Source organism: Nicotiana tomentosiformis, chromosome 8 (genome assembly GCF_000390325.3).
Source record: "Nicotiana tomentosiformis chromosome 8, ASM39032v3, whole genome shotgun sequence".
Lineage (NCBI taxonomy): Eukaryota > Viridiplantae > Streptophyta > Magnoliopsida > Solanales > Solanaceae > Nicotiana > Nicotiana tomentosiformis.
In genome coordinates this window covers 14,031,222-14,154,256 of record NC_090819.1, presented here as the reverse complement: position 1 = coordinate 14,154,256, position 123,035 = coordinate 14,031,222, and the positions used below count along the sequence as shown (strand labels likewise).

The 123,035-nt window shown below is 38.3% G+C and overlaps 7 protein-coding genes and 1 long non-coding RNA gene across 9 annotated transcripts; 7 read left to right on the top strand and 1 right to left on the bottom strand.

Moving 5' to 3' along the window:
* The first annotated feature begins 14,905 nt into the window (after positions 1–14,905).
* On the top strand, positions 14,906–18,007 carry LOC104104105 (cyanidin 3-O-galactoside 2''-O-xylosyltransferase FGGT1-like). The gene is made up of 2 exons (XM_009612107.4): positions 14,906–15,091; positions 16,231–18,007. The coding sequence occupies exon 2, from the start codon at positions 16,248–16,250 to the stop codon at positions 17,631–17,633; it is 1,386 nt and encodes a 461-aa protein (XP_009610402.1). The 5' UTR covers positions 14,906–15,091; positions 16,231–16,247; the 3' UTR covers positions 17,634–18,007.
* Positions 18,008–18,966: 959 nt separating this feature from the next.
* LOC104104102 (uncharacterized) lies at positions 18,967–23,487 on the top strand. Of its 2 annotated transcripts, XR_011410211.1 has the most exons (3): positions 18,967–19,422; positions 22,854–23,097; positions 23,263–23,487. XR_011410211.1 is itself a non-coding variant. In XM_009612105.4 (2 exons), the coding sequence occupies exon 1, from the start codon at positions 19,014–19,016 to the stop codon at positions 19,395–19,397; it is 384 nt and encodes a 127-aa protein (XP_009610400.1). In that variant the 5' UTR covers positions 18,967–19,013; the 3' UTR covers positions 19,398–19,422; positions 22,854–23,487. The 2 variants fall into 2 exon arrangements, 1 of the variants encoding a protein (XP_009610400.1); XM_009612105.4 differs by having other exon boundaries at positions 22,854–23,487.
* On the bottom strand, positions 22,852–25,391 carry LOC104104103 (ras-related protein RABA1f-like). Its single transcript, XM_018773406.3, has 3 exons — positions 25,213–25,391; positions 24,941–25,161; positions 22,852–24,214 (listed from the first exon to the last, which is right to left on the bottom strand). The coding sequence occupies exons 2-3, from the start codon at positions 25,159–25,161 to the stop codon at positions 23,788–23,790; spliced, it is 648 nt and encodes a 215-aa protein (XP_018628922.1). The 5' UTR covers positions 25,213–25,391; the 3' UTR covers positions 22,852–23,787.
* A 6,665-nt stretch (positions 25,392–32,056) lies between these two features.
* On the top strand, positions 32,057–32,931 carry LOC138897091 (uncharacterized). Its single transcript, XM_070183047.1, has 2 exons — positions 32,057–32,395; positions 32,500–32,931. The coding sequence occupies exons 1-2, from the start codon at positions 32,057–32,059 to the stop codon at positions 32,929–32,931; spliced, it is 771 nt and encodes a 256-aa protein (XP_070039148.1).
* Positions 32,932–40,938: 8,007 nt separating this feature from the next.
* Positions 40,939–42,324, top strand: LOC104104107 (uncharacterized). Its single transcript, XM_009612110.2, has one exon. It carries the CDS (start codon positions 40,939–40,941, stop codon positions 42,322–42,324), a length of 1,386 nt encoding a protein of 461 aa, XP_009610405.2.
* Positions 42,325–43,493: 1,169 nt separating this feature from the next.
* On the top strand, positions 43,494–45,769 carry LOC138897090 (uncharacterized). Its single transcript, XM_070183046.1, has 3 exons — positions 43,494–44,131; positions 44,728–45,098; positions 45,186–45,769. The coding sequence occupies exons 1-3, from the start codon at positions 43,494–43,496 to the stop codon at positions 45,767–45,769; spliced, it is 1,593 nt and encodes a 530-aa protein (XP_070039147.1).
* A 32,159-nt stretch (positions 45,770–77,928) lies between these two features.
* LOC138896787 (uncharacterized) lies at positions 77,929–91,075 on the top strand. The gene is made up of 2 exons (XR_011410210.1): positions 77,929–78,532; positions 90,720–91,075. It is a non-coding gene; the product is annotated as an uncharacterized lncRNA (long non-coding RNA).
* Positions 91,076–103,300: 12,225 nt separating this feature from the next.
* On the top strand, positions 103,301–103,807 carry LOC138897089 (uncharacterized). Its single transcript, XM_070183045.1, has one exon. The coding sequence runs from the start codon at positions 103,301–103,303 to the stop codon at positions 103,805–103,807; it is 507 nt and encodes a 168-aa protein (XP_070039146.1).
* Positions 103,808–123,035: the final 19,228 nt, after the last annotated feature.

Genomic DNA, 123,035 nt, shown 5'->3' with positions numbered 1-123,035 from the left:
AATTTTTGAATGATTGTGTAGTTTGTTATATAGAGGATGAAGTATTTGAAAGTGTACCTAATGATGCGATTGTTGATCATTTTTAAAACATGACAAGTCGTCGAGTACAATTGTAATGATAATATTTATATTTATATATTGTCTTTAAGTATTTTGTTATTTTGTAAATATACATTGAATATTGATACTTGTTCCTTAGTTCGACTATTATGATATATTGACTTGAAGTTGTGGTAGGAAACCATACATTTCAATTTCTAGATCTGCCTCTGCATAATGGGGGTGTTCAAAACCGAAAATCGAACCGAAATCGAAGCTTAATGGCTTATTGGTATCAGGTTAACGGTTTAACGGACGGGGAACGAATTGAATTTTTTTTATTAACGGCTTATCGGTTTGGGGGCGGATTATTCAATTTTCTTAACGGACAATCCGTTAACCCGTTAAGAAATATATATATATATATATATATATATATATATATATATATATATAAAATTTATTTTTATCCATATTACTGCTCTGGACAATTGTATGAAGTGCAAAGTAAATTGTACTAATTGCTTAGAAGTATCTAATTGGTCATTGAGTCTTTTCCCCACTAGAGAGTGGATACCAATAATCAGTATTAAACTATTAACATTGACACTTTAGAAACCCTAGCATCTAAACCCAGCAGCCACCAGCCAACGCTCTCGCCTCTCCCTCTCCCACTCGCATCCCCTCTTGGCTCTCGCCGACTCGCCAACCCTCTCCATCTCCCTCTTGCCATTGTGTTTTTATTTTTTAACAGTTTGTCATCTTCTTAAACAGTAAGAAATCTATTCAAATGACACTGTTGATGTATTATGTTGTGCATTTCTCAATCCCTTACCATCCACTTGAATGTAGTTTGAGAATATAAAAGAAGTATCGTCTGTTTATTTTCTAATAAGGTATTTCGCCCAAAGTAATATTTCATCATGGGTACAGTGATAGATCTCTATAGATTACTTCTCTTTTGATATCCAGTATTTGATTCTAGTAATATGGCCTCATGGTATAATTTAGCAGATGCAGAAAGAATGAGTAGAACTAGATACTTTTCTTCTTAACAACATGCTCAACTTGTATGGTCGTCTTGGTCAGTTTTCAAAAATGGAAGAACTCTTAACTTCATCGAAGCTGGACCTTATGTAGCCGATATCAGCATCTACAATATCCTGATTAATGCATATGGACGATCAGGATTTATCGAAAAATGAAAGAGATTTTCCAATCACTTTCTGCTAAGAACTTGAAGCCAGATGTGGTTACTTAGACTTCCAGGCTTGGAGCATACTCTAAAAAGAAACAGTACCAAAGATGCTTAAAAATATTAGAGGAAATGATTGATGAAGGTTGCTATCCAGATGGTAGAACATCAAAAGTGCTCCTTTCATCTTGTTCGGGTGAAGATTAGATTGAACAGAAGATTAAAGATACTTTGTTGGAACGAAAGTGAAATCAACAAGATTTTTGTGAAAAAAATGTACGATTGCTAAGGCCCTATGGTGGGCGCTTAGTTTTATAGGCCAAACCAATTAAATTTTTATTTGTAGGGCATCAACAATCGATTTGATTCATTTTTTTTTTTGGTTTCTCACTCGGTGTCCGGTATCAACATTGGGGCCCGACTAAATCCGGATTCGCGTAGGAAAGTAAAACGCTCTTTAATAAAAGGCGACTTCATACCTAGGGGCTTGAACTCGAGACCTCTGATTAATGATGAAGGAGCGTGAATCTGATTTGATTCACTTACTCAAACGTAAATGACAAAAAAAAAATGACAATATTAAATAAGAAAATCAAATATAAAGCGAAAGAAAAGATAATTCTTATTGTTCAAGATATTTCCTTTTTACTTCTTTGTTGATTCGAGGAAGATACAGAGATATATAGTAAGTTGTAGCATGATTTCTCGGATGGGATATAATATGAGAAATAGGAATTTAAATAGTAAAGCTACCTATGATGTTACCCTCATATCTTGCATGCCCGTTACCCCCCATTAATTACATTTTCTACGCATTACTAACTGCTTGGGGAGTTATACTAAATTCTGCTATATTCGGGATTGACTGATTCTTCTCTTTTCCGTATTCGTAAATCTTCTCGTGAAGCCTTTTGCGCTGACTCATAAATGATCACGGTACGAACGATCTCGGAACTAAGTAACTCTCAAATTAACTGATCTCGGACTTAACTTTTCCGTGATCCTTTAATATTCTTGACACATGTTAAGATTCAATGCATCCACGTGATCTACTTTTCACCAATATAAGATCCATTTAAGAAAGAGAATCAAAGTTTGATGAAACCTTATATATGTTTACCCGAAAAATGATTTAGTTGAATTTATACGCAGTTCCGAAGATATGTGGTACAACTTAATACATAATGCTAGGATAAATAAAAGGATGAACATAGGTTAGAGAAAACGTAATCCAGGCGAATCAATTATGAACAATGAATTTAGGATTTAACAAAATAGAATCAATCTAAGAAACTAGAAAGATCACTCTCTTGCTTATAGAGGAAATAATACAGTTTTTGATAGTCTAAGTCTCCAAAAAAGATGCCCTACAAGAATGATAAACAAGCCCTTTTATATTGAAGGGGTTTGGCTCCAAGTATAATAAAATAAACATTCAGTGGGAGACCCATGATAAATCAGCTTTTTCATAATTTTTGCCAAGATTCCTTCTAGTGGGATTACAACGGTTTTTGTCTGAGAGCTCGATCTTGCTTAGAATCCTCGATTCTGGTTCGAGCTTGATTTTGGCTCGAACTCATGATCTTGGTTCGAGCCCGATCATGTTTCGAGCTCTCGAATGGATTCCAGGTCGATGTAGGTTGGTTTTTGGATTATCAGCACGATAGATCTACCCGCGCCATGGTTCGATTCTTGTTCGAGTTTGATTATGATATCGATCTCAACACGGACCGGCCTCCCCAGGCTCTAGGTTAGTTCGTGCCCCTCTTCGGAATCTTACTTCGATATACCACCCTTCGAATCATACCGGACATGCCAAGGCTGAAATCCATTTCGACCGTATACAGATAGTCCCCTCGTTTCTCAGAAAGAAATATGGCGAGAAGCGATATGATTTTCAACGGCTCGATCAGATTATATCTTGTCGATTCCATCAAGTTCGACCATGACGCACATGATAGCTGTCCTATCGGTTTAGTCTTTCAAGGCATTTAATGCATGTCATGCGGTGGTCGGCCACTGTTGATAACGAACCGCCGTCGCTTTGAACCTATAAATAACTCTCACCTTTATCTTTTACCATTTTTGCATCTTCTATCTTCTAAAATTTCTCAATTTCTTCTTTATACTCTCCAGCCTACCAAAAAAGCTGTGATTTCTTTCCAAAAAGACCCCTCAATTCTACCAAATCTCTATCACTTTCTTCTATTTCTTATTTTTGAATTCAAAAATGGCGAAAATATCGCAAACCGTTCCTCAGAAAGAGAAAGCTTCATCTTCACATTGTGTCGCCGATGAGACACCGGCGGAGCCACGGCTAGAGGAGTGTGTCCCCAAGGCGTGCGTCCGTACTTCAGATTTTAAAGTTGATAAAGGTTTATCGGTCCCTGGCCGATGTGAGCCGGTATCGAGGTACATGTGTTCGATTACTGAGAAGCACCTCGATCTGTTAAAGAAGGACTGCAACTGGGGGAAAAAAGAAGTGATAATACCTACCCCTGATTAAGACATCACTTCTCATGTGAAAGGGTTTTTGAACGTATATACTTACCCTTTCACTTTGGGCCCCCTCGATTCCGTCGTTATCGACTTCTGTCGAGAGTATCAGGTAACCTTAGGCCAGGTCCATCCTTCTTTGTGGCGGATCGTTATTCTGATCCGATATTTCGATAGCAAAATCGAGGGGATGTCGTTCACCCTCGATCATCTTATCCGGCTGTACCGTCCCGACTTTTTCGGGGAGGGTTAATAAAACTCCAGCGTCGGGCTACCAAGGCTTTGTTCTCGAGTATTGACGAGGATAGGGACCGGGGTTGGATGAGCAGGTTCATTCGAGTAAAGACTTCGGACCTGATCCCGACTGAAAAGATGCCCTTTCCCGAGGAGTGGAATTTGAAACGTAAGTGTGATTTTGCTGTTGCTTCTATTTTGTTCTTTCATTTGTTCTCTTATCGATACTCCTCTTTTCGTGATGTAGCGGTTCCCTGGATGCCCGGAGCGGTTCCCGACCTCAAGAATTGGGTACGGGATCTTGTTTCGACTTCCACATACGCCGAACGCTCATGGCGTGATTTGTCTAAGGGTCGGTGGGAGGCCAAAAATCATGATAAGCTCATTTCTTGGACTCTGACGAGGCATTTCTCGATATTTTTTATAAGGTTTCCCATATGCAGGTTTGGGTAAGGACGCGGTCTTGAGACCTCTGTCTAATGAGGAGGATGTCTCGACCTTCGTTCCAAAGCCGGTGAAGGAAAATAAAAGGAAGAGAGCTTCGTTGCCCGAATATCCAAAACCGAAGAAGAGGACGGCTCGTAAGTCGAACAAGAATGTTATTCCTTTGGCCGTAGAATCCGTTTTGCGCCTAAGGGATGAAGAAGAAGAGGAAGAGGATAATGAGTCCACGCTGGCGGTCCGGACGAAGAGAGCCACCGATGCTTCAACGCCGGCTGGATCGATGATGCCCTATGGGGTTCCGTCTCGAACTGAAAATATACCGGAGAGAGGTTCTGGTAGAGTCCCCGAACTATCGGACGTCGAAGACGCCTCTCATCGGAATCAATCGGCAGGGGATACAATCGAAGAGCCCTTCGAACCCCTCCAAGTGGAGGGGAATGCTCCGAGCGAGTCACTTGGGGCAGCAGCAATCGAGGACTCGCCTTCCTTTCCCGCTTTTTTCGCAAGGGTGATTCGGGAAGCTCAAGCTCTGGGGGCCCTCGATCTAGGTAGGCCTCACGATGAAGAGGATTCGTTTCATGACCTGTTTACTGGTATCGAGGATGTTGCCGGTGCCAGTGATAAATCATATCTTTTTCACGGTTTGCGGCAGGCTTTGAACCAGGTGAGTCTTTTAAAAATCTTTTTGTTGGTATTACCTGTATGTTCGTCTTTCGTTAACTTCGCTTCTTGTTTCTTCGTAGGCTGCGGCGGTCCATCGAGAACAATGTTCTCGTTCCCAGAATGAGCTGCATCGATACGCGGCCGACCAGAAACGCGCTACCGATAAGAGGAACTCTCTCAAACTTTCCTTAGGGCAAAAAGAGGAGAAAATAAAAGATCTCCGAGCCGAGCTGGCCAAGGCTTATCGAGACCAGAATGAGTTGTCTGAGCAGGTAATGATGCTTTTGAAAACCTATGGGTTCGATACCAGAACGGTAGCTAATATTTCGGTCTCACAGCTGCAGCAAAAAATCGAGATGATAGGGAAGCTGCGTGAGGAGGTCGATGTGATAAGGATAGAATCCTTGCGATGGAAAGAAGGTATGGACCGCTTTGCTGCAGGAAAAGAGACTGCTCGAGCCCAGTTATCATAGTCTGAAACCCAACTTCAGAAAATGAAGGCAAAAAGTGTGGTTCAAGCAAGAAAAATTGAGGAGATCGAGGCTCAGTTGGCCTCAGTACTCGCCAAGGCCGAATCTGATGCTGAAATGGCAAAGACTTATGCGGATGTGCTCGTGGTCGTCTATCGGGCTGATGCTGAAGCTGCCCAAATTCAGGCAAGAGAGGCAGCCGAATCCGCCAATGGTCGGGCGCATTGGGTCGCCGAACTTGCTAAGTACCGATCCAGGAGAGAAACTCTCGAGGAGATTCATGCTCGCGGCTTCGATCTCACAGAAGAGATAAAAAGGGCAAAAGAACTCGAAGCTGATGCTGAAGCTCTAGTTTTCGATGATGATGACGACGACGATGGGAGCAAAAGTGGATCCGAGAACGGGGGGAACCTGATAAAGAAGAGACCGCTCCCGTTTAAATTTTTTTTTTAGGGCTGTAGCCACCTATGTAGATAAATTTTGTGCATAGGCATATCTCTATGTATTAAACCACTTAATCAAACTTGAACCTCGTGGTCTCTGCAACCGAGCGAGCGTTTATTCAAACTTGGGGCAATGTAGCCCTTTAGACTTAGTAATTGTCAACGATTTGCTTTTGACGGTCGAGCGAGTGTTTGCTTGTGCTCGAATTGACGTAGCCCGTAGGCTGTTTGGTCGAATGAGTGTTTGCTCGAACTCGAAATAAAAAATAAAAAATAGACTGTAGGCTCGATCGAGTGAATGATTCGAACTCGAATTGATGCAGCCCGTAGGCTATTTGGTCGAGTGATTGTTTGCTCGAACTTGAAATGAAAAATAGCCCGTAGGCCTGGTCGAGTGAATGATTCGAACTCGAATTGATGCAGCCCGTAGGCTTTTTGGTCGAGTGAGTGTTTTCTCGAACTCAAAATGAAAAATAGCCCGTAGGCCTGGTCGAGTGAATGATTCAAACTCGAATTGATGCAACTCGTAGGCTATTTGGTCGAGTGATTGTTTCGAACTCGAATTGATGCAGCCCGTAGGCTATTTGGTCGAGTGAGTATTTGCTCGAACTCGAAATGAAAAATAGCTCGTAGGCCTAGTCGAGTGAATGATTCGAACTCGAATTGATGCAGCCCGTAGGCTATTTGGTCGAGTGAGTGTTTGCTCGAACTCGAAATGAAAAATATCCCGTAGGCCTGGTCGAGTGAATGATTCGAACTCGAATTGATGCAGCCCGTAGGCTATTTGGTCGAGTGAGTGTTTGCTCGAACTCGAAATGAAAAATAGCCCGTAGGCCTAGACGAGTGAATGATTCGAACTCGAATTGATGCAGCCCGTAGGCTATTTGGTCGAGTGAGTGTTTGCTCGAACTCGAAATGAAAAATAGCCCGTAGGCCTGGTCGAGTGAATGATTCGAACTCGAAATGAAAAATAGCCCGTAGGCCTAGTCGAGTGAATGATTCGAACTCGAATTGATGCAGCCCGTAGGCTATTTGGTCAAGTGAGTGTTTGCTCGAACTCGAAATGAAAAATAGCCCGTAGGCCTGGTCGAGTGAATGATTCGAACTCGAATTGATGCAGCCCGTAAGCTATTTGGTCGAGTGAGTGTTTGCTCGAACTCGAAATGAAAAAATAGCCCGTAGGCTTAATGGTCACATTATATCTTAATTCTTCGCATGTCATTACACGCCGGGGTTCGGGCCAATTTATACGAGCATGGCTCGCTTCGACCATTTGGCTCTTTACAGTTTTCCTATCGGGACCTTGTTGCTGTGAATTAACTCTCTTACGGGACCTCGGATATCATTATAAATGCTGCGCGACCAGTGGTTGCCTCATTAAAAACCTTGCCGAAAAACCCATTCGGGATAAAACCGATATAAGGAAAAAAGAGTGCAACGCGTGCTTTCTGATGAGAGATCCGTCCCTTGTTCGGACTTCTGCAGGGGTCAGTTTTGAGATATAAATGAATATGGAAAGCTTGTACCTTAACAGTAGTACCGTTTTAGATGTGATACATTCCAGTTGCTTAATAACTGTTTGCCGTTTATAATGCCGATCCTGTACGACCCATTTCCGATGTCCTCGAGTACCTGATATGGTCCTTCCCAATTCGGTCCTAGCTTCCCTTCATTCGGATTTCGGGTATTGATGGTAATTTTTCTCAACATTAAGTCCCCAGGCTTGAAATGGCGGAGCTTGGTTCTTCGATTAAAATACATTTCGATTCGCTGCTTTTGGGCGGCCATTCGGACGAGGGCAGTTTATCGCCTTTCATCTGATAGTTCGAGGCTTGTGTTCATAGCCTCGTTATTTGATTCTTCCGTCGCGAATCAAAATCTGGCACTGGGTTCACCAACTTCGACTGGTATCAATGCTTCAGATCCATATACTAAGGAGAACGGGGTCGCCCCTGTACTGGATTTTGATGTTGTCCGATATGCCCAAAGGACTTCGGGTAGGATTTCTCTCCATCTCCCTTTAGCATCGTTCAATCTCTTCTTTAAGTTTTGAATGACAGTTTTATTCGTTGATTCGGCCTGCCCGTTCCCACTGGGGTGGTACGGCGTTGACAATATCCTTCTTATCTTGTGGTCTTCGAGGAATCCTGTTACTTTGCCGCCAATGAATTGCTTTCCATTGTCACATACTATTTCGGCGGGTATCCCGAACCGACATATGATATGATCCCAAATAAAGTCTATAACTTTTTTCTCTCTTATTTTCTCAAACGCCTGTGCTTCAACCCATTTAGAAAAATAGTCAGTCATAAACAAAATGAATTTGGCTTTACCTGGGGTCGATGGCAGAGGGCCGACGATATCCATTCCCCATTTCATGAAAGGCCACGGGGATAGGACCGAGTGGAGTTGTTCTCCGGGCTGGTGAATCATTGGTGCGAACCTTTGACATTTAGCATATTTACGAACGAATTCCTTCGTATCTTTGCCCATATCGATCCAATAATATCCTGTTCTGATTATTTTTTGGGCTAATGTGTCGGCTCCAGAGTGATTCCCGCAAGTACCCGCATGCACTTCCCGTAGGACATAATCGACATCCCCCGGACCCAAGCATACCGCCAATGGTCCGTCGAACGTTCTTCGGTATAGTGTTCCATCTGAAGCCAGAGTGAATCGAGCAGCCTTGGTCCGTAGGGTTCTGGAATCTTTAGGGTCCAAAGGGAGTTTTCCATCTTTTTAAATATTCGATATACTTGTTTCTCCAATCCCAGGTTAAGCTTGTAGAATTTATTTCAGCGTGTCCTTCTTCGATTACTGACCTCGATAGCTGAACTACATTCCCCGAGCCCGTATCATCTACCTCGACCGATGACCCTAAATTCTCCAGTGTGTCGGCCTCATTATTCTGTTCCCGTGGCACATGTCGTAAAGTCCATTGTTTGAAATGGCGCAAAGTGATAAGCAGTTTATCTAAATACCCCTGCATTCTACCTTCTCGAACTTCGAAAGTTTTGTTTACTTGACTTACCACCAGCAAGGAGTCGCAGTTGGCTTCAATGATTTCTGCTCCCAAATTTCTAGCCAGCTCGAGACCTGCAATCATGGCTTCGTACTCGGCCTCGTTGTTAGTCAACCTGATAGTTTTAATAGATTGTCTAATAATGCCACCCGTAGGTGGTTTTAAAACTATGCCCAGCCCGGACCCCTTTACATTTGAAGCCCCATCCGTAAAAAGGATCCATACCCCCGATGATGTATCTAATTTCAACAGTTCTTTTTCTATTTCGGGTACGAGGGCTGGTGTGAAATCGGCCACGAAGTCTGCTAGGACTTGAGACTTGATGGCCGTGCGGGCTAGATATTCTATATCGTACCCACTGAGTTCGACGGCCCATTTGGCCAGTCGGCCTGATAACTCGGGTTTGTGCAAAATATTACGAAGTGGGTAAGTAGACAATACATATATGAGGTGACATTGGAAGTATGGCCTTAACTTTCTTGAAGCGCTTATCAGTGCAAGCGCCAACCTTTCTAGGAGCGGATATCTAGTTTCTGCCTCTCCTAAGATTCGACTTGTATAATAAACTGGGAATTACGTACCTTGCTCTTCTCGAACTAGGACACCGCTTACGGCGACTTCCGATACTGCCAAGTACAAACAAAGTTTCTCATCGATTTTTGGAGTGTGAAGCAGTGGTGCGCTTGATAGATATCGTTTTAGTCCTTCTAATGCTTGTTGGCACTCTGGGGTCCAAGAAAAATCGTTCTTCTTTTTGAGTAGAGAAAAAAATTTATGGCTTCGATCGGACGATCTCGATATGAATCGGCTTAGGGCGGCGATCCGACCCATTAGTCTTTGCACGGCCTTCACGCTGTCTACGACGGTGATGTCTTCGACGGCCCTGATTTTATCGGGGTTAATCTCTATTCCCCGATGTGATACCATGAAGCCGAGGAACTTGCCCGAACCGACCCTGAAGGCACATTTTTCGGGGTTGAGCTTCATTTTGTATTTCCTCATAATCTCGAACGTTTCCTGCAAATGAATTAAATGGTCCTCTGCGCGTAGGGATTTGAATAACATGTCATCAATATAAACCTCCATTGATTTTCCAATTTGTTCTTCGAACATTTTATTCACTAGGCGTTGGTAAGTGGCCATTGCGTTTTTTAGCCCGAAGGGCATCACATTATAACAATACGTTCCATATTTGGTGACAAATGAGGTTTTTTCCTGGTCCTCCGGGTTCATCTGTATTTGATTATACCCGGAATAGGCATCGAGAAAAGTGAAGATCTCGTGGCCGGCCGTGGCATCGATCATGCGATCGATGTTGGAAAACGGAAAAGAATCTTTGGGGCATGCTTTGTTCAAATCCTTATAGTCCACGCACATTCTAAGTTTGTCCCCTTTTTTAGGGACTACAACTACGTTGGCTAAACATTCGGGATATTTTACCTCCCGAATGGACCCTATTTTGAGAAGTTTGGTTACCTCGTCCTTTATGAATGCGTTCTTTCTATCGGACTGGGGTCTTCTTTTTTGCTTCACCGGTCTGAACCTATGGTCCAAACTTAGCTAATGCGTCGTTATGTCCGGCGGGATCCCTGTTATATCTAAATGGGAGCAGGCGAAACAATCGATGTTATTGATAAGAAATTGAACGAGTTTCTTCCTGAGTTCAGGGCTCAACCCCGTTCCCAAGTATACCTTTTGCTCGGGCCGACGCTCGATTAATATGACTTGCTCTAGCTCCTCGATCGTCGATTTTGTGGCATCGGAGTCATTGGGAATTACGAAAGATCGAGGGACCCTTTGGTCCCCATCCTCTTCAACTTTTTGGTTGTCTGGCTGGGTTGAAGTCGCTGTCTGTGATTGCTATTTGGTGTCCTGTTCTCCTTCCGGGCCCAATCCTTTTATCGGCGAAAGTGAGGACATTGGTTTGGCTTCGTCGACGATGAACATTTCTTTTGCGGCTGGTTGCTCTCCGTATACCGTCTTGACATCTCCCGACGCCAGAAATTTGAGGACCTGGTGTAGGGTCGAAGGCACGGCTCTCATGTTGTGGATCCATGGCCTTTCAAAAAGGGCATTATACCTCATATCGCCTTCGATCACGTAAAACTTTGTTTCCTGGACAGTTCCGGCCATGTTTATTGGTAAGGCTATCTCCCCTTTGGTGGTTTTGCATGCCATATTGAACCCGTTTAGGATCAGAGTTGCAGGTACGATCCGATCTTGCAGGCCGAGCTGCTCTACTACCTTCAATCGGATGATATTGGCCGAGCTACCTGGATTGATCAACACACGCTTAATTTTAGTTTTATTTACGAGTACGGATATTACCAGTGCGTCGTTGTGAGATTGGATGACCCCCTCTGCATCTTCATCACCGAAGGACAAAGTCCCCATGGGTGCGTAATCTTGAGTCCGAGATCGCTTTTCCCTCAGCATCGATGTTTTAGTGCGCTTACGCATCGGTCCCCGGGGGGTATCGGTGCCACCGATGATCATGTGGATAACGTGCTGTGGTTCTTCTTGCTCGTTCTGCTTGCTGAAATCCCTACTTCTAAAATGGCTCTTTGCCCTATCACTCAGAAACTCCCGAAGATGCCCTTTGTTAAATAGGCGAGCTATTTCCTCTCTTAGTTGCTTGTAATCTTCTGTCCTGTGGCCATGGGTACCATGATATTCGCACGTTTGATTGGGATTTTTCTGGGCAGGATTGGTTTGCATTGGTCGAGGCCATTTAGTGTCTTCGATGCGTCCGATGGCCGATACGAGAGCGGATGCGCCAACACTGAAGTTATATTCTGATAATCGAGGTGCTTCTATAGGTTCGGTATATTTGTCGAAGCCGCTCTTACTCATAAGCCCCCGAGAATTTTATCCCCGATCAATTCTTTGACTGTTCCGAACTGCGCTGCGTGCTGAACCATTGTTTACTCAATCGGTGACGTACGGTCGATATCGGTCTCTGTTTGACCTTTGCTCTCTGTCGATCTGCTTTTGATTAATAACTGCCCTGTTCTGATAAATAGGTCCGTACGGGGTCCCCGACTGATCATCCTCGACCCTAATTTTCGATTGATATCGGTTGTGCACATCTGCCCAAGTTACCACCGGATACTCGATCAAATTTTGCTTCAGCCGATGTGATGCTGTCGAACTTAGCTCGTTCAACCCTTGGGTGAAAGCTTGTACGGCCCAGTCGTCGGTGACCGGGGGTAATTCCATGCGTTCCATTTGAAATCGGGATACGAATTCCCTCAGCATCTCTCCCTGCCTTTGCTTTACTTTGAAGAGGTCTAATTTTCTCGTTGCAACCTTTATGGCTCCAGCATGCGCTTTTTATGAACGAATCTGCTAACATGGCAAAAGAATTGATGGAATTTGGTGGTAAATTGTGGTACCAAATCATAGCTCCTTTCGAGAGGGTCTCCCCGAACTTTTTTAATAGTACGGATTCGATCTCATCATCTTCCAAATCGTTGCCTTTTATGACACACGTGTAAGAGGTGACATGTTCGTTAGGATCGGTCGTACCGTTATATTTGGGAATTTCGGGCATACGAAACTTTTTGGGGATTGGCTTCGGTGCCGCACTCGATGGAAAAGGCTTTTGTATGAATTTTTTTGAATCAAGCCCTTTTACCATTGGTGGAGTCCCCGGGATTTGATCGACCCTGGCGTTATACGTTTCCACCCTCTTATCGTTGGCTTCGACTCGTTTTGTGAGTTCCTCGAGCAATTTAGTAATTCCGGAAGTAGTTCCCGATTCCTACTTGTTAGATTCTACTATGGCAGGCTCTGTTCTGGGGGTGACCTCTCGAAGTAACCCCTGCCGGACCTCTCGAAGTGGATTGGAAACCGGCCTGCTTTGTGCTTGAGTTTGGCTCTGTAGCCGAGCTATCGCTAATTGCTGGGCTTGCAACATCTCGAAGATCATGCGTAAGCTGGCCCCGATCTCCTCTGGGTTTTGGGTGTCTTGGACTGCAGATCGAGCACCGCCCTGAATGCTTCTTTCCGGTTCGGAACGCTAGTTTGCTTCCAAAGCAATTTATGAATTGACATCTAGTGGTATTTCGGCTCGAATCTCGGATAGTGCCAAGTTGTTGGTTTCATCTTGAAGGCCAGCTTCGTAATCGGTCGGTGAAGCCATTCGGTCGGTGGCTATTCGTAGCCGAACCTGAATTGAAGGTGTTTTCGAAAATAAGTGACCACTTTTATCCTCGGCCCCACGGTGGGCGCCAAACTGTTTACCCGAAAAATGGTTTAGTTGAATTTATACGCAGTTCCGAAGATATGTGGTACAACTTAATACAGAATGCTAGGATAAATAAAAGGATGAACATAGGTTAGAGAAAACGTAATCCAGGCGAATCAATTATGAACAATGAATTTAGAATTTGACAAAATAGAATCAATCTAAGAAACTAGAAAGATCACTCTCTTGCTTATAGAGGAAATAATACAGTTTTTGATAGTCTAAGTCTCCAAAAAAGATGCCCTGCAAGAATGATAAACAAGCCCTTTTATATTGAAGGGGTTTGGCTCCAAGTATAATAAAATAATTATTCAGTGGGAGACCCATGATAAATCAGCTTTTCCATAATTTCTGCCAAGATTCTCTCTAGTGGGATTACAACGGCTTTTGTCTGAGAGCTCGAACTTGCTTAGAATCCTCGATTCTGGTTCGAGCTTGATTTCGGCTTGAACTCATGATCTTGGTTCGAGCCCGATCCTGGTTCGAGCCCTCGGATAGATTCCAGGTCGATGTAGGTTGGTTTTTGGATTATCAACACGATAGATCTACCTGCGCTATGGTTCAATTCTTGTTCGAGTTTGATTATGATATCGATCTCAACACGGACCAGCCTCCCCGGGCTCTAGGTTAGTTCGTGCCCTTCTCCGGAATCTTACTTCGATACACCACCCTTCGAACCGTACCGGACAACCAAGGCTGAAATCCATTTCGACCGTATACAATATAATAATTAATGACGGCCTAATGTCTAAGTTCGTCTAAGAGCATCCATTTATTCGTTAACTGCCAAAATTAATTCTTTTGTTGTCTGTGATGTTTTATTTTTTTGAAAACTTGATGATATAATTTATAATCACAAATAATTATGATATATTTTTATTATCATAATTATAATTTTGAAAATAAGCTCACACCCACATCCTTCTTTCTGCGTAAATATTTAATAAGGTTAACTTTTATGCACGAAAATTGTGAAAAATATTACACAACCTAATTATTTAAAAGGTAATTATAGATAATTTTATTTTAATTATTAATATAGAATAAATGATAAGTAACCTATAATAAACGATATAAAATATTAATTACACTTTAATTGTATACAATTTGAATCCATTTTTAATCAACTTGAGTTATTTAATTACAACCTCAGAAATATTCTCATAGCTAACCACGTATTTCCTCCTACCTTCTTTCTCTACTTTAATTTGTTGCATGAATCTTTATTTTTGACGTTTTCCTTTCAGGTATTTTTCTCCAATAGATTTTGGGAAACCTTTATAATTGGAAACAATTTTAACTATAATTTTTATATTTCACCATTAATGACATGAATATTATGATCGTAGAAGTGTCATGGTTCTTGGTTGAACTAGCTAATTAGATTGATATTCACCATTTCTAGGATTTGTTTTTAAAATTTTTAGCTTATGTTTCAAATATAGGAGTATTATTTAATAATATTTATATAATTTAGCGGGTACCAAAGACTAGCTTAATTAAAACCTAAGGAATAAGCTCATAATAGCTAGAGCTACGCACTTACTCCTACTTTATTGCCTCTTGAATCACGATCTTTAACTTTTTATTTCATTTTTTTTCCCGATAATTTCTCAGAAACTATAAAATATATTTGGAGGCAGAAAGTTAACACTAACCTTTCTGTGAATAAGAGATTGAGAGTCTTATTTAAAGGATCTTGAAAGAGTCCCTCTTGATTAAATCATGCATCAGAAAACCTTCTTTACAGGAGTTTTTATGCTCAAGCTCATAACGTCTTATTAAAAACGAAGGATTAATACAAACATTTCATCACACCAGTTTGAGGGTAAATTGGTAAGTCCTTAACAGACATAAATATGCATAGATCATACCTTTCATTCCACTTCCAATCCCTATGTTAATAGAAGCGAGACTTATTCTTATTCCAGCAAACAACAAAAAGTTTTCGCTTTCAGAGCGTTTTATTGTTAAGTATAGTTATGATATTTCAATCCACGTACATGTCTATTAAGCAAATAAATAACTGTCTTTTTACCAATATGTATGGTTTTAGATCATCAATAATGATTTTTCTTAAACTTCGGATACTTGATAATCCACTTACTTCAATTATGTCAATATTAATCACTAGTGTTGGAATTATGATTCTTATTTATAGTGAAAATTATATGGCTCATTGATCAAGGCTATTTGAGATTTTTTGCTTATATGAGAGTACTTCCATATTGGGATTAGTTATTAGTTCGAATTTTCTACAAATTTATATTTTTGGGGAATTGGTTGGACTGTGTTACTTGTTAAAATGAGTGATTAATCTCTTTTTGAGTGACTTTATGAGGATATTCTAATTAGAGCATTTGTTCCTACTGAAATTTTTAATGGAATTACTGTGTTACTTTACTTGTTGTTACTGTCATTAATGGTTTACCTCTCAAAAAACCATGTCACTGACAGCTTGTTTGGATGGTTATTATGTATTATTTCATAATGTACCATATCGTATCGTATTGTATTGTACTGTATCATTTTAATGTATTTAATGTTTGGATAGATGATATTGTTTGTCGTCGTTTCATGATGTCATGCACCGACAACATGAATAATAAACTTGCAATATTACAAAAAAAATGTAAGGTATGGGGTAAAATTATTATATCTAAAGGTAAGATAAATGATAAAATATGATTATTTAATAATAAGGAAAGGCAAGATGAGAGGAAAAAATAAGGTAACGACGCGATCACACCAAATCGGTCGTTACATAGAGTGACACTTTTAGTTGTTATGTGATGACGGATTTAACGATACGAGATTTAAAGTAACGAATCAGATATGATACAATAGATAACAATAATCCAAACAAGCTGTGAGTCTACATTTTCGTATAATCACGAGGTTGTTTTTTTTTTCTTTTTTCTTTCTGTTAATGGGAGGGAAGTACTACCTTTTGATACAAATTGTTGATTTTGCAGATCAAAGAAAAATAAATATGGAGGACAAGAAGCTAACTTTTATTATGTATCCATGGTATGCAATGGGACATCTTACATCATTTCTTCATCTCTCCAACAAATTAGCAGACAGAGGCCACACAATTTTCTTTATTCATCCTACCAATACACTTTCTAAATTGGAAAAATTCAATCTTTACCCTCAACTCATAAACTTCATATCAATCAAAGTTCCACATGTTGAAGGTCTCCCACTTGGAGCTGAAACAACTTCAGACATTTCTATTTTCAAGCAAAATCTACTTTGGCAAGCATTGGATCTGACACAACAAAAGATTGAGTCTTTAATTCAAGAACTCAAACCCCATTTCATTCTTTATGATTTTGCATATTGGGTTCCATTAGTTGCTAGAAAATATGGAGTAAAGTCAATACATTACTGTTCTATTACTCCTTCATCTGTTGGTTATCTTATGCGTGGCGAAAAACCAACTCCAGAGGATGAAGTGATGGAACCTCCACTTGGTTTTCCTCCTAATTCATCTATCAAACTTCACAAATATGAAGCTCGTTTAATCGCAGCTCTACATTCGATAGGGAAAGAATCTAGTGGTTCCGGCTCAGGCTCAGGCTCAGTGTCCTTTACGCGACGTTTACTTTTGGCTTTTCAAGATGGGGATATCATTGCATTCAAAACTACTAAGGAAATTGAAGGACCATATTGTGAATTTGTTGAGAATAAGTTCAAGAAACCAGTTGTTTTAGCCGGACCAATATTGCCAGAACCAATAGATACTTCAAATCTAGAGGAAAATTTGTCTAAGTGGCTAGAAAAATTCCAAGAAAAGACAGTGATTTTTTGTGCATTTGGTAGTGAATGCAAGCTCAAGAAAGAACAATTCCAAGAACTTGTTTTAGGTCTAGAACTTACTGGTCTTCCATTTTTTGCTGCCTTAAAACCGCCTTTTGAAGCCGAGACAATTGAAGATGCATTACCAGAACGTTTCAAAGAGAGAATAGAAGGAAAAGGGATTGTTCATTCAGGTTGGGCAGAGCAACAACTGATCTTATCACACCCTTCTGTGGGATGTTTTGTTACTCATTGTGGTGGAAATTCTTTATCTGAGGCTATGATTACTGAGTGTCAATTGGTTTTAGTCCCAAATTTTGGTGATCAATTTATTAACGCACGATTGTTTGGTGGAGATTTGAGAGTTGGAGTTGAAGTTGAGAGAGATGAAGAGAATGGATTGTTTACTAGAGAAGGTGTTTGTAAGGCCATAAAAATGGTAATGAATGGTGATAGTGAAGAGGGAAGGGAGATAAGAGCTAATCGCGCAAAGTGGAGGGAGTTCTTATTAAGCAAAGGGCTTGAGGATTCTTATATTGATGCTTTTGTTCAAAAGCTACAAACTTTACTTTAATTATTGTTTGGAGCATCAATCGACAACACGGTGTATTAAGTTCCCGTTGTTCGCAGAATCTGAAAAAGGGTCGGACCACATTGGATCGTATGTACGCAACCTTATATTGCATTTCTGCAAGAGGTTGTTTCTGTTTGGAATATCAATACGTTAACTAAATAAAAATCCTCATAGGGAAGGATATGATATTTCGTTTTCATTAGTGAGTTAATTAGGTTGTTTGCTTTTGTTACTTTGAGCTTTAGCTGTGTTCATTTGTCTTCTCTTTTACTCTTTTGTTTCTATTTTTAGAAGTTGATTTATTTTTCCTACTACTAGAGACTTCTTAAGTATCATGGAAACACCATTTACTACTAATAAAGCTATTTAATCCAGTTTTCTGGACTCATTTCTTTATAGATGATATATTTTTTTAAAAACAATCCACTATTTGAAGGCGGCTGGGTTATCTCATATTGTCTTTAATATACATCTCTTACTAACCATAGAGTAGGAGTGAGTGTGCATTTGGTTCTGCCTTTTTGGATTAACTCAATTTGTTGTAATAAGTTTTGATCCTTAGAAATGGAAATCAATCTCTTCTATCAACAAGACATGTCAATCTATGGTAAATGTTGATTATTCTATTGAACATAATTGGATCAAATTTATATAACTTAAACGCCATAAGTTTCTAAATCTATTTGAACACTCAAAATTTTTAAGAGCTCGAACTTTGATTTTGAGTGTTTAGAGTTTCGTTTTTTGTATCTTTTCGTTCCACTATCATCAAAGGAAACAAAATAGACTAGCAAAAAATAAAGCTCTCATATAATGAATTTTCGAGGTGAACATAGTTGTTGATCAAGACTTATAATTTAGTGGTATCATGTGAGAACATGTTAAATCTACTTATTAATCAAGATTTGTGTTGAATTTATTTGTCGATCAAGATTCGGAGTCTCTCGTAATAAGTGTTAGTTTAATTCTCATTATCATATGTCCTCTTTTTCTTCCCTATCCTTATTTTCCCCTTTTCCTATCCCCCCAATATAATAATATTTTGATAAAATATAGGAAAAGAAAAAAAAGCAAAAATAAAATTGGTCAATCATCAGAAATTAATTGCATTCGCTAGTAAAAAAAAAAAAAAATATATATATATATATTTAAAAAATATTATTATTTTGACTATTATTTTTAGGAGCGATTAAAAATATATATTTTTACAAATAAAAGAGTTTCTTTGTTACTCAAAAAGAAAATAAAGGAAAAAAACGAAAAAAGAAAAAGTAAGATGATAACGTGGCGAGCGCTGAAGCTTTACTCACAGTCTCTCACAGAAGCAAAAGTAGAACAGCATTTTGCTTTCATCAGTATTGAATTTCTATCTCCATCACTATGACCGACCATCAAAACCCTAAACCCACCGACAACCTCCCTCAACCGCCGTCAAAAAATCCACCTAAAATCTCCGGCGGATCCTCTAACAGCGGATTTTCCGGTGGCCATAACTCCCCAAACCCGCCGGACCGTTCAAATCCGGACCCGGCAACACTGAGAGAGCAATGGAGGTTCGCTATTCGGCAGTACAGCAAATGGTATTCTCACGCTTGGGGTACTGCTATATTAGCTGGGCTATCTTTTTATGCGCTTGGTTGGATTATTAAAGGCTCCAATCCTTTGCCCTCTTTCAAGCGCGAAGACTTGGATACTAAAAATGTTTCTTCATCCGACAATGTTGGCGATGTTGTTGCTGATGTTACGGAGGTTAAGCGAAGTTGATGATGACGATAAAATTTGTTTTTAGGTTAGTCTTAAAAACTTGAATTTCTCGCAGTTTTTGTTCTTATTACCTGTTGTTGTAGGTCAAATTAACCTGATAGTGTAAAAAGTCTGTACACTGTCAGTGCACAGAATTATATTCACTGACAGTGTAAAAATTGTTTACATTCATTAGTGCAATCTAACTAGTTATAACAGGTTATTATTCTACTTCACGCACATAAGACTTGCTATGAAGAGTTACCTATTGTTGTAGGTCAAATTAACCTAATACGGTAAAAAATCTATACATTGTCGAAAACTCTTCTGATAACACCGTGTTACATGTGGAGATTATTGCAATATTATAACTTTGCTTAAGTTCGTATATTGTGCGCATTATATTAAATAACAATAACTGTTTACGAAAACCGAACTGGTTGGGTCGGTTATATAGGTTCGAAGTTCCGGGATAGCGACCTCAAGTGCTAATAGTTGGGTTTGAAATTTAATACTTGTTCATATTTAGTGGATTTCTTAACACATATAGGGTCTAGGCCAAAGCTACTGGGTTCGGCCAATCCCATATCTTACACTATGGATCCGCCCCTGACCTGGCTGCAACCCTCTTACTTTATCGAGAGTTTGGACTTGTAATGCTTTGGCGAACATAAGTGGAGTTGTGCGGTTAATGGTCCTTATTTGGGATAAGGAAGGTGCAGTGCCACTTTTTGTAAGTGCTTAGTTCTTGTGATGAAGGGATATTTGATACTGCTGAAGCTCACTTGTTATAATTTGAGGTTTTGTTGCTTATATGGATCCTAAACATGCTTGTTGATTTTATTGTCTATTCCTCATTTTCCGTTATCAGGCTTGGCGGTCTGTCTCATTTTGATTTGGGGGGGGGGGGGGGGTTCTAGATTATCATTTGGTCCTCGAGGAATAGATAGAAGTTTGTGTGGAAATTCCAAAGGATTGTTTCCACGTTTTCTTATTTGTCTGAAAATATGTTATACATTGTAAATATGGCTTAACAACTTCAACTAGGCGCTTAGAACAAATTTTACCACAAAATAATGTCACCCTTATGCAACTCTCGTCCGAGATACTCGGGGGTCGTTTGGTTACAAAGGGGATAGACAAGGATATCCCATGGGATTAGCGATTCCATCTTATATATGGATAGTTAATCCTACCATTTTGGTATAAAATTTATCCCACCACTATCTAATACCCATAACCAAACATGGGATAAATAGAATCCATATTCTATCGATTCTATTCTCAGTAACCAAACGATCCCCCGGTGAATATCATTGATTCTGTAAGTTTCATTTCCTTTGGTTAAGCTAATATTGGAAATCTATCCATTTGTGATTTTCTTTTCACCTAGCTTAACCTGCTGAGAACAGAACGTAGCCCTCTTTGCTCTTTGTATATGTGAAGGAGCAAATGTAGTGTTCTGGATGCATTGCCTAATGCCTCTTGATTTTTCAGTTGGGCTGCGGCAAGCAACTAATAATGGCAAGAACCAAAAAGCATTTTATATGGAAACTTTTAACAAGATTTGTCTTGGCTCTCTCAGACAGAATTCCATTACAGCCTCTTGTAATGTTGTGTTACTTTAATCACTGTTTTTTGGGGTTGGATCATTTAGATAAGCAGCAGCGCATACTAATTCTACTAATCCCCTAAATGTTGATTTATATCTTGTTTGTGAAATATCCTTCAAAGTGCTAATGGTTTTAGTCCTGTTCTGACAACCTTGCCCTGGGCTACCTTTTTTTTTGGTCCACTACAAATTTCATGCTTTCCCCAAAGAGGTGTGATCTCATTACCACATGAGATAGTTAACATCACCATTTTTTGTCTGCAAATCTCTCCTAGCTACTGTCTCTCTGAATTGCTTTAGTTCTTTCCTCCACAGCTCTCTACTCTGGTTGCTCATATAGGGATGGCAAATGGGGCGGGGCGGGTTTAAAGCTATGCGGGGCAGTGCGGGTTTAAAGCTATGCGGTGCGGGTTGAGATTATTTTTTAAAAGACTGATGCGGTGCGGGGCAGATTGCAGGTTTACGCGGGTTTGCATAAGTTTTCTAGATTTGGCCTATTGTACAAGTTATCCAGTGAGGCAAACCTTAAAGACCAGTCTGTTTAAATATTTGATACTTCACAGAAACAAAAATAATCATATATAATTTTTATTTTCAAATACATATTTTAGTGAAATATTAATTAAGTTTGAAATTTGAAAAAAAGAAAAAGTTAGACATTTAAGGGAATATAAAATGTTGTTCAGACAAATATTTTTATGATTAAATTATTAACGTTTGTCACTCAAAAATCATCTAATGAAGGTTCGTTACACAAAAATCACTATTTTAATTTTTGTCAATTAAAATATCATACAACTAAATCCTGAATTTATATTATATTAAACTAAACTTCATTTTTGTTTCGGAACTAAAAGCATACAACATACTGGCAGCCAACCAGAATTGTAGAAGTTTGAAGCCTATTCCCACATTTGTTTTCAAATTCCAATACCATCGGCAAAGTGGCTCGCTCTTTTTCAATCCTCAATTCTAATTGAACAAATTCTTTTTTAAAAAAAAATAGAACAAATTCGGTACATGAGCAACAAAAGACCTTTTCATTTTTTGGTTGATGAAATTGAAAATCCAGCAAAAAATTAATTAGGAAAAACTAGGAAAATGAAAAAAAAATTAATTATGCGGCGCGGTAACAAGCACAGGAGTTATTTCTTTTCCTTGTCTTTTAAGTTGGGTGTTTAATGTGTTCGACTTGTCAATTTAAAATTAGAGTAGTTCTGATGAAGGGACCGAAAAAGAGTTAGCAAATTAAGAGCTCTCTTGATTCCTGTCTCCCAAAAGGAGTGGACTAGTAAACCCCCCCCTCCCCCAACAAAAAAAAAAAAAAAAGAGAGAGAAGAAAATGGACTATATAGAATGTCTTCAATTGACTAAGCTTGTAAAAGGCAGCCTTCTCTAGCCTACTTTGACCTCTCCTGAATCCTGATATGGCCAAGTTGTTGTTGAGCAGTTTTTGAGGGGTGTTGGTGACAAGCTGAAGCTGCAGTACTGGTAATAGGTTTTTGAAAGACTTGAACTGTATGCTAGCTTTTACCATGAATGTGTGTCTCAAAGTATGGTTCAAAGTTAATGATGGTTTTTGTTATTAAATCATTGTGATATTTTGTGAACAAGGATAAGCAGAAAAGGATAATGAAGAAAATTCATGAATCGAAGATTTATTTAATAGTGTATTCTGTCGTTACTTTACCATTCTCTTAAAATTTTGAAGGAGAGACAAGAAGATGGTGAATGAGCTTCCGCTGTTGGGCTGATGCAACTCTATTTTTTTTCTTAGTTTTGTTCAGTTATTTATCCCAAGTAGGTTGTTGCACAAAAATTTGCTTATTGTTTCTCTGAGTATTTTGGTCTTTCGAATGGCACAGGTCTGTAGTGTCACTCTCTTTGATCAAATAAGGTACCCATGGACCACTGAAGTCTCTCTCTCCCCTCCTACCCTCCCCTCTGGATTCTTAAACTTCTGTTTCTGCAAGCTCTATGTAGATGGAAGCGCAATCGCCCCCAACTCGTGATTTGTAAATTCACACCACTTCCAGAAAAGAAACAAAACTGTATTAGGATGTGGTATACCAGACCAATATCTGCTGGTCACCTGCTCTGAGAGTCCAGGCAAGTCCCAAGTGTGTTTCTCTTTCAACCTTCGTATCCTGCAAAACGTATTCAACAATGAACCAAGAAAAGCAATAGTATGCTGAGATATTTCCGTTAAAAAGAGTTTTGATGTGTATTTCCTGTACAGTAGACATGCATATCAATAACACTCTTAATTTTTAGGATGTGGTATACCAGACCAATATCTGCTGGTCACCTGCTCTGAGAGTCCAGGCAAGTCCCAAGTGTGTTTCTTTTTCAACCTTTGTATCCTGCAAAATGTGTTAAACAATGAACCAAGAAAAGCAATAGTATGCTGAGATATTTCCGTTAAAAAGAGTTTTGATGCGTATTTCCTGTACAGTAGACATGCATATCAATAACACTCTTAATTTTGAGGAGTTGTCAGTTGACGTTTTGTTGTAGTAATAAAGTTGCCTTTACCATTTTCACAGCTGAAATATCAATAATGCCGATGTACACTTATGAAAAGACAAAACAAAGTTCTTAAGCAAAATTTACTTGCATCCCCTATTTCCCCACACTAAGGTTCTGGAATTCTTCTTTTGGGTAATATACAGTCGTAGACTGGGCATTGCTATACAATTTTTGTACAGGAAGCGGAAATTCTCAGCAGTCCTGCATATTCTGCAGTTCAAAATTATAGCTGCATTCTGAGAAATGTAGTAGTGAGTGGTTGATCCTTGCTCAACCTGAACAACATCCGCCCTTCTTAACAGCAGATACATCGTTCCCGATATTGATTGTTTGTCCTGCAGGCAGAGACGCTGGGTCGTCTCCTGCATCAAGAACCTTCTTGCTGACCACCCGGTAAATCTGAGTCAGCACTTCTGTGAAGGCGTTTTCAACGTTCAGTGCCTCAAGAGCAGATGTTTCCATGAAGAAGGTACGTTCCCTCTCGGCAAAACCCTTTGAGTCCTCAGTGGGAACAGCACGCAGGTGGCGTAGATCCGTCTTGTTCCCGACTAGCATGACGACGATGTTCTGGTCTGTATGATCTCTGAGCTCCTTGAGCCATCTTGCTACGTTCTCAAATGTTACATTGCGAGTAATATCATAAACAAGTAAAGCACCAACTGCTCCTCTATAATAAGCACTTGTGATGGCTCGGTACCTAGATTGATTGCCAAAGGGTGTTTAGAAACAATCTTCAGGCATTAATAGGTGATAAAAAAGGTAGCACATTCAAATATAGAATAAATCAAACGAAAGTGGACAAACGATTGATACTTTTGTGTTGGATCTTTCATCTTCTTTTCATTTCCTGGCCATTTCTGTTGGTGGGGAGTGATGTAAAATTGTTGGGAGTGTAACCCATACAATAAATTATATTTTTTAACATTTATGAAATGACCGCAAAATCATAATTTAAGGTATAGATTCAACATCAGATATTGCTTTCAGAATATTCTGACATTTTTCTATATCAAATATCCTAATGTTAATTCTAGAAACCATTATATTTTCTCAAACATATCTTTCTCTGGAATGCATCAATGTGTCTTTCAGAACAACTACCTTCCTTCCTTGTCACTCCCATCCTTAATAGTTGAGGTTTCTACTATTGATGAATATGAAAAAAGAGTTGATAGGAAAATCTGGGAAATGGATTGAACCCTTGGTTTGGAAATATAAATAAGAAAATTAGTGCATGCAATAGTAGGAAATAGAGACTAGAGAAGAGATGGTGTTAAGTGTTCCATATTGGTTGATGAATATGTGGTCTCCAAATATGGTCTTCGTAACTCTTAAATTAGCTTTTGAGATTGAGTCAGGCTTAAAGTCCATTCTATTAACAAACTAACAGGGTGTGGTGAAAGGGATGAAAAAGCATAGGTACCTTTCTTGGCCGGCGGTATCCCAAATCTGTGCTTTGATAATCTTGTCATCGACATGAATGGTTCGGGTGGCAAACTCGACACCAATGGTGGACTTAGATTGTTGGCTGAATTCGTTCTTAGTAAAGCGAGAAAGCAAGTTGGATTTGCCAACACCAGAATCCCCTATGAGTACCACTTTGAACAGGTAATCGTAATCCTCCTCTGATCTGTATGTTCCCATTTCCTTTTTTCTTGTACCTACGTACTGCTCTGTAACATAAGATCAGTTGCCGTTTGTCTATCTTCCAATGGCGTTGGCTTTCTTCTTTTGGACTAGGGATGAGAGAGAGAGAGGGAAGAAGATGAGCATTATTCATTGATTAATTTTACCTTCTAATGAAGAAACCTCTTTACCTGCGTTTATTTCGGTAGGTTGGTGTGGGAATGAGAAGCTGAGAAACAAAGGGTAGACAGGACAGTTTTTGAGTTGGGACATCATATTTTTTAAGTTGGGACATCATATTTTCTTCTTTATAATAAAAAGAAAACTTGAATTAAGAGAAATCACAATGCAATGTCCTCTCGGAAGCATCTATAAAAAATTGCATGTTGAACTTTTGGTATTGTATCATCTATATATCTCTTAGGTGTAGAGTATAAATATATCATTAAGGGTTTATTTGGTAGGATGTATTAGGAAAAATAATATATGTATTAGATTTAATATTATTAATTCCTTAGTTGGTAGTGTTTTTCAATTGATGTATAACTAATACTTGTGTTTGTTATACACCCAATTCAGTACTATTTTTAGACATAGCAAATCATGGCATGATCAATACTATGATTTTTAATACATGGATAAGCATGTATAAAGATAGAACTGCCATTTCAAAATCTTTTCAAATCCCCTTCAACGTTTTTGGAGGGTATTTTGTATACAAATAATTCGAATTTTTTTTTTATGCAATGCATATTATTTTTAATTCACCACACCAAACAGTCAATAAGAAATAATTTTAGAATTAATTTTAGCATTACTAATACATATTATTCAATACTATTCTTACGCACATTTCCAAACAACATTGTCGTTTGGTTCATAATTTGGTATCTTAGGATTATAATAGTATCACCTTCTATATGCGATAGATAATATTAAAATTTTGATATAAAACAGCTAATATCAATAACCTGATGGATAAAATGAAATTTCAAATTTAATATTGAAATTAGTCCTAAATTCCTAATCCTAGTAACCAGCGACCCCTGTCCCCATGCATGCGTCCCCAGGCGGCTCAAAACGAAAGTTTGTAGTAGGTTTTATGTCATTGACACAAAAAAAAAAGAGTTAAAATTATAAAATAATTTGTATATAAATATGCGTACATATAATATATTCACACGCACATGTACTCTGGTTTTACTTCCATATATCCTACTCATAACTTTTCCCTTATAAAAGAATTAAGTGGGATGGTTATTTTGTAGACATTACACGAAACAATTTACATTGTTTAAACTTCAATATTAATTTATGATTGCATTTTTCAGAAAATAAAAGGATTTTCTAAAAATATTATGATATAAAAGATTAAAATAATAATGAAAAGCTTGATACAATTTACGAAGCGATGTCTGCAAGAAAAGAAGACTTTAAACTTGTATTAAAGTCATAGAAGTTTATGTACTTATAAATCATTTCATTAAAAACAAAATAGAACGTTAAAAGTAAATTGTTTTAAACGAGGAAATATGACAGTTTTTAAGCCAAAAAAAAAAAGAAGAAGAAAAAACGCAGTGGGAGCCGGTTCTAACAAAGGTTATAAAGGTCATTCTGCCTAGTTTGAAACTGTTGTGTTTGACCAGCTGCATTTCATTTTCTTTTCTAATAAACGAAGAAAAAGTAAAGAAGTAATTTTTTTTTTTTAAGTAGTACTCCATCCATTTCAATTTAAATGATATATTTTCTTTATCGAGAGTTAAAATGTGTAAGAAAAACTACAGTTTATAGTATTTTTCGTATAATTTTTGAATATCTAAATTTTAATTTAAAATATTGAGATGAACTACTCTAGTTTAGTTTTAAAGTTTGGTCAAACTAATTTGGACAAGGATCCAATTTCTGCTTGGTTTAGGAATAGCGCTAAGGAAATCTTTTTTTTGCCACTATTTTTGGTCACAATGACCCAAATGGGGTTATTAATGTAAAATCACATCCAAATTAGGGTTTCTGCGTTAATTTTATACCAAAAATGCCCTTCCCGTTAGGTTTTGAATTTCTCTACTTGATTCTCTCTCATCCATTGAATGCTTATCTTCCCCATATATGGAAAATATCAAGCATGCAAACCCTCTTTCCCATAAACGTATGTTTTCATCTTTATTTTTTTTTTAGTATACGCGTATACGTTTCGAATTTATTCATTAATATACATATACTTGATTATGTATTTCGTATATCTTTCGTATAATAAGGTCTTCAAAGTCCTAATATTTAATCAACCCTAGATGACCGAAAACAAAACCCTAAGGTATATTTTATCCCTCTTCAAAGCCCTAATAGTTAAACAAACCTAATACTTGATTGTTCTTTCATCTCTTACTCACCTATGTTCTTCTAAGTGTGAGTGGATAGGTATTTCTACCACACTAATTTTTATACATAAATTTATAGTCTGACTCGAAGTTATAGATTCAACTGAACCTGTCATTAGAATACTACATTTATCCCTGTGCGTATCGTTTCGTGTTTGACCGAACACAAGATATTCATTTATAGGGGTACTTATTTAGAACCGAAGAAAATATTTCGATAAAGATATTATTGTATAAGTTTTCTAATTAGTGGAGTAAATCTGAAAAAATCATAATATGAGTCTTTTGACATATTTGAGTTTGTATATTTCCATATGGTATATATGACATTGTCATTATGATCACAAAGTGGCTAAGTGCGCGAACTCACACAAGTAGGATCAATGTCATATTTTTTTGTAAAAAAAATATGTTCTTCCAGTATTTGAAAAAAAGATTCTTAATTAGCCTAATAATTTAACCACTGAAATTACTTACATTCTAGTTAGCCTAAATAATCCTACATTTTAGTTAGCCTAAAGAATTCTGTCAGTGAACGAACAACCTATTACTGGTGCGACTATCTGGTTTGGTTTGAATAGAGTTGTTGTCGAAACTAATGGTGTTAGTTGAATTGTGTTAACTATTTCGGTTACCAAAATTGTATTGATAACTACAATTTTTAAATCCCCATGTAGATATTGAATCCTATTTACTAACAAAACTATTCACATGCCAACCATTTAACTTCTCAATGAAGCATTTACCCATCTTATTTACTCTTTCTAACTCTTTCGAATTCAAGATTGTTTTAGTCTTTTGAAATGATATAAAAAATGAAAAAAAAGATACAATTATAACAAAAAACACACGAGAGCTGGATGAAGATAGAAATTTGATATCATTCATAGTTCAATAGAAAATAAAAGTCAATATGGTAGCCCTGTTCCATATAGTAATAATATATATAAAGCCAATATGGCCTGCTGCGACGCACAACTCGATCCCATAAATATTCTCACAATGGATGAACATGACTGAGTGTGAAATGTACATTTTTAAAATAATTAATTCAACAACAACACGACCCCATGGGTCCTAAAATATCGGCACGTAGCCTAAACATGATCTTTAATAAGAGGCTCAGCTCAATTTCTCTAACACGTGGAAAATGTTCAGATAATAACATGATTATTTAATTTTACAACTTCACAAGATTTATTCAAGTCACAATTTCTACGGTGCACGTCCACACGCTCATCAGCTATTGTGTGCGTCACATCCGAACAATTTATATAGCACCAAATTCGGGGATTCATACCATCAGAACCAAGTTAGAAATGTTACTTATCTCAAACCGTATAATTTCTTACGCCGTTATGCCTTTACCTCGCGAATCGGCCTCCAAACGCCTCGAATCTGGTCATAAATAATTCGATTCAGTCAATACAAATTATAGGAATTAATTTCATAAGAAAATACAAATTTTCCATCAAAAATCTGAAATTTCACTAAAACATCGCATGTGGGGCCCATATCTCGGAACCCCACAAAAGTTACAAAATATGAACGCCCATTCAACCACGAGTCCAATCATACAAATTTTACTCAAATCCGACATCAACTCGACCCTCAAATCTTCAAATTTAACCAGGAGGGTTTCCAAAATTTTTCAACTTAATTCATCAATTAAATGTTAAAAACTACCACAGATTCGGGTACTTTAACCAAAATTGAGTTAAGAACACTTACCCCGTTATTTTCCTTGAAAATCTCACAAACATCGCCTCTTTCCGAGCTCAAATCTGTCAAAAATGGAAAATGGGTCAGAACTTAAACATTCTGTCCAGCGATTCCTTCTTCGCGAACGCGACCACTGCCTCGCGTTCGCGAAGCACAATTTTGTGCTGCCCACAGTTTCTTCTTCGCGAACATGAAGGTCTTCTCGCGAATGCGATGACAAAAATCCTAGCCTTCGCGAACGCGGAACCTCCTTCGCGAATGCGTAGGCCAACTCCCTCTTTTTCTTCGCGAACGCGACCGTCCTCACGCGTTCGCGATGCACAATCTGCCCAGCTCTTCGTGAACGCAGCTTCCCCTTCGCGAATGCGAAGAGAAAATATTGCCTGCCTCCATTCCCCCTTCGCGAACGCGAGACCCATTTCGCGAACTCGAAGAAGGATACCAGACAGTGCATCAAAAAAATTTCAGCAGTTGTTTAAGTCCCAATTTCGATCCGTCAACCATCCGAAACTCACCTGAGGCCCTCGAGACCTCAACCAAATATACCAACAAGTCCTAAAATATCATACGAACTTAGTCGAACCTCAAATCACATCAAACAACGCTAAAATCATAAATCACACCCCAATTCAAGCTTAACGAAAACTAACGAATTCCAACTTCTACATTCGACGCCGAAACCTATCAATTCAATTCCGATTGACCTCAAATTTTGCACACAAATCATAAATGACATAACGGAGCTATAAAAATTTTCAAAAATGGATTCCGACTCCGATATCAAAAAGTCAACTCCCTGGTCAAACTTCCAAACTTAAATTTCTATTTTAGCCATTTCAAGCCTGATTTAGCTACGAGCTTCCAAAAAAATTTTCGGATACGCTCCTAAGTCTGAAATCACCATACGGAGCTATTGGAATCATCAAAACTTTATTCTGAGGTCGTTTACACATAAGTCGACATCCGGTCACTATTTTAACTTAAGCTTTAAACCTTGGAACTAAGTGTTCCAATTCATTCCAAAACCTCACCGGACCCGAACCAATCACCCGGCAAGTCACATAACAACTGTAAAGCATACATTGAGCAGTAAATGGGGGGAACGAGATTGTGATACTCAAAACGATCGGGCGGGTCGTTACATAATTTTATTGATCGTTTATGTAATAGCCAATATATAATTTCATTCATTAAAGTAATACATATCGGCCATAAGTTATTCATAGCAACAATATAAGTCCATTGACTAAGGTTGTAGTCATATACTACGCTAATGTTAATTACATCATTGCGATTCATAGTTATATTGATCGTTTATGTAATAGCCAATATATAATTTCATTCATTAAGGTCATACGTATCAGCCACTAGTTTTTCATAGTCCCTGTGTAATGTTCATTTTGACATCAATTGTTAAATTATTTAATTCAAACCATAATAATAAGTAGATATTAATAGTAACCATATAAATCCATTGACTAAGGTTGTAGTCATATAACATATGTTAATTACATCATTGCGATTCATAGTTATATTGATCGTTTATGTAATAGCCAATATATAATTTCATTCATTAAGGTCATACGTATCGGCCACTAGTTATTCATAATAATAATTTAAGTCCATTGACTAAGGTTGTAGTCATATACTACTCTAATGTTAATTACATCGTTGTGATTCATAGTTATATTGATATTCGCTGTTGAAGTGCTAGGAACATCTAATGCTTAGCTTTTTCGATTTTTTCATTAAGGTCATCTAGTGACTGTGTTCTACCCTTGTCATTAAAATGTTTATGGATTAATATGATTTTCTTATAATATTGTCTGTTATTTTCCCTTGTATTATTGTTATACAGTACTTATTTTTCCTTGAGAGGAGTATCTAGCAGTGCTCACATAACTTGTTTTATGGAGAGGATCCCCACTTGATGATTTAGTTGGATTAAGAAGGAATGAATAGTTATTAGAAGGGGTCATGTCATGTTTTAGCAATCCTCTCCTTTTGCTGGTAGTTCTATAGAATGTTATCATGGAAATCTGCACAATATTACTAGAGCAAATTAAAGTAGAAAACTTTTACACAAAATAATTGATGCTCCATTAAACCTAAAAATCAAAGATATTCGAGCAAAGCAATTTCGACATGCTTTAGATTTTCACCTACAGTGAATTAGCCTCTCACAAGAGGTTTCACAATGCTATTGAGTACGTCAAAGCTCGAGACCGAAAAGATGATTAAAGCAAAACAAACAATTTAAGGAGCCTTGGCGTAACTCGTAAAATTGCTGTCATATGACCATGAAGTCACGGATTCGAGCCGTGAAAACAGCCTCTTGCAGAAATACATGGTAAGGCTGCGTACAATAGACCCTTTTTGTCCGGCCCTTCCCGAGACCCCGCGCACAACGGGAGTTTAGTACACCGGACTGCCCTTTAAACTAGAATCCACTAGGAATTTTCCACAATCAAATAATATTCCATGGCTGTATTGTGGTCTGTGGAAGTTGCTTCACTGAATCCCATTAATTTCATCTTCACACACGTTTGTAGCTACACTTTACACTACAATTTTTCTTTTCTTTTTTAAAAAAAAAGGATGCAATGCTTGTTAAAATTCGGAGTTGGGAAGATTTTCTCATGCTCTCAGCGCACGCTAGCTAACGTACGCTGACGCGGCTGCCATGGGAAGAGGGCAAGGTCGTGGACGAGGAAGGCCCAAAAAACCACCCATAATCGCGTTCGGAAGCTCAGTTAGTACTAGAACATGCATCCAAATTGAGTCAACCACATGAACAAGATCTGTCAACGCCGGAAATGCAAAAGACGACGTTGAAACCAAGGGAAAGCGAATCAACATCGAAAACTACTGGGGTAAGTAAGCAATTGAATCTATGTGCTCCTCTGTCAATTACTCAAAAGGAACAGTCAAACAAGGCAAAATCCCCTGGAAAAACCAATGGAACAGTAACAACATCTAACCCTAATTTGGAGATTGGGACTAGAGATAACAAAAACAAAGAAAAAATGCATGAGCAAGAAGAGATAAGTGCAATTGAACCAATTGCATCTATCATAGAGGTGATTGAGAGTGAAAAACCCCAGGAGACTATCACTGAAGTAGACAAAGCCACAACCAGAGGGCCCAACCCTTGGGCAAGTCTGTTCCAACAAAACAGAACAACAACACATGGATGACACTCAGCTATATTCCACCGGCAATAGTGGATGGGAAAATAGTAGTACAACTGGATTTACAGGATGTAGCAGAAGAGGAAGAGAAATGGCGATGTGCTATGATTGCATACATAATAGGAGAAAATCTTGGATACAATGCAATGAGAAGATATATAGCTCAACATTGGCTGGACATTGCAGAACTAGATTTATTCCTACACGAGGAGGGATACTATGTTGTTAAATTTCAGTCGATGGACGATTTGCATAAAATTCTATATGTTGGGCCCTATACACTCAGCAACAGACCGATCATCCTGAAACCTTGGACACATGACTCTGATTTGAGTAAAGAATTTCTCACAGAAATCCCATTGTGGGTGATCTTACCTAAGCTTCCAATGAATTGTTGGGGGAGTGCATCTTTAAGTAAGATTGCAGTGCAATTGGGAAACCATTATTTGCTGACGAGTGTGCCACCAAGTAAACAAGGATCTCATACGCGAGGATGCTGATTGAAACTAATATAACCAAAGCCTTGCCAACAAAAGTCACTGTGATGGATCCTAGAGGAAAGCAATTCCAACAGAAATTAGTGTATGAGTGGTGTGAACATGTAATTTTTACCCTACTAAAATATTCCTACAAAATTAATAAATAAATTATTCATATTTACTTTTTCTTAGGATTTTTGTTAATTATTCGCAATTATTTGCATTTAGTTGCATTTCTCACGCATTTATTTTAGCATTTTTGAAATCATAGAGAACAACAAAATGTTTAAATCCTCATCATATATCATTATTAGGTTTTTATTAAATTTAGCACTTAATTACATGATTTGATCATATTATTAGAAGAAAATCACAAAAATGGTTTATTTTTGACAATTTTAGTTTTAGCGTTAAAATTAGTGATTTTTCCTTGAATAATTGAATATTAACTAATTATGCAAATAACACAAATAGATAGTTGATTTAATTTAACAAATTAAGGTAATTTAACACTTAATTTAGAATTTGTTTAAATTAAATATACTTAAAGTTAATTAAACAAAATAGGTAAGCCTAAATTCGGACTGGGCCATTGTAAAACCAGCCCAATCCCCAAAATTAACCCAAAAGCGCCCAAGCCCAATACCCCCAAACCGGTACGCCCAATTACTAAACCGAACGATGTCGTTTAGATGTTAATTAATCCAGCCGTTGATCTCCACAAGATCCAACGGCTCGGAACTGCCTCACCTATTTAGTATATAAATGTCCAAACGCCTTCACCCCCTCATTTCTCCCTCCCCCCCCCACGTCACTCTTTCTCTAGCCCTAGAGACGCCCCGTCTCTCACCTCTCTCTAAATCAAACCCTAGCCGCCCCAAATCCCTAGCCGCCATCATCTTCCTCCACCTTAAACCACCACCAAACCCTAGCCGCCCTAAAATCCTTCCCCCCACGCCACCGCCGGAAATCGTCCTACGGCGGTGGTGGAACTCCAAATCCACTCAAACTTACACCGCACACTCCCCACACCCTCTTAAACCTTATCCTACCAATAGATTTTCCAAAAAACCCACCAAATTTGGTAAATCTTAGATCTAAATTCTCAGAAACCCTACCTAGTCCGTCTAAAAATCCTCAGGCTAAGAACTCCTTTCACGGGTCTCAGATCCCAGATAGGGGTCTTGGCATGAGGGTTTTTTCTCTGACTAGATCTTTTTTTAAAAAACCCTAAAATCCACCTAGCCGCCAAAATATCCTCCTGCCAAGATCTCCCATCAAGGATCTCAGATCCCAGACGAGAGTCTTGGCATGAGGGTTTTTTCACGTTTAGATCTACTTTTTTTTTTTTACAAGTTTTGGCTATTTTCTGTCATTTTTCTACTTTTGTTAATTATTTTTATTGTTATATTCTGTTCTGCTTTTATTTTTTATTAATTATTATTGTCAGCTATGTTCCGTTAAGTTTAACTAATTAAACCGGACTTAATTAAAAAATATACAAAATCAAGGTTTAAATATATTCTGTTAATTTTTACATCATTTGTTATTTAATTTGCATTAATTAATTAAAACAGATTAATCAGTGTTAAGATTATTTTTTTATTATTATGTTTTTGCTTACTGCTGCGTTTTATTTTCTGTTATTTATTTTTAAATTAATTGGGCCTGGCTATATAGACAAGCCCATAGCTTTATTATTTTATTATTATTGGGCCTGACTAAATAGACAGGTCCATAGCTTTGTTAAAAGTTTAAGAGCCCAAGCTTTTCAGGACAAGAGTCACCCGACTCAGGCTCAGAACCAATCTGGTTTTGAGGTAATTTCAAGACCCTTAAGGGTCGATTTTGAAAACCTAATTCTAAAATTAATTCAGAAAGTACTAGACCTTTCTGGAATAGGAAAAACTGCCCCCATTCTGAGTAGGAAAATAGGGATAAGATCCAAAAATATCCAGAATCTGGACACTTGTCCATTTTCTGAGATAAGGAAGGCACTAGAAATTAGACAGCTGTCCATTTTTGATAAGAAGATGCCATTTTCCCTAATTTATAGGGAATTCTGACAGATTCTTTGTAACTTAATTCTTATCCCTTTTTACCTCCCCACTCTATAAATACATTCTTCCCTTTTCATTAAAAAGAAGAGATTTTGAGTGACATTATATACACAAAAATCTCTGCACTGCCTGAAAGAAATTTTCCTTCATTCCTTAAGAGAAAAACCTTCTTTTCTTTTCTGAGAATCAGTCTTGATATTTCAGAATCAAAAAATATCTTCCTATTTTTGAAATCTGGTTTCATTGGTGCTGCTTTGCTTCAAAGTTTATTCAGAGACTTATTTTCTTACTATTTTCATTTCTCTTGCTGCTGTCAAGGTACCTCCTTAACAATGTAAATTTTCATTCTTTTTGCTATGAAGTTTCATTTACTGTTTATAAAGTGTGTGGTTGGTTTGAATGTGACTGAATGTTTTAAGCTAAGTTATCACCTAAATGATGCTGGTAGAGTGATATATCATGTGTAAATTCATGAAGGATTAATTATCTAGGCAATTTAGGTGGTACTGTTAAAATGTCAGCAAATTATGAAATAAGTTTACAGCTTTGTGTTCATGAGATCTGTATGCCTTACTGAGAATAACGAAAAAACAGTCCAAAAAATTTGTTTAAGTAATAACAAGCAGATTTTTATCACTGTTCAGTTAGTCAAAACAAGAAATGTAACAATTTCGTTTTTTACATCTTCTTATGCTATAGATCCGCTTAATATTTTAGCCATTTACTACTCTATTTTTTTTAATGATTAAATATAATAACTCAAATTTGTATGAAACTGGGCCGTTCACAAGATAATTAATGTAGCATGCTTTGATACAGTTTCAGGCCCAAACCAATTGGATCCCTGAAACTGTATTTTAGATTTTAGTCTTTAAATTAAACAAACACTTTGATTAAAGATAACCACTTTAAGATTTTCAAATATAAATGAGTTTTAAACTTAGCATTTTAAATGAAAAACTTAGGCAAATCAGTAGGAAATTTAGCCAAGTTTAACTAGATTTCGATTTGTTTTATTCAAAGATCCTTTTACTTCTGCTTTAAAGTATATATAAACAAAATATAGGTAAATTTTACATATGTCATTACCAATGTTAAATTCAAACTCATTCAAATAAATATGCATTGGGCCAGAGTCATTCAGACTTATTACTAGGCCCAAACCTCTGAATCAAATGTGTTTAACTAATTAGATGCTTAATTGGGTCAGAGTTCAATTGGACTCAAACATGCCCAAATTCTTTTCCAATTAATTTAGTAGTATAGTCCAAACAATGGATAATATACTCATGGGCCAGAGTCTATTTGGACTCAGTCCTTATCAGGCCTCAAACTTTTAAAAAATCTTGGCCTTGATAGGCAGTTTGTAGATAAGCTGCCCTATTAGATACAAACAAATATGTAACATTAGTGTTGAAACTTTATACCTAGATATACGACATAGTATTAGAAACATAGGCATGACTTTAGGTACTCATAAGTAAATTAATTATTACAATTATGTACACGCATGCGTGACATCGTTGTGATACCAAAATAAACCAAGGTACATGTTCGCGTGACCATGGTCAAACACTCTTAGTAAATAAAAATGCCTTAATCAAATACTCGTAGAAATGCTTTTAGGCGCGGATTTTAAACTACTATCGTGGTTGCGTACATGTTCGCGTGACGTGATCTCGATTTTCAAATAAATCCAAGGTACGCGTTCGCGCGACTTTGACGATTTTTCTTAAATAAACTAAATATTGTGAGTTTTGTATACATACGCGTGACATAATTTTTGACACAGCAAACTAAACGGTTATACGTACGCGTAACTTGCATTAAGGTAATCCTTTAGATAAATCAAGTAATTAAAAGCGGTAAAGGATAAATATGCATAGGTCCTAAAATGAGTAATTAGATCAAATAATCCAAGTATGAATCATTAAGCGACCGTGCTAGAACTACGAAATTCGGGAGTGCCTAACACCTTCTCCCGGGTTAACAAAATTTCTTACCCGGTCTTCTGGTTCGCAGACTTTTAATGGAGTCAAATTTCCTCGATTTGGGATTTTAAAAATAAATGGTGACTCGGAACACCGTAAATAAATAATTTCGAGTGGTGACTATGATATTAATTAAATAATCTCAATTCAAATAATTTCACTTAAATTTAAAAAACTCCCTTATACCCTTCTCGGGAAAAAAGAGGTGTGCCAGCTCTAGCGACTCTGCTGGGGATCAGAGAACCCAGAATCTTTGGTTCTAGGTTCAGAATTCGAGCTTGTTAATGTGATCTATACTTGGCTTTATTGATTGTTGATATTACTGTATTTTATGGGCCTAATGTGCTAATTGCCGTTCATTTACCGCTTTAATATTATTTGAACTATATTAAACTGTCTTCTTACGCCTCCCTTCTGAGTCTTCTAATAATATGGTGCACACGTACGCGTGACCCACTTTTCTGTTAGAGGTCATACCAAATAGAACGAGGATGGATCAACCACTAGACCGGGTAGACTATCGTGCTCCCGGTACGTCGCTCCCACCTCGGCTCAAGCTGTTTGCTTGGGTAAGCCATGTCTAGAACACACCTCCAGGTTTAAACCTAGAATAACATAGCCTCATGCCGGATCCCTAGTAGGTACGTTTGTTTGCATCACGTGCATTTGACTTAGGGGACTCAACACAGGGGTTGGGTCCGTCTAGGACAGTGTACCCAAAATAAAAGACCATTCTGATGCGTCTTACCTGCTATGTGTGCATTTATTTATTTCGATTTTTTTGTTGACCGGCTAAGGAAAGAAAATCAATAGAAAAACCAAGAGTAAGGTAGGATAGAAAATTTACCCGGTTCTGAAAACCCCAGTATTTGAAAATGCCTCGAAACTCTGCCAAAAGTTTTGAAAAAAATGATGAGAAAAAGAAAATGCATTTCAAAAATGAAAGTAAGTAAATATCATGCTTTTCCAATGATGTCAAAACTGACTGAACTACGCGGGTCTGATTCTCACTGGATGTGAGATACGTAGGCAAACCTCATCGGTGCCGACCCTAATTTTTCGAATCAAATAAATAAAGTATGTCCATTGATCAAGAAACTGATCCAGCTTCGGTTAAGTCCGACGTTGTTTTTGTCGAAATAGCCTTAGAATACTTTTAAATTGTCAAAGGGCTATTTTCGCTAAGAACGAACATGTCTGTCAATAAATCATCACTTTTCCCAGAAAAGTACCTTACCTTGGCCTCAAAACTTTATTCAAAAGTAAGAAGGGGCCACCATTGCAAAATGACCGTTTTGGTCGATGTTGTACAAATAGCCACCTTTACTTCTATTGGTCTTGTCTTTCAAAATTAGAGTCAACCTTAACCTTGCCCGCTCACAGGTACAAAATGAATACCATCCAGAATCCCCCATTAAATGACGTAGAGCAAGATCTGCTACAGCTCCAAATGTAGTGGTATGATTTAGACAAAGAGGGTCAAGAATTGGTAGTCGAACATCTGGGTGCTCTCACCGATATCATGAAAGTTAAGCCACGAAATGATCTAATCAAGGCTTTAGTGACCTTTTGGGATCCTGTCCGTAATGTCTTCCGCTTCTCAGACTTCGAGCTCACTCCCACCTTGGAGGAAATAGTGGGGTATACAGGTTTTGGTCGGGGTTTGAGAAATCAACAACTCATATTCCCGAGGCCCATGTCAATGCGCCGTTTCTTTGAGATCATGAACATCAGTAAGAAAATAAAAAAGAACCGTGTAAACGAGGGCTGCTGCTCATTCTACTTCCTATACACCTGATATGGGCATCCAGAGGGATTTCAAACACATGAAAAATGTTTGAACAACAAACAAAGCAAAGATACTTGGAAAGTTCACCGTCGTTTTACCTTCATAGTGGCATTTCTGGGTGTCATGGTCTTCTTAAATGAAAAGAGGACAATTGATATTCGTATGGCTATAATTGCACAAGTCTTAACTAACAAGGAAGATCACACACTTGCTCCACTAATATTGATGGATATCTATCGAGCACTGACTCAGTGTAAGGCGGTGGCAACATTCTTCGAAGGTTGCAACATTCATTTACAAATATGGTTAATTGAACATCTTCGCCATCATCCGAAATTTATGAGCTACGGACTAAGCAAGAGCAACTTCATTGAAAGCTATGAAGAAAGAGTGAAAGATTACAATTCCCCGAAAGGGGTTGAAGCTTGGATTGCCCACTTGAGAGTTTTAAAGTCAAATCAGATTGAGTGGACTTTAGGATGGGTCCCGGTGAGGGAAGTTATATATATGTCAGCCACAAAGAATTATTTACTATTGATGGGCTTGAGAAGTGTCCAACCATATGCACCCTAAAGGGTTCTGAGGCAATTGGGAAGACATCAAGTAGTACGTGAGGATGAAGACTTGAGTGTCCAAGTTATTGAGCTACATCCCGAAGCCCCACTTCCCGAAGCTTTAATTCAACAAATCTGGAATGGGTGCCGATACTTGAAAGAGGATACTCAAGTACCCGATCTTGCCAAAGGCGAAGTAGATCTGGGCTATGCCGCATGGTTCGAGAAAAGGAATTGCATTAATGAGCAACCAGAGCCCGAGCGAGAAAGGCCCGCCAAAAGGCCTCATGTTCAAGATTTTGATGACAAGATCCAAGAACGTTTAGCCTGGGGAGAAAAAGAGAAGAAATATCAAGCCACTGTCCATGCCTTGGAGGAAAAATTGAGAAACCTCACATTTGACAATGATTTCCAGGCACAGGTAGCTGAAAGTGAAAAGAGAAAGTTAACCCGAGAGAACGAGGCGCTCCGAGCCCAACTCCGGAATATGAGGATAGCCTCTGAAACGCCTTCAAGAAGCGAGAGAGATGAAAAGATCATCAACAACTTAAGAATGAAGGTCCATGACTATGCAACTGACTTGATAAAAACTGAGAAGGATTTGCTAGATGCTCAAACAAAACTAGCTAAGGGAGCAAAAGAACATGCCCACCATTTGAGACAGAAATATGGCAAAGAAATAACAATTCTAAAGGAAAAGCTGTTTGCCCTTGGTAATGAGATGGTCCAGCGAACCAAAGATTTCAAAACAGAAAAAGAGCATTGTTATGCACTAATCTGCCAACTAGAAGAAAGCGTGCAACAACTACAGGACCAAAACAACACAAGTGCATAAGTGTTGGAATCCCGGGCACAACAGATTGGGCGTCTGCTTCAAGAGAAAGGAGTCATCAGAACTAGGATCAAGGAAATAACTTACTATGTCGTGATGAAATGTCACGAGTGTGAAGACATGACTAGGTCCATGTTTTTCGCTTCTTTGATGACGTTCGTCCACCAAGTAATGGATGACTTGGACTGTCTTCAAGAAGATACTGCGCGAAGGCCCGTGCAAAGACTAGCTAATGCCCCACAGGCTCCAAGAAGACCAGTAGAAGCACTCATGTACTTTTCATTAACCAGTTTTCGAGTCTGTACTTTACTGCTTTCTAGAGTTTTAAATTGTTTTGTCGCTTGTTTTGAGTCTGTATTGTTGTCATTACTTTAATTCCCTATAATGAAAAACCCAAAAGAAAGAGATATCCTTTATTAATGAAATGAAAAATTGCACTTTGTTACTTTGTATCTATCCCCTGGACTACGTAATGATCTGATTCATGCAGCGCCATGATACGTAGGCAATCCACGTAGGATTCGATCATAACCCTAAAAGAAAATTATCAAGAAAGAAAAAGAGAGAGAGACAATAAAGCTGGGATGAAACACACTGCCGTTGCAAAACATCTTAGCAAAACGTTTAACTATTTAGGTGCATTGCATCCCCAATATGCAATTCCCTATATGTTAAATGTCTCAAACTAACCGGTTTGTTGCGTGTGCTTTAAAAGAACAAGTTCTATTTTTAGGTGGTTGGTTTTTGTGGTGGTAATCTGGCTTCACACCCTTATTTCACGAGATCTAAAGGAAGTATCGCCATGGCCTCAGAGAGTCACCTACCTATTGTTGAGCCCAAAGAGAGCCTTGCATCAGTTATCCCACAGCTTGAGTCAGCAACTGCTGAGGAGAATAGGCGGTTAAGATGCCGCATGTTAGAAATGTGGGTTGCATTGTCCAATGGCAGGGAGCCACCCAGTACTATCCCTCGTTTCCCCGAGTTAATCCCAAGGACAGGAGGAACTACCAATGTCCCTATCTCAGTAGCCAACCCATTCATGCCATTTGGGTTCCCCACCATGTCAACAAACTTCACTGGAATGCCTTTTGAGGTTCGTCCCCAAGCACCATCTTCAGGAATACCATCTACCATGTTCACAGCACCACCAGCTTCTAGTATGGCACAACCAATGCTACCTCGACAAACCTTCGAACCATCAACTTTTACTTTCCAAGCTACCCAATTCCAATTGGACACCGCTCGGGTTACCCCAAATTCCTATCCTCAGCACCCACAATTTGAATCTCCCGTAGAACAGGAGAGAGTCTTGAGGAATCCTGAACAAGAGGAGATAGTACAAAAAATGAAAAGCATTGAGCAAAACCTCAAGAATATACAAGGCCTGAGTGGTCAAAAGAGAATGTCATATGCTGATCTGTGCATGTTCCCTCACGTGCATTTACCTGTGGGATTTAAGACGCCAAAGTTTGAAAGATATGACGGGCATGGAGACTCGATTGCTCACTTAAAGCAATACTGTAACCAGCTGAGGGGCGCTGGTGGAAAAGAGGAGCTGTTAATGGCCTACTTCGGAGAGAACCTCACCGGAATCGCTTCTGAATGGTATATAGACCAAGATATCTCCCATTGGATCATAGGGGATGACCTGGCCCGAGATTTTGTGAGGCAATTCCAATACAACGTGGACATAGGTCCGGACAGAAATTCTTTATCCAACCTAAAAAAGAAAGCCTCGGAAAGCTTCCGAGAATATGCTATCAAATGGCGTGAACAAGTGGCCAGGGTAAAACTCCCGATGGATGAAACCGAGATGGTCAGTGTCTTCTTACAGGCCCAAGAGGCCGATTATTTCCAAAACATGTTGTCTGCCATGGGCAAACCATTCGCGGAGGCCATTAAAATTGGAGAAATAGTAGAAAACGGCTTAAAAGCAGGCCGTATCTTAAGTCAATCAGCTCTAAGAGCCACTTCCCAAGCCATTCAGAGCGGCTCGGGAAGTTTAGCAAGCAGGAAGAAAAAGGAAGAGGGAGCCATGATGGCTTCGAGCTTAAGAAACTCTCGGAGACCCCGGGATTATTCTGGTCCACCTTCCAGGGCACCGCAACATTATTACCCCCACCAGGATGCAGCCTATGCTATGGCCCCTCATCTTTATGCAGTAATGAATGCTCAACCGCACACCTGACCACAACAACATTACAATCAGAATAGAGCTCCACCTCCAAGAAACAACCCTCCTCACCAAGCTCCGTATAATCCCCGTCCACCACAGAATAATTACCAATATAACACCCATCCCCGTGAACCACCCAGAAAAGCTGACTTCACACCCATTGGCGAGTCGTACTACAGCCTCTTCCCGAAATTAGTCCAAATGGGCCTGTTGCAACCTGTACCGCCGAACAGACAGAACCCAGAATCTCCATCCTACAAGCTGGGTACCAAGTGCGCTTATCACTCCGGGGTAGAAGGGCATGACACTGAAGATTGTTGGACCCTTAAGAGAGCAGTCGAGAACCTGATCGAATAGAAGAGGGTAGTGTTAAGGGATGAGGAAGTCCCCAATGTAACCAACAACCTATTACCAGGTCACAACAACGGGCCGGTTATCGGGATGATCTATGAAGATAAAGAATTTGACCCGACATTAAAAGCTATAATTGCCATCGCTGACTCCGAAAAGAAACCTAAAGCAGTGACAAAACAAGTCAGGGATGAGAAAAAGATGAATTCCACTCCCCAAAATGAAGAAAAGGATGGGGAAGCAAAGACAGGGGCAACACCTACCAAAGAGGCCATTCTCTACGTCCCAAGAGCCCCTAGAAAGGGACAGCCCATGTTAAGCCCTCCCAAAGAGATTGGAGCAGAGGAAAACCACGCCAAATCTGCCAAATATGTATGTACCAAAAGGGCCTTACGTGGCACGGGGGCCATCATTCCACCTAGGGTCGAAGAGCCTTTGATCATTAGCCGCATACTATAAAATCCCATAAAAGACACTACTGCCGTCCCTTGGAACTACAATCAGACAATTGTCACATACAAAGGGAAGGAAGTTAAGGGGGAAGTGAATGAAACAAACCAATCTGGGAAGTGTCATAACCCAGAAGAATTGAACAAAACCAAGCAGAAGAGTTTCCCCCTCAAGAAGCCTGTAACGGCTGAAGAAGCGGAGGAATTCTTCCGAAAGATGAAAACCTCGGAGTATGTTGTAATTGATGAATTGAGAAAAGCCCCTTCCCAGGTTTCACTCTTGTCTTTACTGATGAGCTCAAACGAACACCAAAAGTGCTTCCAAAGACGCTGAATGAGGCGTATGTTCCAATTGAGACCACGGTTGAACAGTTAGAAAGAATGGCAGAGCGATTTTTTGAGGACAACCGAATCTCCTTCAGTCGAAACGACTTGCCTCCCGAAGGAGACGCCCACAACAAGGCCCTTCACTTGACTGTCAAGTGTGAGGGATACTATGTGAAAAGAATCATGTTAGACGGTGGGTCCGGAGTCGATATTTGCCCTCTATCAACATTGAAGATGATGGAAATTGGGATTGAAAGGATTAAACCAAACAATGTTTGCGTGCGTGCTTTCGATGGTGTCAAGAGGGACACAATAAGGGATATTAGCTTAATCTTAACCATTGGCCCCGTAGATTTTGAAGTAACATTTCAAGTTCTGGACATGGACACTCCCTATAACTTTCTGTTAGGAAGACCATGGATCCATGCAGCAGGAGCCGTGCCCTCTACTCTCCATCAAATGGTCAAGTTTGAACATGAGAACCAAGAAATAGTGGTCCATGGAGAAGATGAACAGTCAATCTACAAGGACCCGTCAGTCCCATACCTCGAGGCAAGAGACGGAAGCAAGCACATCATCTATCAAGCCTTCGAAATTGTGCTCGCCGACCAGTGCAAGGAAGGAACCCCATGCCCTCAACCTTGTTTATCAAGCGCATCAATCATGGTCACCAGCAAAATGATCAAGCATGGGTACAAACCTGGAAAAGGGCTCGGGGTATCCTTACAAGGCATCACAAACCCGTCACCTTGGCTGCCAACAAGAAATTCTTTGGTATAGGTTTCCAAGCCACTGATACCGACGAAAAATGGGCCGATAAACGTAAGAAAGATGGGTGGGTTTTGCCTCAGCCAATCCCGCACCTCGCCAAATTGTTTTTTAAGCCAAGATATATAGAAAAAGAAGAAAAGGCTTTCACGACCGATGAAGTTGAGGATATTTGTGAAGCAATGAGGCAAATGCTCTATGAAGTCCACATGGTCCAACCAGGCGAAGGCTCGAGCACTGATGAGGTACAATATGTGGGGCCCAATGCTAAATTGCAAAACTGGCAGGCTACTTCCTAGTCAGGCGGGAATCCAGGTAGTTCAGTCTTGCCATCTTTTCTGCATTCCGAGTTATTTCAGGGTGTAACTCGAATGTTTTTAGTTTTATCATCTTTTTAAATTCCAATGTAAACCCTCATATCTTCAAAATTCAATGAAATGAAATCAATATTTCATCGTCTATGAATCTTTTCCTATTATTCTTTCTGATTTTGCTGTTTTTCTTATCTTTCTATTTTCAGTTCTAATAATGCGGATTTAAATAATATGACATGCTTGCGGACTTCATGCCTAGATCCTAAAACGCTGTCTAACCCCAAAAAAATAAATCAAGAACTAGAATATGATGAAGACGAGGCTTTTAGGGAAATAAATCAAGAATTTAAACAATTTGAGAATAAGTCTAAGCCAAACCTAAATGAAACAAAGCCAGTTAATTTGGCCAGTTCAGAAGAGATCAAAGAGACCATAATAAGCATTCACGTCGAGGAAAAAACTAGAGATGCACTGATCTGGCTCTTGTTTGAATTTAAAGACATGTTTGCCTGGTCTTACGATGATATGCCAGGACTAAGTGTCGATCTAGTGGTACACAAGTTGCCAACTTATCCCGGTTGTCCACCTATCCAACAAAAGTAAAGAAAATTCAAAACAGACATCAGCGATAAGATTAAAGAAGAGGTTGCCAAATAATTAACAGCTGGTGTAATCAGAGTAGTCCGATACAGCACATGGTTGGCCAATATAGTCCCAGTGCCAAAGAAGGACGGAAAAATCCGAGTATGTGTGGACTATAGAGATTTGAACAAAGCAAGCCCTAAGGACAACTTCCCATTACCCAACATCCACATTCTTATCGACAGTTGTGCCAAACATGAGATACAGTGTTTTGTGGATTGTTATGCTCGGTATCACCAAGTCCTGATGGATGAAGAAGATGCAGAAAAGACAGCTTTCACCACACCATGGTGCAGTTACTGCTACAGGGTCATGCCATTCAGTTTGAAAGACGCCGGGGCAACTTATATGAGGGCTATGACTGCTATTTTCCACGACATGATGCACCAGGAAATTGAGGTGTATGTGGATGATGCGATTATTAAGTCCAGAATGCAGGAAGACCATATGAAGGATTTGAGAAAGTTCTTTGAGCGCCTGCGCAAGTATGATTTGAAATTGAATCCAGCTAAATGTGCATTCAGGGTTCCATCTGGGAAACTTTTGGGGTTTATAGTCAGTCGGAGGGGTATTGAGTTGGATCCAACAAAGATAAAATCTATCTGAGATCTACTACCTCCAAAAACCAAGAAAGAGGTCATGAGTTTGCTGGGAAGGTTAAATTACATCAGTAGGTTCATCGCCCAGCTTACTACCACTTATGAGCCCATATTTAAGCTACTAAAGAAAGACGCGGCGATTAAATGGACGGTTGAGTTTCAAGAAGCTTTGGACAAAATCAAAGAATATCTGTCAAATCTGCCGGTGTTGGTCCCGCCTGAGCTCGGAAGACCTTTGTTCTTATACTTAACGGTTCTGGATAATTCTTTTGGCTGTGTCCTCGGACAACATGATGCAACCGGGAAGAAAGAGCAAGCCATATACTATTTGAGCAAGAAATTTACCGGTTATGAAGCCAAGTACACTTTGCTGGAAAGAACTTTTTGTGCCTTGACTTGGGTCGCTCAAAAGCTTAGAGATTATTTGTTGGACAATACCACATACCTCATAACCAGAATGGACCCTCTAAAGTTCATATTCCAAAAACCGATGCCAATGGGAAGGCTAGCCAAATGGCAAATCCTGCTCACTGAGTTTGGCATTGTCTATGTCACCCGCACGGCCATGAAAGCCCAAGCCTTCACCGATCATTTAGCTGAGAACCTAGTTGATGATGAATACCAACCCCTAAGCACATATTTCCCAGACGAGGAAGTAAATTCAGCTGAAGTAATTCCAGAAGACACTAAGACTTGGAAAATGTTCTTTGATGGAGCTGTAAATGCAAAAGGTGTCGGAATTGGGGTAATTGTAATTTCGCCCACTGGTCAGCACTATTCGGCTACAGCCCGACTTCGTTTCTTCTGTATGAATAACACCGCTGAATATGAAGCTTGCATCATGGGCATGAACATGGCAATTGATACGGACGTAGAAGAACTATTAATCATGGGAGATTCTGATTTGATCATTCGGCAAGCACAAGGTGAATGGGAAGCTCGAGATATCAAGTTTATCCCATATAGACAACATGTGAAAGATCTTAGCAAACGGTTCAAATCCGTTGAATTCAGGTATATTCCTCGATTCCACAATGAGTTAGCTGATATACTAGCTACCTTAGCTGCAATGGTGCCATATCCAGGCAACGTCCATATTGACCCGTTGGAGATTCAAATCCGGGAAATACATGGTTATTGCAACACGGTTGAAGTAGAACCAGATGTCCAACTATGGTATCATGATATTAAAAGGTTCTTGAAAATAAAGGAATACCCTGAGCAGGCCAATGGAGACCAAAAGAGAACCCTTAGAAGGCTTGCCGACAGTTTCTTCTTAAGCGGAGAAGTGCTGTATAAGAAAACTCCAAATTTGATTCTTTTAAGGTGTGTGGATGCCAAAGAAGCTGAAAAGGTTATGAACAAAGTGCATTCAGGAGTATGCGGGCCCCATATAAATGGATATGCCCTTGCAAAGAAAGTCTTGCGGGCAGGTTATTACTGGATGGCCATGGATAAGGATTGCTTCAGTTTTGTTCGGAAGTGCCATCAATGTCAGATACACGGTGACCTGATTCATGCACCGCCTTCAGAGTTGCATCCTATGTCAGCACCTTGGCCGTTTGTTGCTTGGGGTATGGATGTCATTGGGCCGATCGAGCTGAAAGCCTCAAATAGGCACAGATTAATCTTGGTTGCCATTGATTACTTCACAAAATGGGCCGAAGTAGTCACTTTTAAAGCCCTCACCAAGAAAGCAGTGGTGGACTTCGCACATTCCAACATTATCTGTCGTTTTGGTATTCTAAAGACTACCATTACCGATAATGCCGCAAATTTGAACAGTCATCTGATGAGGGAGGTATGCGAACATTTTAAAATTATGCATCGTAATTCTACCCCTTACCGACCCAACGCCAATGGCACCGTTGAAGCGGCAAACAAAAACATCAAGAAGATCCTCAGGAAAATGATCCAAAGTTCTAGGCAATGGCATGAGAAGCTGCCCTTCGCATTATTGGGATATCGCACAACCGTGAGCACATCAGTCGGGGCTACACCTTACTTACGAAATCCTTAGTTCGCCCACTACCACACGGGCCGGTGTACTCTTATCGCTAACCCCGAGAGAGGCTATACTCTAACAGCCAACCGACTCATTATCCCTTGCCGCAAGGATTAAGAAATAGCAATGTATCAGGGGCTGAGCGTACCTTCCGCTCAGGAACAAGAAATGGAGCTATTAAGTTAAGGTTAGTGAAATCCCCTATTTCATATATCGGAAAAAGGAATGATCCGTCGGGGTCAGGATTGCTCTCTGATAATGGATCAGATTGTACCAATATTAACCCCTTTTCTTCCATTTATTCCTATTCCAAGGCAAAAATTCAACAATCTCTTAACCAACCTCAAGGAACTATTCATACGTTGTTAAATAGAAATAAGGAATGTCAGTCGTTGATAATTTTGTCAGCAGCCAATTGTTCTCGAATGGGGCCATTCAAGGATGTAAAATATCACAGTGTGATAAAAGAATCAATTAAAAAAGATCCCCTAATTCCAATTAGGAATTCATTCAGCTGCCCTCAACCGCATGGCTCGCTTGTTAGGCTTTATGTATTTTCTTTTCTATGACCCACATAGGTACGGTGACCCTACCCTATAAAGTGAAACAACAGAAAAGCAGTAATTAGACTCAAAATGAAGGTTGCATTAATGATAAAGATCTCTGGGGAAACCGCTAAAAAAAGATTGAACATGTGTGCAGGATCCGAACGAATTCTGGGAGCTGCTATCGGTATTGGAAACGTCCTTAGTTCCTCGATTCATTCCGTGGCGCGAAATCCATCATTGGCAAAACAATTATTTGGTTATGCCATTTTGGGCTTTGCTCTAACCGAAGCTATTGCATCGTTTGCCCCAATGATGGCCTTTTTGATCTCATTCGTATTCCAAGTCCGTTAGTAATCGTTTACGGTGGGTGGGTAAGCAGGAGGGGATCCCTGTGGTTAGACTAACTGGCCGAGAAGGTTAGCGAGGTTCCTGCTATGGTGAAGTGAAAGATCTTTCACTATAGTGGGAAGAAGACATGTGGGAGCGAGCGGAGCGAGAGCAAAGCAAGCTCTAGTGGTGGGTTGTCTTCGCGGTCCCATTTCATCGACATAGTCAGAAGCAATGGATGTTGTAAACGCACAAGTGAAACATGAATGAGTATAGGTTTTGGGGGATGTAATTTCGATCTAAACCCGATAGAACAAGAAAATGATTATTGCTCCTTTCTTTTCAAAACCTCCTATAAACGGCCGTTCCGCTCTTCGGGACTTTCTTTATTCTTCTTTTCGTTATGGTAATGCAATGCAAGAGGTCGGAAATCAGGTTGTTTCTGATGATGAAAAGAGCTTTTATCTTATGTGAAATTTATGAAAACCCGAAATGCTTTTTCTTTTTTTATTTTATGATCGAGGAAATGGTTTATGGCACTGAAGCTGTAATACCTGCGGAAGTCGAAATTCCCTCTCTTTGAATAATTGTTGAAGCAGAGATCGAGGATGATGAATGGGTCAAAACTCACCTGGAACAGTTAACTATGATTGATGAAAAATGGATGGCCGCAGTTTGTCACCAGCAGTTGTACCAACAAAGAATGGCTCGCGCTTACAACAAGAAAGTGCGGCCTAGAAACTTCAAAGTGGGGCAATTCGTTCTAAGACGTATTCTGCCGCATTATAAGAAAACTACTGCCAAAAGGGGCATTGTACTTAGGAGATATTGAAGGAAATAACCCCGAAATGGCTGTCAATGCAGATGCAGTCAAAAGATATTATGTTTAACCCCTTTCGCGGTCTTAATACTCTCCGATTAAGATGACGAAGGCTTTCATTCTCGCTACCCAAATACTATCAACTTTTTGTAAACCTTTTGAGCCGGTTACTCTTCTTTGATCACCTTCTTTGGAACCTGAAAGTTCAATTATCAAAAAAATAAATAAAATTAAATCGATCAATCAAAACAAAAATGAAACAAAAACAAAATGTTTCCTTGAACTTCGTTCGACTTAATTCCGAAAGGATACGTAGGCAGCCTCTCTCTGGGGTTCAGGCACACCAAAATAAAATCCAAATTCCCCCGAAGATGAAACTGGGTAGAATTTATAATGGTTTGGCGATGCTTTCGTTTGAAAGGTTTCAAGGTTATAATTAAATTCAAATTCTTTATATCCAAATCCTGTTCAAAGTCCTTCCGACCAATCGGTAAAGATTTCCAAAATGGAAGAATACAGTGACTTAGATTTGATACAACCAAATGAGTGAGATAAAATGAGAGAGTCTCATCGGTGAAAACCCTCACACCGTAAGGCGATGGTAAACAGAGAAATTGAAATGAGAGAGTCTTGTTAGTGAAAACTTGCAAAGAGCACTACAGGGCGATAATGAGAAGAGAAATGAGAGATGCCAGATGGCGAAAACCCGCAAAGGGCGCCACTGATCGAAAAAAGGATCCTCATAGCCGTCTGCATCGACACAGTCCGGAGCAAGGTTTCTCGGTTTCGAGGCAAAAGTTGTGATGAATTTCTAAGAGTCAGACAGTTTACACGGATCAGGCATCTAGTCCAAAAGGCATGTCATGTTCATTGAAGTCCGCATGTACTCCAGATAAGTCCTTATTTCTTTCCCCCGAAAGGGATACCCCTCGTCTAAGTTCATTTGTCCATTTTATTATTTTTTTTCTTTGAATCTCTTTCGGTCTATTTCTATTCTAAAGTAAGACAAAGAAAGGATGGCAAGACCGATCTATAAGGTTCTCATTTGATACAAGCTAGTATGCAAAAAGCGCCCAGCCTCGGCAGGTACATCGAGCCAGCCTCGACCGGCCATGATGGTTGATGCTTCGAAATAAAGAATTCCCGAAAAGAAAGGGACCAAAGTTAAAATGCTACAAAGGCACAGTAAAGTTAAAGAAGGCTAAGTCCCACGTAATTAACTGTCCTGGTAAGATTTTGGAAAAGCCAAGATCTCCAGAGTTAGAAATGAATCCAATCCCCAGCGAGCCAACAAGCAGTTGAGATTTTCGTCAAAAGATGGGCCGAGATCAAGTGACCAAAATAATGAAGGCCACGAAAGCAACCACCATTTCAAACTGACAAATTATTCTTTGTTTGAAGGAAATAGAAAAACAGGTGTAACCCGAAAGCAACCTTACAAGAAGCAGGGACAATCAAAAAAAGTTGCGCAAAAACTAGAAACAACTTTGCAAAAACAACTCCAAAAGGTAAGTCTCCTCCAAATTCTTTTCCGCGTTCACTTATCCTCTCAAAATAAAGGAAGAAAAGAAGAAATAATGTTAAAAAAAAAAAACTTAAGACAACATAGGGTCCCACTCCCTAGTTGATGCTAATATAACCTGATGACTTTTCCGACATAGGGTCCTACTCCCTAGTTGATGCCACCATAACCTGATGACTTTCCAACATAGGGTCCCACTCCCTAGTTGATGCCAGCATAACCTGATGACTTTCCAACATAGGGTCCCACTCCTAGTTGATGCCAGCATAACCTGATGAGTTTCCAGCATAGGGTCCCACTCCCTAGTTGATGCCAGCATAACCTCACGACTTTCCAACATAGGGTCCCACTCCCTAGTTGATACCAACATAACCTAGTGATTTCTCCCAACGTAGGGTCTTCAATCCCTAGTTGATTTTACTTTTAGATATAGGGTCTCCACTCTCTAGTCTACATTTACTCCGGGTACACCATTCCCGTCTTTTATCGCTTTCGATAATGAAGTAGTATAGAATTTTGTTACAATAACTCACGAAAGTTTCCTAGTGAAAACTGGGGCAAAAATTTCGTTCGTTTGTTTTGACTCCTGAGCAGGTTATACCTTAAAGTACTGGGTTCGAAATGACCAAAAGAAGATGTCTCAATCTAGAATAAAGAAAAGAAGAAAAAGAAAAACCCAAAGTACAGAAGCGGAGAAGATATGGGCTGCTCGAGACGAGATTGAAGTCTCAAGTTTTTCATGTCCCATCTTGATCCGAAAAGATGAAGAAGATTGAACTAGCACCTGCGGCTAACAAGCATCGAGATCCAAATCAGAGTCTGCATCAAGACCAAGCTTCGAAAATTTACAGCTAGGAATCTTGTAACTCGTAGCTGATAGGCTTGGTTAGTTTCTTCATTTCTTACTTTGTTGTAATGAAGAGCTCAACAACAGTAACAACAACAATAGCAGTGAAATCACAGTTTTCCGGTAGTCCCAGCTACCAAAAACTTTCAGAACTACACTGACCTGATTCCTTTGTAGCCACGGATATGTAGGCAATCTTTAAAGCAATGTTCGGTCAAACATTTTCAAAATGCTTCCCACGGAGTATCAAAACGGGTAAAATTGGTCCCTCACTGCTCACTTTGTCTTTGCCCGAAAACTCTTCGTGTTTCCGAGCAAAGAGGGGCAGCTGTGAGCATGTAATTTTTAACCTACCAAAACATTCCTACAAAATTAATAAATAAATTATTCATATTTATTTTTTCTTAGAATTTTTGTTAATTATTCGCTATTATTTTCATTTAGTTGCATTTCTCACGCATTTGTTTTAGCATTTTTGAAATCATAGAAAACAACAAAATATTTAAATCCTCGTCATATATCATTATTAGGTTTTTATTGAATTTAGCACTTAATTACATGATTTGATCATATTATTAGAAGAAAATCACAAAAAATGGTTTATTTTTGACATTTTTAGTTTTAGCGTTAAAATTAGTGATTTTTCCTTTAATAATTGAAGATTAACTAATTATGCAAATAACACAAATAGATAGTTGGTTTAATTTTACAAATTAAGGTAATTTAGCACTTAATTTAGGATTTGTTTAAATTAAATAGACTTAATATTAATTAAACAAAATAGGTTAGCCTAAATTCGGACTGGGCTAGTATAAAACCAGCCCAATCCCCAAAATTAACCTAAAAGCGCCCAAGCCTAATACCCCCAAACCGGTCTGCCCCATCACTAAACCAAACGACGTCGTTTAGATGTCAATTAATCCCAGCCGTTGATCTCTACAAGATCCAACGGCTCGGAACTCCCTCACCCATTTAGTATATAATTGTCCAAACGCCTTCACCCCCCTCATTCCCCCCCCCCCCCCACGTCTCTCTTTCTCTAGCCCTATAGACGCCCCGTCTCTCACCTCTCTCTAAACCAAACCCTGGCCGCCCTAAAATCTTTCCCCCATGCCACTGCCGGAAATCGCCCTACGGTGGCGGTGGAACTCCAAACACACTCAAACTTATACCACACACTCCCCACACCCTCTTAAACCTTATCCTACCAATAGATTTCCCAAAAAACCCATCAAATTTGATAAATATTAGATTTAAATTTCCAGAAACCCTACCTAGTCCGTCTAAAAATCCTCAGGCCAAGAACTCCTTTCACGGGTCTCAGATCCTAGATAAGGGTCTTGGCATGAGGGTTTTTTCTCCGACTAGATCTTTTTTTTAAAAATCCTAAAATCTACCTAGCCGCCAAAAAATCCTCCTGCCAAGATCTCCCATCAAGGATCTCAGATCCCAGACGAGAGTCTTGGCATGCGGGTTTTTTCACGGTTAGATCTACTTTTATTTTTACAAGTTTTGGCTATTTTCTATCATTTTTCTGGTTTTGTTAATTATTTTTATTGTTATATTCCGTTCTGCTTTTATTTTTTATTAATTATTATTGTTAGCTATGTTCCGTTAAGTTTAACTAATTAAACTGGACTTAATTAAAAAATATACAAAATCAAGGTTTAAATATATTCTGTTAATTTTTACATCATCTGTTATTTTATTTGCATTAATTAATTAAAACATATTAATCAGTGTTAAGTTTATTTTTTTTTATTTTTTTTGCTTACTGTTGCGTTTTATTTCCTGTTATTTATTTTTAAATTAACTGGGCCTGGCTATATAAACATGCCCATAGCTTCTTTAAAAGTTTAAGAGCCCAAGTTCTTCAGGCCAAGAGTCACCCGACTCAGGCACAAAACCAATCTGGTTTTGAGGTAATTCCAAGACCCTTAAGGGTCGATTTTGGAAACCTAATTCTAAAATTAATTCAGAAAGTACTAGACCTTTCTGGAATAGGGACAACTGTCCCCATGCTGAGTAGAAAAATAGGGATAAGATCCAAAAATATCCAGAATCTGGATACTTGTCCATTTTTTGAGATAAGGAAGGTACTAAAAATTGGACAGCTGCCCATTTCTGTTAAGAAGATGCCATTTTCCCTAATTTATAGAGAATTCTGACAGATTTTTTGTACCTTAATTCTTATCCCTTTTCACCTCCCCACTCTATAAATACATTCGTCCCTTTTCATTAAAAAGAAGAGGTTTTGAGTGACATTATACACACAGAAATCTCTGCACTACCTGAAAGAAATTTTCCTTTCATCCTTAAGAGAAAAACCTTCTTTTCTTTTCTAAGAATCAGTCTTGATCTTTTAAGAATCAAAAAATATCTTCCTATTTTTGAAATCTGGTTTCATTGGTGCTGCTTTGCTTCAAAGTTTATTCAGAGACTTATTTTTTTACTATTTTTATTTTTCTTGCTGCTATCAAGGTACCTCCTTAACAATTTAAATTTTCATTCTTTTTGCTATGAAGTTTCATTTACTGTTTATAAAGTGTGTGGTTGGTTCTAATGTGACTGGATGTTTTAAGCTAAGTTATCACCTAAATGATGCTGGTAGAGTAATATATCATGTGTAAATTCATGAAGGATTAATTATCTAGGCAATTTAGGTGGTACTATTAAAATGTCAGCAAATTATGAAATAAGTTTAAAGCTTTGTGTTCATGAGATCTGTATGCCTTAGTGAGAATAAGGGAAAAACAGTCCAGAAAATTTGTGTAAGTAATAACAAGCAGATTTTTATCACTGTTTAGTTAGTCAAAGCAAGAAATGTAACAATTTTGTTTTTTACATCTTCTTATGCTATAGATCCGCATAATATTTTAACCATTTACTACTCTATTTTTTTAGTGATTAAATATAATAACTCAAATTTGTATGAAACTGGGCTGTTCACAAGATAATTAATGTAGCAGGATTTGATACAGTTTTAGGCCCAAACCAATTGGATCCCTGAAACTGTAACAAACACTTTGATTAAAGATAATCACTTTAAGATTTTCAAATATAAATGAGTTTTAAACTTAGCATTTTAAATGAAAAACTTAGGCAAATCAGTAGGAAATTGAGCCAACTTTAACTAGATTTCGATTTGTTTTATTCAAAGATCCTTTTACTTCTACTTTAAAATATAAACAAAATATAGGTAAATTTTACATATGTCATTACCAATGTTAGATTCAAACTCATTCAAATAAATATGCATTGGGCCAGAGTCATTCAGACTTATTACTAGGCCCAAACCTCTAAATCAAATGTGTTTAACTGATTAGATGCTTAATTGGGTCAGAGTCCAATTGGACTCAAACAGGCCCAAATTCTTTTCCAATTAATTTAGAAGTATGGTCCAAACAATGGACAATATACTCATGGGCCAAAGTCTATTTGGACTCAGTCCTTATCAGGCCTCAAACTTCTAAAAAATCTGGGCCTGATAGGCAGTTTGTAGATAAGCTGCCCTATTAGATACAAACAAATATGTAATATTAGTGTTGAACCTTTACACCTAGATATACGACATAGTATTAGAAACGTAGGCATGACTTTAGGTACTCATAATTAAATTAATTATTGTAATTATGTAAATGCATGCGTGACATCGTTGTGATACCAAAATAAACTAAGGCACATGTTCGCGTGACCATGGTCAAACACTCTTAGTAAATAAAATGCCTTAATCAAATACTCGTAGAAATGATTTTAGGCACGGATTTTAAACTACTATCGTGGTTGCGTACATGTTAGCATGACGTGATCTCGATTTTCAAATAAATCCAAGGTACGCGTTCGCGCGACTTTGACTCTTTTTCTTAAATAAACCAAATATCGTGAGTTGTATACACATACGCGTGACATGATTTTTGACACACCAAACTAAACGGGTATACGTACGTGTAATTCGAATTAAGGTAATCCTTTAGATAAATCAAGTAATTAAAAGCGCTAAAGGATAAATACTCATAAGTCCTAAAATGAGTAATTAGATCAAATAAGCCAAGTATGAATCATTAAGAGACCGTGCTAGAATCACGGAATTCGGAAGTGCCTAACACCTTCTCCCGGATTAACAGAATTCCTTACTCGGTCTTCTGGTTCGCATACTTTTAACGGAGTCAAATTTCCTCGATTTGGGATTTTAAAAATAAATGGTGACTCGGAACACCGTAAATAAATAATTCCGAGTGGCGACTCTGATATTAATTAAATAATCTCAATTCGAATAATGTCACTTAAATTGGAAAAACTCCCTTATACCCTTCTCAGAAAAAAAGAGGTGTGACAGCTCTGACGACTCTGTTGGAGATCAGAGAACCTAGAATCTTTGGTCCAGGGTTCAGAATTCGAGCTTGTTAATGCGATCTATACTTGGCTTTATTGATTATTGATATTACTGTATTTTGTGGGCCTAATGTGCTAATTACCGCTCGTTTACCGCTTTTATATTATTTGAACTATATTAAACTGTCTTCTTACGCCTCCCTTATGAGTCTTCTAAAAATATGATGCACACGTACGCGTGGCGCACTTTTCTGTTAGAGGTCATATCAAATAGAACGAGGATGGATCAGCCACTAGACCGGGTAGACTTTCGTGCTCTCGGTACGTCGCTCCCACCTCGACTCAAGCTGTCTGCTTGGGTAAGCCATGTCTAGAACACACCCCCAGGTTTAAACCTAGAATAACATAGCCTCACGCCGAATCCCTAGTAGGTACGTTTGCTTGCATCATGTGCATTGGACTTAGGGGACTCAGCATAGGGGTTGAGCCCGTCTAGGACAGGTGTACCCAAAATAAAAGACCATCCTGATGCATCTTACCTGCTATGTGTGCATTTATTTATTTCGGTTTGTTTGTTGACCGACTAAAGAAAGAAAATCAATAGAAAACCAAGAGTGAGGTAGGATAGAAAATTCACCCGGTTCTGAAAACCCCGATATTTGTAAATGCCTCGAAACTCTGCCAAAAGTTTTGAAAAAAATGATGAGAAAAAGAAAATGCATTTCAAAAATGAAAGTAAGTCAATATCATGCTTTTCCAATGATGTCAAAACTGACTGAACTACGCGGGTCTGATTCTCACCGGATGTGAAATACGTAGGCAAACCTCATCGGTGCCAACCCCAATTTTTCAATCAAATAAATAAAGTATGTCCATTGATCAAGAAACCGATCCAGCTTCGGTTAAGTCCGGCGCCGTTTTTCCCAGAAAAGTGCCTTACTTCGGCCTCAAAACTTTATTCAAAAGCAAGAAGGGGCCACCATTGCAAAATGACCGTTTTGGTCGATGTTGTACAAATAGCCACCTTTACTTATGCTGGTCTTGTCTTTCAAAATTAGAGTCAACCTTAACCTTGCCCGCTCACAGGTACATAATGAATACCGTCCAGAATCCACCATTAAATGTCGTAGAGCAAGCTCCGCTACAACTCCAAATGTGGTAGTATGATTTAGACAAAGAGGGTCAAGACTGGGTAGTCGAACATCTGGGTGCTCTCACCGATATCATGAAAGTTAAGCCACGAAATGATCTAATCAAGGCTTTAGTGACCTTTTGGGATCCTGTCCATAATGTCTTCCGCTTCTCAGACTTCGAGCTCACTCCCACCTTGGAGGAAATAGCGGGGTATATAGGTTTTGGTCGGGGTTTGAGAAATCAACAACTCATATTCCCGAGGCCCATGTCAATGCGCCGTTTCTTTGAAATCATGAACATCAGTAAGCAAATAAGAAAGAACCGTGTGAACGAGGGCTGCTGCTCATTCTACTTCCTATACTCCCGATAAGGGCATCCAGAGGGATTTGAAACACATGAAAAAGGTTTGAACAACAAACAAAGCAAAGATACTTGGAAAGTTCACCGTCGTTTTACCTTTATAGTGGCATTTCTGGGTGTCATGGTCTTCTTAAATGAAAAGGGGACAATTGATATTCATGTGGCTGGAATTGCACAAGTCTTAACTGACAAGGAAGATCACACGCTCGCTCCACTAATATTGGCGAATATCTATCGAGCACTGACTCAGTGTAAGGCGGGGGCAACATTCTTTGAAGGTTGCAACATTCTTTTACAAATGTGGTTAATTGAATATATTCGCCATCATTCGAAATTTATGAGCTACGGTCCAAGCAAGAGCAACTTCATTGAAAGCTATGAAGAAGGCGTGAATGATTACAACTCCCCGGAAGGGGTTGAAGCTTGGATCGCCCACTTGAGAGTTTTAAAGGCAAATCAGATTGAGTGGACTTTAGGATGGGTCCCGGTGAGGGAAGTTATATATATGTCAACCACAAAGAATTATTTACTATTGATGGGCTTGAGAGGTGTCCAACCATATGCACCCTAAAGGGTTCTAAGGCAATTGGGAAGACATCAAGTAGTACCTGAGGATGAAGACTTGAGTGTCCAAGTTATTGAGCTACATCCTGAAGCCCCACTTCCCGAAGCTTTAATTCAACAAATCTGGAATGGGTGTCGATACTTGAAAAAGGATACTCAAGTACCCGATATTGCCAAAGGCAAAGTAAATCCGAGCTATGCCGCATGGTTCAAGAAAAGGAATTGCATTGATGAGCAACCAGAGCGCGAGCCAGAAAGTCCCGCCAAAAGGCCTCATGTTCAAGCTTTTGATGACAAGATCCAAGAACGTTTAGCCTGGGGAGAAAAAGAGAAGAAATATCAAGCCACTGTCCATGCCTTAGAGGAAAAATTGAGAAACCTCACATTTGACAATGATTTGCAGGCACAGGTAGCTGAAGGTGAAAAGAGAAAGTTAATCCGAGAGAACGAGGCACTTCGAGCCCAACTCCGAAATATGAGGATAGCCGCCGAAACGCCTGTAAGAAGCGAGAGAGATGAAAAGATCATCAACAACTTAAGAATGAAGGTCCATGACTGTGCAACTGACTTGATAAAAACCGAGAAGGATTTGCTAGATGCTCAAACAAAACTAGCTAAGGGAGCAGAAGAACAGGCCCACCATTTGAGACAGAAATATTGCAAAGAAATAACAATTCTAAAGGAAAAGCTGTTTGCCGTTGGTAATGAGATGGTCCAGCGAACCAAAGATTTCAAAACAGAAAAAGAGCATTGTTACGCACTAATCTGCCAACTAGAAGAAAGCGTGCAACAACTACATGACCAAAACAACACAAGTGCACAAGTGTTGGAAGCCCGGGCATAGCAGATTGGGCGTCTGCTTCAAGAGAAAGGAGTCATCAGAACTAGGATCAAGGAAATAGCTGACTATGTTGTGATGAAATGTCACGAGTGTGAAGACATGACTAGGTCCATGTTTTTTGCTTTTATGATGACCTTCGTCCACCATGTAATGGATGACTTGGACTGTCTTCAAGAAGATATTGCATGAAGGCCCGTGCAAAGACCAGCTAGTGCCCCGCATGCTCCAAGAAGACCAGTAGAAGCACTCATGTACTTTTGATTAACCAGTTTTCGAGTCTGTACTTTACTGCTTTCTAGCATTTTAAATTATTTTGTCGCTTGTTTTGAGTCTGTATTTTGTTAGTACTTTAATTCTCTGTAATGAAAAACCTAAAAGAAAGAGATATCCTTTATTAATGAAATAAAAAATTGCACTTTGTTACTTTGTATCTATCCCCTAAACTACGTAATGATATGATTCATGCGGCACCATAATACGTAGGCAATCCACGTAGGATTCGATCATAACCCTAAAAGAAAATTATCAAGAAAGAAAAAGAGAGAGAGAGAGACAATAAAGCTGGGATGAAACACACAGCCGTTGAAAAACATCTTAGCAAAACGTTTAACTATTTAGGTGCATTGCATCCCCAATATGCGATTCCCTATATGTTAAATGTCTCAAACTAACTGGTTTGTTGCATGTGCTTTAAAAGAACAAGTTCTATTTTTAGGTGGTTGGTTTTGTAGTGGTAATCTGGCTTCACACCCTTATTTCACGAGATCTAAAGGAAGTATCGCCATGGCCTCAGAGAGTCACCTACCTATCGTTGAGCCTAAAGAGAGCCTTGCATCAGTTATCCCACAACTTGAGTCAGCAACTGCTGAGGAGAATATGCGATTAAGATGCCGCATGTTAGAAATGTGGGATGCATGGTCCAATGGCAGGGAGCCACCCAGTACTATCCCTGGTTTACCCGAGTTAATCCCAAGGACGGGAGGAACTACCAATGTCCCTATCTCAGTAGCCAACCCATTCATGCCATCTGGGTTCCCCACCATGTCAACAAACTTCACTGGAATGCCTTATGAGGTTCGCCCCCAGGCACCATCTTCAGTAATACCATCTACCGTGTTCACAGCACCACCAGCTTCTAGTATGTCACAACCAACGCTGCCTCGACAAACCTTCGAACCATCAACTTTTACTTTCCAAGCTACCTAATTCCAATTGGACACCGCTCGGGTTACCCCAAATTTCTATCCTCATCACCCACAATTTGAATCTCTCGTAGAACAGGAGAGAGTCTTGAGGAATCCTGAACAAGAGGAGATAGTACGAAAAATCAAAAGCATTGAGCAAAGCCTCAAAAATATACAAGGCCTGAGTGATCAAAAGAGCATGTCATATGCTGATCTGTGCATGTTCCCTCACGTGCATTTACCTGTGGGCTTTAAGATGCCAAAGTTTGAAAGATATGACGGGCATGGAGACCCGATTGCTTACTTAAAACAATACTGTAACCAACTGAGGGGCGCTGGTGGAAAAGCGGAGTTGTTAATGGCCTACTTCGGAGAAAGCCTCATCAAAATCGCTTCTGAATGGTATATAGACCAAGATATCTCCCATTGGCACATATGGGATGACCTGGCCCGGGATTTTATGAGGCAATTCCAATACAACGTGGACATAGCTCCGAACATAAATTCTTTATCCAACCTCAAAAAGAAAGCCTCGGAAAGCTTCCGAGAATACGCTATCAAATGGCGTGAACAAGCGGCCAGGATAAAACCCCCGATGGATGAAACCGAGATGGTCAGTGTCTTCTTACAGGCCCAAGAGGCCGATTATTTCCAAAACATGATGTCTGCCATGGGCAAACCATTCGCGGAGGCCATTAAAATTGGACAAATAGTAGAAAATGGCTTAAAAATTGGCCGTATCTTAAGTCAATCAGCTCTAAGAGCCACTTCCCAAGCCATTCAGAGCGGCTCGGGAAGTTTAGCAAGTCGGAAGAAAAAAAAAGAGGGAGCCATGATGGCTTCGAGCTTAAGAAACTCTCGGAGACCCCGAGATTATTCTGGTCCACCTTCCAGGGCCCCGGAACATTATTACCCCCACCAGGATGCAGCCTATGCTATGGCCCCTCATCCTTATGCAGTAATGAACGCTCAACCGTACACCCGACCACAACAACATTACAATCAGAACAGAGCTCTACCTCCAAGAAACAACCCTCCTCACCAAGCTCCGTATAATCCCCGTCCACCATAGAATAATTACCAATATAACACCCGTCCCCGTGAACCACCCAGAAAAGCTGACTTCACACCCATTGGTGAGTCGTACTCCAGCCTCTTCCCGAAATTAGTCCAAATGGGCCTGTTGCAACCTGTACCGCCGAACAGACAGAACCCAGAATCTCCATCCTACAGGCCAGATACCATGTGCTCTTATCACTCCAGGGTAGAAGGGCATGACACTGAAGATTGTTGGAACCTTAAGAGAGCAGTCGAGAACCTGATCGAACAGAAGAGGGTAGTGTTAAGGGATAAGGAAGTCCCCAATGTAACCAACAATCCGTTACCAGCTCACAACAATGGGCCGATTATCGGGATGATCTATGAAGACAAAGAATTTGTCCCGGCATTAAAAGCAATAATTGCCATCGCTGACTCTGAAAAGAAACCTAAAGCAGTGACAAAACAGGTCAGGGATGAGAAAAAGATGAATTTCACTCCCCAAAATGAAGGAAAGGACGGGGAATCAAAGACAAGGGGCAACACCTTCCAAAGAGGCCATTCTCTAAGTCCCAAGAGCCCTCAGAAAGGGACAACCCATGTTAAGCCCTCCCAAGAGATTGGAGTAGAGGAAAACCATGCCAAATCTGCCAAAAATGTATGTACCAAAAGGGCCTTACGTGGCACGGGGCCCATCATTCCACCTAGGCTCGATGAGCCTTTGATCATTAGCTGCATACCACAAAATCCCATAAAAGACACTACTGCCGTCCCTTGGAACTACAATCACACAATTGTCACATATAAAGGGATGGAAGTTAAGGGGGAAGTGAATGAAACAAACCAATCTGGGAAATATCATAACCCAGAAGAATTGAACAAAACCAAGCAGAAGCGTTTCCCCCTCAAGAAGCCTGTAACTGCTGAAGAAGCTGAGGAATTCTTCCGAAAGATGAAAACCTTGGAGTTTGCTGTAATTGATGAACTGAGAAAAGCCCCTTCCCAGGTTTCACTCTTGTCTTTACTGATGAGCTCAAATGAACACCAAAAGTGCTTCTAAAGATGCTGAATGAGGTGTATGTTCCAATTGAGACCACGGTTGAACAGTTAGAAAGAATGGCAGAACGATTTTTTGAGGTCAATCGAATCTCCTTCAGCCTAAACGGCTTGCCTCCCGAAGGAGCCGCCCACAACAAGGCCCTTCACTTGACTGTCAAGTGTGAGGGATACTATGTGAAAAGAATCATGTTGGACGGCGGGTTCGGAGTCGATATTTGCCCTCTATCAACATTGCTGAGGATGGAAATTGGGACTGAAAGGATCAAACCAAACACTGTTTGTGTGCGTGATTTTGATGGTGTCAAGAGGGACACAATAGGGGAGATTAACTTAATCTTAACCATTGGCCCCGTAGATTTTGAAGTAACATTCCAAGTTCTGGACATGGCCACTTCCTATAACTTTCTGTTAGGAAGACCATGGATCTATGCAGCAGGAGCCGTGCCCTCTACTCTCCATCAAATGGTCAAGTTCGAGCATGAGAACCAAGAAATAATGGTCCATGGAGAAGATAAACAGTCAATCTACAAGGATCCGTCAGTCCCATACCTCGAGGCAAGAGACGGAAGCGAGCATATAATCTACCAAGCCTTCGAAATTGTGCTCGCCGACCAGTGAAAGGAAGGAACCCAATGCCCTCAACCTTGTTTATCAAGCGCATCAATCATGGTCGCAAGCAAAATGATCAAGCATGGGTACAAACCTAGAAAAGGGCTCGGGGTATCCTTACAGGGTATCACAAAACCCGTCACCTTGGCTGCCAATAGGAAATTCTTTGGCATAGGTTTCCAAGCCACTGATACCGATAAAAAATGGGTCGATAAACGTAAGAAAGATGAGTAGGTTTTGCCTCAGTCAATCCCGCACCTCGCCAAATCGTTTGTTAAGCCAAGATATATAGAAAAAGAAGAAGAGGCTTTCACGGCCGATGAAGTTGAGGATATTTGTGAAGCAATGAGGCAAATGCTCTATGACGTCCACATGGTCCAACCAGGCGAAGGCTCGAGCACTGCTGAGGTGCAATATGTGGGGCCCAATGCTAAATTGCAAAACTGGCAGGCTACTCCATTCCGAGTCAGGCGGGAATCCCGGTAGTTCAGTCTTGCCATTTTTCTACATTCCGAGTTATTTCAGGGTGTAACTTGAATGTTTTTAGTTTTATCATCTTTTTAAATTCCAATGTAAACCCTCATATCTTCAAAATTCAATGAAATGAAATCAATATTTCATCGTCTATGAATCTTTTCCTGTTAATTTGGGCAGTTCAGAAGAGATCAAAGAGACCATAATAAACATTCACGCCGAGGAAAAAACTAGAGATGCACTCATCCGACTCTTGTTTGAATTTAAAGAAGTGTTTGCCTGGTCTTACTATGATATGCCAGGACTAAGTGTCGATATAGTGGTACAGAAGTTGCCAACTTATCCCGGTTGTCCACCTATCCAACAAAAGTAAAGAAAATTCAAAACAGACATCAGCGATAAGATTAAAGAAGAGGTTGCCAAACAATTAAAAGCTGGTGTAATCCGAGTAGTCCGATACAGCACATGGTTGGCCAATGTAGTCCCAGTGCCAAAGAAGGACGGGAAAATCCGAGTATGTGTGGACTATAGAGATTTGAACAAAGCAAGCCCTAAGGACAACTTCCCATTACCCAACATCCACATCCTTATCGACAATTGTGACAAACATGAGATACAGTCTTTTGTGGATTGTTATGCTGGGTATCACCAAGTCCTGATGGATGAAGAAGATGCAGAAAAGACAGCTTTCACCACATCATGGGGCACTTACTGCTACAGGGTCATGCCATTCAGTTTGAAAAACAACGGGGCAACTTATATGAGGGCTATGACTGCTATTTTCCACGACATGATGCACCAGAAAATTGAGGTGCATGTGGATGATGCGATCATTAAGTCCAGAACGCAGGAAGACCATATGAAGTATTTGAGAAAGTTCTTTGAGCGCCTGCGCAAGTATGATTTGAAATTGGATCCAGCTAAATGTGCATTCAGGGTTCCATCTGGGAAACTTTTGGGGTTTATAGTCAGTCGGAGGGGTATTGAGTTGGATCCAACAAAGATAAAATCTATCCGAGATCTACCACCTTCGAAAACCAAGAAAGAGGTCATGAGTTTGCTGGGAAGGTTGAATTACATCAGTTAGTTCATCGCCCAACTTACTACCACTTGTGAGCCCATATTTAAGCTACTAAAGAAAGATGCGGCGATTAAATGGACGGTTGAGTTTCAAGAAGCTTTGGACAAAATCAAAGAATATCTTTCAAATCCGCCGGTGTTGGTCCCGCCTGAGCTTGAAAGACCTTTGTTCTTATACTTAACGGTTCTGGAGAATTCTTTTGGCTGTGTCCTCGGACAACATGATGCAATCGGGAAGAAAGAGCAAGCCATATACTATTTGAGCAAGAAATTTACCAGTTATGAAGCCAAGTACACTTTGCTGGAAAGAACTTGTTGTGCCTTGACTTGGGTGCTCAAAAGCTTAGACATTATTTGTTAGACTATACCACATACCTCATAACCAGAATGGATCTTGTAAAGTACATATTCCAAAAATCGATGCCAATGGGAAGGCTAGCCAAATGGCAAATCCTGCTCACTGAGTTTGACATTGTCTATGTCACCCGCACGGCCATGAAAGCCCAAGCCTTCGCTGATCATTTAGCTGAGAACCCAGTTGATGATGAATACCAACCCCTAAGCACTTATTTCCCAGACAAGGAAGTAAATTCAGCTGAAGTAATTCTAGAAGATACTAAGACTTGGAAAATGTTCTTTGATGGATCTGTAAATGCAAAAGGTGTCGAAATTAGGGCAATTGTGATTTTGCCCACTGGTCAGCACTATCCGGCTACAGCCCGACTTCATTTCTTCTGTACGAGTAACACCGCTGAATATAAAGCTTGCATCATGGGCATGAACATGGCAATTGATATGGATGTAGAAGAATTATTAATCATGGGAGATTCTGATTTGATCATTCGGCAAGCACAAGGTGAATGGGAAACTCGAGATATCAAGCTTATCCTATATAGACAACATGTGGAAGAGCTTAGCAAATGGTTTAAATCCGTTGAATTCAGGTATATTCCTCGATTCCACAATGAGTTAGCCGATGCACTAGCTACCTTAGCTACAATGCTGCCGTATCCAGGCAACGTCCATATTGACCCGTTGGAGATTCAAATCCGTGAAAGACATGGTTATTTCAACACGGTTGAAGTAGAACCAGATGTCCAACCATGGTATCATGATATTAAAAGGTTCTTGAAAACAAAGGAATACTCTGAGCAGGCCAATCGAGACCAAAAGAGAACCCTTAGAAGGCTTGCCGGCAGTTTCTTCTTAAGCGGAGAAGTGCTGTATAAGAAAACTTCAGATCTAAATCTTTTAAGGTGTGTGGATGCCAAAGAAGCTGAAAAGGTCATGAACGAAGTGCATTCAGGAGTATGTGGGCCCCATATAAATGGATATGTCCTTGCAAAGAAAGTCCTGCAGGCATGTTATTACTGGATGACCATGGAAAATGATTGCTTCAGTTTTGTCCGGAAGTGCCATCAATGTCAGATGCACGGTGACCTGATTCATGCACCGCCTTCAGAGTTGCGTCCTATGTCAGCACCTTGGCTGTTTGTTGCTTGGGGTATGGATGTCATTGGGCCGATCGAGCCGAAAGCCTCAAATAGGCACAGATTAATCTTGGTTTCCATTGATTACTTCACAAAATGGGCCGAAGCAGTCACTTTTAAAGCCGTCACCAAGAAAACAGTGGTGGACTTTGCACATTCCAACATTATTTGTCATTTTGGTATTCTAAAAACTATCATTACTGACAATGCCGCAAATCTGAACAGTCATCTTATGAGGGAGGTATGCGAACAGTTTAAAATTACGCATCGTAATTCTACCCCTTATCGACCCAAAGTCAATTGCGCCGTTGAAGCGGCAAACAAAAACATCAAGAAGATCCTTAGGAAAATGATCCAAAGTTCTAGGCAATGGCATGAGAAGCTGCCTTTCGCATTATTGGGATATCGCACAACCGTGTGCACATCAGTCGGGGCTACGCTTTACTTATTAGTTTATGGTACTGAAGCCGTAATACCTGCGGAAGTCAAAATTCTCTCTCTTCAAATCATTGTTGAAGTAGAGATCGAGGATGATGAATGAGTCAAAACTCGGTTGGAACAGTTAACTATGATTGATGAAAAACGGATGGCCGCAGTTTATCATGGGCAGTTGTACCAACAAAGAATGGCTGGCGCTTATAACAAGAAAGTGCGGTCTAGAAACTTCGAAGTGGGGCAACTCGTTCTAAGACGTATTCTCCCGCATCATGAAGAAGCAAAAGGAAAGTTTGCTCCAAATTGGAAAGGTCCGTACATTATAAGAAAACTGCTGCCAAAAGGGGCATTGTACTTAGGAGATATTGAAGGAAATGACCCCAAAACAGCTAACAATGCAGATGCAGTCAAAAAATATTATGTTTAACTCCTTTCGCGGTCTTAAAACTCTTTGATTAGGATGAAGAAAGCTTTCATTCTCGCTACCCAAATACTATCAACTTTTTGTGAACCCTTTGAGTCGGTTACTCTTCTTTGATCACCTTCCTTGGAACCTGAAAGTTCAATTATCAAAAAAAAAAAATCAAATCGATCAATCAAAACAAAAACGAAACAAAAACAAAATGTTTCCTTGAACTTCGTTCGACTTGATTCCGAAAGGATACGTAGGCAGCCTCTCTCTGGGGTTCAGGCACACCAAAATAAAACCCAAATTCCCCAGAAGATGAAACTGGGGCAGAATTTATAATGGTTTGGCGATGCTTTCGTTTGAAAGGTTTCAAGGTTGTAATTTAATTCAAATTCTTTCTACCCAAATCCTATTCAAAGTCCTTCCGACCAATCGGTAAAGATGTCCAAAATGGAAGAATACAGTGACTTAGATTTGATGCAACCAAATGAGAGAGATAAAATAAGAGAGCCTCATCGGTGAAAACCCTCACACCATAAGGCGATGGTAAGCAGAGAAATTGAAATGAGAGAGTCTTGTTAGTGAAAACACGCAAAGAGTACTACATGGCGATGGTGAGAAGAGAAATGAGAGAGGTCAGATGGCGAAAACCTGCAAAGGGCGCCACTCATCAAAAAAAGGATCCTCATAGCCATCTGCATCGACACAGTCCGTAGCAAGGTTTCTCGGTTTCAAGGCAAAGGTTGTGATGAATTTTTGAGAGTCAGAGGGTTTACACGGATCAGGAATCTAGTCCAAAAGGCATGTCATGTTTATTGAAGTCCGCATGTACTCCAGATAAGTCCTTCTTTCTTTCCCCCGAAAGGGATACCTCTCGTCTAAGTTCATTTGTCCATTTTATTATTTGTTTTTCTTTGAATCTATTTCGGTCTAATTCTATTCTAAAGTAAGACAAAGAAAGGATGGCAAGACTGATCTATAAGGTTCTTATTTGATACAAGCTAGTATGCAAAAAGTGCCCAGCCTCAGCAGGTACATCGAGTCGGCCTCGACCGGCCATGATGGTTGATGCTTTGAAATCAAGAATTCTTGGAAAGAAAGGGACCAAAGTTAAAATGTTACAAAGGCAAAGTAAAGTTAAAGAAGGCTAAGTCCCATGTAATTAACCGTCCTGGTAAGATTTTGGAAAAGCCAAGATCTCCAGGGTTAGAAATGAAACCAATCCCCAGTGAGCCAACAAGCAGTTGAGATTTTCGTCAAAAGACGGGCCGAGATCAAGTGACCGAAATAATGAAGGCCACGAAACCAACCACCGTTTCAAACTGACAAAATTATTCTTTGTTTGAAGGAAATAGAAAAACAGGTGTAACCCGAAAGCAACCTTGCAAGAAGCAGGGGCAATCAAAAGAAGTTGCGCAAAAACTAGAAACAGCTTTGCAAAATCAACTCCAAAAGGGAAGTCTCCTCCAAATTCTTTCCCGCATTCACTTATCCTCGCAAAATAAAGGAAGAAAAGAAGAAATGATGTTGAAAAAAAAAATATTAAGACAACATAGGGTCCCACTCCCTAGTTGATGCCAGCATAACCTGATGACTTTTCCAACATAGGGTCCCACTCCCTAGTTGATGCCAGCATAACCTGTCGACTTTTTCAACATATGGTCCCACTCCCTAGTTGATGCCAGCATAACCTGATGACGTTTCCAACATAGGGTCCCACTCCCCAGTTGATGCCAGCATAACCTGATGACTTTCCAACATAGGGTCCCACTCCCTAGTTGATGCCATCATTACTTGATGACTTTCCAACATAGGTTCTCACTCCCTAGTTGATGCCACCATAACTTAATGACTTTCCAACATAAGGTCCAACTCCTAGTTGATGCCAGCATAACCTGATGACTTTCCAGCATAGGGTCTCACTCCCTAGTTGATGCCAGCATAACCTGACGACTTTCTAACATAGAGTCCTACTCCCTAGTTGATGCCAGCATAACGTGACGACTTTCCAACATAGGGTCCCACTCCCTAGTTGATACAAACATAACCTGGTGATTTCTCCCAATTTAGGGTCTCCAATCCCTAGTTGATTTTACTTTTAGACATAGGATCTCCACTCCCTAGTCTACATTTACTCCGGGTACACCATTCCCGTCTTTTATCACTTTCGATAATGAAGTAGTATAGAATTTTGTTACAATAACTCACGAAAGTTTCCTAGTGAAAACTGGGGAAGAAATGTCGTTCGTTTGTTTTGACTCCTGAGCAGGTTATATCTTAAAGTACTGGGTTCGAGACGACCAAAAGAAGATGTCTCAATCCAGAATAAAGAAAAGAAGAAAAAGAAAAACCCAAAGTACAGAAGCGGAGAAGATATGGGCTGCTCGAGATGAGATTGAAGTCCCAAGTTTTGCATGTCCCATCATGATCCGAAAAGATGAAGAAAATTGAACCAGCACCTGCGGCTAATAAGCATCGAGATCCAAATCAGAGTCTGCATCAAGACCAAGCTTCGGAAATTTACAGCTAGGAATCTTGTAACTCGTAGCTGATAGGTTTGGTTAGTTTCTTCATTTCTTACTTTGTTGTAATGAAGAGCTTAGCAGCAGTAACAACAACAATAGCAGTGAAATCACAGTTTTCCGGTAGTCCCAGCTACCAAAAACCTCCAGAACTATACTGACCTGATTCCTTTGTAGCCAGGGATATGTAGGCAACCTTTAAAGCAAGATTCGGTCAAACAATTTCAAAACGCTTTCCACGGAGTATCAAAACGGGTAAAATTGGTCCCTGACTGCTCACTTTGTCTTTGCCAGAAAACTTTTCGTGTTTTCAAGCAAAGAGGGGCAGTCGTGAGCATGTAATTTTTACCCTACCAAAATATTCCTACAAAATTAATAAATAAATTATTCATATTTATTTTTCTTAGGATTTTTGTTAATTATTCGCAATTATTTGCATTTAGTTGCATTTCTCACGCATTATTTTAGCATTTTTGAAATCATAGAAAACAACAAAATATTTAAATCCTCATCATATATCATTATTAAGTTCTTATTGAATTTAGCACTTAATTACATGATTTGATCATATTATTAGAAGAAAATCACAAAAATGGTTTATTTTTGACATTTTTAGTTTTAGTGTTAAAATTAGTGATTCTTCCTTTAATAATTGAAGATTAACTAATTATGCAAATAACATAAATAGATAGTTGGTTTAATTTTATAAATTATGGCAATTTAGCACTTAATTTAGGATTTATTTAAATTAAATAGACTTAATGTTAATTAAACAAAATAGGTTAGCCTAAATTCGGACTGGGCTAGTGTAAAACCAGCCCAATCCCCAAAATTAACCCAAAAGCGCCCAAGCCCAATACCCCCAAACCGGTCCGCCCCATCACTAAACCGAACGTCGTCGTTTAGATGTCAATTAATCCCAGCCGTTGATCTCCACAAGATCCAACGGCTCAGAACTCCCTCACCCATTTAGTATATAAATGTCCAAACGCCTTCACCCCCCCTCATTTCGTTCCTCCCCACTCTCACATCTCTCACGTCTCTCTTTCTCTAGCCCTAGAGACGCCCCGTCTCTCACCTCTCTCTAAACCAAACCCTAGCCGCCCTAAAATCCTTCCCCCACGCCACCGCCGGAAATCGCCCTACGGCGGTGGTGGAACTCCAAACCTACTCAAACTTACACCACACACTCCCCACACCCTCTTAAACCTTATCCTACCAATAGATTTCCCAAAAAACCCACCAAATTTAGTAAATCTTAGATCTAAATTCCCAGAAACCCTACCTAGTCCGTCTAAAAATCCTCAGGCCAAGAACTCCTTTCACAGGTCTCAGATCTCAGATAGGGGTCTTGGCATGAGGGTTTTTTTTCCGACTAGATCTTTTTTTTAAAAACCCTAAAGTCCACCTAGCAGCCAAAAAATCCTTCTGCCAAGATCTCCCATCAAGGATCTCAGATCCCAAACGAGAGTTTTGGCATGTGAGTTTTTTCACGGTTAGATCTACTTTTATTTTTACAAGTTTTGGCTATTTTCTGTCATTTTTCTGCTTTTGTTAATTATTTTTTCTGTTATATTCTGTTTTGCATTTATTTTTTATTAATTATTATTGTCAGCTATGTTCCGTTAAGTTTAACTAATTAAACCGGACTTAATTAAAAAATATACAAAATCAAGGTTTAAATATATTCTATTAATTTTTACATCATCTTTTATTTCATTTGCATTAATTAATTAAAACAGATTAATCAGTGTTAAGTTTATTTTTTTTATTTTTTTTGCTTAATGTTGCGTTTTATTTCCTGTTATTTATTTTTAAATTAATTGGGCCTGGCTATATAGACATGCCCATAACTTTATTATTTTATTATTATTGTGCCTGACTAAATAGACAGGCCCATAGCTTTGTTAAAAGTTTAAGAGCCCAAGCTCTTCAGGCCAAGATTCACCCGACTCAGGCACAGAACCAATCTGGTTTCGAGGTAATTCCAAGACCCTTAAGGGTCGATTTTGAAAACCTAATTCTAAAATTAATTCAGAAAGTATTAGACCTTTCTGGAATAGGGAAAACTGTCCCCATGCTGAGTAGGAAAATAGGGATAAGATCCAAAAATATCCAGAATCTGAACACTTGTCCATTTTCTGAGATAAGGAAAGTACTAAAAATTGGACAGCTGTCCATATTTGTTAAAAAGATGCCATTTTCCCTAATTTATAGGGAATTCTGACAGATTCTTTGTACCTTAATTCTTATCCCTTTTCAGCTCCCCACTTTATAAATACATTCTTCCTTTTTCATTAAAAAGAAGAGATTTTGAGTTACATTATACACACATAAATCTCTGTACTGCCTGAAAGAAATTTTCCTTTCATCCTTAAGAAAAAAACCTTCTTTTTTTTTTCTTCTGAGAATCAGTCTTGATCGTTCAGAATAAAAAATATCTTCCTATTTTTGAAATCTGGTTTCATTGCTGCTGCTTTGCTTCAAAGTTTATTCAGAGACTTGTTTTCTTACTATTTTCATTTCTCTTGCTGTTGTCAAGGTGCCTCCTTAACAATGTAAATTTCCATTCTTTTTGCTATGAAGTTTTATTTACTGTTTATAAAGTGTGTGGTTGGTTTGAATATGACTGGATGTTTTAAGCTAAGTTATTACCTAAATGATGCTGGTAGAGTGATATATCATGTGTAAATTCATGAAGGATTAATTATCTAGGTCAGCAAATTATGAAATAAGTTTACAGCTTTGTGTTCATGAGATCTGTATGCCTTAGTGAGAATAACGAAAAAACAGTCCAAAAAATTTGTTTAAGAAATAACAAGCAGATTTTTATCACTGTTCAGTTAGTCAAAACAAGAAATGTAACAATTTCATTTTTTTACATCTTCTTATGCTATAGATCCGCTTAATATTTTAGCCATTTACTACTCTGTTTTTTAATAATTAAATATAATAACTCAAATTTGTATGAAACTGGGCCGTTCACAAGATAATTAATGCAGCAAGCTTTGATACAATTTCAGGCCCAAACCAATTGGATCCCTGAAACTGTAACAAACACTTTGATTAAATATAATCACTTTAAGATTTTCAAATATAAATGAGTTTTAAACTTAGCATTTTAAATGAAAAACTTAGGCAAATCAATAGGAAATTTAGCCAAGTTTAACTAGATTTCGATTTGTTTTATTCAAAGATCCTTTTACTTCTGCTTTAAAGTATAAACAAAATATAGGTAAATTTTACATATGTCATTACCAGTGTTAGATTCAAACTCATTCAAATAAATATGCATTGGGCAAGAGTCATTCAGACTTATTACTAGGCCCAAACCTCTGAATCAAATGTGTTTAACTGATTAGATGCTTAATTGGGTCAGAGTCCAATTGGACTCAAACATGCCCAAATTCTTTTCCAATTAATTCAGTAGTATGGTCCAAACAATAGAAAATATACTCATGGGCCAGAGTCTATATGGACTTAGTCCTTATCAGTCCTCAAACTTCTAAAAATTCTGGGTCTGATAGGCAGTTTGTAGATAAGCTGCCCTATTAGATACAAACAAATATGTAACATTAGTGTTGAACCTTTACACCTAGATATACGACATAGTATTAGAAACGTAGGCATGACTTTAGGTACTCATAATTAAATTAATTATTACAATTATCTACACGCATGCGTGACATCGTTGTGATACCAAAATAAACCAAGGTACATGTTCGCGTGACCATGGTCAAACACTCTTAGTAAATAAAACGCCTTAATCAAATACTCATAGAAATGATTTTAGGCGCGGATTTTAAACTACTATCATGGTTGCATACATGTTCGCGTGACGTGATCTAGATTTTCAAATAAATTCAAGGTACGCGTTCGCGTGACTTTTACTATTTTTCTTAAATAAACCAAATGTCGAGTGTTGTATACACATACGCGTGACATGATTTTTGACACACCAAACTAAACGGGTATACGTACGTGTAACTCGCATTAAGGTAATCCTTTAGATAAATCAAGTAATTAAAAGAGGCAAAGGATAAATACTCATAGGTCCTAAAATGAGTAATTAGATCAAATAAGCCAAGTATGAATTATTAAGAGACCGTGCTAGAACCACGGAATTCGGGAGTACCTAACACCTTCTCCCGGGTTAATAGAATTTCTTACCCGGTCTTTTGGTTCGCAGACTTTTAACGGAGTCAAATTTCCTCGATTTGAGATTTTAAAAATAAATGGTGACTCGGAACACCGTAAATAAATAATTTCGAGTGGCGACTCTGAAATTAATTAAATAATTCAAATTCAAATAATGTCACTTAAATTGGAAAAACTCCCTTATACCCTTCTCGGGAAAAAGGAGGTATGACAAGTGGAAGCTAATGTATTGTGAGAAATGTCAAACTATTGGGAATAAATGTGCCAATCAACAAGGACCTAGAATACAGCAAAAGGAGCAACCTAGAAGAAGAAGATAAACAAAAAATATTACTTATGAATGAAGAACTAAAGGAAATGTGGCAATAACAACAGAACACGTGGCAATAGCAACAGAACTTCCAGGAGATCAAAGTGGGACTTCCACAGTAGCTCATCAAAGTCAGAGTATCCCTCAAGTTGAGACCCCAAAGATCTCCCACCTAAAAGAAGCTAGAGTATCAGAGAAACCTGAAATGCAGAAAGATAAAGATAAGGAGGTGAGTAGTCCAACTTTGAACTTGATTAACTTTCCAAGACTATCACCCTCCACAAGCAAGACTGACATGGTGGATTCAAGAAGGGGTCGTGGTGTAAGCCAGTCCTTGCCTCATGACAGAGGAGGGGACAAATATCATACACAATGACTTGGTTATTCTGGAATGTCAGGGGTATGAATAAGAGATATAAGCAGAAGGAACTGAGGAACTATTTGAAAGCCAATAATACGATCTCCTCCTCTCCTCTCACCAACTTTATAAAAAAATTAGAAACTTTTCCAGATTCATCTTCAGAATCACACTTGCATGAAGTTGTTTTACCTTGAAGCTAAAACTTCATGCTAATGTAGCATGAAGTTGTTTCATGTTGAAGCTAAAACTTCACGCTAATATAGCATAAAGTTATTTCACATTGAAGCTAATGCATGCTAAAATTATTTATCCTGCAGTCTACAGTTTTATCATGAATTTTATCTGAAACTTCAGTCTAAACAAACTGAAGTTATTTAGTTCATTTGCTAAAACTTCAGATTAAACATGCTTAAGTTATTTAGTTCCTTTGCTAAAATTTCAGACTAAACATGCTTAAGTTTTTGTCTTGTAGTATGTAATTTTCTAATGAGTTTTTGCTAATGCATGCTGAAATTATTTAGTTCATTTGCTAAAACTTCAGACAAAACATGCTGAAGTTATTTAGTTCGTTTGCTAAAACTTCAGACTAAACAAGCTGAAGTTTTTTAGTTCATTTGCTAAAACTTTAGACTAAACATGCTTAAGTTTTTGTCTTGCAGTATGTAATTTTCTAAAGAGTTTTTACTAATGCATGCTGAAGTTATTTAGTTTATTTGCTAAAACTTTATACCAAAACATGTTGAAGTTGTAACGCAGTCTACAGTTTTGTCCTGAGTTTTATCCAAAATTTCAGTCTAAACAAGCTGAAGTTTTTTAGTTTATTTGCTAAAACTTCAGCCTAAACATACTTAAGTTTTTATCCTGCAGTTTGTCAATAGTCTTTTATTAAAAAAGGGCAAAATCATCTTTTTAAAACGCTTTTAACAAAAAAAAATAGGTACGGATACAAACGAAAAAATAAAACGGATATAAGTTAAAAAGAGGAGACCAAATAGGGGGGCCCATGCAATTTTTACTATTTTGCATAAGGAAACCTTATTTGGGATGGGCCATTATCAAGTGTTTTGGGCTGCTGGAAGTCCAAGCTAACTTGGCCCTCTCCAGATTAAGAGACACTCCCTTCTTCATAATATTTCATTGTGCTTCCTTTATATAATAATAATAATATATATCATAGACATATAGACTAAAAATAATAATAATAATAATAATAATAATAATAATAATAATAATAATAATAATAATAATAATAATAATGAAAGTGATAATAACAATACTAATACTAATAATGACAATACAAATGTTATTACTAATAATAACAATAATTTAATCATAATAATCACGATAATACTGATAATAAAAGATTATAAAATAGCTAATAATATACTATTAGATTATTAATGGCTAGGAAGCACAACGAAATTACTCAGAAGAAAAGTAGGACAAAATTGGGTATCAACATCAGATACTGTAGTGAACTGTGTAAATTTCTGATAGATTGCCTTCAGTGATACTGCATCACCTCTAGCAAAGTGCAATAACTCATCAGCAAAACACAGGTGTGTTATTCCTAATTTAGAGCATCTAGGATGATATTTGAACTCCTTGTTTGTCCTGAGATCTTGTAAACATCTGCTCAGATACTTCATTACCACTGCAAATAGGAAGGGTGACATTGGATCACCCTGTCTAAGTCCCTTGGCAACATTGAAAGGTCTTGATTGTTCACCATTAATTACAATAGAGTAATTCACAGTCTGTATGCATTCCATAACCCAAGAAATGAATAACTGAGGGAATCCCACCTCCTCCATAACTTGCTTTAAATAAGGCCACTTAACAGAGTCATAAGCCTTCTGAAGATCAATCTTAATCATATATCTGGGAGAGGTATGTTTCCTAGAATATGCTTTGACCAATTCATGTGCAAGGATGACATTGTCTGCAATCTTTGTTCCTGGGATAAATACAGCCTGTGATCCACTTATAACAATGAAGATAATAGCCTGGAGTCTTGAAGCTAGAATCTTGGAGATGAGCTTACAGAGGACTGTGCAACATGCAATTGGCCTAAACTCTTTTATTGTCTTAGGCTTGGAGGTCTTCGGCACTAAAGTGATGGTTGTACAGTTGATAGCTTTGTATATGCTCCATGTGGCAAAGAAATCTGTAACAACTTCAGTGACTTCATTCTTGATGATACTCTATGTTTTTTTAAAAATATATGCATTAAATCCATCAACACCAGGGGCTTTGTCATCACCAATAGAGCATAAACCCTGAGAGATTTCTTACTCAGTGACATCCCTACACAATAAGATTCTCTATTGTTGTGATAGAGTGGGACCTTTTTCCATCATCTTCTTTCAATTGTTGGTAGTCTATGAGCAGTTGTTCCCATTAATCCCTTGTAGAAGCTTATAATTTCTTCTTTGATACCTGTAGGATCATTGAGTTTATCTCCTGTCAAAGAAGTCAGTTCAACTATTTGATTTGTATGTTGTCTTTCCTTGATCACTACTATGAAATACTTGGAGTTAGAATCACCTAGTTTGATCCATTTTGCTCTGGCCTTTTGCTTTAAAGCACCTTCCTCCAGTAGATCCTATTTCTCCAAGTTTTGCATAAGGCTCCTCTCATCTATTAGAAGATCATATGTGCATTGTGTACAGATTCTTTCATGTACATTAATAAGGTCTGCTCTGGCTCTTTCAATCTTCTGCTTGATATACTTGAACTCTTGAATATTCAGCTTTCTAAGTAGGGTTCTAAGAGCTTTCAATTTGAGCCAGATGTTGTTCATTTTTGGTAGCTCAATGTTTTCTTCCAGTGTTGTTGCACAATATTCAGGAATTCTTTATGCTCTGCCCACACATTGAAAAACTTAAAAGGTGATTTCCCACTTCTCTGTTGTAGAGCTAGCTTTAAAGTCATGGTAGAGTGATCAGAGATGAAAGGCATACCATAAACAGTATTGATATGCCCCCATGTCATCATCCATTCATAGTTCCCAAACATTCTATCTATTCTACTCCATATCCTATCTGAACCAGGTTGCCTATTAGACCATGTGTAGTATTCACCTTCCCATGTTAACTCAGTTAGCCCAGTATTTGTATACAATTGGCATAATCCCTAATCTCAGCACCGTTAACTGCACATCCATAGAGTCTATCTTGTGTGTGCAATATTTAGTTAAAATCACCATCAATCAACCATGGTTTAGTGATTCCCTGAGCAAACTCTTTCAGGTTAGCCCATAAAAGTTTCCTTTGATCAACAGTATTAAATCCATATACAACTGTCAGATAACACTCAATATTCTGAGTAATTCCTTTAACTAGACAGTGAAGTATTTGTGCTTCTGTCCTTATCAGAGTAACTATATAGCATCTAGAATCCCACAGAATCCATATCCTTCCATTTATAGCATCACTATAGTTCTGTATCACATCCCAGCCAGGGGCAATATAATTACTTATTCTACTTGCATTATGCTCATTACTCTAGTTTCAACAATACCAGCTAGCTTTATATTATATCTTTTGTCAAGGGTGTAATTGTCATATTATTATATTTTTTTTTTGAGATGACTACCAACTCAATAATTTTAAAAAATAGGGTACAGGTTAAAAGGTGACACAAATATAGGGTACGACTATAAATCCCCCTGCAAAATAGCCTACACCCTTTAGTAGCCTCAACAGAAGTCCAATTTGTCAATGGATCAATTAACTTTCCAAATGCTAACATATACTCAACAGCCACCTTTCCTTTTCTCCTCCCATTTTTTACAAAATTCCAACTTTTCTTTATCTCAGACAGAATTGCCGCACCATTTTTGTGTACGTACTGTCTCCCTCGTTCTTTAGCATCAATTTCTTGAACGAAGTTCGTCCGTTTAGGATTCCTTTGATCACGAGTTTAGTCCTTCACGTGGTTAAACTGTTCTCTGCTTCCTCTTTTCATGTAAGTTCTTACTTTGCAGAATCACCATTATAAAGGTGAATTTTTCCTTCATCTATTTGAAATTAAAAAAAACTGAATCTTTCAAACGGCTATTTCGACCGAAAACCAAAATGTAAAACTTCAAATCCCGCTCAAAAACCCTAGCCCTAACTTTTTCTTCCACCTATAAATACTTTGTTAAATCTAAGCCCAAACCAAGCCTGGGGAAACCCCTCAAAAAATCAGTTCATACCACACTATATTTCTGATATTATTAGGCTTTTCAATCTGTAGAAAATCTCTCAGTTTTAGCCTCCATTTTTATACTTTCAATAACTAAGGAGTGGTAGATCTGAAACGACCTCGCAAGCCCCATTCACTGCCCCGTGGAAGGTAATATTTCAGCCCTATTCCTAATCTTCTTTATGTTTATTTAGAAAATGTCACGACCCAAACTCCCTCCGTATAACGTCGTGACGGCACCATCTACGACTAGGTAAGCCTAATAAATTACGGAAATAACAAAAAAAAACCAAAACAAAACTTATCAACTAACTGCAATAGATACGTAATAACCAATAACAATGCCGTTTGGCATGTACAATAACCAAAACGCTAGACATACACAACTTTTCCCAAAACCCGGAACATCATAAGTCACAAGCTACAGGAGGAGAACTAGTATCTCTAAAGAAGTACGGAAGATAAATGACATATGAGAGAATAGAGGGGGACTCTGAGGTCTGCGGACGCAGCAGATGTAACTTGAAGTCTCCGTACAATATCAAGCACTCTCAGCTAGTAGCGGGGCTGAAAAGAAGCACCTGGATTTGCACACAAAACATGTTCAGAAGAGTAGCATGAGTATACCACAACGGTACCCAGTAAGTGCCAAGCCTAACCTCGGTAGAGTAGTGACGAGGTCAGGTCATGCCCACTAGTATATAATAAATAAAGGAGAAAAATATAACACTATAATAAGAGACTGGAATTTAACAAAAAGAAAACACAACAATATAACAATGCAACACACATGGATAAACATCAGGGGATCTCCTGAGATACCATCTCGTAGTTCTAAAATAAATATGCAGGGAGAACTCCCGAGGTAACGTCTCGTAGTCTCAAAAGTAAATATATAGGGAGAAATCCCGAGGTACCGCCTCGTAGTCTCAAAAGTAACTGTGCAAGGAGAACTCCTGAGGTACCGCCTCGTAGTCTCAAAAGTAAATGTGCATGGAGAACTCCCCAGGAACCGCCTCGTAGTCTCAAAAGTAAATATGCAGGGAGAACTCCCGAGGAACCGCCTCGTAGTCTCAAAAGTAAACACACAACTCAACCGATAAGTACCATAGTTAACATCAAGAATTCTGCAGTTAAGACTGATAAAGAATAAGGAAAAGCGGGAAATCAACTAGGCATGCTTCATAGAGTTCAAATAAGCAGTTAAAGCACGTAGACATACGATATTAGACTAAACAGGATAACTACACATATTGGAATAGCTCAATTTTAGAATGAAAATAGACTAATACTTATTTAAACGGTATAACTCAAATTAAAGGAAAACAGGTTGTTACTCAGTAAAAATAAATCGAGTTTCTCAACAAATAGCCCGTGTACGTACTCGTCACCTCACGTACACGACGCTCACATATCACAACAGTACCAAGTCCTAAGAAGATTTCCCTCACACAAGGTTAGGCAAGCCACTTACCTCGAACCAAGCTCAATCAATCAGTAACAATGCCTTTTCCACGAATATCCGACTCCGAATGGCCCAAATCTAGAAAAAAATAATTAGCTATCATAAATATAATTATAATAGACTAATCTAATTAATGAAATCAAGACTTCAACAATAATTTCGAAAATCATCCCAAAAAGTCGACTCGGGCCCACGTCTCAGAATCGGGTAAAAGTCACAAAATATGAACACCCATTCACTCATGAGTTCACTCATACCAAAATTATCCAAATCCGATTTCAAAATCTCAATCAAAATCCAAAATCTTAGTTGAAGAACTTCTTCCCATTTTCCCCAAAATTTCAACCCAAATCCGAAATTAAATGATGAAATCAACCATAGATTAGTGTAATATAACCATAAATGAGTTAAGAATCGTTACCCAAAAGTTTTCTCTGAAAACTCCTCAAATAATCGCCCAATCCAAACTCTCAAAGTCCCAAAATCGAAATGGAAAATCAACCCTCGAAATCCTATTTTCTGCCCAGCAAACTCGCTTCTGCGAGCCTTCATCCGCACCTGCGGAAAACTCATCGGAGGTGCGAAAATTGCTTATATGTCTGGGACCGCATCTGCGAGCTTTGGGCCGCACCTGCGAGCCCGCTCCTACGGCTTGACTTCCGCACCTGCGCTCACAGACCTTCTTGACCAACAACGTACCTGCACCCTTCACTCCGGACGTGCGATCCCGGACCTGCGGTTTCCCCACCGTAGGTGCGAAAATACCAGAAACCAGAGGCTTCAGCCATTTGCCTAAGTCCAAATTTAATCCGTTAAGCATTTGAAACACACCCGAGCCCCCCGGGACCTCAAACAAACATACCAACAGGTTCTAAAACACCATACAAACTTAGTCGAGCCCTCAAATCACATCAAACAACTCTAAAAATACGAATCACCTTCCAATTCAAATTTAATGAACTTGGAACTTTAAATTTCTACAACCGATGCCGAAACCTATCAAATCACATCCGATTGACCTCAAATTTTGCAAACAAGTCATAATTGACATTATGGACCTACTCCAACTTCCGAACGCGGAATCCGATCCCGATATCAAAAGGTCCACTACCGGTCAAAATCTCCAAAAATTCGACTTTCGCCATTTCAAGCCTAAAACAGTTACAGACCTCAAATTCACAGTCCGGACACACTCCTAAGTCCAAAATCATCCAACGAAGCTAACGTAACCGACAGAACTTCATTCCGGAGTTGTCTTCATATAGTTCCGACTATGGTCAAAATTCTAAGGCTTAAGCTTCCTTTTAGGGACTAAGTGTCTCAATTCACTCCGAAACCACAACAAAAACTTTCCGGCAAGTCACATAAGCAGAAATAGATACAAAAAAAAGTAGTAAATAGGGGATCGGGGCTATAACTCTCAAAACGACCGGCCGAGTCGTTACAATCATGTCATATGTCTGTTCATCTTATCCGGGAAACTAAAAATAAAATCTGCTACATTTGAGTATTTTCACGTGAAGAAAAGCCATTTATTAGCCCTCATCTTCTTTGTGTATGACTCTGTCTTTGAGTAATATAACAATTATTATGTAAAACTTATAGTTTAGTAGACCATATATAGAGTTATTATTAGTAAAAATAGGTGTCCTAATTCACCTTTAATATAATTAGGTGACGACTCTTTAGTAAATAATAAATATTTAAAAATCATTAATACATTGTACTCTATTTGACCCGTGTTAAAATGGGGTATAACATCTGGATTGTAAGCAAATCAGACCAAAAGTGCAGTATATTTTGGGGGATTCACAATAACAGAAAAACAAAAGATTCTACTTCGATTAGGCTTCAGTGGTGGTGATCTTCCTTTCAAATATGTTGGAGTTCTCTTGTCTACAAAGAAGATGAGTATCATGAAGTGGCAGCCCATAATAGATAAAATGACAACAAGAATTTCATTATGGACTGCACACAAACTCTCTTATTCTGGAAGGATTCAACTAGTTCAAAGTATACTCTTTGGGATACAAGCTTTATGGCACAATTGTTTATCATTTCTACTAAGGTGATTAAAACAGTTGAAAGCATATGTCGATCCTATGTTTTGACAGGAGCTAATGTGATCACAAGAAAGACTCTCTTAGCTTGGGATAAGGTCTGTCTACCTAAAGCAGGGGGGAAGACTAAGTTTCACTAATATGCATCTTTGGAACAAGGCAGCCATAGCCAAGACATGCTAGGACCTAGCTCAAAAACAAGATAAACTGTGGATCAGGTGGATTCATACATATTATATCAAAGGCCAACAGTTTGCTAGTGCACCAACACCCTAACAAGCATGCTGGATGGTGAGGAAAATATTTGAAGCTAGAGGAAACATTGAGAATGTGCAGTGGGAACAAAATGCAAAGAAGAGTCTGATAAGGCAGATTTACTTGTGAAAAAGAAGAAGATGAAGAAGATTACTCGCTGCAGCTCAGAAGGCAACAAAATCCACTTTGATATTGCGTTCGAAGTGCTTACTCGGACAATAATGCCACTGAGAAAAAGTATCAAGAATACAACAATTTTCAAACTAGTAGTATTGATACTGAGTTGAAAAATCAAGAACCTATACATATGATTGTTGATTTGTATTGTGAGGACATACACAATAATTTAAAAAAAAGAAGAGGATTTACAGCAAGAAGTGCCAGCCTCTTCTATAGCAAAGCAAAATTTTGGAAAGGCTAGCAAAGGAATATCCCAAGAAGAAGAAGAATTGGATGATGATGGCTGGCCACCAAATGGAAGAGGCAGAAGCAGACAAAGGAAGAATGGAAGAAAGAACAACGAAAGAAACCCCACCTCCTCACAGAGGGTAGGTAGAAAAATAGACAATTAAACCCCAAATTATCCATGATTAGCGCGATATTTTGAAATATTAGAGGAGTGAGATCCAAAATGGAAATTCATAGATTAAAAAATTGATCAACATCAACAAATGTGAATATCTGGCTATCTTTGAACCTTACATTGATAGCAACAAAATTGAAGGCTACAAGAAGTTCTTGGGATTCCAGCATTGTGTGGCCAATGACGATGGCCAAATATAGTGTTTTTGGAATTGTTAAGCTGTGGTAGTTACAAATGAAGAGCAATATATTACTGTAAGCATAAATAACTATAAAGTAGATGAAGATATTCATGTTACAGTAGTTTATGAAAAGTGTTTAATCGCAGAGAGAAAAGATTTATGGGAAAGCATTGAAAATATTAGCAGCACAATCTGTGGTCCATGGTGCGTTGGAGGAGATTTTAATGTTATTATGGATTTGGGTGAGAAGTTGGGAGGTAGACCACACAGAGCTCAGAGAAGTTTTGATTTCATCACTACTATGGACACATGTGGTGATCTTGTGGACATAGGCTATGTTAGTGCTCGATACACTTGGTGCAACAATAGAAGACCAAGTAAGAGAATCTGGAAAACAGTCGACAGAATCTTGGTGAATGACAAATAGACAGAAAAATTTCAACACAATTATGTCAGACACTTAGTGAGAACTGGTTCAGATCATAGACCATTTCTCATGAAATGTCATAATGAGCAACAAAATGTCATCAGGTATTTCAGGTTTCTTAATTTATGGGTACAACAACCAGATTTCCTGGATATTGTGAAGAACTCTTGGAATGATCAAATCACTAGGAATGCTATGTGGAGACTTAAAAGTAAACTTCAGACATTGAGCAGGAAGTAAAGTCACTGGTCGAGGGAGAGCATATGGGATATTTATGAGTAAATCAATACATGGAAAGGGAAAGTGCAACAACTTGAAGAAGTGGACCTTTACCTCAATATAGAGGACAACAGAGAAGAGCTTAACAAAGCCCATGTAGAATATATCAAATAGTTAGGAATTCAGGAGGATATCATGAGACAAAAGTCCCAGATTAAATGGTTCCAAGAAGGAGACTATAATAGCAGCTATTTTCACAGTGTTCTTAGAGATAAAAGAAGACGATTACATCTTCACAAGATCAAAAATCATAGAAACAGATGGATACATGGGGATGTTAAGGTTGCAAAAGCAGTTGTGCGACACTATGAGAAACGTTTTCACTTAGAGGCCCTAATTTTGAATACCTCTCCGCTTGGCTGTATCCCGAGATGTATCTCTGTAGAAGACAATGAGCACCTTGTAGCCATTCCTGATGTCAATGAAGTTAAGAAAGCAGTTTTCAATCTCAATGCCAATAGTGCTGCGGGTCTGAATGGCTTTAACAAGATATTCTATCAAACTTGCTGGGAGATTATCAAGGATGATATTTCGACATTCGTAATTGAATTTTTCAGTGGAAAATTCTTAACCAAATTTTTTTGACTCATGCTCGGTTCTTATTCCAAAAGTGGAGTCTACCACTAAGATCATCTCTAAGATTATGGTTGTGAGGGTTAGTACTTTGCTACCCAAAATGATCTCAAACAATCAAAGCGGCTTTATTAAGGGTAGACTCATTACAGAAAATATCATGCTTGCGCAAGAAATTATTCAAAGTGTTAGTAAGGAAAACAGAGGGGGCAACATTGTTATTAAATTAGACATGGCCAAGGCATATGATAGATTGTCTTGGACTTTTCTTACCTCAGTCCTAAGAAAAATTGGTTTTGCAAAACATTGGATTGATATTATTTGGAGGTTGATTTCAGATGTGTGGTACTCGAGTGTGATTAATGGATCCAGAAAAGGTTTTTTCATTTCTTCTCAAGGGATTAAGTAAGGGGATCCTCTGTCACCGTCCCTCTTCATCACTGCTATAGAAGTGTTGTCCATATCACTTAATCAACTTTAACATAATTTTGATTTCACTTCTTTCTATATGAATCACAGAGGCCCTCAAATTAATCATCTGGCATATGCAGACGATATAGTGATTTTAGTGGTGGAAACAACAAATCAGTCAGGTTGATCATGAAATGAATTAGCAATTATGAGAAGTTTTCTGGTCAAAAGTCAACAAAGATAAGAGCTATTTCCTCATTGATCCTAAAGCGAGAGCTCATAGAACTAACAGAATGAGGGAGGCTACATGCTTCATGGATAAGTCTTTTTCCTTCAATTATCTTGGATGTTCTCTATATGTGGGGAGAAAAATAATTGTTTACTTTGATGTGATTGTGACTAAAATCGTCAAGAGAGTCAACGGGTGGCAAAGTAAAATGTTAACTTGTGATGGTAGAATGGTTCTCATCAAAAGCATCCTTCAATCTCTGCCTATTTACACATTGTCTGCCATGAGTCTACCCAGAGGTACTCTTAACCTAATTGAAATATATTTTGCAAGGTCCTTTTATCAGCTGAAGTGCCTGGAAGAACGTTTTGTCTTCCCAAGGATGAAGGTGGAGTTGGCATAAGATCGATGCACGACATTAGCAACACTTTAGCCATAAAATAATGGTGGAGATTTAGAACCAACAATTCACTTTGGGCCTCATACCTAAGATCTAAATATAGTATTAGGTCTCATTCGGTGAAGAAAAAATGGACCTCCGGGGACTCGCATGCCTGGAAACATTTGACGCAAATTAGAGACAAAGTAGAGAAAAATATTTGATGGTGTATCAATGAGGGTAACAGTAGTTTTTGGTGGGATAATTGATCGGGAAAAGGTGCACTTGCTGATCATTTTCCCCACAAAAGACACACTAAGTCTATCTTAGTAAAGGATTTCATCAGATATGGTCAGTGGAACATAGAGAAACTTAGAGGCACTCTCAATGATCAGATAACCATAGATATCTGTGCCATTGACATTGGTGATCAGAATAAAGAAGACTATTCTATCTAGGAAGCCTCAGCCGATGGTCTATATACCAACAAAAGTGCGTGGTAACTAATAAGGAGCAGAAAACAAAAAAAATGAAGCTCTAGAGAACATGTTGCTCAATAGTATCCCCTTCAAAATATCCTTCCTAGTTTGGAGACTATACATTGGTAAGTTACCTTTTGATGATATTATTGCTTACTTTGGTAATCATAGTGTGTCCAGGTGTAGGTGTTGCGACAACCCAAAAGGAGACACGATGCAATATGTCTTTATTGAAGGAGATGCTGCTAAATACCTCTGGAATTATTTTGGGGCTCCGCTAGGCATTAAACATGAAAACTGGCCCATGAGAAGAATCTTCAAGAACTGGTAGGAAGTGAAAACGAGGAATAAACTTCACAACTTCATCATACATGCATTACCTTTGGTCATAAGTTAGGTCATATGGAGTAGTTTGTGTTCATGTATATATGAGGATCAAAGAAATTTCTACATTAGAAAAATGAAATAACAGGTCAGCTGGAACATTTAATCAGCTATTACAATGGCTTTCCCAAGATGTAAAGTGACATGGCCATGGTCTATATTCTGTGAAAAGGTGGAACTTTGGAGACCCACAGCTATTATAAGTCAAGTCACATGGCAAAAATCACCAGAAAGCAAGATTAAAGTGAACACAGATAGAAATTTTATTATGGGAACAGGAAGGGCAGGAATAGGAAGCTTTGTCAGGGACGAACAAGGAGATCTTTTGATGGCTTTTTCTATACCAGTTCAAAGTAATAGTAATAACATGACTGAAGCTTTGGCGACAAAAAGGGAGTACAATGATGTACTTAGGAAGGCCATAATGACTTCTATCTGAAGATTGACTCACAGATAGTAGCCAACATGTTCACAATGAGAGACACAAACAATCTCAGGCTTAAGAAGATCATTGGAGACACTTCTCGGAGCATTAATCAAAGCCATATTCATGTTACCCACTGCTACAGAGAATCCAACCTAGTGGCCGACATGCTAGCCAAGAATGCAGGCTCTAGTGGAAACCGTGGGTTTTTCTATATATTCCAACAGCTTCCAAGAAATGTAAAGGGCCCTTTTCTACTAGACAAGTAGCAACTACCTAGTTTTAGAATTAGGTATGAAAAATTCAATTTCTTTGTAAGTTAATTTTCTTGTACTCTGACATGAGAGGAAAGGTGTATAATTTTTTTTGTTGTAATCCTCTCATGTTCGTTCGAAGACTGACTTTGGTCAGTCCTTTTCTTTTTTCTAGAGGTCAGGTCCATGGCCCCCTCCAACATCTCAGGAGGTAAAAACCTGGGTGATTGGATTAATTATAAAAAAAAAACAAAAGTGATTACTCGGCTACCCCTCAAGGACATGGACAAATTCAAGTGCGTATCAAAATCTTGCTCTTCAATGATCTGTCACCCTGAATTCACGAAAGCTCATAAGCCTTGCGGCGGTATATTCATCCATGTCTTGCCCGTCAAGTGTCCCTGCCCGGGCAACGACATCCCAGATCAAATGAAAGGCCTCCATTATGCGTCCACACATGACAAGAATGAAGTGTTTGCTCAACGGGTAAGTTTGCCTTATTTTGGTTATGAGGATATTACTCCAGTTATAAACGGGCTTGCTTGCCTTTACACGGGTGATCAAGTTTCACTTTTTAATATATCTACTCGTGAACTTATGAGGCTTCCCTCTTCAAATTTATACGGTGAAGGGCGTAGTGTTTGGTATGCTCTCGGTTTTGATCCTGTGGATAATGTGTATAAATTGCTTAAAGTCAAAACGGTTGCCAATCGAGTAGTCTATGAGATCCTGACTCTTGAAACAAGTTCAAGATCGACATGGAGATGGAGGGTCCTTGTTCAGGAAGGTTTGCCGATGTTTTCCTCTATCAGTGGTCAAAGTTACTTCTTGAATGGTATAATTTATTGCAAGTTTGGAGAAGAAAATCATTATCTTGTCTTTGATGTCTACAAAGAGCAGTTCGTCATTTTCAACCTACCACGCGTCACCTCAAGTATAAGAGACAAATTCAACAGCAATTTCATAGTATTCGGCCAATTTGAAGGGCGCCTAGCCCTAGCACGTGTTAAGAAGACACAATTTGAGACGGTTTTGGAAGTTTGGGCTTTAGAAGATCATCAAAACTCTATATGGAGCCAGCATACTATCGACATACTAGATGAACTAGTTACATACTTTTTTGGGATTTTCGCGTGGATATCATATTCCTTGTCAAGAAGTTGGCCCAAACTGAAAATATTACTTTTTAATTTTGGCACATAATAAACATCTTAATTAGCTTGTGACTACCATCTATACAGAAGATCAGAATCGTACTTATCCCTTCAATTTGAATCTTTGAGGTATCTCCAAAGGACACATTACCTCTTACTGTTTTATTGATCTCCACAAACTTCTCTTTGCATCCACACATATGATTGCTTGTTCCATTGTCCAAATACCACGAGCTGCAATCATCCTTGTCTTCTTCCTTGAGTGCCATCAACAACGTTGACTCATAATCTTCTTTCTTATCGTCAACATGGTTAGCATTTTCTTCAACATTTCTATTACATTCCCAAGACTAATGGCCAAATTTGTGACAATTATAACACTCAATTTTTGATTTGTCATACATTTGTCCATTATTTTCTTGGTAGTAGCTATGTCCTCTTCCTCCTCTTTGTCCACGGCCACGACCTCTGAATGTTTAGTGGATTTTATCTTCATTATTGAGGTTGTTACCATTACTTCTTCCTCTTCCATGACCTCCATATTTCTTTATAATTTAGTAGTGTCAAGAGACTACTATAATTTCAAAAGAAATAATACTCTTTATTTAAAATACTTCACTACAATATTACTGACACTCACTATTTATCTGACAGACTAGAATCTGTAGATTACTCTCTCTAAATTCTATTGCTTCTCTTTGTTTTGGTGTGTTTTCAAATAAGGAGAAACTACTCTCTATATAGAAATAAATCCTTGGCCTAATAGTGGATATGATGTCATGGCAAATGTCATGAAAACTTGGTCCACAAATTGTTATAGTGGATATGATGTTGTAAGGCCCAGTTAAAATTTTTCTAATGATTTAATATTTTAAAGTACGCCAACGATATTTGGAAATAGCATGTTAGAGTATTAAAGGATACCCATGGGATAGAACCACATTATTTCAAAATGAAAAGTATATGTTTAAGGTATGTTGAAACATACTAAGGAGTTTTGTGAATGGAAAGAATTCGTGTGGAACAAGTAGGATACATTAAGTGGAAAGAATGTCTCAATTCGCACAAGATCCTACTTCAAACGTATGCTGCTACCAAACTATAATGACTTATGAGGTGATCTTTGAGTCTAGTTTCTAACGCTTCAAACCGTTCGTCATTTGGACATTCCTACAAGAAGTTATGTTCAAATACCCAAAGGCTGGTCTATAGCTTGCTACAGAGCTCACGAGGCCAGGTCTGTAGCACGCTAGACCATGCTATATCCCTCGCGAGGCCAGGTTTGTAGCTCGCTACAGAGCTCGCGAGGCCAGGTCTGTAGCACGCTAGACCGTGCTATATCCCTCGCGAGGCCAGGTCTGTAGCCCGATCCGGAATTTCGGAGTATCCATTCTCCTATTTGTATAACACGACCCAATCTTGTTATATAAACATTGTGGACCATTTATTTTGGAAAATCTGACATTTTAGAGTGAGAGATAGTGCCCTAGAGTGAGAAGGTATTCTTCAATAATTGTTCTTCAATTCTTGCTCAAGTTTTGGAAGATTAAGAAGGAAAACTCACTAGGTCTTCATCCTAGAAGTAAGATTCTATACCCTAACCCTCAATTTTGAATTTTGTCTAGAAATGGGTAATTAGCAAGATTTTTTTTGGGCATGAGAGTTGTTTATTTTACATGCATGTGTTATCAAAGGGTGTAGGAAGATTGTTGAGCTAAAAATGATAAAGATTGGGTTGTGGGATGAGGGAATCCTCCATAAAAGGACCTTAAAACCTTAATGCACACCTAGTGTTTGATAAAATGCTCAAATGAGCTAGAACCATTATCTTCGTCCTAATTTTGGTTCAACTTGTTATATTTCTAAAATAGATTGAAGTTGCTAAGACTTCCGGAATATTTAGAGTGTAAGGAAGCTCAAGTGAGGTATGTTGGCTAAATTCTTCTTTAAGAATTGGAATTCCCATTATCCTTGTAAGTTCCAAGATGTTGATTACAAATCGAGTATTTTGATAAGTTTTGTGATAAAAATATATGTTCAATTCGTGTTTCAAATGCTCTTATCATATTGCATTATAAATTGAGGATGTGTTCTAAACTATGGATTGTGTATCCACATTTTATAATTTCAAGTCATGATTTATGTGAAAGTTATTATGTCAAGTTGTGTAGAGATTGTGATTGTGATACACCTCCACCCGTATATATTGGGGTGAGGCGGAATGACTGCTTTGTGTAGGGATTATGGTATTGTGGGACTGCACCTCCACCCGCATACATTGGGGTGAGGCGGCATAGCCGCTTTGTGTTGGTATTGGTATCGTTGATGCATTTCCACCCGCATACATTGAGGTAGCCGCTTTGTGTTGGTATTGGTATCGTTGATGCATTTTTACCCGCATACATTGGGGTGAGTCAGCATAGCCTCTTTATGTAGGTTCTTGGTACTGTGGTTATATATCCACCCGCATACATTGGGGTGAGGCGACAGGGCCGCTTGAGTAGAGTTGTGGTATTGTACTTACACCTCCACCTGCATACATCGGGTGAGGCGGCGGGGCCGCTTTGTGTGAAGATGGTTACATAGGATCTCATCTTAAATCCTCTAAATGTTATTGATAGCTCTTGATAAGCTTACTCAGGTTTCAACGGTTATCTATATTATTCTATTGCCGCCCTGATTTATCATATTTATATTGTGTTTATAAATTCTTAAATTGGTGTTTGGTTTTCATACTAGTACTATTCGACGGTACTAACGTCCCTTTTGTCAGGGGCGCTGCATCTTTAAATGGATGCAGGTGGTTCAACAACAGGAGGTATTGATCTGTGATAGCAGTACACCTTCTTCCCAGCTGACTTGATGAGCCCCACTTCATTCCGGGGTCATGTATCATTTGTTCTTTGTGTATTTTGTTGGAGGTATAGCCGGGGCCTTGTTGCCGACATTATCATTGTACTATTCGTTATCTATAGAGTCTCCGTAGACATAGTGTGGGTTGTGTATTGGTGCTGAGAAAGACAAACTATGTTATATTGTGGTTGTATTACTTATCCCATTTGAGATTTTAAAAATGATGAAAACTATTGGTAATAGATTGGTATTGGAGACATGATCACGTTTTTGTATAATTAATGAAAATATGTATTATCTTCATTCGTGGATGAGTTTGGGTAGAAGGAAATATAACGGCTTGCTAGGTCGGGTTCACTCGTTTGAGCGCTGGTCGCGCTCCTCGGGTTTGGGGCGTGACAAACTTGGTATCAGAGCCTAAGGTTTTAAAGTGTCCTAGGATGTCTCGGAGCTATGTCTAGTAGAGTCCTTCTTATCGGTGTGTTGTCGACCACATCTATATGTTAGAGGTTACATGAGCATTTTAGGAATGTTACCCTTCTTCAATACTCCAAATCGTGCGATAGAGATTGACTATGAGATTGTCTTATAACTCGTGTGTTGAGGTTCAAGATAAGTTTAAACGCTCTTTTGATTATTCCAAGTAATGTTATCATATGGCATGACAAATGGGTAAAGGCCTGAATATTAAACAGATGGCATATGTATCACGTTGAATGAATGGAATGGACGTATAAGATAAGTATATAGTACCATGAGCATACTTTAAACGAGAAGAGTGCTAGAAGTGATTACCCACCTCCAAAGAGGCATTGACGTGATAAATGACACCTAAGCTTAACTAGTACACTTGGTTAGTGTGGGAATTGTTACATAGGCACGTGATATCTGAAAGGCATGGACTGGGGAATAATGATAAATGTGTAGGTCTCTCACGGGAGACAAGAAGTTTTGAAAGGAGAGTCAATTGAACCCACAATGAGAATACCCTAACACTATAAATGTTATAAAAATCTCAGGAATGTGCGAAGTTGTGTTACACTCCAAAAAGGATATTGACACGAGGGATTTGGATCCCAAGCATGTGTGGCTGAATAAGAGTATAGAACTTATGAGGTTAATACCATGGGGACTTAAATCTCCCTAATAGTCAATCATATACAAGAGGCTAGAGATGTGAAACATGTGTCCCTCAAATTGCTAAATTCAAGACTTGTGTCAAAATATGAAACATTCACCCTAAGTGGGTAGGGAAGGGCCATGGTGAGGCTACTTAAGTACAATAAAACGAGAGTAGGGCCATGTAGCTATGATGTTTGGATATTTTATTAAAGATATGTGTAGTCCAGAAAAGTGGTAAGGGATAACGTGATTCTCTGAATGGTTATGCAAATGATAAACCACTAGTATAAAAATAATGTGGAAGGTTAAGAAATGTAAATTCTTCGTGCGTAACAATATACATGATAGGGTCAACGATACTAGAAACTAAGAGTAAGGTTTCCAAAAGGGTTTTATACTTGTTAGAGAGAGAGGGACAATGGAACCCAAGGAAGTACTACAGATCAAATGTGAAAGGCTTGCGAGTTCTTAGAATGAGTTAATCACGGATTTGCAATTTAGCTAAAGTTCCAAGGCTTTAAGAAAGACAGAACGAGTGGGAGAGATAAATGTGATATTATAATAACCCAAGAGTGCATCTGGACTTGATAGAGAGTCTCTTAAGAATCTTACAAGCAAGGAAGTGTTAAGTGATACACAGATGAACGCACTTTCCCACGGATATCCCAACAAGTGTCGAGAGGCGAGCATCACAAATTCTCAACTAAGGAAAAAGACCACGTAACGTATGGAAGAGCGCATAGCTATTCACTAACTAGAAAGAATGAGACGAGAAGAATTGGAAGAAAATCTATAAATTGAGATGGTCATGGTTATCGCAAAATAGTTCGTATCAGAATGGTGAACTCTCCTAGAGCATAAGTGTTAATAGAAGATATATAGGATCAACTGTAATGCAACCGGCTTGAGTGACACTGAATATCAGCTAAAAGATTTAGAGGAAGTTCATGTTTACATATTACATTGGAAAGTGAGACTACTGGTGATGAAGTAGTGGTGTGATAAACTCAACAAACCAGGCACAATGATACTACGAGTTCATGGGAGGAAGACAAGTGTGTGGCACAATAAGGTTGTCAACTATGAATTAAGGGCAAAAAGGGAAATGTTCGAAATGGATTGAGAGAGGATGAACATTTGTTACGAACCAAACATGTTTAACATGATAGGTCTTAGACTGCAATACCAGAAAACACTATTGGTGACTACAATACGGGGAATAAGGTGGGTTACTCATCGAGAATGGAATCAGGTGGACTAAGTCCTACACTTATAAGGAAAACAAGAAGTCGTCGTTGAAGAATTTAGGAGGATCTCAAGCTTCAGAAAAGGCCTTGTTCAGGCCAATGACTTTTGTTGAAGTGAATATATATGAAGGGTGTTGATATGTGTTTTGGGAAGTGCTTAGCAGTAAAGAGGGATCGTGAGAATGTTCACGAGGGAAGTAGAGTGGTTTCTTAAAATCCTATAATACTTATAAGGAGGAAATAGGGTGGCTAAGAAAGGTATGAGCACGATGTTACTTCACATTTGAGGCAATGCCATGCAGGTTGATGTTATCAGGGTGTGCGTGCAAGCTAGTAGATGTTATTCATTTGAAATAGATGATCCTATAAAAAAACTGACCTAGTAATGTTGTTGAGAAATTTGGGGAAAACAAGTTGGCAGTACTAATAAGACTGTAACCGTATCAAGGAAATTTTTGTAGAACTCAATTCCTAGGAGGTCATATGAAAGAGAAATGTGATATAGATGTTCCACTAATGATGCAATGTGGCAAGACGATCATTTATGCTTCAAGGCAACTCAAGAATCATGAAAAGAACTACCCATCACATGACTTAGAACTTGCGCCGATGGTATTTGCATTGAAAATTTGGTGTCATAAATTGTATGGGGTCCATGTGGATGTATTCACGGACCACAAGAGTCTTCAATATATTTTCAAACAAAATGAATTGAATCTGAGGCAGAGAAGATGGCTTGAGTTACTCAAGGACTATGACATTGATATTCTATATCATCCGAAAAAGGCTAATGTTGTGGCAGATGCCCTTAGCAGGAAAACCATGGGTAATTTAGCACACTTGGAGGCATATCAAAGGCCATTGGCCAAAGAAGTTCATCGATTGGTTAGTTTGGGAGTTCGTCTTGCGGACTCTCATGAAAGAGGGGTGATTGTACAAAATAGGGTTGAATCATCACTTGTTGTGGAAGTTAAGGAGAAACAGTACAACGATCCATTATTGGCACAACTAAAAGAGGGGATTCATAAACATAAGACCATGGCCTTTTCTCTTGGCATGGATGATGGTACACTAAGGTACCAAGGGTGTCTATGTGTTCCAAATGTGGATGGTCTCCGGGAAATAATTATGACTGAAGCTCACACTTCTAGGTATTCTGTGCACCCGGGTTCTACAAAAATATACCATGATCTTAAGGAAGTCTACTGGTAGAATGATATGAAGAGGAATGTAGCAGAGTTTGTGGCGAAGTGTAAAACTTGTCTTTGGGGACGGACTCTACTCCTCAATCGAGGACGAATGATCCTAAGTGAGGGAGAATGTAAGGCCACGTTAAAATTTTCTAATGATTTAATATTTTAAAGTACGCCAACGGCATTTGGGAATAATGTGTTAGAGTATTAAAGGAGACCCATGGGATAGAACCACATTATTTCAAAATGAAAAGTATATGTTTAAGGTGTGTTGAAACATACTAAGGAGTTTTGTGAATGGAAAGAATCCGTGTGGAACAAGTAGGATACATTAAGAGGAAAGGATGTCTCAATTCGCACAAGATCATACTTCACACGTATGCTGCTACCAAACTATAACGACTTATGAAGTGATCTACCTATCAAATTAAAGTCCTTTGAGTCTAGTTTCCAACGCTTTGAACCATTTGTCATTTCGACATTCCTACAAAAAGTTATGTTCAAATACCGAAAGGCTGGTCTGTAGCTCACTACAGAGCTCTCGAGGCTAGGTCTGTAGCACGCTAGACCATGCTATATCCCTCGCGAGACCAGGTCTGTAGCTCACTACAGAGCTCGCAAGGCCAGGTCTGTAGCCTAATCCAGAATTTTGGAGTATCCATTCTCCTATTTTTATAACTCGGCCCAATCTCGTTATATAAGCATTGTGGACCATTTTATTTTGGAAAATCTGACATTTTAGAGTGAGAGAGAGTGCCCTAGAGTGAGAAGGTATTCTTCAATAACTGTTCTTCAATTCTTGCTCAAGTTTTGGAAGATTAAGAAGGGAAACTCACTTGGTCTTCTTCCTTGAGGTAAGATTCTACACCCTAACCCTCAATTTTGAATTTTGTCTAGAAATGGATAATTAGCAAGATAATGTTTTGGGCATGAGAGTTGTTTATTTTACATGCATATGTTATCAAAGGGTGTAGGAATATTGTTGATCTAAAAATGGTAAAGATTGGGTTGTGGGATGATGGAATCCTCTATAAAAGGACCTTGAAACTTTAATGCACACCTAATGTTTGATAAAATGCTCAAATGAGCTAGAACCATTATCTTCGTCCTAATTTTGGTTCAACTTGTTATATTTCTAAAATAGATTGAAGTTGCTAAGAATTCCGGAATATTTAAAGTGTAAGAAAGCTCAAGTGAGGTATGTTGGCTAAATTCTTCTTTAAGAATTGGAATTCCCATTATCCTTGTAAGTTCCAAGATGTTGATTACAAATCGAGTATTTTGATAAGTTTTGTGATAAAAATATATGTTCAATTCGTGTTTCAAATGCTCTTATCATATTGCATTATAAATTGAGGATGTGTTCTAAACTATGGATTGTGTATCCACATTTTATAATTTCAAGTCATGATTTATGTGAAAGTTATTATGTCAAGTTGTGTAGAGATTATGATTGTGATACACCTCCACCCGTATATATTGGGGTGAGGCGGAATGACTGCTTTGTGTAGGGATTATGGTATTGTGGGACTGCACCTCCACCCGCATACATTGGGGTGAGGCGGCATAGCCGCTTTGTGTTGGTATTGGTATCGTTGATGCATTTCCACCCGCATACATTGAGGTAGCCGCTTTGTGTTGGTATTGGTATCGTTGATGCATTTTCACCCGCATACATTGGGGTGAGTCAGCATAGCCTTTTTATGTAGGTTCTTGGTACTGTGGTTATATATCCACCCGCATACATTGGGGTGAGGTGACAGGGCCGCTTGAGTAGAGTTGTGGTATTGTACTTACACTTCCACCTGCATACATCGGGTGAGGCGGCGGGGCCGCTTTGTGTGAAGATGGTTATAGAGGATCTCATCTTAAATCCTCTAAATGTTATTGATAGCTCTTGATAAGCTTACTCGGGTTTCAAAGTTTATTTATATTATTCTATTGCCGCCCTGATTTATCATATTCATATTGTATTTATAAATTCTTACATTGGTGTTTGGTTTTCATACTAGTACTATTCGACGGTACTAACGTCCCTTTTGTCGGGGGCGCTGCATCTTTAAATGGATGCAGGTGATTCCACAGCAGGAGGTATTGATCAGTGATAGCAGTACACCTTCTTCCCAGCTAACTTGGTGAGCCCCACTTCATCCCGAGGTCATGTATCATTTGTTCTTTGTGTATTTTATTGGAGTTATAGCCGGGGCCTTGTTGCCGACATTATCATTGTACTCTTCTTTTTCTATAGAGGCTCAGTAGACATAGTGTGGGTTGTGTATTGGTGCTGGAAAAAATAAACTATGTTATGTTGTGGTTGTATTACTTGTCCCATTTGAGACTTTAAAAATATTAAAAACTATTGGTAATAGATTGGTATTGGAGACATGATTACGTTTTTGTATAATTAATGAAAATATGTATTATTTTCATTCGTGGATGAGTTTGGGTAGAAGAAAATCTAACAGGCTTGCTCGGTCGGGTTCACTGGGTTGAGCGCCGGTCGCGCTCCTCGGTTTTGGGGCGTGACATATGTTATGGAAAATGTCATGTAAACTTGATCCACATATTTATTATAGAAGCCAAATTAATGGTCATATTACACATGGGATGAACGCATCACCATTGGTACTCCTCTGCAACCAAAATAAAAGGGAGATAGAGTCCATGGTGGTGATGTACGGTGCGACGACACCAAGATTCAAGTTCCCTTGGATGACAAAGTTGAACAACACAATGAATGTTTGCTGTACCCTAGAGTATTATTGCTGAGGGAATATTTTTCACCAAAGATTTTTATATAGATCTCCAAAGGGGATTTTGTTATGGTAATATTAAAGTTGCCACTGCTCTTTCTTTTCGCACAAGAATTTTTTTCTGTGTCATTTCAATTTGCCAACAAATACAAGTACCGTGGTTTAATATGCTTCGTGATTGACAATCAAATAGTTCAAGAAGTTGGATATTAAATACATCACCAAGAGGTCTGTATCATCGAAGAATCAAGGAAGAAGCAAAATTGTACTCACAATTGATTAATAAAAATATTTTTCTCTTATTTTGTGATTGCAAAATATTTTTTATATGTTGGAAATTTGTTGCAAACAACATGTAATTCTTGAGATGAAATATTTACACTATAACAATTAGTTAATCTCATATGTTAAGTATCTAACAATTAATTAATCAAGGCCAAAGTCATACGCGGCCCTAAACTTGTCCATATATTTCTCTCTGACACCTTATCTAACACTTGTTCCAATTCAACACTTATACTACCAAAATTTGTACCTATTAGACATATTGTTTTACAGGAATAGTAGAAAAATAAAGAGAGTGTTATATACTTGCTAATGAGGTGGCAAAGTAATGAATTAACGGAGGATATATGTCATTTGGGTCGAAAATAATAATTAAAAGATGAATTATGAGGAGGGATATATGTCCATCATATATACATCATTACATTATGAACTTTAGAATAATCTATGTTTTCTTGATGCTCTCAATTATCTGATTTTCATGGTTTTTGTCTAAATCATATTGAAAAACACCTCAATAATTTATGCAGACAAAACATGATAACAAAAAATTGCTTAAAGAAACTTGAAAAAAAAAAACTTATCAAGAAATTCTCTAAATTTTACCTTTGTCAAAGGTATACTATTATTTTCTAATATGAAATTACTTTTTCCATGGGAGAAGACCAATTAGATTTTCAGTTGTGAGTCAAAAAAGAGTCCCAATTTCATGTCCGGATAGATGAATGACACACATAAGTAATACATTTAAAAGAGTAAATTAAATTTACCTTCCCAGGAGAATGAATGGTATTATCGACCATTTGTTTTATCCTCTGGTAGTACGCAGGCCCAAAACATATCTTTTCTGCAAGTTGTCGCCCTGTGTGACCATTATACATTGTCTCCATGCCAACCGTCTGATAGCCCCGTTTATGCAACTCTTTAATAATATTTTCTGTTGTAACATATGTGAAGAGAGTAGCATCACATTCTTTTGCCTCATGCAGGGCAACCTTGCCTATAATACTTTGTTTAGACTAAGATGCCATCTTATTCTAAAGACTAGATTGGTGTCACGTATCAAATAACGTGGTACATCAAGTCAAATAAGATTATATTGCCTGCCAAAATAACGTGGCATACTTATTCGAATAGCAAAAAAATGTTTCATGTGTACAAGTCACATCTTTAGAATAGTCAAATATTAATTCATTACTACTTAGATTTGATTGATCGGTGATTCAGGTCAACCAATTCAAAGGAAAAGAGTTTGTTTCCATTTTCTCTCTACAACTATAAATTGATGTCCTCGTAACTCACAAAAGAGATCGTAATTTATAATAAGTACTTAAGAGAAAGCTCGTGGATCGAAAATTAAAGATTTCTGCTTCATTCGCTTTAATTTAGATGACACATTTCACTTATCGAGAGTCAAACTGTGTGAAGTTTGACCAATATTTTAAAATATATTTTGAAATCGTATTGACATGAGAAAAATTGTAACTTATAGTGCTTTTCGTGTAGTTTTTGAATATCTAAATTTTAATTTTAAAATACTAAGTTGAACTAATTTAATTTAGTTTCAAAGTTTAGTCAAATTGACTCTCGATAAGCAAAATGTATCATCTAAAACAGAGTATATAGAAGCTCGTGGACCGAAGACTATAAATTTCTACTATAAAATGCAAGTATTTAAGCGTTCTAAGCATTCAAAAATGAAAACGAAGGTTCAAGATCAAACTTCAAGTATTTATTAAAATATAAATAAAGATCATGTCTATTGAAATTATACTCAAGATCAAGCTCAAAGGCTCTTGAATGTACTTCTAAAAGAGAACAATCGAGAATTTATAGAGATTATCACATTTATTGCATTCGAAATAAAATACAAGATTTGTTACGTTATTTTCTAGCCTTGATTATTTTCTTAACACGAAATTTGTTATTATAAACGGCCTGGATTTGAAATTTTATTTTCAAATTGTTTTGATAATTTCAAAAAAGAGAATTATTTTAATAATTACTTGTAGTTGTTTAAAACCATAACGGTAGATCTTTTAAACTATGTCAAAACAACCGGTTAACTCTATGTGTATAACAATCTCAGGCTCTAGTTTGTGTGGAAAGAGTAGAACATGCGGGGCGGATTTATAAGGTAGTTTAAAGGGAACGCAAAGTTATGGTCTTTTCGTTAAATTAGGTATTTTTTATATGTATTTTCTAGAATTAATCTAATATTTTCTGTTGGCACTCATGCTCCACAGAAGCTGAATGATGCATTTGGTTGAATAATGAGTTATTTACCCAAAGTAATAGGGATCAATTTTTACTTAATATTTTTTTCTCCTTTCTTTAATGGTGCACCCATATTTTAAAAATTCTAGATCCGCCTCTGAAAATTGGTTATATTTTTAGAAGAAATGAGAGATAATAGAAAATAGAAATTTAGAGGGGTGAGAATGTTGTAATGCTTTGATATTTAATTGCTATTAGCGCAAAAAAAAGAAAGATATTTAATTGCTATGCGAAACCCACAAATTACATACAAGAAAATTTTGTTTGTTTAGTTGCCTAGAGTAGCTTTTTCTAATTCAATCAAGGCTTCTAGTCATTCTCATTGTAATCAAAGTGCAAGTGCATAATTTTCTAATTATAGTTTGTTTTTAGGTTCTGCTACTAATGATGTAACTGTTTGGCACTAACAGATCGGATCACATGCCCTTTTCTAATACTTTAAAATTTATTTCTTCTATCTCTTATTCCTCTATGCCTTCAAAAATTCATCCTTGTGACATCTGTGCTAAAGTTACGTAGGCAAAGTTGCCTTTCCCGTCTAGCACAATTACTACAAAGCAAATTTTTGATCTTATTCATATAATAAATTTTTGAGGATCCTACAATTCACACACTCACGATCTTACTCATATGAATGGGAAAAAATATTTTTATGAAAATTTTGAAAATATGGTCAAAAACACATTTTGATTTTTGAAAATTTTTCGAAAAAAACTCATTTTCCAAATTTTTTCAAACAGACTTGCAAAATTTAATGGACAAACACATTTTTAAATTTGTTTTTAAAAAATGAATTCTTATAAATAAACAGGGCCTTAATAGAAGCAACCCTTTCTCCAAACGTAACTGCCATCTTCTTTACTCGAGCAATTAATTTATTTTTACTAGACACAACCCTTTGCTCTCCCTTCAAAAAGTTCAAACGTAACTACTACTAAAATAACAACCAATTTATTTTTACTAGACACAACCCTTTGCTCTCTCTTCAAAAAGTTCAAACGTAACTACTACTAAAATAACAACCCTGTGTACGCAACCCACTCTTATCTTCAAACGTAACTACTATTGCTCTTTAATCAACTAATTTGTCTTGAGATCTATATTTGGAGCATGTGATGAGATCTATATTTAGTCTTCTGGATCAGAGTTTACCATGTAAAATCAATCAATGTCATATTACAACTTTAGTTTCTCTTTAATTTTTGATACATATTTTTCATATTAGTTGCTTTATCGGCTGATTCAATTGTAAATTTATAGTGATGTTTTGTTGAACTTTTCTTGCTTTATCAATAGGAGAAAAACGAGTTAGGCTACATTTATATGGCTGTGTACATATTCTATTTTTTTTTATTTTTATTTTTTGGCTTTCAAATTAGTTGCTTTATCTGATGATTCAATTATAAATTTGCAACGGTGTTTCTTTGAATTTTTCTTGCTTTATCAACGGGAGAAAAATGATTTAGCCTACATATATATGGTTGTGTACATATTTTCTTTTCTTGCTTTTAAACTATTAGTTGTATTCTCGATGTTATATCGAGAGAGTTATTGGTTCCTTTTATGACTCGTTAAAGAATATAATCAGTTACAATTTTTTGAACTCATGCTTGCAGTTTTGTGCTTATAATTTTTATAACCCCAAATCCATAAAATTCATTTCCTTTATTCTTTGGGTTGCTGCTTTATTCTTTTTTGGTGTTATAGGGCACCATTGAAACCAAGAGATAACAAAAATATTAATGGAAGACAAAGGTTGATGGTTAAAAGAAAAATAAGCATTGTTAGATCAATATTAGGGGAAGGGAGAAAGAAGTACCTCAACTAAGTATTGTCTTTTTCTTTCTATGTATATGTGACTTGGCAACAATTAAAAAAAAAATCTCCTTTTGTATTTGAACCTACACAATGTTGTAGTTTTTTATATGCTTAGGATTTAGCAAAATCTCCTTAGAATTTAGCGAATTTGGTTTTGATTCTTTCATTTTAAAGTCTTTTTTTTAAACGATTTTCAATTTTGAATCGTCTATTTAGGAGTTAGTGAACTGCATGAATAGCTTTTGGAATTGAATATATTGTGAATTTTGGAGTTAATAGGAAAAGATATTATATTCGTATTTAATGCATAAAAATTGTATCTCTTCTATATCTATAAAGTTTATAACAAGATCATATGATTATGACCTTGCAGAGCACGAACAACTTAAATAGTAGTATATAAATAAAAGAAGAGAACGCAAATGATTGGGGTAAAAAAGAAGTGTTGTTGCCCAAATGAGGTTTTGTTTTGATAATTGATAAAGGAACTTGTGCATGAACCAGGTCCATATACAGTGTACACAGACACGGGCAGATTCGAGCATAAGGGATGCATGTGAAGGAGATAAGCTTAAGTTGTTATATTAAATGATAAGGAGAAGGACTCCTTACTCGAAGAGAACTTTATCCAAGATAAGGGAGGAGTTAGAAGTTGAAGATAACTAGAACACTTCCACCAAGGAAGAGTAGCATTAGAACTCTAGTTATTCCTATTCTACTAACTCTATATATTGCAGGATGTTCTCATTTTACAATGACGCACAAACGCTGAAGTTAAACGTGAGTTGAGAGAAATATAGCAAGATATTTTGCAAACAATTCTTGTGTGAATCAAGTGTGCAAACCTGAAGCTACATGAACCAGATAGAAGAACCAGTTCCAAGTGTCTGTCTTTTATTCTAGTTCAATTGTAGTAGGGGGTTTCAATTTGTACCTTTCAGCTTTATCTAGAAACAATTGTATTAGGTACTCTGAGTGTTCAAGTTAGAGTTAATTTAAAGTTGTCTTAACAGTTAGAGGCCGACTGCCACAACGAGATTAGAATTAATCCTTAGGTTTACAAAGAGTTTTATAAATGCTGTTTTGGCTCAGTGATTTAGTGAAGTGTTGGAAAAAATCCTACTGAGTAGTAGGTCGTGGTTTTTTCACCTTTTGAGCCGGGTATTTTCCACGTAAAAATACTTATGTTCTTTACTTTTTGCATTTACTATTTCCGCAACAGTAGTATAAGGAAAACATAGAAGAACCAGGTCCTTCTATAATCAGTGCATGCAAAAATTGGACACCACACAAATCATCCCCCTCTTGTGTGGCATTGAAGTATAGAACATCAATTGGTATCAGAGCGGGTTATCCCTGAAGAGGCTAACACCTTAGGAGAAGATCAAGATGAGTGCACCACCTGGAAACTAGGAAGGGCAATCTACTGCTAGGCTATCACTCTTTAATGGCCAGTACTACTTGTGGTGGAAAAACAGGATGAGAGATCATATTATAGGAGGGGACTATGAGCTATGGGACATTGTCACCGATGGTCCACTGGGTACATTGAAGATAAATGCTGAAAGAGTAGAGGTGCCAAAGACAAGAATGGATTACACTGCTGAGGACTTGAAGAAATGGGAGAAGAATGCTAAAGCCAAGAAATAGCTTGTTTGTGGACTTGGTCCAGATGAGTACAGCAGAATCCAAAGTTGTACCACTGCTAAGTAAATTTGGGATACATTGCAAGTGGCTCATGAAGGAATACCTCAGGTGAAGAGATCCAGAGGAACTCTACTGTATTCTCAATATGAGAACTTTTCTATGAAGGAATGAGAAACCATTCAAGAGATGTATACAAGGTTCACTACACTCACAAATGAACTAAAGTCTCTTGGAAGGATTATTTCTGAAGAAGATAGATTCGAGAAGATACTGACTATGGTTCTGCCTCTTACTTGGGAGAGCAAAATCACTGCCATTCAAGAATTAAAGAACATTGCCACTATCCCACTGGATGAATTAATTGAAAATCTTACTGCTTATGAACTTAGGAGACAAACCATGAAAATGGATGTACCTAGGAAGGAAAAGAGCCCGGCACTCAGAATCACTGAAGGTTCTAATCTGGAAGATGATGAAATGGCTATGATCACCAAGGACTTCAAGAAGTACCCGAGGAGAGGAAAGGGTCCTTCAAGAAGTGAAAGCTATAGTAAGTCAAAAGTTCCTGAGAAGAAAACCAATGATGGATACTGCAAGTGTGGAAATACTGATCACCACATCAAGAACTATCCTCAATGGGAAATTGAATGGAAGAAGGAAAGAGCTGAACGAAGGAACAGGAAGAAGGAATAGGTTTAACTCAAGAAAAGCAAAGGATTAACCAAAGCTATTGTCGCTGCTTGGGGAGAAAGCTCAGATGAAAGCTCAGATGATGCTGATGCGGATGAACAAGCACGTATGCCATTGGAGAATCTGATGAGAAAACTGAGGCAAGTATAATTCATCTCAAAGACAAGATTAAGTTGTTGTCTAAAGAAAGGTTATCTTAGTTACTTCTAGAATTAATTGATGAGTCTGAGGATGTAAACAAAGAAAAGGAATAATTGTCTAAAAAATATGTGATTTTGAAGGCTAAGTGAAAAAATATGGAACTTAGGGTTATTGAAACTGTAAATGAAAATACTGTATTGCAGAACCAGGTTTATGCAATTTACTCAACTGTCCTAGAACTTATATCTGAAAATCTAAAACTGAAATTAGGAACAGGTAAAAAGACATCTAATCACACACAACTCACTCTAGAATAAAATGTAGGAAAAATGAAAGATGAGTTGTATAAAAGGGATGAACAGGTGAGAATCCTAAAGGAGGATCTAAGCAAGGTTAAGCATGAGCTAGACAGAACTTGTAAATAGAACAGGTCCTCCGATGCACTTTCATGGCTATATGAACACCATAGTAGTAATAGGAGAGGACTTGGATTTGGGAATCTGGCACCTAAATGGGATCACAAAATCAAGTACCTCACACTTCCTGAGAACAAGATTAGCATACACTGTGGTAAAATAGGTCACTATAAAAGTGAATGCACTGCAAAAGAAAAGGCAAGTCAAAAGAACAAAGAATTTGGTCAAGGGAAAAATAGGCAACCAAGTTGGGCTAAAAAGAATTTGATTCATCCTTTTTCCTATAGAAAGGGACCCAAACTAGTTTGGGTTCCTAAGACTAACCCCTGATTTCCTTTTGCAGGTCCAAATGAAGAGGAGCAGCCAAATATGGTACATGGATAGTGGATGCTCAAAGCACATGACATGAAATAAGAACCAGTTCCTTTCACTTGAGAACCTTAAAGGAGGTAATGTCTCCTTTGGAAATGGGAAGAAAGGTGAGATCTATGGGGTTGGAAAGGTAGGTAAGACTGATTCTCATTCTATTGAGAATGCCTATTTGATAGATGGACTGAAGTATAGTCTAATAAGTGTATCACAATTGTGTGATAGAGGTAAATGGTAGCATTCACATCTACCAAATGCTTTGTGATTAATCTTACCACTTATAAGATAGATTTGCAAGGAAAAAAAGTGAACAACATATATGTTGTAGATCTGTCCACACTTTCAAAAAATGAACTCACTTGCTTAAGTATGTTGGATAATGATCCCCCCATTTGACACAAGAAACTTGGACATGCCAGTCTAAGTCAACTCAACAAACTAGTCTCTAAGGACTTGGTGACAGGACTGCCTAAAATTAAGTTCAAGGAACATAAAGTTTGTGAAGCTTGTGCAAGGGAAAAACATGTAAGATCCTCTTTTAAAAGCAAGGAAGTGATAAGCACCACCGGGACGATGGAACATATGGATCTTTGTGGACCAATGAGAACATTAAGCAGAGGTGGTAAGAGATATGTGATGGTGCTTGTTGATGATTATTCTAGGTTTACATGCACATTATTTTTAACATCTAAAGATGAAGCATTTGACATGTTTATTTCTTTTGTTAGAAAAACGCAGAAATAACTAGGTAATCAACTTGCATCAATTAGGTCTGATCATGGTACTAAATTTGAGAATGCTAAATTTGTTGAATTTTGTGATGAGCATGGCATAGATCATAATTTTTATGCTACTAGGACTCCAAAACAAAATGGAGTAGTTAAAAGAAAGAATAGAACACTTGAAGATATGGTTAGGACTATGCTTCTTTCTAGTAAACTGCCTCAGAGTTTCTGGGCAGAAGCTGTGAACACTGCATGTTACATTATAAATAGGTGCATGACTAGACCTCTTGTAGAGAAAACTCCCTATGAGTCACTTAAAGGGAGAAAGCTAAACATATCCCATCTTAGGGCATTTGGATGTAAGTGCTTTGTACACAATAATGGTAAAGACTCCCTATGTAAATTTGATCCCAGAAGTGATGAGGGAGTATTCTTGGGATATTCTTCACATAGTAAAGCTTATAAGATCTATAACAAAAGAAATATGTGTGTAGAAGAAAGTATACATGTGATTTTTGATGAAACTAACATTCTTTCGGAGAGTCAGGAACATGATGATGAAGCAATTGGGCTGGTAAGAAACTCAAATGAAACCACAGCCCAGACAGAAGCTGCACCAGAGGAAGGAACATGTGATGGAACAGGTCCTTCCACCTAGGGCAACTTGACAGGGGGAACTGAACAATGAGTAAGTGATCCTCAAATCTCGAGAGAACCTGTCTATGAATCTGTTCCTCAGCAACAAAACATTGAAGGAACATCTAGGGGAAACCAGTTGGTTGTAAAACCTTACAAGTATCAAAGTTCTCATCCAATTGAGAACATAATTACTGATCCAACCTCTGAAATCAAAACCAGTTCTTCGTTGAAGAATTTTTGTGCTTTTGATGCTTTTCTATCTCTTATTGAACCTAAAAATGTTGTTGAAGCTTTGCAGGATGCAGACTAGGTGAATACAATGCAAGATGAACTCAACTAAGTATCAATGATAATCGACTGTTTTTGTTCTCTAACTGTTTGTTGATGCTTCTTAGATGGCTAATATCATTAGATTGATAAATGATACTTGATTCCATGATTGCATTTAAAGTAGCCCCAGTGGCCATGGGTAATTTCTATTAAAATTTGGTTATCTAATATAATTATAAAACTTTTTGATGATGCCAAAAGGGGAAAGATAGGTTGTGCTTTTTACTTTGGATTGTGATATTTATAACCTAATGAACCTGATTCTAGATGATTAGTGTCTTTAAAATGGAAAGTATTATAACATTGTGTTGATGTTTAGCTCAGTTGACACAAGGCCTATGCTTATGAAAAGCGCAGCGTTTGTCATCGTAAAAAAAATAGGTATTTGTTGGCCCAAGTGAAGTTTTGTTTTGATGATTGATAAAGGAACTTGTGCATGGATCAGGTCCATACACAGTGTACACAGACACGGGCAGATTCGAACATAAGGGATGCACATGAAGGAGATAAGTTTAAGTTCTTATATTTGATATCTCATGATCGAAAATGTTGCATAAATGATAAAGAGAAGGACTCCTTACTCGAAGAGAACTTTATCCAAGATAAGGGAGGAGTTAGAGGTTGAAGATAACTAGAACTCTTCCACCAAGGAAGAGTAGTATTAGAACTCTAGTTATTCCTATTATACTAACTCTATATATTGCAAGATGTTCACATTTTACAATGACACACAAACACTAAAATTAAACGTTAGTTGAGAGCAAAATAGCAAGGCATTTTGCAAACAATTCTTGTGTGAATCAAGTGTGCGAACCTAAAGCTACATGAACCAGATAGAAGAACCAGTTCCAAGCGTCTGTTTTTTTATTCTAGTTCAATTGTAGTAGGTGGTTTCATATTGTACCTTTCAGCTTTATCTAAAAGCAATTGTATTAGGTACTCTGAGTGTTCAAGTTACAGTTAACTTGAAGTTGTCGCAACAGCTAGAGGCTGGTTGCTACAACGTGATTTGAGTTAATCCTTAGGTTTACAAAGAGTTTTGTAAATGTTGTTTTGGCTGAGTTATTTAATGAAGTGTTTGGGAAAATCCTACTGAGTAGTAGGTCGTGATTTTTTTACTTTTTGAGCCGGGTATTTTCCACGTAAAAATACTTGTGTTCTTTACTTTTTGCATTTACTATTTCCGCAACAGTAATATAAGGAACACTTAGAAGAACCAGGTCCTTCTATAATTAGTGCACACGGAAATTAGACACCACATAAATCACCCTCCCATGTGGCATTGAATTATAAAACATAAGTACTAATAGAAGATATTCATATACAAAGTATTTGTTACCGCAACACAACTAGTGCTAAAAGCACTCATCCTTTGATTTCAAACTCGAAATTTTCAATTCAAGACAACAACAAAATTAGTGCACAAGACGTTTAGATACGACGGCTATTATTTCGCCGTAACGCCGAGCAAATAGATTATCTTGTGATAAAACAAATGATTGAAGTGGAGGTGGTTCATTTAACAATTCATCGCATTCAATAGCATAAATTAATGATACTTTTTCCTTGTAGATTAACATCTACATGATTTCCAGCTTTTGAATCATTCTTTGCTTGGTTAATTATTCCCTCATAAAAACTGCCACATTGGGTATATCTACTCTTGGAACAAAAGTCCTTAGCTCCTGAGATAAGAGAACGGATCTCCAAACTGGTGTTTTTTTGCGCTCTTTGTTCCTAAAGGCTAAATCGATGGCAATAATTTCGAGTTCAACAACACTAACAGTTTTAGAACGAGGATCGGATTGAAAAGCCTTTGTGCAAAAAGTTGGATCTTGGGTAAAACTACAAACGCTTGTGATTGGGTCTGCTCCTAATGAAATCACATTCAAAAGGAAAACTAGAAAAAAGAGATTGATATTAGAGAGGGAGATGAAAGCCATTTTATGAAGAAAAGAACATACACCTCTTTTTTCTTTTTCTTCCTATTGCAACTAATAAATAAATGATTCTCATGGTTCATTAGTAAACTTACAAAAATATTAGTACAGTCAGATTTATTCACCTCTTTTAAGTAAAAACCTAATTATCCTCCCAAATAAGAAAGAACTCTGTAATCATTTTTTTCTTCTTTTTAGTATAATTTATTAAATGAATGAATAGAATGGATCTTATTGTAATTAGTAAGTTCATCAATAGAATTACAACTATATTAATAAAAGCACATTTACTCCACTCATTTGAGCAAATAATTGAATTATCCTCTCAAATAATGTAACGACCCAACCGGTCATTTTGAATTTTAGAACCCCGTTCCCCTAAATAAAACTCCCCATATGTGTTTTTACTAAATTATGACTTGCGGGGATGGTTGGTTCGGGATTTGGAAGTGTTTGGGTTGAAATCGTAACACTTAGTTCCTTAATTTGGTTTTAAAAGGTAAGTTTGACTTCGGTCAACATTTTTTGAAAACGACCCCGAAATTGGGATTTGACAGTTCCAATAGGTTCGTATGATGATTTTGGACTTGGACGTATGTTCGAATCGGGTTTTGGACAACCCCAGAGTGTTTCAGCGCTTAATAGTGAGAATCAACTATTTAAAGGTTTAAGGTTCTTAAAATTTGGTTTGGAGTAGGTTTTGGAGTAAATGAGGTCCGTTTGGAATTCCGAGCCTGGAAATTGCTCCGTATGGTGATTTAAGACTGGCACGCAAAATTTAGTGTCATTCCTAGTAGTTTAAGTATGTTTCGGCGCGTCCAGAGTAAGTTTGAATAATTTGAAATTTCTAAGTTGAATCAATTTGATTTGGGGTAGGATTCTTAGTTTTGATGTTATTTTACACATTCTGAGGGTTCGAGATAATCCGTTTTATGATTTCGAACTTGTTGGTATGTTCGGGCGGAGCCCCGGGAGTTAACCTGACGAGGCTCGGACCAATTTTGGGACTTGGGAGAAAAGCTGAAACTTTCTGCTTCTGGTGCGATCGCACTTGCACTTGGACAGTCGTAGGTGCAAGAATCGCAGATGCGACAATTGCCCGCAGAAGCGGAATGGGCGCAGGTGCGAAGGGGTTCGCCGCAGAAGCGGTCCTGAGGCTGCAGATGCGGAGCGTGGCCAGGAGAGGGGACCTCGCACCTACGAGGAATTTTTCGCAGGTGCGATTACACCTTCGCATGTGCGAAAATCACAAAAGGCAGAATCCTCATTTAAGTCGGGAGTTGCATATTTTGAGCTCTTTTTATCTATTCTTGGGCGATTTTGGAGCTTTTTGAGAGGGAATTTCAACTAGCAATTTGAAGGTAAGTTAATTCTACACACTTTGAGTTAAATACATAGATTATGGGTAGATTATAACCTGTAAATTATGAAAATCAAGGGTTTAGATGAAAAACTTAGGTTTTGACAAAAATAAAATTTTAACCACGAAAATGGTTATGGAATTTGATGAAAATTGTATATTTGAGTTCTTGAGATTATGGGTAACATTTTCCTACGAAAATTTTCGAAATCCGGGCACGTGGGCCCGAGTGAATTTTAGAAATTTTACCATTTTGAGTTGGGTAATTAATTTATCTAATTTCGAATTATTGATCATGTATTAATTATTTTATTTAACATTTGGATAGTTTCGAATTTTTCGGCACTGAATTGAGACTTTAACGCGATGTTGTGATCGAGAAATGGACTTTGAGACAAGGTAAGTCTCTTGTCTAACCTTGTAAGAGAGAATTTACCCCATAAGTGATTTAAATTAATAATTGTTGCTAATTGTGGGGGCTATGTACGCACAAAGTGACGAGAGTCCGTGTGTAGCTACTAATTATGCTATGTTCGGGTAGTTTAAGATTCAAATCATGAATTACTTGTGATAATTGCATCTTTTATTTAATTACATGAATTACTTGTTGCTATATGTTTAATTCTCTAGTTGGCTGGCCTAGTTGTGATGTTGGGCGCCATCACGATCTATAGATGAAATTGGGTCGCGACAAATAAGATAAATCTCTACAATTTTTAGATCTTGCATTTCAAAATGATTAACTATACTAAACCATATCTCATATCTAATATGGAAATCAAACAAATAAATTGTCACGAGCCAAGCCCATGGAACATATTATCCTCTTTGGGCTTAGCTCGCACGAATTTGTCTTACGTGCTACGCCACCCCGAACCCTCAAAGCGTGCGTACCATGTGAACTAATGTCATGCCTTATAAAGCTCTTCACTTTTTCTCTCTCATTCCGACGTGGAATTCGCTTAAGGTAGCATGTGCAACCTTTCTTGAGAAGCTTGTCACTTGACTCTCCCTCATCAGCCCGCCATCTGTCATGGGCATCACACAAATCTACTTACTGTTTTAGTTTTTTTATAGGTTACAATGTACAACAGATGTATATTAAACGGAAACAAGCAGATATGAAACAAGCAGAAAATGAAAGATAAAATTTTAATTTCAAATAGAATGAGAAATAAAGTGGTTAAAATCAATCTTTTTAATCTCTTCTCAACGGAAACAAGCAGATATGATAATTAGTACTTCCTATTTTAACTGAATGCAAGTAGTTGATGAAGCAGCTAATCCAGAACTTTTTTTTTTTCTTTTTCTTGTACACCTTATTTCACCTAGCTTAATTTAATTCGATATGTTAGACACTAATTGGTATTTTCGACAGAAAGTTGGAATTTTTTGCAAATGAGTTAATTTGCACTTTGCTGGTAGTCATTTGAGTTTTAACTGTATATACTGATAGTATAAAAAATTTTATGCTATTAATGTAATTTAACTTATTATGTAACTGATTTTGTACTATATTTTCAAGAATATCAAAGCATATATGAACATTTTTCCTGTATTATTACAGATAACTTAACCTTACTTAAATAATTATATCAATCCACAGAACTTGTATTATAACGCATAATTTAACGTAATTATATAATATCATTGCACAGAACTTAAAATCAATAAATTTTCTCTCTATTGTCAATTGTCATGCATAATTTATTATTACATGATGTTTTCTTTGCTTTGTTTTTTATTTAATTTTTTTTGGTTGTTGCTACTATTTCGTTTTTCGTAGTTTTTTGTCATACTGCTACAATTTTGCTTTATTGAGCTGATGGTTTTTCGAAAACAGTCTCTCTAACTGTAATGACCCGACTGGTCGCTTTGAGCAATTGCGTCCGGTTTGACAGTTTGAGGTCTTGGGTAGCTTCACCTAGTGTATTATGGCTTGCGTGCATCATCGGCTCGGGTTTTTGAGTGGATCGGAAATGATTTTACATGGTGACTCTCATTTGAGAAGCTCGAAGTTGAAGAAAATTAACCAAGTTTGACTTTTTGGTTATTTGAACTCGGATCAGAGATTTGATGGTTCAGTAGGTCCGGATGGTAATTTTAGACTCGGGCGTATGCCCGAATTTGCATTTGGATATTTCTAGAAGGTTTCGGCATCGTTTGGTGGAAGTTGGCAATTTATAGGTTTAGATTTTTTCTAGATTTGACCATGGTTCGACTTTAAGGCTATCGGGTTCGGATTTTGGTTTCGGGACTTGGAATAGGTCCGTTTCATCATATGGAACTTGCCTACAAAATTTAGTGTCATTTGGAGTTGATTTGATATGGTTCGGATGCGTGGTTGCGATTCTAGAAGTTTTTGAAGCTCATGGAGATTTCCATGCGTTTTGGCATCCGATTCGTGATTCTAGAGGTTATTTTGATATTTTGATCGCACGAGCGAGCTTGTGTTATATTTTTAGACTTGTATGGATGTTTGGTTTAGAGTACCGAGGGCTCGGATGAGTTTCGTACGCGTTTCAGAGTGTTTGGAAGAAGGTCCAGATTTGCTGGTGTTCTGAGCTCGCATTTGCGAGTTGAGGGTTGCATTTGCGACTACCGCTTTTGCGAAGAGGCTGGGAACTGGCAGGCTTCATATTTGCGATGCCGGCCTCGCAAATGCGATGGTGTACTAGGCAGTAGTAGTTCTCTTTTGCGAACATTTGGGCCGCTTTTGCGAATGCCCTATCTTCGCATTTGCGACCTGATTTATCGCATTTGCGATAGAGGCAAAATTGTTCAAGCTTCGCTTTTGCGAAGTAACGTCCGCTTTTGCGGGGTTCACAAATGTGCAAATGTGACATCTGCAACCTGTGTATAGCTGAGCACTTTGGGACTTAGCTTCATTTTGATATATTTTGAACCCTAGCTTCAATGGGAGGCGATTTTGTGGAGGGAGTTTCATACCAAATTATTGGGTAAGTAATTTTAATCAACTTTCAATTATATTTCGTTATTATACATTAGATTTAGCATCAAATTCATGAGAATGTAAGGGAAAAATTGGAGATTTTGTCAAAATTTTGAAAAATAAAAATTTGGAATTTGAGAGTCGAATTCGACTCGGATTTGGAAATAAAATATGTATATGGACTCGTGGGGTTATGGGTAGTCAAGACCAATCCTTGGACCCGTGTTTTGACCAGGCGGGCCGGCGTTAACTTTTGTTGACTTTTTAGAAATTGTATAAAGATCATAACTTTGTTAATTGAAATTATTTTCTCTTGCTTTATTTGATGTATTTAAGTCGTCTTTGGCTAGATTGAGCCGAGCGGAGGTGAATTTGTAAAGAAAAAGCTAATTTGAGTATTGATTTTTCCAAATTGAGGTAAGTATCTTGCCTAACTTTGTGTTGGGGCAACTACTCCTTAGGATTTGAGGTATTTTTGTTATTCGTGTTATGTGAAAGCCGTGTACGCGATGTGACGAGTGGGTACACGACCTATATGTAGTATTTGACCGGTTTTGAGTATCTAAGCACTTTCCATGCCTTTAATTGAAGTGTCATACCTGTGATATCTATCATTGTTTATCTACTCTTACATGCTCTACTAGATGTTGTCAGCACTTGTTATTCCTCTTGCTTGTTATTTTGCATTTATATGCTTTAGTTGAAGTTGTTGTATTCCTTATTGTCTTGTGACCTCTTAATTGTTGCATTCCTTCCAAGACTCCGTGCTTATCTGCTACTTGTTTTAATTGTTGTAATTGCACGCCTTAGTTGTCTCGTGCTTCACTTGTCCTTTTGCTTTTGTAATATTTATTGCGTTCCTTGATTTTTACGTGATACCTTAATTGCCGTGTACTCATACTCTATGATTGTAGAAATTCTTGTAAATTGAGTATTGAATTATTGATGTTATTGATTTATTTATGGATCGAGATAAACGCAACAACAAGTGAAATAAGGGAGGATTTATATTGATACGGTGGGATCGGGTTGCGCGCTGCAACAGGTGAAATAAGGGTGGATTGATATGGTGAAATAAGGGAGAATTATGATATTGACTCTGATTATATGGTGGGATCGGGTTGCGCGCTGCAACAGGTAAAATAAGGGTGGATTGATATGGTGAAATAAGGGAGAATTATGATATTGACTCTGATTATATGGTGGGATCGGGTTGCGCGCCGCAACAGATGAAATAAGGGTGGATTGATAGGTGAAAAAAGGGAGAATTATGATATTGACTCTGATTATATGGTGGGATCGGGTTATGCGCCGCAACACATATATTTACTTACTATTATTGATATTTACATTGTGGAATAAGGAAAGATCGTGTTGTATGGTGGAATCGGGTTGCGCGCCGCAACAGTTTATTTGTTTTGTATTCCTTGTTTTATTGTGTTGGCTTCGGTTCTTTCGTATGAGACTTTGAGGATTGGTATTTCTAGTTTTTATTGATTATTGAGGATTGAGTTATTTTCATTAGTTTACATGCTTTGCCGTCATTTCATATTTTCCTTTCCTATTACTATTATTTTGGTGAATTGATTTTCAAGATGAATTTATTATGCTGAGTCATTATCTCATACCCTGTCGAGTTGTCAGTAACATAAAGGTTTTAAATAAAAGAATTAATAACATGCTTACCTTATGTGACTCTTAAATTAAAACTCGTCGTTTCATTCGGTACCTTCCGATTTTTAATAGTTGTCATATTTCACTTTAATCGATTTCTCAACTTAATCTCCTTACCCTATCTAATGTTTCTACTTTACTTTTTAAAAAAATTACTATTATATTTTAATTTATTAAATTCTATATTCAAATAAGTAGCTTATCCGATGCCGTATTTTATTTGAAAATTTTACTTGACCCAAATGTCTTCCAAAATAAACTCACTCATTGATTTCCTGTTTGGTTCAGAAACTGTAATTTTACTTTATTATATATGAATAGATCCCTCGAATATTATTTATTAGCATTTAACACGGATACTATGTACCTGGTGTGATGACCCGATAGGTCATCTAGAGTTTTAAACCTAAATTCTGTATTTTGAAACATCAAATATCTCATTTTAGCCTTCCTCGATTTACGTGCGCAGTCCGTGTCTTTTTCTAGAAGGCTTTTATCACGACCCAAAATCTACCCCGTCGTGATGGTGCCAATCGTAGAACTAGGTAAGCCACAACTCAACATCTCAACACAGAAAAATATTTGAACATAAAGACAAAAGCAATTTAATAATTTAGGAAAACCTTTTTGAAAATAGAAATATCCAAAATACGATAAAATCCATCCCAAAACAAGGGTGCCACAGAGTACATGAGCGTCTAAATTAGAATACAGCCCACTACAGTGTCTAGAAAAATAAACTGAAAATACAACTGGTGATAAAGGAGGAGAGTCAAGGCCTGCGAACGCCGTGCAACTACCTTGGTAGTCTCCGAACTCTGAAGCCGCAATCAGTAACCGCCGCCGTTTGAACAAAAATGCCTGGATCTGCACACGAGGTACAAGGAGTAACGTTAGTACATCCAACTCAGTAAGTAAGAAGTCCAAACTTTGGACTGAAAGGTAGTGACGAACTCAATCGGTACAGATAAAATAGAAATAACTGAACAGAAACGTAGGCATGCATTCAAATTAAATAGGCAACTCAAACAGTAAAGTGAAGAAGATCCGAACAGTGTAAAGAATATAACTCTGCTATCTCTACATGCCAATGAACATGCTGTATGTGATGCACCATGCTGTCAGCCTCATGTGCTCACATTCTCGAATGCTCAACCACTCAGTACTATATATGGCCCATACGGCCCAGGGAAGATCCATCCCAGAATATATACATCACTGACTATAAGTCACCCAGTAATGAGGAAGGCCAATCCAGCCCTGTGGAGAAGATCCATCTCGAGGTATCAAGTACTTCGGACAAGATCCATGTCCAGGGAAGATCTATCCCTTAATAATATCAATCGCGCTCACTGGGGGTGTGTACAGACTCCGGAGGGTCTCCTATAGCCCAAGCGCTATCATAAAATCAGTATAACCGCTGTGGCGTGTAGCCCGATCCCATAACTGTCACTCATAATCAGGCTCTCAGCCTCACTCAGTCATCAATCTCTCCAGTCTCACTCACGGGCTCACAATATCATAAAAACTAGCCCGAAACAATGATATGATGTATCAATAAACAACAACTGAGATGGAAATATGATATGAAATGCATGAACATGACAGAGTACATAATATAAATGAAATCAGTGAGATGACAGCAAGAAACGACCACTAGGGGTCCCAACAGTACCGGCATAAAGCCTAAACATGATATCTAGCATGATTGACAGCTCAATTACTTTATCACAAGATGAAAACACAGATATCAACAAAATAGAGTCACTATACCGTGCCATGGAATCAACCAGGCCACAATTCTCACGGTGCACGCTCGTACGCCCGTCACTTGACATGTGCGTCACCTTAATACCAATCGTATAGCACATAGTTCGGGGTTTCGAACCCTCAGAACCAAGTTTGAAAGCATTACTTACCTTAAACCGAGCAAATCCTACTCCGAAATGCCTTTGCCCCTCGAATCAGTCTCCAAATGCCCCGAATCTAGCCAAAAGCAGTACGGTATAATTAATATAGGCTAAAGGAATCAATTCCACAAGAAAAGCATGAAATTATAAGCCAAAAATCCGAAATCGGCCTGAACCCGGCCCAAGGCCCACGACTCGAAATCCGACAAAAGTTACAAAACTCAAAAGCCTATTCACTCACGAGCCTAACCATAACAAAATTACTTAAATCCGATAACAAAATCCCATTCAAAACCTCAAAATTCTAACTCAAGAGTTCTTCCTCTTTTCCCCCAATTTCTTACCCCAAATCACAAATTAGATGATAAAATTAAAGATGAAATCACGGGATTTAACCAAAACCAAGTAGGAATCACTTACCCCAATCAACTCCATAAAAATCCCTTCAAGAATCGCCAAATTCCGTGTTCTCTAGCTCAAAATATGATAAATGGGTTCAAACCCTCATTTTTGAAATTAAAACTACCTGCCCAGATATCCTTCTTCGCGAACGCGACCGTCTTCTCGCGTTCACGTAGACCAACTCAGACTGCCTCTCAACTTAACTCTTCGCGAACGCGACCCACGCTTCGCGAACGCGAAGCTTTGCTAACTCAGACCTTCGCGAACGCGTCCCTCACCTCGCGAATGCGTAGAACAAAAGACTGGGGGTCCCCAGCTGCCTCACTCTCCTTCGCGAACGAGGCGCCACTCACGCGTTCGCGATGCACACACTGTCATACCTTCGCGTTCGCGTCCTTTCCTTCGTGAATGCGTAGAGCAGAATCTCACCAACTCAGAAACACTCTTCGCGAACGTGAGGCTCCTCTCGCGAACGCGTAAGAGGAAACTAGAAAAAGTGCAGCAGCAAATATCAACTATCTCACCAAGGCCAAAAATGATCTGTTAACAACCCGAAACTCATCCGAGGCCCCCGGGACCTCAACCAAACATATCATCAAGTCTCAAAACACTATACGAACTTAGTCGAGCATTCGAATCACTCAAAACAACATCAAAACACCAATTACACCTGGATTCAAGCCTTAAGAACTTCTAAACTTTCAAATTTCACAAACAGCGCCAAAACCTAACAAACCACGTCCGATTGACCTCAAAATTTGCACACAAGTCATATTCAGCATTACGGACCTACTCCAACAGCCAGAATCGGAATCCGACCCCGATATCAAAAAGTCAACCCCCCGGTCAAACTTCCTAAAAATTCAACTTTCGCCATTTCAAGCCTAGATTTGCTACAGACCTCAAATTCACAGTCCGGACATGCTCCTAAGTCCAAAATTACCCAACGGAGCTAACGGAACCGATAGAACTCCATTCCAAAGTCATCTTCACACTATCCTGACTGCGGTCAAAATCCTAAGACTTAAGCTTCCGTTTTAGAGACTAAGTGTCCCAAAACACTCCGAAACCAAAACAAGACCTCTCGATAAGTCACATAAGTATAAACAGATACGGGGAATGCAGTAAATAGGGAATTTGGGCTAATACGCTCAAAACGACGGTCCGGGTCATTACATCCTCCCGCACTTAAACATACGTTCATCCTCGAACGTGCCAAAAGTTGTTTCCAAGCCACCAAATCATTATTCCATCTTACCACGCACGTACCCGAGGGTGATCCCACGTCATCCTATCCCACATAGGTCTGATAACACCACATAACTGAAATTTCTTAATTTTACCTAACCCACAAGCCTTAGAATCCAATTTCCAACATCCGGAATTTCTTATAAGGTCAGAATCCCGCAACCTACACACTGTATAAGTCTGAACAAGCTGTACCAAAAGCCGTAATCATAACTCAAATACTCAAAACTCAAAACTCAAATACCACATAGCTCAAATGCTCGAAGCAATGATTTCTAATCACCATAGCTGCTCGAAACAACCCTTTGCCGGTGATAAACCTCATATCAAACAAGACTCAATTCTAAAACCTTCATACACCACCGATGATGAAAGAAACACGCAAAGACTCGTAACCATTCACCAGATCTACCAGTCGTGGAGCTCCCTCTCCTTCGACAAGAACCATAGCAAATTCCTAAGCCAACTTTCGATAATATCCTTCCAAATATGCCACAATCAAATCTGATAGCACCCATCCTAGATCCGACGACTCCATCTTATCAAATACCAGCTACTCTACTGACACGCCACACCAATACTATCTAAAGCCATAACCCGTGCAATCCGTGCACCAATAAGCAACCTTCCAAATGTACTCAATCACGAAAATGACTCAAATAAGAGAATCGTCCCGTAAGCTCGACGGGTACCACCCCAACGCAATGCTAAGAACCCATCACACACCATAAAACCATAACACATGAATCTAACACAAGGATCATATCTCAACATAACTCTGCCACAATGCGCGACCCCATACAAACACTGATCCATATGAAATACCTCAGCCACCATGCTCAAAATCAATAACCACACGCAATTCGGCATCAAGTACTCGAAGTGCATTACCGTAACCATGGAGAAGCAAATGACACAATGCCACAAAAACCCGAAAGAACATAACCAATGTGCAACCACTTATGCATCATCTAAATACCCATCTCGCGCAAATTTCTGCTATAAGGCCCCAATAGAACTGCACCATGGGTGCATACAACCAACGAATCACAACCCCTCGTAGCATAGAAGAGTAACTCACCGAACATATCAAAAGACAAATAAGCTCAACAATAACCAAATGGCACATCCCTCAACAACAGTAGTATGGAGCCAACCAATCCGACTCGGTATAGAATACACATCCTAATTGGGCCTACTAATGGACCCCCAAATCAACTCCGGGCACCCCCACATGGATAAATAACCCTCTGAATACCCACAATGACTGAATCACAACACATACTATCGTCTAGATAGCTTCGGCCATGACTTTATAGTCCACAACCATGGAAACAACCTGCTCTTGAGAACTCCCAATTTCCAAATCTATATAACACATGAATCCCATATATGATCCCAACTCGGCCGCCAGAATATCTAACACATCTCTTATACACGATCATCCACGAGGAATACTCCTAAAATTCTTCTGTGCCACATAGTAAAAGTGAATATCAGCAGTCGATCAACCAGAAGAGTATCGCAATGCTAATGAACATCCGTAAATCAAAACACAATGCCCATTTCAACCGCGCACCCCTCTCAAGGATTATCGAGCAACTATAACATTCATCTAAATATACAACACTAACCATTCTGTCCAGAATTAGTGAACTTGCCTTCAAGAATGAACTGTCACCTTGTAGATGTAAATCTTTATCCTGCACAATACACCACAGTTGTCCTATTTACTTCGAGTTTCTTCTGACTAACCTCAATTTGATACTTCTCATTGTCAGAACTCTATGATCCTTACCCAAAGCTCACTACAAGACACCCTAACATAACACCACACCACCATAAGGCCCGTAAGCCATTGTACTCTTCTTAAGTACTTCCATAAATACCTCAACTGTAACGCTCACTCTATACCTTATGCGAATTTAAAATTATTCTTCTTACATTTCTTATACTAAAATGTAAAATCCATAATCAAAAAGAATTACCGCAAATCTCGGTACCATTAAATGTAATTTCAGATTCTAAATTGCACTACCCAAACGGGCTGAAAGGCACGTGCCTCATTAGCATAACAAAGCTCAAATGGGTAACCCTGCCTTAACACCACCGATCAAATTCACACCCCGTGCGCACTACATTCTTCAAAATAACAATTTAATTATTTCATAATTTTGGTTTTCATAAAGTGCGATATAACCCGCATTCAAGAAATTTTCTTACTCAAGTCATCCCCGATATCAACCTCTGCAAGTCATAACCAATCAAACAAGTATGCCTCAGCCCAAAAACTAATACCATACAAAATCGTTCAATCAAATCATAGATAGCAGACTCCCCCACTTGGCTTAAAGCCATATAGCAAAACACCTAATAACTCACTACACCCAAGATAACATCTAAATTGACCATACTAAGCAATAAGAGATCTACTCTAGTCTCCAGACTCCCAATAGTCACCACACATGACCGATATACATGGTCCACAATGACAGTATCGCCCACCGGCATAGATACATTAACAGGTGAAACTAGAGACTCACAGGGTATATCCAGATAATCCGTTAACCACTCGAAACTCACCCGAGGCCCCGGGGATCTCAACCAAATATACCATCAAGTCCCAAAACACTATACGAACTTAGTCGAGCCTTCAAATCACTCAAAAAAATATCAAAACACCAATTACACCCGGATTCAAGCCTAAAGAACTTCTAAACTTTCAAATTCCACAAACGACGCCGAAACCTACCAAACCACATCCGATTGACCTCAAATTTTGCACACAAGTCATATTCAACATTACAGACCTACTCTAACTTCTGGAATCGGAATCCAACCCCGATATCAAAAAGTCAAACCCCGGTCAAACTTTCCAAAAATTCAACTTTCGCCATTTCAAACCTTAATTTGCTACAGACCTCAAATAAATTGTGCCTTAAAGATCTATTTGAGTTGACTTTGGTCAAGGTTTTGAGCAAACAGACCCAGATCTGTATTTTGATGATCCCGATGGGTCCGTGTTGTGATTTGGGACCTGGGCGTATGCCCGAAATCGAATTCGGAGGTCCCTAATTTGAAGCTCGAGTTATCGCATTTTTCAAAAATTTAAAGTTTAAAGGTTTAATGAATTTAAAGATTTGACCAAGGTTTGACTTTATTGCTACCGGGCCCGGAGCTTGGTATATGTTCATTACTATATTTATTACTTGTCTGCAAATTTTAGTGAAAACAGAGTTGGATTGACGTGATTCGGATGTCTGTTTGTTAAAATAGAAATTCTAAAGTTTCATTGAAAATTTCATTTGATATTGTGTCCAGTCCATAGTTTTAGGTGTTATTTTGGCGATTTGATCGCGCGAGCGAGTTCGTATGAGGTTTTTGGACTTGTGTGCGTGTTTGGTTTGGAGCCCTGAGGGTTCGGGTGGGTTTCGAATAGGCTACGGAAGGAGTTTGGACTTAGAATCACAGCTGAAGCCTTTGTGCTTCTGGTGTCTGCTACATACTTCGCAATTGCGAGGTCTGGCTCGCAAATATGAGCCTCGCATTTGTGAGCATGGGCTGGGGGATTGGTTTCTCATAATTTTGAGTACTCTGCCGCAATTGCGAAAGAGGCAGGTTCGCATTTGCGATAGGAACTGGGGGGGGGGGGGGCTTGTTGGCATTTGCGATCAATTGGGTCACATTTGCGGTAGGGCCTAGTTCGTATTTGCGAATAAATAATCGCAAATGTGATGATAGCAGAAATGTGGGGACTTCGCATTTGCGAAGGAAATTTCGCATTTGTGGGGTTCGCAATTGCGAACCCTAGGTTGCAATTGCGACATCTGCGCTTGGTCAAAAGCTAAGTTAGATGGGATTTTATTCATTCTTTCAAATTTTCAAACCTAGAAACCTTAGAGACGATTTTTCCAAGAGATCTTCTTCCTCACTTCATTGGTAAGTGATTCTAACCTACTTTCTTTCAATTACCCATTATATTTTATAAGATTTCAACCAAAAATCTAGGATTTTCATGGTAGAAATTTGGGTTTCGTTAGAATTAGGGGCTATTTATAAAATTGGAATTTAGACCTCAAATTGAGGTCAGATTTTGAAACAAATTGCAAAGCCGGGCTCGAGGGTGAATGGGTAATCGGATTTTGGTCCGAATTTTGAGTTTGGACCAAGCGGGCCCGGGAGTTGACTTTATCAATAATGACCTAAATTGAACCTTTCTCATTCGTGGGTAGTTCTTAAGGCTTATTTTGAATCGTTGGTTGATAATATGCTAGATTTGGTTGACTCGGAGGCTTGTTCGAAAGGCAAAGCCGTGGTTGAGATTTGAGTTGATTTTTGGAGCGAGGTAAGTATCGTGGTTAACCTTGAATTGAGGGATTAGGACTTGTTTGCCTATTTGCTACGTGTTTAAATGTTGGGTACAATGTATATGTGAGGTGACGAGTACTTATGCATTGTTCTTGAGTAAAGCATGAGGTTGAAACTTGTTTCTAGTGATTTATTTCCTTCTTTGATTATGATATCCATGTCTAGACTAGTTTATTACTTAATTGATCATTCTTTCCGCATTTATGAATTAGTTGTGATAATTGAATATTATTGGAAGTTGAGGCTCGGTATTGTGAAAATGTTGTCGATGTAAGGTTTATTCTTGATTATTCTTATTTCCAAATGTCATATATTCATTGCTTTGTGGTAAGGGAGAGAGTGTTATTGGACGAAGGGTGATGCCGTACCGATTATTGTTCCATTTGTTGATTAATACATAGTGAGGAAGAGAGTTAAAACATGAAGGGTGATGGCGTGCCGTATTTATCATTTCATGATGAAATTGAGAGTAAAAGCACGAAGGGTGATATCTTGCCGTATTTATCATTTTATGGGGAGGTTGAGAGTAAAAGCACTAAGGGTGATGCCGTGTCATTATTACTGTTTCATGGTGAGGTTGAGGGTAAACGCACGAAGGGTGATGGCGTGCAGTTTATATTCATTATGTTTATCTGTTTCATTGACTAAAGGTTTATTGACTATTTCATGTTGTCATTCCCTGTTGTAGTTACCGTATTTTGTACCCATCTCGTATGTCCCCTCCCAATAGTACATGTTAAATCCTTATTTGTCGTT

Bases quoted from the DNA above. Each gene is read 5' to 3' on its own strand.
- LOC138897090 (XM_070183046.1), top strand. From the start codon at position 43,494: ATGGCAGAGCGATTTTTTGAGGACAACCGAATCTCCTTCAGTCGAAAC. The intron at 44,132-44,727 runs GTACAAACCTGG...TTCTATTTTCAG, and splicing joins AGCAAAATGATCAAGCATGG to TTCTAATAATGCGGATTTAA. The intron at 45,099-45,185 runs GTTGTCCACCTA...AATAATTAACAG, and splicing joins CAAGTTGCCAACTTATCCCG to CTGGTGTAATCAGAGTAGTC.
- LOC104104102 (XM_009612105.4), top strand. From the start codon at position 19,014: ATGACCGACCATCAAAACCCTAAACCCACCGACAACCTCCCTCAACCG.
- LOC104104103 (XM_018773406.3), bottom strand. From the start codon at position 25,161: ATGGGAACATACAGATCAGAGGAGGATTACGATTACCTGTTCAAAGTG. The intron at 24,215-24,940 runs GTACCTATGCTT...CAATCAATCTAG, and splicing joins GATACCGCCGGCCAAGAAAG to GTACCGAGCCATCACAAGTG.
- LOC138897089 (XM_070183045.1), top strand. From the start codon at position 103,301: ATGTATACAAGGTTCACTACACTCACAAATGAACTAAAGTCTCTTGGA.
- LOC104104107 (XM_009612110.2), top strand. From the start codon at position 40,939: ATGGCCTCAGAGAGTCACCTACCTATTGTTGAGCCCAAAGAGAGCCTT.
- LOC138897091 (XM_070183047.1), top strand. From the start codon at position 32,057: ATGCAAAAGACGACGTTGAAACCAAGGGAAAGCGAATCAACATCGAAA. The intron at 32,396-32,499 runs GCAAGTCTGTTC...CTGGATTTACAG, and splicing joins CCAGAGGGCCCAACCCTTGG to GATGTAGCAGAAGAGGAAGA.
- LOC104104105 (XM_009612107.4), top strand. From the start codon at position 16,248: ATGGAGGACAAGAAGCTAACTTTTATTATGTATCCATGGTATGCAATG.